The sequence below is a fragment of the Myxocyprinus asiaticus genome, chromosome 39 (genome assembly GCF_019703515.2).
Source record: "Myxocyprinus asiaticus isolate MX2 ecotype Aquarium Trade chromosome 39, UBuf_Myxa_2, whole genome shotgun sequence".
Taxonomy (NCBI): Eukaryota; Metazoa; Chordata; class Actinopteri; order Cypriniformes; family Catostomidae; genus Myxocyprinus; species Myxocyprinus asiaticus.
In genome coordinates this window covers 21,869,730-22,013,908 of record NC_059382.1, presented here as the reverse complement: position 1 = coordinate 22,013,908, position 144,179 = coordinate 21,869,730, and the positions used below count along the sequence as shown (strand labels likewise).

At 39.1% G+C, this 144,179-nt stretch overlaps 2 protein-coding genes across 3 annotated transcripts; both read right to left on the bottom strand.

Annotated features, from left to right (window-relative positions):
• Positions 1-46,785: 46,785 nt before the first annotated feature.
• med13b (mediator complex subunit 13b) lies at positions 46,786-93,432 on the bottom strand. The gene is made up of 30 exons (XM_051679372.1): positions 92,747-93,432; positions 91,223-91,457; positions 88,417-88,585; positions 78,323-78,468; positions 71,225-71,422; positions 70,685-70,876; positions 70,061-70,214; positions 69,830-69,937; positions 68,537-69,238; positions 66,818-67,034; positions 66,674-66,704; positions 66,146-66,267; positions 65,599-65,683; positions 63,786-63,994; positions 63,480-63,679; positions 59,950-60,854; positions 59,080-59,247; positions 58,777-59,000; positions 58,487-58,673; positions 56,940-57,291; positions 56,394-56,604; positions 56,104-56,295; positions 55,029-55,252; positions 54,796-54,938; positions 54,555-54,713; positions 54,229-54,375; positions 53,931-54,091; positions 53,468-53,632; positions 53,188-53,288; positions 46,786-47,722 (listed from the first exon to the last, which is right to left on the bottom strand). Exons 1-30 carry the CDS (start codon positions 92,813-92,815, stop codon positions 47,590-47,592), a joined length of 6,309 nt encoding a protein of 2,102 aa, XP_051535332.1. The 5' UTR covers positions 92,816-93,432; the 3' UTR covers positions 46,786-47,589.
• A 5,636-nt stretch (positions 93,433-99,068) lies between these two features.
• On the bottom strand, positions 99,069-142,844 carry exoc3l2b (exocyst complex component 3-like 2b). Of its 2 annotated transcripts, none has more exons than XM_051679422.1 (13): positions 142,670-142,844; positions 128,381-128,863; positions 127,652-127,872; positions 116,368-117,022; positions 115,330-115,444; positions 113,800-113,910; positions 112,420-112,520; positions 110,050-110,163; positions 109,312-109,447; positions 108,719-108,841; positions 106,330-106,485; positions 104,657-104,778; positions 99,069-99,974 (listed from the first exon to the last, which is right to left on the bottom strand). In XM_051679422.1, exons 2-13 carry the CDS (start codon positions 128,839-128,841, stop codon positions 99,695-99,697), a joined length of 2,595 nt encoding a protein of 864 aa, XP_051535382.1. In that variant the 5' UTR covers positions 128,842-128,863; positions 142,670-142,844; the 3' UTR covers positions 99,069-99,694. The 2 variants fall into 2 exon arrangements, with proteins under 2 accessions (XP_051535382.1, XP_051535381.1); XM_051679421.1 differs by lacking the exon at positions 142,670-142,844 and adding an exon at positions 135,148-135,346.
• Between the last annotated feature and the right edge of the window lie 1,335 nt (positions 142,845-144,179).

Below are 144,179 nucleotides of genomic sequence, written 5' to 3'. Positions count from 1 at the left end.
GCATCTGCCCGGCAAGGGATAAATTAAGCATGTGAAAGTTTTAGTGAAATCCCCATTTTCCAGTTAATCAAATCTCCCCTAATCAAATTAGGCTCTGTAATTCCCCAGGATGCGTGTGACAAAAGTGTATTATTCCTGCCTTTGGAGCTGCGAGAGAGAAATCAGCGTGAGGCCATTCCCCTCTGCTTCAGTGGCCCTGAATTGAATTGCTCTTCCGACTGAACCGAGTGCAAGAGGCAGGGTCGAGGTAAACTTTGGCAGTGTTTGAGTTCCCAGCTCATTAAAAAGCTGCCTCTGAGGCCACCTCCAGAGTCTGTTGAGCCATTCATTAATGAGGCATTTGTGTAATTTTTCCTGGACATCTGTGGCGAACAGGCTCTCTTCCCAATGCCATACAAAAAAAAACACCTTAACCAGGCTTAGAGAAACACACAGCATCCACAATTACACACTATGAAGGAGAAAACACTAAACTAAGTCTCATTAACCCCAATATAAAATCACCAATACTAAACAAGAAAATCTCATGTGATAGCTTACATATGTTTAATATAATTATAGTTCAAATATTTGGACATATTCACAGTACAAATTCAATTCGCACTATAATATGGGAAAATATTTGTTTCATTTATTTAAGTATGTGACTTTTAACAAATTATATAAGCATATGTTTTACATATATTGCCATAAATCAGATATCTGTATGGGAAAATCACAGTGATCATCATTTAGCTGTAGACAAGCACTAATGTTTCTAACAATTAGACTTAAGAATTTTCCATTGAATAAAAGGTTTTGAGATTTGATTGAAGGCCTTCAGTAGAGTTGACACATAAGCTTTTGAACCGCAAGCACATAAAGTGCCCTTTTATACTCAGTTAGCAGGTTGGCAAATAGGCCCATGGAGTATTCGCCACTTATGAAGTGCTCATAACCAGTGTGTACCTCACAGCTTTGCACAACAGCTTCCTTCCAAAGCAATTTATATGGCAGCTAATGAATATGGTACTTTAGATTTCCTGAATTGTCCCTTTCCGTTCACTGCCCCCAGTGTTAACACATCTTTATACGATTCTTAACACCTAGTGCACTCCCTCTCAAGGTCATTCTGCCTGAATGGAGTGCCGGAGAAAGCCGCACAAAAACCTGAGAGGCTCAATTCCTATTCATTTGTCACATTTGCATGCATGCCTCTGCACTCAATCACACAAAAGCCACAGTAGCTTAGCCATTGCCCCCTACCAATTACAAATGAGTCCATTAAGCTGTCTGCATCGAGCCCAGCCTCTTCATGGTAATGGCTTGTGAGATTTCCATCATAATCGCAGGGCTCCCACTGCAGTCATGAGTGCAGATGGAGGAGGAGAGTGGGTAAAGTGCTATCAAACGGGGCAAAGTGCATTCCTTCAGCTTTGTTTATGTGAAGGCAAACTCAAAAGCCAGTGCTTTTTTTAGGAGCATAGCCTGATCACAAAATTCTCGCTGTATTATACGATTTAGGAAGCTACACTTACAGAAATGGGATGCAGAACAAACTGCAAGATTATTCTGAATAACTAATTAATGATTCAGATCTAACTTACAAAGCGAACACCAAACAAAGCCTAATCAGGATTGCCCCCGTTAGGTAGGAAGCTGGGGCCGGATTCACGAAACAGTCTGAAGAGTAAAATTCTATTTTACTACTATTTTACTCTAAACTACTATTTTATAATATTTTGTTTGGCCCGAAAATAATTTTTGAGAATGATCTTATGTTTTATTGTTTAACGTCAACATATATAGCTTCTTAAGAACTTATCCTAAGAACTTATTCTAAGATTTATCCTAAGAACTTTGTTGAACTTTGTTGAACTTTGACTCTTTAGAAGATTTTTGTGAATCTGGCCCCAGGCACTAAAGTAATCAAATAATTTTTAATCAGTTTTATACCCTTATATTAGAAGATTTGTTCTTCTCTGCCTGCATCAAATTTAAGGTTTTCAAAATTAAGGTTTTAAGCTACTTTTCTTTTTGGCTCCAAAATTAAGAGGCAGGGGGTGATTTACATGCCTTCTCTATCAGCAATCTTGGAAGAATAATGTGAACAGCTTTTATTACTTGCTGGTAGTTACTCTGATGCCTAATTTACAAAGTCTGTTAATGTCTAAAGGGAAACGCTAAGTCATTTAGACCAGACAATCGATCCTACTACTGATCAAACTAGAATATATATTTACCACATTTGTGAAGCCTGACCTGGTTCTTTCATGTCATATAACAGGACAACTGCTTATGAAAAATTCTGACAGGTTTGTGCATTTTAAAGCAATTATGAGACTCACAAATATGTTAATATAGGAATTTGTGTAAAATCAATATTAGCCTAAGTTGTACTTTCCCCTAGGATTTTCTCTGGTCCATTAAATATTCTTTTATGAGATTTCTGGTATTAACAAGCAATGTCATGAACAGTGCTAGGTAATAACGGATTACATGTAATATGCATTACATAATCAGATTACAAAAGAAAATCAAGTACATGTAATTGGATTAAATTACATTTTAAAATACTCGTAATTGTACTACAGTTACTTTTTTATAGCTTACATAATTACATATTAACAAAGCAGTAAATTGTTAATAATTTATTGATCATCCTAATCATTGTTTTTTTTTCAGTCTTTTACATTTTTCATTCTAAATCAGCACACCGCTGATATACGTTTGGTAAACCTTCGAGTGTTTTCGGAAGAGAGGAGGAGGGGGGTTGCGTGTATTGCACTCAGAACTGATACTCGCTACTAGCCAGTCAGGTGAAGATAGAGCGGTCTACCTCAGCATTTAACCACCGGATCTATAGAAATAATTTAATTTTTAAGAATGAAATTACACCAATGGGGTGCAGCTCACACATTTAACTTAATTGCTTCATAGGATCTAGTGGATGACATCTCTAAGGGTCCTGCCGGCAGGGTATACACTAGTTCAAATACAAAATGTGCCAACAAAGCCCACCGCTCTACAGTGCTGCTGATGCAGTGGAGTCCACTGCATGAAACTTGACACAACTGTTCCTTGTGTGAATCGGTGGAACTCTGCTGTTTTTAAATATTCTTCTCTTTTAGAATATTCTTGCTGTTCAAAAGATAATATCTTACACCTCAGCTTTGGAATAGATGATGAACTATCAGTAAGCAGTAAGGGTTAAAAGTGTTTCAGTGTTTTTAGATGAAAGCTTTGACCTAGCAACATTATTGCTGTTGATTTTATGGCCATTGATGTTTGTAATGTTGCTATTGTTTTATGCACTTAAAATGAACTTGATGACTCATTGTTTTGAATTAACAAACTTTGGCCATGCAATGTCATTGCTGTTAGATTTAATGTTCATTTCATTCATGTAATATTTAATGCACTTTTTAAAAATGTAATAAGCAGCTCTTTTTGAGAGGCTATTTTTGTTAGTAATAAAGAATGGAATACATTTTCTTCCTCTTTGTACTTTTATGTTAAAATTATTATCCTACTCCTACTATTATCTCTCTCTCTCTCATTCGTCCACAGAACTGCTGCTCACTGGATGTTTTTTGTTTTTGGCACCATTCTGAGTAAATTCTAGAGACTGTTGTGTGTGAAACTCCCAGGAGATCAGCAGTTACAGAAATCATCAAACCAGCCTGACTGACACCAACAATCATGCCACGGTCCAAATCACTAAGATCACATTTTTTCCCCATTCTGATGGCTGATGTGAACATTAACTGAAGCTCCTGAACCGTATCTGCATGATTTTTTTGCATTGCACTGCTGCCACACGATTGGCTGATTATATAATCGGATGAATAAGTAAGTGAACAAGTGTTCCTACTAAAGTGCTCGGTGAGTGTATACTGTATATATATATATATATTTAAATAGATCTATAGAAATTAAATTATTTCTATAGATCCGGTGGTTAAATGCTGAGGTAGACCGCTCTATCTTCACCTGACTGGCTAGTAGCGAGTATCAGTTCTGAGTGCAATACACACAACCCCCCTCCTCCTCTCTTCCGAAAACACTCGAAGGTTTACCAAACGTATATCAGCGGTGTGCTGATTTAGAATGAAAAATGTAAAAGACTGAAAAAAAAAAAACAATGATTAGGATGATCAATAAATTATTAACAATTTACTGCTTTGTTAATATGTAATTAACATTTAAATAGCTTTCAGGTTTAACCCATACAAATCTGAAATCTGATTTATCACAACATGTGATATGAAAAAGTAGGCCTGAAAAAAAAATAGATAATATAAAAAGTCACATATTTTGCTTATAAATGTAACAACATAATAAAAAAACACTAAAAATGGGTGTTGTTCTATATGTAAGATATATTTTCCTTCAAACAGTTTATCATCAAATTTGTATAGGCTATATACATACTGTATATCCCCAAACAGATACATTAAATGCTTATTTTTGTAAGTTCATATTAACACTATTTATTAAATCAAGTCAAATCAAAGACTCATCAAGTGTATGCATTGTTTTATAATAATTATTTTTTTAATTGCCTCAAAAACAATACCTACATGAATACAGCAACAAGCATATTTCATGTATATTTCATCTGTTCACCTATTATTTTTATAGTCATCTTATTTTTGGATCATCCATCATCTACTCTTCTACTTGGTAAACAACACAGGGTTCGTGATGGCACATATTTGTACCTTTAAGAGCGAGCACTAACTAAAAAGCGTGTCACTCCAAAAGTGCGGTTGTCTGTGTCAGTTAGTTGTTTACTGTGCAATTTCTCCACTTACATCAGTTCATCCCATTCATAGCGATCAGCAGAGACCAGGGGCCGGTTGCATAAACATAATAACATAATAACAATTAGTTTGACTAGCTAAAGACACCATAGAAAGCCTGCTGCATAAAACAAGCTCACAGTTGTCTTTAGTAAGACAGTCGAATTCACACTGCATTGTGGGAAAATTAAGACACTGAACAGCTTTAAAAAAAAATGTCTGACAGTGGACACTCAATACAGTTTTCATTCACTGAAAATATTTGCTTATTAGAGGAATACAATGCTTCAAAATTGATTCAAATGAACAAATTTAGTGATTTTAACCCAAATAATAAAAAACACATGACATTTTGTTACCATCGTAGAAGTCAAAGTCTTCTACAAAGTCTCAACTCAAGCCCCTTTCAGCCCTCAACTGAAGCCCCCACTGATCCAGTTGACAGTTATTTTCCATGACAACATGAAATGTAAACAAAAGTTAGCCTAGGTGTGTGCTGTCTGACATTTTGGTCTTAAATTATACCGATCTAAATTTTTATGCAACTGACTGAAAAAATTAAGACCAGAAGTAATGAGTCAAGAAGTTACTAATGATCTGGTCCGTTATTCTAAAGTGAGGGTCATGGTAACACATTATTAATTAAGGAGATCTTACTGTTTCCTTCCTTGGTCGTTAAAGATTATCTGGACCATTATTCTAAAGTGAAAACACATTATAATCCATTAATTGTAACTGAGGTGTTACTTGTCAGTTAGTAATGAATACTCAAGTGTTTGTTCCTACATTTGATTCATTTAATCAAACAGATGGTTAAACATTCACAAATGGTTAACAAACATTCACAGACATTCAAATCATTTTTGTCTGCCATTGAATTATGAATCACTGAAATAATTGAACATAATTAAATAGGCTACAAGCCTTTAGCAGGATAATGCTTTTAATTGCTGGTGCTCACGGTTACCACATGTTTTAAAAGTCTTATCTCTTAAAGTAAAATAATACAATTATGTGTCTAAAGGACAAGTGTGTTGATCTCCACAAGACTTCAACAGAAAACGGAGAGAAAACCGGCGTGCAGCATGAGGCCGATTACACATGTGTACTTCAACCCTAAACAGCCCACTCTGTAAATACGTACAGTTTTTATCAAATTAATTTGACATGTTTCCTCCTTTCAGGACATGTTCGGTCTGAACAGAACAGAATGTATGTTCAAGTTTACAGCGTGCAGGCGGAGCGACGGGAGGGCAAGCAAAATCGCACTCGCACTTCTTTCAGTTTCAGCGCGAGCACTGAATATGGCGAACCCTGACTGGATTAAAAGCTTGATGGTCCAGACACTCATTCATTTTTTTTCATTGTATTCATTGTTAGTCAGGAAAAAAAAGCACTTTACATAAAATGAAACACTTCTTGTAAGATTAACCTACAATATCTAGAAAAAAAAAAAAAAATTCATTTAAAAAATGTTTTGTTAAAATAAAGAAAAAAAAAAAAGTGTATATTCAAGTGTGTATTCATTAATTAATAATGCGTTACCATGACCCTCACTTCAAAATAATTAGTAATTCCTTCATGTTTATGTGGTAACACTTGACTCATTACTTATGGGTTACCAAAATTATTCAAAAAGACCTCCAGCAATATCAAACCTGCCGAAGTTAATAATTTGTAATGAACAGAAGAGATATCCCAAGGAATACACATGTTGGGCACATACATCTGTAAGCTGAATATGATACTCTACCAGACACTGTAGACATGATTTATAGAGCTGTTATGTTCATAAATTAATTCCAGCAAAGAACACACGTGAGGCGCATGTTTCTCTGAAGGCGCATTTCATGAACATGTTCACAATAAAAACATAATCATTCACATTTTAGACACATGTTAATGTTTTGATGAGTAATTAATTAGTAGTTATTTTAAATTAGCCATAGTTAGTTGATAGTTCTCAATGAGGAAAATCAAATTGAGTAATTACTGATTACCTAACAGTGAACTACCTCAGTCATCAGTTCACTATTACTTACTGATTGGTTAATTATGTTTCCATATTAGTTAATAGTAGTAACTAAAGTGTTAATGTAGTACTACTCATTAATCCTGCATTAATTCCTGCATAATTAATGACAGACCATTATTATAAAGTGATACCTAAAATGGTTTTATGCAACTGGCCCCAGCTGTGAGGACAAGAGCATTAGAGGCAGCCTATCACATTGATTGATTGAGAGCGTATTGAACGAATTACAGCTAGTTGGAGCCATGGAGCTATAAGGTTGGAGCCAATGTCTCCCCTCACGTGACTTATCACCTATATTCGGCTGTTACCCCACCTCCCATTCACCACACGCTTTATGAACACACTTTAGTGAAGGGAGGCGTGAGAGATGCAGCTGGGTGTCGCTGTTTGACAGAGTGACTGCAGAAATATGACTGCTACGCACATTGTTTGATCTCACGTTTCGTAATATTTTATTTGTTTTATATATGTACAGTCGTTTATTTTGCTCACCCAAATTTTTGAGGAGACTTTGCCTCCCTTGCCTACTCGGAGGATTCACCATATATATATATATATATATATACACACACACACACAGTATATACATATTTAAGTCTAATTGTAAGAAACAGTAGTGCTATATACATATATACAGTCAACATAAACCACGTAGAATTAAAATGTAAAAAGTTTGCAGAACAACACGAGACCGCACGGAACCAAAACTTAACAGAACAGAGCGCCACACGGTACACTAGAAACTACAGATCAGATAAATGCATGTGAAGTTTCTATAGCTAGCTCACTAATTTTCCCAACTCTGATGAAATTATATGTCAGACTTAAATAACCAGAGATTAAAGACCCACCGCCGTCTCTAAAATCTGTTGTTTGGGAGCATTATGTTTTCGCAGTAAACTACAGTAATACTGGGCAACGAGTAGTGAACAGGTTGAAGTCTGTGTGTTGGCTCTGTTTCACCGAAGTCGGGTATGTCAGGAAGCACATCTAACATGATGATTTGTGGTGACATCATCACATGTGTCTCTTGAGCTTACAGGAGCAAAGCATAAATAGCCAGTGCAAGTTGGTCTCGCCACAGCGTTCAAGCAGCCTCTTGCTGCAAGCTCAGACAGATCTAAAGCGAACGCCATAGGAGTAATATTTCAACAGCAGGGGACATTGTCAATGCTAACAGATCCAACCTCTCCTCTGATAATGTGGATATTCTGATTTTCCTGAAAAAAAAAAAAACTTGTAAATTGAGTGATAAGTACAAGTGGTGAGCTGAGGCAAAAGACACAGAAATCTGCACTGCTAATGTCTTAATTTTGTTACAATTATTATAATTGCAATTTTTTAACTTGTATTATTATTTATGTTTTTCTACAATGTGCATACAAGAGGCTCTTAAGTTTTGTATTGTAATTTCGTGATAGTGCAGACATGTATAAATGAGCCTTCACAATAAGAATTGTTGCCCATCAGCCACTGTTTTCAAAATACATAATTTAAAGAAAGAGTCTTTGTTTTCCCTGCTGTACTGAAAAAGTACCGAACCGAACCATGAATTTTGTGTACCACTGCAGCCCTAATGCATATATGCATGTATGTACTGTATATACTGTATGGCTATGCTTAATCTACCAACTATACCAGCACCAAACCAGCATATAAACCACCATGGTCTCTGGAAATCAATGCTGGTCTAAGCAGGGTATAATAAATGGCTGATGTTGGTCAACCTGTACCTTAACCTTTAGAGCTTGTGAACCTGCAACACTATTTAAAGGCAGTACTAGCCATTCAGTAGCAATACGACCCTTCTGCCTCTATTTCACTATGGAGTTAAAAACCTATCGCTCTACTTGTACTCTCTACATTTCATAGGACTGTAGACTCTCCTCAACTGGAACATGGTGAGAGTGATTGCAGCAGATCACCTTGAGGACATCTAGCACTAATGTAGTGCCCCAGCAGTGGAAGACCATGAAGAAAGATGATAGGACTTCAGAGGTATTAATCACACGACAGTGAAAGGCTCAGCCCCCCAGCCACCAAGGGCTCAGGATAAGCTCGTAAAAATTGCACAGCCCTCCACAGTGCGCTCATGTCTTACTTGTTTATGGCAGCGAGTCCCAGAGGACACGGCAGTGATGTGCTAGCCTCAAAACCCACGCCGTTGCGAATGATGTATGACCACCATTACCAGAAAATATCACTTCAGCCGACCCATGATCTTGCTCCGCTAAGGGTCATATTATCCATAAAGAACAAATTACAGGCCCCTCTGCACATTTAAATTACTAGCAAAAAAAATGGAAGAGCAGAGATGGTGATATGTCATCTGTGACAATGCCCTCCAGTGTAACACAGATAAAAACCCACCTGAGAAATCATCATCCTACAGAATGCTAAAGTTCACTTGTGCAGGCTGTCACACAGAAGCAAATATACAGGAAAGGTTGTGCACTTAAATCTATCTCATTCAGGCAATTAGCATTTACACAACAAAGGGATCAGTCATGAAATGGCATGTTCAAATATTTGCTGCTTATCACTCAGTTTTTAATTTAATTTTTAATATTCTCTCTAATATTCAACTATTATTTCTCTCTCTCTCTCTCTCTCTCTCTCTCTCTCTCTCTGTGTCAGTGTTTTACTACATTGTCATTCTTTTCTAATATATTCCACTTTGTCATACAGTATATACACATTTTTAAGACCCCTGATATCAAAATTGTAGTTTTGTGGCTTTTAGAACAATTCTGCTAGCTGTGAAACCATATATACAAACACCATCTCATGGAACAGCTAACTAATGGCAAATGCTAATGGCTATGCAAATAACGATGTTCTTTTTGCAACTTTGTTAATCTTAACAGTTTTTGAACTGTCAAATGTATTCTATAAGCCTTCAAATTTTGGGATTTTATTTTTTTTTAGATCTTATTTACATATACATTTCTCTATTTCACCATTCATTAGAAATAGCAAATAAGCAAATTTATTATCAAATTTATGAACTTCACTACAGTAAAAACCTAGTTGAAACATGAAGAAAAATGAGAATTTCTCATCTGGTGCCATCTGGTGAAAAAAAGAAAAATAACATTACTTGAAAATCATGTTATAACAATAATAGCCAGTAGATGGCCGCAGTGTTCTATGTAATGCCTACGTAAGCCAATTTTAGTTATGCACTGGGATATATATTAAGGCATTATCAAACAATTATTTGTCAAAGTTTAGCTTTTTTTTTTTTTTTTAAATGTCAGAAAGATGATTTCAGATTTTTTGTCTGAAAGTGGAGGCTCCCGCACCTAAGCATAAACTTTCCCTGTCATGGAATAGGTAAACTTTCTTACGTTAGGGTCAGGGTCAGACTCAGACTTTCTCTCTCTCTCTCTCTCTCTCTCTCTCTCTGTCTGTGTGTGTGTGTTCTGTGTTCTGCCTTCTGGCTGTGTTAGTCTTACCCATTTATTTCTGTGTGTGTTTTATGTGTGTGTGCTGCATTGTGGGTGTGTCATGGTCTCACATCCTCATTTATGTGTGTGTATTTTGCATAGTGGCTGATTTGTATAAATTTTATTTGACAAAATTAAAAAAAAACAATTGCTGTGTGTTATAGTGTCACCAGTGTGTGTTTGTGTGTGTGTGTGTGTATGTGTGTGTGTGCATGTTGTGCAAAGAAAAAACTGATTTCGGTCAAAAATGACAAACATAGTAAGGTTAAGAGCTAAGGTCAGGTCTCCAAAGCAACCAAATTGGCCTGGTTGCTAGGTAGGGTAGAGTCATATGGGGTAACCTCCTCGTGGTCACTATAATGTGGTTCTCGCTCTCGGTGGGGCGTGTGGTGAGTTGTGCATGCATGTCACTGAGAAGATCGTGAAGCCTCCACACACGCTATGTCTCTGCAGTAACGCGTTCAACAAGCCACGTGATAAGATGCGCGGATTGACAGTCTCAGACGCGGAGGCAACTGAGATTCGTCCTCTGCCACCTGGATTGAGGCGAGTCACTATGCCAGGACTTTGAGTACATTAGGAATTGGGCATTCCAAATTGGGGAGAAAAGGGGAGAAAAGAAAAAAAGAAAAAAAAAAGAAAAGAAAAAAAGAGTTAAGCTAAAGGTGCCAATATACTTCTAGCAAATGTTTGACATAATTTCCAACAAAATCTGTCCAAAAAGAAGACAAACTATCAGGAAAACTTTTTACCAGCTGGTGAACACATTCTAATTGCCATTTCTCCACATCAACGGTGGGTGTGACCTGAGGCTCCTCTTATTCAAGATTTTTACTCAGTTCGAGACCAGTCAACATGAACACAGAGTCCAGAGTTGCCAAGCTGGTGCAAATTTTATTATATCTATACAATCGTTCTCGTAGAGACACAAGACCATCTCATGTTATTTTTTTAGGTGATGTCAAAAGACTATAAAATACATTATTAAACGACTCTCTGGAATACTCTAGTGCCATCTAGCGGTCTGATATTTCTCAATAACAACCGCACACATCCATGTATCCATGTATCAGACCGCTTATCTAGGTATTGTGAACCATTGTTCCTGCTTCTCGGATCACTGTCTGTTCAATCTCCTCAAGTAAGCAAATAAAATAATTTCAACTCAAATCAATGTTTCATGTGCATTTATTTATTTATTTAGCAAGTAGTCTTGTAATAAGATGCATAATGAGCAGTCAGCCAGTCACTAATGACAAAATAAACACCAACAAAACTCGCAAACTGGAGGTGGATTTCATCTGTTTATTTCTTATCACTTATTTACATAATTTATACGCAAATCAACATTTTATATTCATGTGATGTTTTTTATATGGTTAGTAGCTAATATTATTGATCAGATGTCAGTCTTCTTGCGTGGGGTCCTGATCACCCTGTCAGGGTTTATTTAAGCAATATCACACAAGCAATAGTGTGATATGGCCCTACATCAGCACTGCTGTGATTTGACCACAGGCACAAGGCCGCAGGCCGAGTGCCTATGTAATCACACCAGTGCTGATTTAGGGCCATATAGCACGATTGCGAGTGTGATATTGTTTATATACAACAGTTTAATCAACAAGGAAAAACTGAGTAGGGTCACAAAAAATGCATTTGTGTATGGAACTACTTTCTTATGCAATGGATCAGATTCTGCCATTGTTAGTTCAAACCAAATTATGCATTCAAGCCTCTCAAAAACATCACTTTAGAACTAGTATCACGGCTTGGGCTGTTTCTAACAAGTTACTGGAGAAACACGGATGTGTGTGTGTGTGTGTGTGTGTGTGTGAGAGAGAGAGAGAGAGAGAGAGAGAGAGAGAGAGAGAGAGGTTTGGTCTTTCCACCAAATTCAATTTTTTTTTGAGTTTCTTGCCACAGTTACCTTTGGCTTGCTCACTGAGGGGACTAAAGACAACAAATTTTAAGGCATGACTTTCAATGACGTTTTTTCAATGAAACTGCTCAGTAGCAACTTAAGACATTTAAGACATTACAGACATTACAAAATGGTTTTCTGTAAAGCTGCTGTGAAACAATGTGTTTTGTGAAAAGCACTATACAAATAAAATAGCTTGACTTGAATGATTTGATTTAAATACTTGCTATGCTGATTTAATCATTTGCCCTCACTCACATTTTAGACAATCATAAGGGTAATACAACTTGTTGATTTATCCAAACTCCATAGAATCATCTATTATGGAATTTTACTTTTGACAAAATTGTCTTGGAAAATCTACTGCATCTATTGATACAGACTGATGCAGGTTTAAGATTTTAGCACTAGTGATGGTGCTAACTTAAGTAGAAAGTACGTGTTATCAGGAATTGTTTTAAAATGCAGTGCTATACATACCTATACATACCTTCAAGTATTAAACATTAATTAATTAATTATTAATGGTAGCAATTAGCCATTTCTGCTTTATTTGTTTTTCCTATATAAAACATAAGATTGTTGGCATAAAAGACATTACATTATATTATATTATATTAGGCCAATGAATAATATCATTGAATAAACAGATTTGTGACTGCTGGCCTGGACTTTTTGTTTGAGCACAGCTCTCTTGTAATGCAACTGAATGGGCAGTTAAGGGTACAGTGCTGTGGTCATTCTCTTTGGAAAATGAATCTCCTGATAATTTATAACAGAGAAGAAACAAGCAGCTGATGAATAGTATCCATTATCATGTATCATTTACTGTAATAACAGGCTGCTATTTCCATACAAGAAACTACAAAAATCCTACATGAATTAGTTTCGAATTTCGCCTGTGGAAACTGTGAAGTGAATAAAGGAGTTTGTGAGATCTACCACCCAATATCAATTTCAAGGTCCATTTACTTCCTCATCCCTGGCCCCTGCCATGCTGAACAGACGGATACCCCTGAGTGGGTGCATATGGTGCAGGGCTGGAAGTCCACCGGAGCTGGTAATGATGGCAGTGCTGGACTGGCCCATCACCGTGCCAGCGCTGAGGCTCCATTGGCGCAGAGTAATTGACAGCCATGAGCTTCCCTACAGAGCTCAAACGCTGCAGCCTGCTCTCTGGCACACACTCCCTAATTCACACACACATACTTGGCTGCTGGCTCAGCAGGGGCAGGCCATCCAATTTACAGCTCTGTCCAACACCGCCCCGGGAGCCATCTCAGGCCTGCCCAGCCAGCCCAACAGAGACTAATGAAGGGCTTCTCCAGCAGCTCATACATTATGGAGAGAGCAGAGACAGATCAGGAAAACACTGCCAGCCCAGTCTGTGTTTCTGTCCGGAAAGAATCAATTGGACTGTTGTGGGTAACTGTTCCCCTGCTATGAAGCTGTTCTCCATTTCAGGCACAGGAAAATGTGTTGCAGTGATGGAGAGAGAAGAAACGAGATATTATTTCTGGCACACATTTAGTTACATTCCATGTGTAGTGCTTCACATTTTCTGCATCACATGTAATGCCACTAAAAGGCCCCATGGAATCACTTGATGAGTGCAGTTTTCTTTCCTCTGTTGACATTTCCTATTAAACCAGGATGCTTGGATAAGACACATCAAAGGATCCCCCCTCCCCCACTTTTTAATAGCCATTAGGCTTTAGTTACTTTAGCCATGAACCATAATTTGCTACTCGGCTGTCACCAGCAGACGAGACTCTCATGAACCAAGCTAAAACGTAACGAGTAGGTGGGCTGCCGTGTTGGCCTGGAAGCCTTGGGCATGGGCGCAGGTGGAGTCGCCATGGGTGTAGATCTTGGTGGTAGTAGCAGGTATACAAAGGACAGCTTTAAAGGCCGAAGTGGAGAAATGTTCCATGTGAACAGCAGTTGAAGATGGGTCAGTCGTTCCTAAGGGTTGGGCAAATACCGTTTGGAAGGGAATGGCTTTCGTCACCCCCGGCTGATCGAAAAGGACTCGGGTTCAGATCCCCGAACTCGGAGTGGCGGAGACGGGTGCCGCGAGGTGCCCAGTGCGGTAATGCGACCATACACGGAGAAGCTGGCGAGAGCTCCAGGAAGATCTCTTTTCTTTGTGAAGGGCAGGGCGCCCTGAGATAGGGGCCTGCACCCCAGAAAGTGCCATGGTCCGTAGTTGCATGTAGTATTAGGGGGAGGGACGTTCACATTCTAGAGAACATATGATTGGATAAAAATCTGCGTAGTGCAAGATGAGTTGTCAATATTTTTGGTATATTTTCTTGGAAGAGAAAAACTGTCAAATTAAAATGCGCAAATTTTGTCAACATTTAGGAGTACACTAGCATATAGATGGCTTTAAAGTGAACACACATGGAGCCATAAGACTCCACTTCTGATCTCATGGGGTCTTCAAAGCTTTGCTCCCAGTTACCAGCTCGGAAAGCAAGAAAACGCTTCACATTTCCAAGGTACAGTAAATCTTCACACTGAGACATGAAACAACCTCTCCTCTCCTAACCTCCACTCCTCTTCCATTAAGCTTTCAGGGACAATATTCAAAATCTACCTTGTGCTTGTTGTGTATACTTTTTTAAGCTTAATGGCTACTATGTAGGTCTCTCTACAAAACTATAAAGGGACTTTATGTATGATGAAGCCTCACTTCATTCTGATCTTGCATACATATGAGAGCATAAACCACACATGCCCACTGCTGAGCCTGCCTTGGCATACTGTTACAATGAAACAAATTGTATTCTGCGATGGCTCGGCATGAGTCTTGGCTTCACTAACGTCCTTGGGATGCTTACCATCTGGCAGTCCCATCACTGTGCACAGATACACTTCATTATAAAACAAAGACAGAATGGGACAGAAAATAGGCATTATCAGGTACTTTACTGCATTCAGAATTTTGGAATGTTTAATCGTAAAGAACAAATAGCTGCAAGCAGCGATGATGGGCCCAAGCACCATGGTTCCATTTGCACCCGGCGTCTTTCAGAAAACAATGCAAGGTGGACACATGCAATTGGCATTTGACATTATTCTAAACGATTTTGAAGCAATTTGGGTAAACATAAGAGGACTATTTTAAAATCTGTTGTACCAGCCACACTTCTTGCTGCCAGGTGTTGGCACTATGACCGTGACCCAAAATAGTCGCATCCATGTGATTAGCCCCAAGACTAAACATACATCTCAATTTTGATCGAAATTACACATTGCACACAGAAGATATAAAACACTTCCTGTTTCCCATTTTTTGCCATTAATTTAATGCCTCGCCATGGCAACACTGTTCAAAATATAAAAAATCAGTTTGCAATTTAGCATCTACAATGTCTTGGCATGATGTTGCACAAATTTGGTGCCAGTCACATGAATCCCCTAGGAGGAGGATTTAAAAGTTCAGAGCCTGCGATTTTCAGAAAATCCAAAATGGCTGACTTCCTACTAGGCAAGCTAATGACTGTAAGTATGAAAGTTGTTCGGCTTGATGAGCTCTATACAGTTGTGCTCAAAAGTTTGCATACCTTGGCAGAAATTGTGAAATTTTGGCATTGATTTTGAAAATATGACTGATCATGCAAAAAAACTTTGCATTTTATTTAAGGATAGTGATCATATGAAGCCATTTATTATCACATAGTTGTTTGGATCCTTTTTAAATCATAATGGTAACAGAAATCAGAAACTGACCATGCAGCTCATTTTTGTTCAAGTTTCATTGTATTGTGCTCCTTGAAACAACCACACCATCTTTTTCCAGAGCAGCCTGTATTTCTCCTGAGGTTACCTGTGGGTTTTTCTTTGTATCCCGAACAATTCTTCTGGAAGTTGTGTTTGTTTCAAGGAGCACAATACAACGATACTTGAACAAAAATGAGCTGCATGGTCGAGTTGCCAGAAAGAAGCCAATGCCACAAAAAAGCCTGGTTACAATATGCCCGACAACACCTTGAAATGCCTCACAGCTTCTGGCACACTGTAATTTGGAGTGACGAGACCAAAATAGAGCTTTATGGTCACAACCATAAGCGCTATGTTTGGAGAGGGGTCAACAAGTATTGTGCTCCTTGAAACAACCACACCGTCTTTTTCCAGAACAGCCTACATTTCTCCTGAGGTTACCTGTGGGTTTTTCTTTGTATCCCGAACAATTCTTCTGGCAGTTGTGGCTAAAATCTTTCTTGGTCTACCTGACCTTGGCTTGGTATCAAGAGATCCCCAAATTTTCCACTTCTTAATAAGTGATTGAACAGTACTGACTGGCATTTTCAAGGCTTTGGATATCTTTTTATATCCTTTTCCATCTTTATAAAGTTCCATTACCTTGTTACACAGGTCTTTTGACAGTTCTATACTGCTCCCCATGGCTCAGTATCTAGCCTGCACAGTGCATCCACGTGAGAGCTAACAAACTCATTGACTATTTATACACAGACACTCATTGCAATTTAAAAAGCCACAGGTGTGGGAAATTAACCTTTAATTTCCATTTAAACCTGTGTGTGTCACCTTTTGTGTCTGTAACAAGGCCAAATATTCAAGAGTATGTAAACTTTTGATCAGGGCCATTTGGGTGATTTCTGTTACCATTATGATTTAAAAAGGAGCCAAACAACTATGTGATAATAAATGGCTTCATATGATCACTATCCTTAAATAAAAGATGCATGATCAGTCATATTTTCAAAATCAATGCCAAAATTACACAATTTCTGCCAGGTTATGCAGACTTTTGAGCACAACTCTATATGTACAAAGCCCCCAAACATACCCTTATTCTAGGTGGTGCTACAGAGCCCCCTCTACATGCCCATGTATGAACTTTTGCCAAGCCCTAATGGCCGACAACTCTGACACATCTAAAAATTTTCATGAGTTTTTGAGTATGTTTTTAAGATTAACATTTTTATTGATTCAAAGAAGACAAAGAAAAACAAAACATATATACAATGAATCAACATTTAACTCCCACTACTACCACTACCCAATCAACAATCCCACCCCGACCCCAAAGGAACAACCCCGTGGTCTCACATAAGTACACACACACACACACACACACACACCACACACACAGAAAATACAAAAAATAAATACAGAAATAATAAAATAAAAAATATAATAATCATATAGATCTAAAATTACACCTCTCTCTCCACAGTCCCTCTCCGAGAGTCCCCCAAAAAACATCAAATAACTACCCATTTCCCATTAAATAAATCCCAGATCCCCAGCCTTCTACATGATACCTCCTTGAAAGCTGCCACCCTCCCCATCTCCTCACACCACTCCCGAATTGAGGGTGCTCCAACCGACTTCCATCCCCTTAAAACAATCTACCTGCCTATCATAGCACTAGTCAGGACCCAATTTTTTATGTATTTATCTCCTACATCAATGACTGCCCCATCACCCAAAACACAGAGTCTGGGGCAAAATGAAACCCGAGCTCCCAACACGTCAAACACAAAACTCTGAACCTTCAACCAAAATTCCTGGATCTCAGCACACCCCCAAAATATGGCCAGTGTCTCCATCATCCGACTGGCAATGCCAGCAGGTGGGTGTGTATAGTCCAAGCCTATACAATCTAGAGAGGGTCCAATAGAATCTATGTAAAATCTTGAATTGCATAAGGCGCACCCTTGCATCTCTAGATACAGGCTTGATGTTCTTTAGAATCCTAGCCCACACTCCCTCCTCCAATACCAAATTAAAATCGTTCTCCCATAATCTCTTAATAGAAGTTAAAGCTCCGTCCCCCAGACTCTGAACAAGCAGGGAATAATACACTGATGCCTCATGACCTTTTCGAAAAGCAGTACTCACCACTCCCAGAGTGTCTGCCGCTTTAGGGGGAGTGTATGCTACTCCCAAAATTGTACAGAGCAGGTGGCACAACTGTAAATACCTAAAAACCTGAGATCTGGGAATCCCAAAATGTTGAAGATATCAACACTCTACTCTCATATAGGTCACCGAGCATAGAAACCCCCCTCACAATCCACTCTGAGCAGCAGAAGGGCTTTTGGGCTAATTTTGGGCTCAGCCATATGCTCGATACAACATTTAAATAAATGTCCACATTAAACACCCTGGACACTTTTGTCCATACCGAGTGCAAATGCGAGATAATGGGGTGTAACTTAACTTCTCTGGTTAGTTTGATAGAGAGGCTTTACAATGGCAAAATAGGGGGAAGAACTTCCTGTTCAATACAAAACCAGGGAGGGGCTCTCTCAGGTGGGTGCGACCAATGAACCAAATGTCTGAGACCGAATGCATAATAATAAAACAAAATCTTGGGTAGGCCTAGCCCACCTTTGTCAATCGGCCTATGTAATTTGTTGAAATGCAATCTGGGATGTTTACCATTCCAAATAAAGGTCTTCGCTATGCTATCAAATTGCTTGAAATAAGAGAAGGGGACATCTACAGGGAGAGACTGAAGCAGGTAGTTAAATTTTGGAATACAAATCATTTTAATAACGTTAACCTTCCCAATCATAGATACATGTAATGAAGTCCACCTATTCACATCACTCGAAAACCTTTTTTATTAAAGGGTCAAAATGAACTCTAACTAAAACACACAAATTTGCTGGAAATAAAATGCCCAAATACTTCATGTCCTGTTTGGGCCACTAGAAGGTGCCCAGTTGAAAAGCCATTACTGGGCAGTACGCTGTCAGAGCCAAAGCTTCGGATTTAGACCAACTGACTCTGTATCCTGAGAATTTATAGAAGGAATTAATAATCCTGTGGAGGCAAGGCACAGATCTAGTGGGGTCAGAGATGAATAAAATAATATAATCTGCATAAAGCAAAAGCTTATGTGCCACACCTCCAGCCATCACCCCTGGAAAATCCTCCTCCTTTCTTATCGCGGCTGTTAATGGTTCCAGGGCAAGACAGAACAATAATGGGGAAAGAGGGCAACCCTGCCGGGTGCCCCTATCCAGAGTAAAATAATCTGAAATGAATCCATTTGTTTGTACCGCTGCTACCGGGTGTCTATAAAATAACATAATCCATTCAATAAAAGTATTTCCGAACTCGTATATTTCCAAAACCTTAAAAAGATAATCCCATTCTACCAAATAATATGCCATTTCGGCGTCAAGTGAGATGGCAGCGACCGGAGTCTGATCATTCGCCAATGACCACATGATGTTGATGAAACACCTAATGTTATCAGAAGAGCTATGACTCCGAATAAACCTCACCTGATCTATAAGTATAAGAGATGTCATAACTTAATCGGTTAGCCAGAATTTTCGACAAAATTTTAACGTCTAGCTGGATCAGGGAAATTGGATGGTAACTCTTACATTCACTTGGATCTTTGCCCTTTTTAAGATTCAGACTGATTCGGGCTTGTGTCATGGTTGTCAGAATCTTTCCATTCTTTAATGATTCCATATTAACTTATAACAAAAGTGGAGCCAGTTCTGTAGCATAAGACCTAAAAAAATCAGTGGCAAAGCCATCTGGTCCCAGAGCCTTACCTGTAGGCAAGGCCTTAATTACCTCATAAAGCTCCTCCAAGGTTATCTCAGAATCAATAAATTTGCTCAGTTTAGGGAGATCTATTGGTTCCACAAAGTTACTAATATCTTCATCAGTAGACGAAGACATGGAACTATAAAGATCAAGATAGAATTCTTTAAAAGCATTATTAATATCAATGACGAGGTAAATATTTCACCACTAGCAGTTTTCACTGAGGGAATGGTAGAAAAAACTCTCTCTGCTTTATACATCTAGCCAAAAGCTTCCCTGCTTTATCCCCCGACTCAAAGTATGACTGTCTTGCCGTGAACAGCCAAAACTCCACCTTCTGTGACAAAATAGTATTATATCTGTATTTCAATCGGGTCAATTATCTGAGGCCATCAGATGACATTTGGTGCTTCTGCTCTGCCACAGCATTTTTTATTCTCTCCTTTTTCTCCCCAATCTGGAATGCCCAATTCCCAATGCACTCTAAGTCCTCGTGGTGGCATAGTGACTCGCCTCAATCTGGGTGGCGGAGGACAAATCTCAGTTGCCTCTGCGTCTGAGACCGTCAATCCGCACATCTTATCACGTGGCTTGTTGAGCATGTTACCGCGGAGACATAGCGCATGTGGAGGCTTCACACCATCCACGCACAACTCATCATGCACCCCACCGAGAGCTAACCACATTATAGCTACCATGAGGAGGTTACCCCATGTGACTCTACCCTCCCTAGCAACTGGGCAAACTTGGTTGCTTAGGAGACCTGGCTGGAGTCACTCAGCATGCCCTGGGATTCGAACTTGCGAACTCCAGAGGTGGTTGTCAGCGTCTTTACTCACTGAGCTACCTAGGCCTCCTGCCTCAGCATTTTTATATTCCCTTCAATCTCCATGAATTGTCGTGCTTTGGATTTTTTTGATGAATGAGCCATACTGTATGATCCGGCCCCTAAGAACCACCTTAAGTGCCTCCCAAGCCACACCCACAGAGGATACTGAAGACCAGTTGATCTCCATATAAACGTTGATTTCAGCCTTTAACATTTGTTAGAATTCAGGATTTTGCAAAAGGGATACATTAAAGTGCAAACTATATGATTTCTTTTTCTCCGTATATGACAACACCTCTAAATTCACCAGGGCGTGATCTAAGACTAAGATGTTTCCAACTGAGTAATCCACAACATATGAAATGAGGGACTTAAATATATATATTTAAAAAAATCTATTCTAGAATAAGTCTTATGGACTGATGAAATAAATATACAGTCCCTGCCAGATGGATTCAAAAGTCTCCAAATATCTGTAAGACCAAGATTTTTACACATCCTGTGAAGCATCATTGTTGCTCTAGGGGGCTTACACACTTTTGCTTCACTATGATCAAAGACTAAGTCCATCAAAAGATTAAAGTCTCCTCCCAATATTATATCATGCGGGGTGCCAGCGGCTTGCAACATCCCTTCAAGATCTATAAAAAGGCCCTGATCATCAAAGTTAGGTATGTAAATGTTAGTCAAAATCAACCTTTGCCCCTGAATTTCTGCTAAAACAATAATGACTCTTCCTAATTTATCATTAATCTGTTTGAGACATTTGAATTTTAGATGTTTACTTATCAGTGTAATGACTCCCCTGCTCTGAGCCAGCACTAAAGAGAACACGTCCACCCCATATCTTCCCAAATTTTTCAGCTTCCTGCAGGGAAAGATGTGTTTCTTCAAGAAACACAATATCATATTTCTTATGTTTAAGAAAAGAAATATCCTTCCTTCTTTTTATGGGGTGCCCCAACCCATTCACATTCCACATGGAGAGAGACAATCCACTCATATTAACATTTGACATTTTGACATATTAGAAAAAATAGATTGTGTGTCAAAAACAAAATTATAAAGACCACTTTCCAACATTAGAGCAACAAACAAACCCCGAACCCCCCCCGCCCCCCCAAAAAAAACGAAAAAAAAATCAGAAAAATGTGCACATTAACCCTGTGCACGACAGCGCCAACCGGCGTCCATCCCTCTAAACTCAAACAGTTCATGTACACCTACGAGAGCCCCCGCGACAACTTTGCCGTCGGATTGCACAAGGCCAATGCTCCCGTACAAATTTTGTGAGACAGAATTACACAACAGAAAATAATCTATAAAACAAACTCCAGCCAATAGTTTGGATAAACACAAAGACGTGTAGATTCATCCATATAACTGTTCTGATGGTGTGTTCCTCCACAAAACAAACTCCAGCCGCTAGGTGGAACCAGCACAAAAAAAAAAAAAAGGCGCTCAGTTCTCTGGACAGTCAAGTGAATGTTCAGTGAGTCAGGCTCACTTGGCTGTTACATGAGTGCAAAAAAATACCCTAATCACTCCAATGTTTTGCAAGATATATTCCACAGAGCAAACTCCAACCAACAGGTGTAAGAACAAAGAACATGCAGATTCTTCCACAACTGTCCCGAAGGAGTGTTACTCTACAAAACAATCTCCAGCCACTAGGCGAACCAGCACAAAAAGAAACAAAGAAGGCGCTCAGTTCCTCAGACGAACACGTAAATGTTCAGTGAGTCAGGTCCACTCGGTTTAGCATAACACTTACTCAGTCCATTGACTTTATGAAGGATAATGCTTGCTGTGGGCATGTGAATGTTTTACAGCCATCCTTAGCATCTATTCTCAATTTGGCCATGAATATCAGTGCAAAAGCGACCTTCTGTTGATGTAAGAGTTTCTTGCATTCCTTGAATCAATCACGTTTCTCTCTTGTCGAATTCACAAGTTTGGGAACAAGAAAATTTTGTGGTTTTCCAAGAAAGCCTTCCTTTACTCCTCACCTCGTGTAACACGAGATCTTTATCGGATGATCTCAGAAATTTGGCCAGAATTTATCGATGCCTGTCCCCCTCAGTGGATCTCCGAGCCGGAACTCTGTGAGCTCCCTCGATTTCCAGCTTATGGCCTGTTATATCGAGCAGACTTGGGAAGAGCTCGTCTAGGAATTTCACCATACCTCTGCCTTCTTCGTTCTCAGGAATTCCAACAATTCAGACGTTGTTTTGCCGGCTACGATTTTCAAGGTCTTCCAATTTTTCCAAAATGCATTCCAAGTCTACCTTGGTCGCTAGCAGGTTAACAGCTAATTTCCTCTCCGATGACTCCAGATAATCGATCCGTTTCTCGACATCCGACAGTCTTGTAACCACCTCAGAGAATTTCGCCTCCATGGCAGTGATCGACATATTACAGCAAGATCCTCCAAGTTAGCTACAACCTTCGCCAGCATTGCTGACATGCTCAACAGTTGACGCAGAATCTCTCCCGCCGCCCCATCCAAACTGAGTCCCTGGTCTGCGGCCCTGTCTGGGGTATCAGCTTGAGCATGTAAGTGTCTTTTAATGTCTCCAGAGCCCGAGGATTTTGAATTCTTTGACATATTGTCTTCATAGAACAGTTATGGATCAGGGTATATAGAATCTCACCGGTTTATGACATAAAAAGTATTAAAAACTAGCTAAGTGCGCAGAGCTCGCCGTTCACGCGCCCAACCCTCGCATGGCATGACACGACTCCCATGTGGCCAGAGCTGAAGCTCCTCAGAGGTCAGACGACCAAGCACTACAAGATGTGGTCGCTGCTATCCTCTGTCTCTCCGTAGAGGAGAGAGATAACCTCAACGGCTACAATGTTAGTCGTTGTGATGAAGTATTGCAGGAACTAGTTGATTATATCAACAACCCAGTCGGGAAACCAGCGTGCACAATCCCGGACCTTGTGGGTCAAATTTTCCTTCTACCCAACTGCAAACCGCAGAGCACCAGGCATAGCTCACCCAGCTGCAGAACAGCTTCTGGGCGGTGCAAAGGGAAAATCTCAGGTTGTGCCAAGAAGTTAGGTGCACCCAAGCTAAGAGAGTCTGGGCACAGGAAGATAATGCCTGGATGCAGGAGGTAAATGAAACACTGCGCAGACAGAGTCAGATCAGGTAAGTGCAGCTGCTGACCTGGCCACCCAGGAAATGCACAGCACAACATCTGACATCGAAGAGGGCCCCCTCTTTAGCATAACAAGTAGAAATGCGCCCCTTGGAAACCCAGGGACACACGCTAGGAGCCAAGCTGCCCCTAGTGGTTCAGTCTTTGACTTTGTCCTCCTAGACGCCTTTCAAGCTCCTCCAGCGACCTGCTGGTTGGAGCAAGTGCCCCTCCTTCTGGTTGCCCCCTCAGTCCATTTTCAGTCACGCCACTTTGTGTTTCAACCAGACTGATTCCACACCACGAAGGGGGAAAATTACTTCCAAGCCCAGAGTGGTGTAAACGGCTCGAGGCCCCCATTAGCCAGGGAGCTGTACACAACACGGGGCCCACCCCCACGCGTTGACAGAGCTCCATCCCCACCACATAGGGGAAGAAGTCATCCTCATCGCTATAGCGATCTGAGTGACTATGGTGTTTCGGATAACTTGGACGACCTGTGGTCATACCGACACCAAGGCTTGCCCACTCGACAACTCGAATCCCTCGCAAGGGACATAGAGTGCTTTGACCCAGCACTGTGTAAACCCTACACTTTTCGCCATCACGCAGAGGCTCATTATTCTGAAACCTGAGAACCATGTCCTTCCGAGGATGTAACACACCAGGTCTGGAGGAGGAAGGGCTTTCAAGTCTCTCTTCCTTCACAACCTCCACAAGAGATATGATGTCACGATGCACTGCAGAACGGGCAACCCTACCATGCAGGAAATCAGAAGGTACTGGCATGGGAGACGTGCGTGCGCCCTGCTCGAAGGTACGAAGGCGATGCCAGAGTCCTGGGGATCCAAGCCTCAGAAAACGCAGACCTAGTGCTTGAAGGCAACGAGATGCCTCGCATTAAGGTGAACATCAGAACAGGACCCCAGATGTGCCGACCACCTCGCCAGCAGGGTGGGCAACAGAACAAGGGGGTGGTGACCAGACACACCCCCAGGATCAAGCCGGGCCAAAACGGCAAAACGCTCACTGGCCGAAAGGAAAGGTATGGTTCAAAGGAAAACCCAAACAAGAAGGTGAGTGGGAAGACAAGGTTTCAAACTCCCTCAGAACAAGGTTTGAGACAGGAAATGGAGGGTATAATCAGGAGATGCCTGACAGAGGCAGTAAGGCAGCTTGACGTGCTCTGTCGTTCACCAGGGTCGCCAAACTCCTCAAAGGAACACGGCGTTAACCCCCAACAGCATGACTAGACTATGTAACCCTCCCGTTAATGCTAAATATTTTACTTAGTAGGTTGGGAAAGGGGAACAGGGTAGGCCAAGTTGATCCTCAAAACAGTCACTCCTAACACACCACACCCTACTTTTCTAACCTTCTTGGGCAATCTGGGCCATAAGGGCAACGCCCGATGCATATACACATCAGTAGTGGTAGGGGGATGCATCAGAAATAAGTCTGATGGGATCCAACACCTTCGCAGAGGTGGCTAGAGTAATGTTCTCCCTCGGCAAACTGTTACAGATTGAGACCTGCAACGTAAGCATCACAAGCTACACGCAAGATAGGTCGGCTATCACAAAACGGGCATGGATCAACATTACCTTTCAAGGGATTATGCTAGTACACGCCATAATCATATGTCCCATTAACCACTGTTAATTGGCCAGGACCTACTGGACCGACTGGCTCCGCTCACTGACTGCTGCCGTAGACACATGTGGGCTCAGGTTGACACACCGAAGCCATTTGGTCCAGAAGAGAGTTCGCCAGCTTCAGATGGACAAGTCGCCATCATCCAGTAGTCCAGAGGTCCCTTACCAATGATCTTGCCTCCTCCAGAGCCTGACCCTGGCTCTGATCCTTCTATGCCACCTGCGAGCCCACAGCTGCCACAGGTTGATAGTCAAAACTCATTTCATGACCACGAGTGAAAAACAGGAACTTCACCCTGTACAGCCCCCACATAGGGAGGTATGCACATAAATGGCGACACCAGAAGTGCTTATTGTGCTCTGGTCAGAAAAGACCACTATGAGCCAGGACCTACAGTATACGATGACTTGTGTCGACACAGTCCTCCTCCATTCTTCACACCGCAGTCTCCGCATCCTTTCGGCAGGGTCACCACAAAGTCTCACAGTGATTGGGGTATGCACCCTCTCCGTACGAATTGGGAAAAGGCAGGTCAAGCATTTTGTGAGTGTAGTCCCTCAACTCCAACCCCCATTCTTCATGGTGGCAGACCTTCTGGTCAGACTAGGTTCTCAGTTGGACACAGTCAACCAGGTTCTGTGGCCCCAAGCCCGGGCCGAAAGTGCTCCTTGAAACAACCACACCATCTTTTTACAGAGCAGCCTGTATTTCTCCGGAGGTTACCTGTGGGTTTTTCTTTGTATCCCGAACAATTCTTCTGGCAACTGTGGCTGAAATCTTTCTTGGTCTACCTGACCTTGGTATCAAGAGATCCCTGAATTTTCCACTTCTTAATAAGTGATTGAACAGTACTGAATGGCATTGTCATGGCTTTGGATATATTTTTATATCCTTTTCCATCTTTATAAAGTTCCATTACCTTGTTACGCAGGTCTTTTGACAGTTCTTTTCTGTTCCCCATGTCTCAGTATCTAGCCTGTTCATTGCATCCATGTGAGAGCTAACAAACTCATTGACTATTTATAAACAGACACTAATTGCAATTTAAAAAGTCACAGGTGTGGGAAATTAACCTTTAATTGCCATTTAAACCTGTGTGTGTCACCTTGTGTGTCTGTAACAAGGCCAAACATTCAAGGGTACGTAAACTTTTAATCAGGACCATTTGGGTGATTTCTGTTACCATTATGATTTAAAAAGGAGCCAAACAACTATGTGATAATAAATGGCTTCATATGATCACTATCCTTAAATAAAAGATGCATTATCAGTCATATTTTCAAAATCAATGCCAAAATTTCACAATTTCTGCCAGGGTATGCAAACTTTTGAGCACAACTGTATATATATTGTCTTATTGTGTATTTTCTATATACAGTATACTTATATTTTCTATTCACTTTTTTTTATTATTCTATTTTTTATTATTATCTCTGTCTTGTTGTTGTATTGTTTGTGCACTGGAAGCTTCTGTCACCAAGATAAATTCCATGTATGTGTAAGCATACTTGGCAATAAAGCTAATTCTGATTCTGATTCTATATTTGAGCATTTATGTACTCAAATTCCACAAGTGTTTAAAAAAATGTCATATATATGAAAATTGAAATTTTTGTCATATTGTCATATTCTGTATGTTGCATATATCTATATAATTGACATTTTTATATCAGTAAAAACATTTATGAACGTTTACTTTCAGCATACAAGTGTTCAGTATATATTGCCATTTTCAGATTCATAGCCTACTGTATTAATAGCACTTCAAATTCTAATCACATTTTATTACACAGCTAATGGGGATTTTAAATGAATGTTAGGGATTCTTTGTATAAACGTGGGTTTTTGTGTCTCATTCGCAGCACACAGGGTGAAGATTAAACACTAGCTGTGATGTATGTGTACTGTCTGCGGTCCCGCGAATGTTCCGAAGGAATTTATTAGTGAATGCAAAATGTGGAGGAGACGCTTACACTGTTACTATGGAGATGATACAAATGGCAGCTATGCATTTGAATATGTTGCGACTGCTTCAGGCTTTTGTTTTGCCACTGTCAAACATGAAGGAAAGCGATGGGATTCCCTCAGATTTACGTTTTTTTGTGGAAAATTTGTGGGAATTATAAAAAATGGCAAGCTACCGCAAATAACGTGGAGATTTGTTGAATTTGCGAGATCGCAAAATCGGTTGTGTCTAGAAGAGATCCCTCTTTCGGCAACTTCTCGCACATGCGTAGTCTGTTATGTATAGTCTAAGTATGTGTAACTGTGTTCATCAGCTAACTATGTTTATCAAAAGAATGACAAATAAAGTTATAGATCAGTTTAAGATAGCTAGCAAAATAACAACGGCATGCTCATGATACACAGGGTTTGAAGTCGCACAGCAACGATGAGCGCTAGTAAAAGATTATTTTAAATGGTCTGCTTTGATAAAAAGTAATTCTTGATGATCAATTCAAGTTCTAAAATAAATATTTAACATAATAAATTTGATAACTCAATCTCTATGTGTGCTATTGTCGGTAATGTGATATTGTAAGTCAGTGGAGAAGTACATCAATCAGCACTGGTAAATGGGGTGGTCTAGTGGTAATTAATTCGCCCACTGCATATGAGGTTTGGAGTTTTATTCTGCCCATATGAAACTTGATATTTTAATTAACAAAAATTGCATCCACACCTCAGTGGATGTATATCTTGAGTGGGGACACATTTGTTTGCATTTTTCTATGGGATTCGAGTGGAAAAGAGTGCAAACTGCGGAACTCGCAACAACAAGGGGCGCTCACCGCCCATTCTCGATTCCTGTGTACATCGAGTACATCACTGTGGCACATGTTGCTATCTTCTTAATACTGTATAATTAACGCTTATGTTATTTAAAATTAAAAGCAGTTCATGAGCATGCTCTTGTTATTTTGCTAACCATCTTAAACAGATCTTTAACTTTATATGTCGTTCTTTTTATAAACATAGTTAACTGATGAACGTAGTTACACATACTTAAACTATCCATAACGTACAAAAGAGGGATCCCTTCGAGACATGACCCACAATATCCTGGAGGGACAGAGAAGTGGTATTTTGGGAATCATACAACAATGGAGCTTGGCTGTCCTCTATTGGACAATTTAATTGCCACTCAGAACTGGGTTAGACATATGGCTTTGATTTTCTAGTATTTTTACATTTCAGTTAATATTTTTATTATATTTTATTTATATATATATATATATATATATATATATATATATATATATATATATATATATATATATATATATATATAAAGTTTGTGCAGTAAATTTTCATAACAATTCTATAGCTTTTTTATTTCACCTGAAAAACTGCTTTCACTTGCACTGTAAATTTCCATGGTAACAGTATTTTAAGATTTAAGATTTTACATCAGCAGTGTCTTGACATTATTCTAAAGAATTTTGAAGCAATTCATGTAAACACAAGAGGTCTATTTCAAAGTCTGTTAAAATTGCCTTACTTCCTGCTGCCAGTTGGTGGCGCTATGCCTGTGACTCACAATAGCCACATAAATGTGATTAGCCCCCATTACAAAACATTCAGCTGAATTTACATCATAATCATACAATGCACACAGAAGATATAAGGAACTTCCTGTTTCACATTTGTGCCCTTAATTTATTGCATCGCCATGGCAACACCGTTCAATATATCAAACATCTGTTCACAATTTAGCATCTTCAGTGTCTTGCCATAATATTGCCTAAGATTGGTGCCAGTCACTTGAATCCCCTAGGAGGAGTATTCAAAAGTTCAGGGACTGTAATTTTCAAAAAATGCACATTCAATCCAAAATGGCCAACTTCCTGTTCAGTGGAGCTAATGACTGTAATTCTGAAAGTTGTCCAGCTTGATGAGAACAATATATGTAGCAAGTTTGGTGACCGTAAAATAAACTGACCCCACCATTTTTGTCAAAAGGTGGCACTTCAGAGCTCCCCAGCCACGCCCATGTGTAAACTTTTGCCAAGCCCTAATGGCTGACGACTCTGATGTGTGTGCAAACTTTCAAGAGATGTCACGCATGTTAAGTACCCCAAAAGTACCGAAAACCTTGAAAAGAAGAAGAATCCTTAGAAGAACAATAGGGCCTCTGCACTTTCAGTGCTTGGGCCCTAATAATACTCCTTAGAAGAACAATAGGGCCTCCGCACTTTTAGTGCTTGGGCCCTAATTAATGATTCAGTAGTAGTTCTTTGAAATGTTGTGTTGGATAACAGTCACATTACCATATTTGTTACCAGACATTTGTTCATGCTTCTGGCTATGTATGCTTAAAAATGTATGCATTGGCCACGTACCATTAAGATTTAATGACCAGAAAGTGTCCAAATACTATTTATCCTAATTTTGAACACTATATCTATTGTTTTAAATATTACAAATATCTTAAAAACATCTTTTTGTGAAATATTTTGCATGAAAAGTCAGCATGTTCTATCTTTGTTTAAAATAAATTGCACTTGTTATTTTGTTATCTAATGAATGACATGAAATAATTAGTGTCCAAATACTTTTTTGGGGCCACTATATACAGTATATAAAGACAAAAAAAAAAAAAGACTTTCCCTAAACTGTCAGTACATTTTAATGTCAGTTCATTTTAAAAGTCACATGAAAGACCAACAGCTTTCAATGCATTTATTTTCTTAGAGAGCCATGGGAATTGGTTGTTGACTGCCATGGTCAAATTGGTCCGAATGGGATTTACTCGGAGGTGAGGTAGACTCTCATTAAACAATTGACCCTAATCTCTGTCCATTTTTGTGAGGCACTGCTGCAGAGGTTGGATCAGGAATCAGCGATTTACATCCATCAACTTTATGGCTGGTGCCAGGGGCTCCTCATGTTCAATGTAGTGGAAAGCAAGGCTTTATTACCTCAAAACCTCTCACTGAGAGAGGAAGACAGAGAAACAACAGTGACAGAGAATGCTGGTCATGGTTGATGCATTAATATCACTCCATGTACTTTTTAAATCTGCTTTTCTGCCCAACAGTTTTAGCTGCAGAGCTGAAGATGGTGTCCTTCACAAAGGAACCCCAGCATTATTCTGTCTGTCTGCTCGATTTTATCAGTGCCACAAAATGGAGTCTGCAAATGATTCCTGACAGGTGAGAACTGTCACCGTGTTTAACACCCTGAATATGAGCCGATGTCTTTTGACTTCCGTGGAAGCAATGAAATCCACTGATGACAGCTTACTTGACATTTACACACTCCAATTCCCATCCTTTAATAGCTACATTCCATCTCCCTGGGGTTTTGCCAGCCAGGCCGACTGATAACAAACCTGTCAGGAGGTGTTCACAGGGGATATGAATCCAGCTCTGGCAGAGAAAATTATGTGTTCAGTGGAGGAATATGGAGACTGACATGAGTCACAAACGGGCTTAGTGACAGATGATTTGTTACACCGTGCGCTAAATGGAAGTCACCACAACGGCTGATTAGGTCTTATCAGGGCCGTTTCAAGCGGGTAACTTTTTCATTTCACCTCTCTCCAAGGAGCCAGCATCAAAAGAGATCACAGAGGTTTCCTTGGCTAGCCTGTCAGCTCAAGGTGAAGCCAAATGGGGTAGGATAACAGGGATGAGGAAATAAACTGCTGTCTCAGATAACATTAATGCTTGAGCTGCACGGCTGGCAGTTACCTGATAAAACATTATTTCAATCAATGAGAGACAGTACAGGACAAACATCGGATGAATCGTCCGTTTCCGTCTGTGTGTGCGGTCTTCATGTCACCACATGGACTTTGTTTATGTTGTTGTGTTTGATATTATCATGTGCCAGCACACATGTTTTGCCTGTCTGAATAATCAGTGCGCCGGCTCGTGTGTGTGATTGTTTTCACCAGAGTGCCATTCAGCGGAGTGTATATCTTTCCTCTCTGTGTAGTTTTTGTCACTGGTTTATCTCAAGAGTGTATAGTCTGTTCCATTCTCCTGTTTGTAATAAGAAGAAATAGTTTGATAATTTTCTCGAGCGATTGTCCGCTCTCTGTCTTTTCTGTTTGTTTTCTTAGCGATCGTCTGCTTCCTACCTTAGTTTTAACCCGGTTTGTGCTGCCAGCTGCCAGCCCAGTGTCTGCCTCCTCTATTCCTAGACCCCATGGACCTGGTGGTGTCTATCTCTCTCTGGGCCAGCAGGTCATTGGAGGGGCTTGCCTACCTGGTTCGGCTCATCGTTTATCTCCATGAGCCATCGGCGGATTCGGGTTTAAGCCTCTGTGGGTGGTTCCAGTTAATCATCTCCTTTCCAGCTGGATTCTGTCATTTTCAAAAATAAATTCATTTACCTGCACTTCGGACTTGTGAGTGTTTCATGACAGATAAACCAGCCATCATGGACCCAGCAGGCGCTAATCCCATTCAGTCTAAAGTTGTCCAGCAGGCTGAATTACTGGGACATCATTCGGAGCTACTGGCTGGATCACACGAAGCCTGGAAGACTGTAGTTGCCCCGCTCTCCAAACTATCTGCCAGGTAAAGGATCTTCGTCTCTCCTCCGCCACAGAAACATCCACTTCAGCTCTGCTGTTACCCATCCCAGAACCATCTCTGGTGCCCATCAGGGAACACCATCTCAATCCTCCTGCACCCTATTCCGGGGAGCCTGACAGATGCCACAAATTTTTGTCACAATGCTTGCTGGCTTTCTCTCTTTATCTATCTTCCTTCCCCGACGGAAGCATTCAGGGTGGCATACGTAATCATGTACCTGGCGGGGTGGGCATGTGACTGGGTAACGAGGCTAGCATCGCCTGGGTATGTGTGTGCACTGCGGAGGAGAGGGACACATCACCTCCATCTGCCCAGTAAAAGCCAGGCACTCACCAGAGACCAGGGGACGGCTGGTAAGTGCCACAAATTTTAATCATCCTTCATGCTTCACACCTTTCTGCCAGCAATCACTGACTGGGGCCAAGCATGTCGCCAGGTACCGGCCCTTTTTGATTCTGGAGCGGAAGGTAACCTTCTGGATGCTGATCTGGCTGACACTTGGGGTGTTTCCGTGGTCCCTGTGGACCCGCCCATCAGCATCTGTCCCATCAGCGGTACTTCACTGGGGCACATTACTAGAGACATGGTCCCGGCGAGTTTGAGGGTTTCTGGAAATCATGAGAAAGAGATTGTGTTTTATCTGCTATGGACCCCTTCTAGCCTAGTTGTACTGGGCCATCCATGGCTGATAACACACAATCCGCGCATTGACTAGGCTGGTAATACTGTTACGTCTTTTGTCGTTCCCACTGTCTGCAGTTTGCACTGTCTCCTGTCTCTCCCTCTATTTGTGTGTTTCAGGAGGAGAGGGTTGATCTGTTGGGGGTTCTGGCAGTATATTATGATCTGAGTGCAGTCTTCAGTAAGTCTCGGGCTGCATCTCTACCTCCTCACTGCCCATTCGACTGTGCGATGAAGAAATACATCAGTGAGTTGCTGACGGCAGGCCTCATCCACCCTTCCTCTTCTCCGGCTGGTGCGGGGTTCTTCTTTGTGGGTAAGAAGGATGGTTCGTTGTGCCCCTGTATCGATTATCAGGGGCTGAATGACATCACTATTAAGAACAGGTGCCCATTACCTCTGATGTCTTTGGCCATCAAATTGCTGCAGGGGGCGACCATTTTCACAAAGTTGGACCTTCGCAACACATACCATTTTGTGAGGATCAGGAAGGGGGATGAGTGGAAGATGGTGTTAAACATAGCCACAAGGGTCACATTGCGCCATGTGAGGGTTGGACGTGTGAACGGCGAGCTCTGCGCACTTTGCTAGTTTTTGATACTTTTTATTTCATAAACCGGTGAGATTTGATACACCCTGATTCTTAATTGTTTTATGAAGACAATATGTCAATGAATTCAAAATCCTTGGGCTCTGGAGATATTAAAAGACACTTACATGCTCAAGCTGATACCCCAGACAGGGCCGCAGACTAGGGACTCAATTTGGATGGTGCGGCGGGAGAAATTCAGCGGCAACTGGCGAGCATGTCTGCAATGCTTGCGAAGGTTGTTGCAGACTTGGAGGATCTGGCTGTAATACTTCGATCGATCACTTCCATGGAGGCGAAATTCACTGAGTTGGTTACAAGATTGTCGGACGCTGAGAAACGGATCGATTATCTGGAGTCATCGGAGAGGGAATTATTTGCTAATCTGCTAGCGATCAAGACAGACTTGCAGCACATTTGGGAAAAACTGGAGGATTTGGAGAATCGTAATCAACGAAACAATGTCCGGATTGTTGCAATTCCTGAACATGAGGAAGGCAGAGATATGGTGAAATTCCTAGACGAGCTCTTCCCGAGTCTGCTCGACATAACAGGCCATAAGCTGAAAATCGAGCGAGCTCACAGTGTCCCGGCTCGCAGATCCACTGAGGGAGACAGGCTGCGATCAATTCTGGCCAAATTTCTGAGATCATCCAATAAAGATCTCGTGTTAAGCGATGCGAGGAGTAAAGGAAAGATTTCTTGGAAGAACCACAGCATTTTCTTGTTCCCAGATTTTGCGAATTCGACAAGAGAGGAACGTGATCGATTCAAGGAATTCAAGAATCCCTTACATCAAAGGAAGATCGCGTTTGCTCTGATGTTTCCGGCCAAACTGAAAATAGATGCTAAGGATGGCCGTAGAGAATTTACATGCCCACAGCAAGCACTGTCCTTCACAAAAACATTGGAATGAGTAAGCCATTTGGTGTTTTTCATGTTGCTGTTTAGTGGGCCTTTCTCACTGAACATATACTCGACTGCCCGAGGAAGCTGGGCGCCTTCTTTGTTTCTTTTTGTACTGGTTCCACCTAGCGGCTGGAGTTTGCTTGTGTAATATCATTTCTTCGGGACAGCTTGTGGATAAATCTGCACATTTTTGGTGCTTATGCCTACTGTGGCATGGAGTTTGTTTTGTGGAACATCTCTTGCAGGACATTGGAGTGATTGGGTCTTTTGTTGCACTCATTTATCGGCCGAATGGGCCGGCTTACTGAATATTAATGCACATGTTTTTCTTTTTTCTGTTTGTTTGGTTCGGGGGGAAGTCTGGGGTTTGATTGTTACACTAATGTTGGAATGTGGTCTTTATAATATTGTTTTGACACACAATCTATTTTTTCTAATATGTCAAATGTTAATATGAGTGGATTATTTCTCTCCACATGGAATGTTAATGGGTTGGGGCACCCCATAAAAGAAGGAAGGTTATTTATTTTCTTAAACATAAGAAATATGATATAGTGTTTCTTCAAGAAAAGCATCTTTCCCAGCAGGAAGCTGGAAAATTTGGGAAGATATGGGTTGGACATGTTTTCTTTAGTGCTGGCTCAAGTAAGAACAGGGGAGTCATTACACTGATAAGTAAACATATACAATTCAAATGTCTCAAACAGATTAAAGATAAATTAGGAAGAGTCATTATTGTTTCAGCAGAAATTCAGGGACAAAGGTTGATTTTGACAAATATCTACACACCAAACACTGATGATCAGGCCTTTTTTATAGATCTTGAAGGGATGTTGCAAGCCGCTGGCACCACTCATGATATAATATTGGGAGAAGACTTTAATCTTTTGATGGACTCAGTCCCTGATCATAGTGAAGCAAATGTGTGCAAGCCCCCTAGAGCAACATTGATGCTTCACAGGATGTGTAAATATCTTGGTCTTACAGATATTTGGAGACATTTGAACCCATCTGGTAGGGACTATACATTTTTTTCATCAGTCCATAAGATTTATTCTAGAATAGGTTTTTTTAAGTTCCTCATTTCATCTGTTGTTGATTGCTCAATTAGAAACATCTTAGTCTCAGATCACGCCCTGGTGAGTCATATAGTTGGCACTTTAATGTATCCCTTTTGCAAAATCCTGAATTTCAACAAATGTTAAAGGCTGAAATGAATGTTTATATGGAGACCAACTGGTCCTCAGTATCCCCTATGGGCGTGGCTTGGGAGGCACTTAAGGCAGTTCTTAGGGGTCGGATGTGCATCATTCACCAAAAAATCCAAAGCACGAGAACTCGTGGAGTTGGAAGGGAATATTAAAAGTGCCGAGGCAGAGCTGAAGTGTCAAATGTCGTCTGATGGCCTCAGAGAATTGACCCAATTGAAATGGAGATATAATACTATTTTGTCACGGAGGGTGGAGTTTTGGCTATTCAGGGCAAGACAGTCATACTTTGAGTCATGAGACAAAGCAGGGAAGCTTTTGGCTAGATACATTTTACCATTCCCTCAGTGAAATCTGCTGGTGGGGAAATATTTACCTCAGCCATTGATATTAATAATGCTTTTAAAGAATTTTATCTTAATCTTTATAGTTCCACATCTTCGTCTACTGATGAAGATATTAGGAAGTTCCCTAGATAACCTTGGAAGAGCTTGACGAGGTAATTAAGACCTTGCCTACAGGTAAGGCTCTGGGACCAGATGGTTTTCCGCTGAATTTTTTAGATCTTATGCTACAGAATTGGCTCCACTTTTGTTAGAAGTTTATATGGAATCATTAAAGGATGGAAAGCTTCCGCCAACCATAACACAAGCGTGGATCAGTCTGATCCTTAAAAAGGACAAAGATCAAAGCGAGTGTAAGAGTCACCATCCAATTTCCCTGATCCAGCTAGACGTAAAAAATACTGTCAAAAATTCTGGCTAACCGATTAAGTAAAGTTATGACATCCCTTATACATAAAGTTCAGGTGGGGTTTATTCGGGGCCGCAGCTCTTCTGATCGCATTAGGCGTTTCATCAATATTATGTGGTCAGTGGCGAATGATCAGACTCTGATCGTGGCCATCTCACTTGACGCCGAAAAGGCGTTTGATATGGTAGAATGGGATTATCTTTTTAAGATTTTGGAAATATACGGGTTCGGGAATACTTTTATTGGATGGATTAAGCTACTTTATAGACACCCGATAGCGGCGGTACAAACAAATGGATTAATTTCAGATTATTTTACTCTGGATAGGGGCACCCGGCAGGGTTTCCCTCTTTCCCCATTATTGTTCTGTCTTGCCCTGGAACCATTAGCAGCCGCGATAAGAAGGGAAGATGATTTTCCAGGGGTGGCGGCGGGAGATATGGCGCATAAGCTTTTGCTTTATGCAGATTATAATTTATTATTCATTTCTGACCCCATTAGATCTATACCTTGCCTCCATAGAATTATTAATTCCTTTTCTAAGTTCTCGGGATACAGAGTCAATTGGTCTAAATCCAAAGCTTTGGCTCTGACAGCATACTGCCCAGTAACAACTTCCAGGCAGGTGCCTTCCAGTGACCTAAACAGGGCATTAAGTATTTGGGCATTTTATTCCCAGCACTTTTGTCTGATTTAGTTAGAGTTAATTTTGACCCCTTAATAAAAAGGTTTTCGAGCGATGTGGGCAGGTGGGTTTCATTACATTTATCTATCATTGGGAAGGTTAATGTTATTAAAATGAATTGTATTCCAAAATTCAACTACCTGTTACAATCTCTCCCTGTAGATGTCTCCCTCTCTTATTTCAAGCAATCTGATAGCATAGCGAAGTCTTTCATTTGGAATGGTAAGCGTCCCAGATTACATTTCAATAACTTACATAGGCTGATTGACAAAGGTGGGCTAGGCCTACCCAAGATTTTGTTTTATTATTATGCATTCGGTCTCAGACATTTGGCCCATTGGTCGCTTCCACCTGAAAGAGCCCCTCCCTGGTTTTATATTGAACAGGAAGTTCTTGCCCCTATTTTTCCATTGCAAAGCATCTCTATCAAACTAATCAGAGAAGTTAAGTTACACCCTGTTATCTCACATTTACACTCGGTATGGACAAAAGTGTCCACAGTGTTTAATTCTGACATTTAAATGTTGCCTCAAGCATATGGCTAAACCTTAAATTATGTATTAATAAGTCCCCTTTCTGCTGGTCAGAGTGGATTGTGAGGGGGTTACTACACTCAGCGCCCTGTATGAGAGTGGAGTGTTGAGATCTTTTGGAGCTGTGCCACCTGCTTTGTATTGTTTTTGGGAGTAGCACACACACCCTTAAAGCGGCAGATACTCTGGGAAAGGTGATCACTGCTTTTGGAAAAGGTCATGAGGCAGACTAATTCAGAGTCTGGGGGACGGAGCTTCAACTTCTCTCAAGAGATTATAGGAGAAAGATTTAAATTTGGTATTGGAGGAGGGAGAGTGGGCTAGGATTCTAAAAAATGTCAAGTCTGCATCTAGAGATGCAAGGGTTCACCTTATGCACGTCAAGATTTTACATAGATTTTATTGGGCCTCCTCTAGATTGTATAGGCTTGGTCTTAAAGAAACACCCACCTGCTGGCGATGCCAGTCGGATGATGGAGACACGGCCCATGTTTTTTGGTGGTGTGCTGAGATCCAGGAATTTTGGTTGAAGGTTCAGAGTTTTGTGTGTGACGTGTTGGGCACTCAAATTTTACTTTGAGTACTTTTACTTTATTTTTACCCCAGACTTTGTATTTTGGGCGATGGGGCAGTCATAAATTTGGGGAACAAACATATAAAAAATTGGGTTCTGATCAGTATTATGATTGGCAGACAAATTATTTTAAGAGGTTGGAAGTCGGACGTAGCGTCATCATTTCTGGAGTGGTGTGCGGAGATGGGGAGGGTGGCAGCTTTTGAGGAGGTGGCAAGTAGAAGGCTGGGGTTTGGGGACTTGTTTTTCAGAAAATGGGGTAATTATTTAGTTTTTAGGGGACTCTCGGGGAAGGGATGGGGAGAGAGAGGTCTAGTTTAATTATGTATGTTTATTTTATACTTTTTAAATTTTTTTATTTCTTTATTTTTTGTTTATGTGTGTATTATTTTATGTGACCACAGGGGTGTTCGCTGGGGGTTAGGGTGGGGTTGGTGATTGGGGAGGGATATTAGTGGGGGTTAAATTTGAAATGTTGATTCAGTGTGTATGTGTTGTGTTTTTCTCCATTGTGTTTTTTTTTTTTTTTAAATCAATAAAATTTTTTAAAAAACATGGCCACAGGGCATTTTGAAGACTTGGTTGTGCCCTTCGGGCTTACCAACGCCCCCGCCGTTTTCCAGACACTCATCAATGACGTGCTCTGTGACATGATTAATAAATTTGTCTTCGTGTATCTAGATGGCATCTTGATTTTTTCCCGTCTATCCAGGTACAGATAGTGCACATCAGGTGGGTGCTGCAGAGGCTGCTAGAGAACAAGCTCTTCATGAAGGTGGAGAAGTGTGCATTCCATGCACAGTTGGTTCCATTCTTGGGGTACGTCTTGTCATCCAAGGGCGTGCGCATGGACTCTTCTAAGATAAGAACCGTCACCAATTGGCCAACCCCGGTGTCCCACAGAGCCTTGCAGAGGTTTATGGGGTTCGTCAATTTCTACTGGCATTTCATATGCAATTTTAGCCCCTCTCACGAGTCTGACCTCCACCAGCACCAGGTTTTTATGGTCTGATCAGGCACAGAAGGCTTTTGAGGCCCTCAAAATCAAGTTTACCTCGGCCCCCATTTTAATTGTGCCTGATCCGGCTCATCAATTTGTGGTGGAGGTCGACGCATCAGATGTGGGCATGGGTGCGGTTTTCTCTCAGTGCTCATCTGAGGATGGCAAGATTCACCCTTGTGCCTTCTTTTCGCACTGCCTCACACCGGCAGAATGGAACTATGAATTTGATGACCAGAATCTGCTGGCAGTCAAGCTTGCTTTGGAGGAGTGCCGTCACTGGTTGGAGGGGACCTGAAACACCTGTCTTGGTGTGGACTGACCATAAAAATGTAGAGTACATCAGGTCAGCCAAGAGATTAAATTCTCGGCAAGCTCGCTGGGCTCCTCTTTTCCGGTAGATTCAACTTTACCATTTCCTACCAGCCGGGATCTAGAAATGTCAAACCTGATGTGCTCTTTCACCTTTTTGAGACTTTAGGCACTCTGATCCTCCCAACACAGTCATTCCTCAGCACCGTGTGGTGGCTGCTGTGTCCTGGGAGTTCAAGTCAGAGGTTTGGAGAGCACTTCGGGACTGATGGTCCCGGAGGGAGTACAAGAGGGTCATATGTTTGTATTGTAGTCAGTCTGCCCCTCTGTCCTGCAGTGGGGTTATTCTTTCAGAGTGGCATGTCATCCAGGTATGAGACACACAGAGGCCATTATTCAGCAGCGGTTCTGGTGGCCAGCAATGGGACAGGATGTACGACTTTTTGTGTTGGGCTGCTCTGTTTGTGCTCGGGGTAAACACTTTAACCATCCCCGTTGGGAATTTTAAAACCCCTGTCCGTGCCTTCGAGACCCTGGTGACACATCACACTCGATTTTGTCACAGGGCTTCCTGTGTCCCGTGGCAATACTGTTGTGCTAACAGTGGTGTACAGGTTCTTGAAGGCAGCCCATTTAATTCCACTTCCGGGGCTGCCTTCAGCTCGTGGGACAGCAATCGCTGTCATGGATAACGTCTTCCGGATTCACGGTATTCCGGTGGATGTGGTCTCCGACAGGGGTTGTCAGTTCGTGTCCCAGTTCTGGAGGGAGTTCAGTCGGCAGTTGGGGGCATCGGTTAGTTTGTTCTCTGGGTTCCACCCCCAGACCAATGGCCAGACAGCCAACCAAAGTTTAGAGGGATTGCTTCGTTGTGTGGCCACTAAGAACCCCTCATCCTGGAGCAAGCAGCTCAAGTGGATAGACTATGCTTATATCTCCCAGATGGCATAATCTACGGGCCTCTCCCCATTTCAGTGCTGTGTTGGGTATCAGCCACCATTATTTGTCGAGCCACCATTATTTCTAGAGCTCGAACCTGATGTAGCAGTGCCCTCGGTCTGTCCTTTTCTATCGCATTGCAGGCATACGTGGAGATTGACCAGACGGGTGCTTCTCAGAGCAGAGAGATGTATAAAGGCTCAGGCGGATTGCCACCGGATGGCAATTCCCAGGTATACTGTCAGCCAAAAATGTCTGGCTGTCTGCTAAAAAATATTTTGCTCAAAGTCCCCTCATGTAAACTTGCTCCCAAATTTATTGGTCCCTTCCCTGTGGTTAAGATTTTCCAAAATCAAGCCTGTCTTCCGGTCGCCTTTCCAGACTACTGACGATCCTGAACCACCTCCCCCAAGACTTATGGAGGCTCAGCTTATACTGTTAGTCCATTGTTGGACGTCAGGAGGCGGGGCTGGGGGCATCAGTATTTGGTTGATTGGAAGGGTTATGGGCTTGGGAAGAGGTGTTGGGTTCCGACCCGGGACATCTTGGACCGCTCTCTCATCAATGAGTTCCGCCGATGCCACGGGACAGGGGTCTGTGGAGCACAGGTGATGCTCCCTGGGGGGGTACTGTCGGGGCTCTGGTCAGATCATCTGCTTCCGCATGGGTGTGTCTGTGTGTGCAGTCTGTGTGTCGCCATGTGGACTTTGTTTATGTTGTTGTGTTTGACTGTTGTCACATGCCGGCGTGGATGTGTTGCCCAGCTCGTGTGTGTGATTGCTCTCACCTGTGTGTCATTCGGCGGCGTGTATATCTTTCCTCTCTGTGCGGCTTACTGTCTCAAAACTGCATAGTCTGTTCCAGTCTCTTGTTTGTAATAAGAAGAAATAGTTTATTTTCTCGAGCAATTGTCCACTCACAGTCTTTTCTGTTTGTGTTTTCTTAGCAATCGTCCGCTTCCTACCTTAGTTTTAACCCTGTTCTTCTTCTCTACTGCCCGCCCAGTGTCTGCCTCCTCTATCTCCTCCCAAACCCTGTGGACCTGGCAGTGTCTATCTCTCTCTGGGCCAGCTGGTCATTGGAGGGGCTTGCCTATCTGGTTCGGCTCATCATTTATCTCCGTGAGCCATCAGCGGATTTGGGTCTAAGCCTCTGTGGGTGGTTCCAGTTAATCATCTCCTTCTCAGCTGGATTCTGTCATTTTCAATAATGAATTCATGTACCTGCACTTGGGTCTTGCGAGTGTTTCATGATTATTTTAACAAGCTAACATTTTATTCTCCAAATATGGCTGGATTGGAGCAATATTTATTTAGACCGATTTTCAGTTCAATACACTCATACAATAATATATGTATATAAATGTATAGAGGAGGCATGGGCTAGTTGCCACACTGGAAATTTGAGACAAGGGTTTTATCTCAGGAACTGCAAGGTTTTGATTCCAAAGAGCCTATTACACAAATAGTTGCTTTCTCTAGCAGTGGTTTTGCATACTGGTTTCAAACTCCTAATTCAAGGGGGGAGTGATGTGGGATCACAGCAACATTTCAAGCATTGTCTCCAACAAAGTATCATCCTGAGCAACCATGAAATCTTCTCTGTGGAGCCCTGCAATGAGCAGATGGCCTTTCCTACATACGCAACATCAGTATATTGACTGACAATGAAATCCAGATGAGACCACATTAGAGTCCAAATTGACATCTATCAAAATGACCGAATCCTCCTCTTAGTGGTGCAATGATCTATATTATTGGGCCCTCACAAATCAATAGTTATTACAATAGCCTTATTCTACAAACTTACAGTATTGCCAGATCTAAAATCCAATGCAAATACAATGCTTCTGTATCTTCTGGATAACAAAAATCTGTATTTCTCCTGCATTCATATGGACCAAAAAAGCTAAACCATGCTTAAGCGGCTGTTGAAACGTGACCAAAATCCACACGTTTGTCATCCTGGTCTCTGTTTTGACTCATTAGGACACCTTGGCTCAGTCTACACCCTCAAAGTGTATCTGTTTACCCATGGATCTCATTTGATGAGACATAAGGCAGTAATTGGATGAGGCTTGTGATCAGATGTTCTCTTGGGGAAGCTAATTCCACTCTTTCTGACCTGCCTAATCTGTTAAAACCAAGCTGGGGTTAATGGATCTTCCCCCACCAACTGCTCTGAAAGGATAGGATAGCCAAACTCCTACAACCTGAAGAAAAATGTAACGTGCGCTATTCTGACATACAAAGGCAAAATGCAGTAACTACGACAACACTGAAATTGAGATTTTTTTTTTTTTTTTTTGGTTTTAGTGTGGATTTTGTAGTTACTGCAATTTTAACACTCTGTTTTCTCTGAATCTGAGCATAGTTGAGCCAAACCATCTGTCACAGGCAACCCGGTCTCATAACAAGTTGTAATTATGGTACAAAATGGCAGAGTTTGCTCATACAAAAATGTACAACTTTTACTCCCATAGAAGAAAATAAGCAAACCAAAAAGTGAAGGTATTACAATTTTTCCTAAGTTTAACCCCTAACCCAAACATAACCATGATTTTATTAGGAAAATAACTTTTGTGTACCACAGAAATAAAAAACATCGCATTTGGAACCACACTGATGTCACAGTGAAATCCAAAACAGTAGGTTGACTTTTCTTTAGCTAAAATTTGTCTGTGCTTACCAAAATTTTATTTACTGTCCCCAGTGGCCAAAGCGGTAAGTGTTGTTGGGCATATGGGCACATGTGAGCTCCTTTTTCTGGGTGTAATGTGATGTCCACGGAGGGGTGCCAAAAGCAAGTTATAAGTACGTTTTTTGTTTTCAGTTGTACAGGCTGTTTTGTGAAGCGGAATGCTTGTTTTATAAACTGAACCCCCCCCAACCCAAACCCCAAACCTTAACCTGTGGAATCAGCTGAGTAAAATAATGTTCAAAATATAACAAATCAACATCATGCTCGTCACTGATTATGTAAATGCAATTATGCATAATCAAAACCCGAGACTCCCACGCTGCTGATGCAACACACTTCCAGTCGCGCCACAATGTCTGATAGGAGATGCCGCTTATCAGAATGTCGGTATAATGTGGCCAATCCTAGGATACCGGAACTGTTGGAAACAACATGCAGACTTCCTGTGTGATCACGAGTAAAAGGTAATCATATTACAGGTTACTGACATACATCAGATATTTGTAATGCATAAATATATATATGCAATGAGCAACCTAATCTGTTCACAGATGTTCAGGACAGATCATAGTCTAAGAGACCCGATTTCGGTCATGACTCAATTTTGACAAAATGTGCAGTTACTGCATTTTGTCTTTGCACTGCAGAACAGTGGATCACTACTCCTGATAAACAAAACACAATTCCTGATAAAGTTATTTATGCATGAGAACTTGAGCGCAAGTGAATAGAAGATACATTTTCATGATTAGCACAGCAGAAGTCATACTTAAATGGATATCATATAGCACCCCTTCTGACAAAAATCGTTAATCTGACTGTAATATTTCCCATTTACTGGAAAGAGTGGGGGAGGTTTTTTCATCCACTGGGAGGTAGCTAACAAAACAAAATTTTAGCATATCCAGCAACCACATTTGCTGCAGCTTGAGTTGTGTATTCTTTATTTTCTTTAAATTCTCTTGTTTGGGGGAGGGGTGTTGTAGATGAAATCACGCATAAATACATGTTAGCACTCTCTAGCAAATGGATGTCTTTAAAATCCGACGCACAATGGCCACTGTCAAGCATGTTGGCAATCCAAATAGTCCACCTGCCTCCTCTCAGAGTCCCAACCCTGTAATTGTACATTTGATTTGACAGACAGCTACATTATGATCAAATGAAACAGAGCTAATCATGCTTTCCTGTCTATTTCATCTGCACCAATTAATTCCTTCCATACAAATTCAATGACATTTTGCTTCTGTGACACATGGTGAGGAAATGTCTTCTGCATTTCCCTCATTTTTCAGAGAGGAGCAAAAAGATTTTGGGTCTGCTCAGATGCAAAGCAGATTCTACAAGATTTTTTTGCATTCACTTAAAAGATCTTTTCAGTAATGTTAAATCTAGTATTCCTCCTTTTCAGCAAGTAACTGCAATCACAGGCCTTGAGAAATAAAAGCAATTATAAATGTCACTCCTCCAGCACAGCAAGTTCATGATATTAAGCCTGTCTCCTCTTATATCTCTTCTCCTAAAAAATTTGTAAGCAATTAATTAAATTCCCATGTCCGTGCCTGGCAGTCATTAGTCTAATATCAGCTTTCAAGGGAGCTCTCAGATGTGGCAGTCGCCATGCCAGGTCACATCACCAGAGACGTGAACCTCAATAAAGCCCCCCCGCTTCCCGTTCGCCCTCTTCTCCTCTTTTTATTGCCATTCATTTTCCATCAGCAATATGATGCCAGCATTATGCTTGACTGATGTGGGGAGACAGAGCAATTTCCTGAGACACTTAACACCAGGTCACATGGGGTTGAAATACGATAGACAGATACAGCTATTCAGAGGTCGCTACTTGAGATGATGCCAACACAGATGTTATGTCAATGGCTCGGGGTGAGGAAAACACTTTCTTTCCTTGACGGGTAAGGGCTCAGAAAGCCATGCTTCGATTTTGAAGGACGGCAAAATGACACCTCAAGTGCGCTTTCAATTTGCGCAATGGAATTAGGTAAAAGAGAGACATCACTTGAGTAGATATTGAAATACATTCATAACCGCCTCATAAAGGAGACTTAATATGGAAATGAACTTGGACTGCCAGATGTTTCCTCTATGTAATAGAAGTCATTACCATCACATTTAGAAGGCTACTTCATTTCCAAAGTGCCTCACATTACGCAGTGAATCATATTCCTTTGCGAACATGGTAACAGTGCATTACACACAGATAATGATGACTTTGTTATCCTGTGGTCGGTGAGGCCCATTTCCCAGCTCCCCTAACTACAAATGTCAACCCCGACAGGCAATTATAGGAGTCCGATTACTCCTTCTCTGCTATCAGTCCAATCTTAGAGACCCTGGCATGGTGAAGAGCTAAAGGTAATTTTCCCCTGGGCCTGAAACAAGGCCATGATATCGGCTATTAAAGGCCTAACAGGTTTTGTCCAAGGAATCTGCTGGATGCTTGAGTGACATGTAGTCGATATCCTCCGCTCTCTCGGGTCATCTCAACTGTCAGCAGTGTTAAGTTAGAAAATGCTACACTCAACAACTGATAACATTTGAAAATTACTCGGCCATAAAACATGTTGAAAGACATTACTCATGAGTACAAAGTTGAACCCTAAAATATAGCCTATATTTAGAACAAACTGTATAATTGATAGGATTTCACAGGGTAAAGTCTGAAACACTTTAAAGAAATGTAAATAAATACGTGTTCATCGTTGTACCTTCATTGCTTTGAAGAGGGATGTGATGAGATTTTCCCGCCTGAAAAAGCGCAAGTACTTTGGATACTTCATTAAGCATCTCATGAAAGCGTAACAGCCCCACCTGCTGTCCAAATTTAGCTACAAAGGTATCACATGACAGAGATTTGAAATACTACGGAGCCCCTTAGGGGACTTGGAGGGAATTACATTTTTTAAATAGTTTGGCATTCCCTACCACTGGTATTTGTAGTAAAACCATAGTAACCACAATAATTACCACGGTTTTGCAACAGTAGTATAGTAATAATACAGGAAAACTTTTTTGTTTACTACAGTTTTATCATAGTTATACATGGTTAATTTGTTGCGGTACATGCAACAAGACATTGTTTAAATGTTTTTTTTTTTTTTTTTTTTTTAACTCAGCCATGGTTGCTGCAGATTTATTACAGTTAAAGTATGGTTAATTCTCGTAAGGGTTAACCTACTTTATAGCTACTTTTGACTGTAAAGGTGAAATTCACAAATATTAAAAAAACTTTTTATATATTAGTATATATTTAAATAAGATTTTTGGCGGAACTATGGTTACCATGTTGTATATATTTTTGTAAGGAGTTACTCATTTCAACAATTCTTGTCAAGCTGCTTGCAAATTAATTCTGCAACACAAGCCAATGATTGTGCTTATGTTATATAGCCCTACATATGTGAATAAATCTGTCACAATTTTCATTTTGGTTCTGTTCTGTTTGTTTTCACTTTGAGATCTTACACCATGACTCATTACAAATACATTCTGCATGTAATTTTCCTTTCACTAAATAGGTATCAGTGCCTCTAACCTTTAATCTTTCTTAGTAGTAATTTCCAGATGACAAAAATCAAAGTCAAATCAAAATGTATTTTCACACGAGGAGTAGGGATTTTATCTGCAGACAGAGACAGGAGAAAAGTGACAATAATTCTCCAGGGCCCATAATCATGACACGAATGGTGATGGTGATATAGAGACGCAGTGCTCTTGGGGATCTCAATAAACAACAATAACATTGCTATAAGCACAATACAACAGCTAATGTTATGCACCCAACCTCAGCCTCCACTTCAGTTGCATCAGGAAATGAGCGTTCATGCCAAGCAGCCAGTCACTTACATGAACAGGCCTGATGAGAATTGTACCATGTCGTTTCAAAGGGATTTGAGCAGAATAAATACACAGCAATTCCTCCCTTGAGGATTTATCATACCTGGAGGGCATGATGAAACCTCCTGCAATATGGTGTCTTTATTTCGAGATATTTGCTCGAAATCAAGGAAGATGCAGAATGACGAGGGCCACAGGTTTCAGGCTTTACAACTTTATTCCTAAAACATTGGCTGCACCATCCATAGCGGCACACGATTGTATGTACACATTTATATACACACAATTCTCTAAATCTGTAATATAAAATATATAATCCGACAATGTACCTCTTGTCCTCTTATTTGAACACATTAAATTGCTGTACAGAACTTTCTGTTGCTACATCCTATCTTAAAGTCCACACCACACAAAGGTAAGAACATGAGCTCCTGTATACTTTATCTGTACACTGTGACAGTAAAAATCGTGGAGAAAATATTTCTCTAAATATTCCTCTAAAAGCAACCTACAGCAAATTCACTTGTCGGTTTTGTAATAAAGACAATTAATTACATACATGACAAACCATTTTTATTTAATTGGGAAGGCAATATGCAGCTTCCTGTGTTTATATAATATAAAAGATTAAGAAATTACACATTTAAAAACGTACAATAAATAAGATGTATGCAGGCATTTCAACTGAATAAAACCTGACCCAAACTGCACTTTCAGGCCAAATTAATTGAGATCGACTGGTTCCGTTTGTAATGAGATGGACACTTGGCATAAACTGGGCAGCCTGGCATTGTCTTAAGTGCACTGTCTGACTGAAGTTGGTTTGTCCAGCCATGTCCACAGCATGGAGGCCTGCGACGGCAGTGCAGTGATGTGGTGTTTTAGTGGGGTCTGTTCTGTGAAACCATGGCGACAGAACCCCTTGTTAGTTAGAGCATGTTCATGATGAAGTTATACATTTGGTTGAGCACAACAAAGTGCACAGGCAGACAAGAGCGCCGGTCCTGAGTTGCTGGGTCACACGTCAGCCACGAGAGGGCGTTATACTGTTCCAGCACAAATCTGCAACAACAACAAATGTAAAAAAAATCAGTTTTTTGCTTAACAGAAAGGAAGATCTTTTCAGACAGACTGTGATGGACACTGTTTGCTGTTATGTTGAAAAAGAGTTAAGAATGAAATACATGATAACTATAAAATACGGTTGCTGAAATAGTTACAATTTGAGAATAAATATGAATTAAATATATTTAATGCTGTTAAATGTAACTCATTTACCTAATTTGATATAACAACTGTTTTATTCTGTTCGAGTATCATTAAATGATGGAGAAAGACCTTCTAAACAGCTAAGTTATATATGAATATATATAAAATGTAATGGATTGCTTTATATATATATATATATATATATATATATACACACTGTGTATATATATATATATATATATATATATATATATATATATATATATATATATATATATATATATATATATACACACACACACACACACACACACACACACACACACACACACTGTATATGCTTGTGTATCACTCCTTGGCTAAAAAAAAATGTGCCAAGCCCAAAATGGCAAAACATTAAACTTTTAATGGTCTTAACCACAAATCATTGGTCAGGAAATTAGCAAGAATTGAACAAGTAGTTAAAGTAACTTGGTATGGGAAGAGTCAATGTTGTTCCACTCAATGCTGATGGCTTCAAACTGTTGATAAGACCAAATATTCTCTATAGGGTTCAAACCTGAACTCTGACCAGGCCAAAACATGAGCCTGATGGACTTGTTCTCAAGCCACTTCTTGGTGGTCTTCGCAGTGTGGGCAGGAGCATTGTCTTGCTGAAAAATACAATCTGATTGTTCCTCTTGAGAAAACAACTTTTCAGTTGTGGGAAGTAAGCCTTTCTGCAATATTCTCCTGTACTCCAAAGCATTAATTGACTTTTCACAATGAAGTAGCTCACAATTACCAGCAGCTGAAAAGGCTTCCTACACCATGACACCTTTTCCTCCATGCTTCACTGTGGTACAGATGCATTCACTATTGTATTTCTCACTAGATCTTGGAAGACGCCTCTCTGGAGCATTACCATGTAACTAAAATCGTGATTCATCACTCCACGCAACTCTGCTGAACCACTCTGAATCAAACGCTCCATATTCTGCCAAAACTTAATTCTGTCTTTGATGTTTTTCTGAGACAGCAATGGCTTTTTCACATATCTTCTAGACACAAAACCTGCATTTGATAACCTTTTGGTTATTGTTCTTCTTGAAAGAGTCTTAAATTCTGCTGACAGTTTTTGTAGGCTTTTTTTCCTGTCTTTGAGAACTGTGAATTTCAGCAGGTGGTCATCCCTGCATGAAGAGGCTTTGGGCCTCCAAGATTCATCCTTTCTGGCAACATCACCTGTGTTTCAAAGCAATGACCTATTCTCTTAATAGCTGATAGAGAAACAGGGATTTTCTGTGCCTTTAAGATCTTGTAATCTTAATAGCAGCTACAGTTGGCCTGACGTGGACCAGCTATGCGGTTTCTAACAGCAACCCCTGCATGATATTTTCATTTTCCTGAGATTTACTCACTCCTTTATCTTGGGACTCACAACGCTGCATACTGTAGATCTCTCCCTGCTCTATCACTCCTGGTTCAATTTATGAGCTTGTTATCAGGCCTTTGGTGGGCTGCATCAGGTATGGCAAATCATCAATTAATGACTAATCTTTTAAGAAAAAAAATATTATTTTTTGGAAAATTTTGTACACCCAGACATGTCAGTTTTAATTTTATCAAACATTTTAATCATTATCATGAATCTACCTTTTCATACAAGAAGACTATACAAGTGAATTTCCCTGTTTCAAGCTTTTTCCCAAACAGCAAATGTTAATGAACAAATGGTGGCACAGAAGTGCACCAGGAGGGCATTTGTTTAATTCTTGCTAATTTCCTGACCAAAACTTTGTTGTGGAGATTAAAATCTTAATGTTTTGTCATTTTTTGCCCAGGTGTGGGTGTGTGTGTGTGTGTATATATATATATATATATATATATATATATATATATATATATATATATATATATATATTAGGGGTGTGACGAGATCTCGTGATATTAAAACGTGACTATATTTCTCGTTGAGGTGAAAAGCTGTCTCACGATATCAGCATGACGGAGTGTGAGGGTGAAATTAGCATAGAAGATTCCCCCGCCACTTTTAAATCGTTTGTGTGGCAGCATTTTAGGTATCTGGTGGAAACAATAAACGGTGACAGAGTGACAGACAAGACACGAACAAAGGCTGTGTCTTGTTTGGAAGGCTGCGTCCTCCGGAGGTTGCATTTGTCGGCCGCATACGTCATCGAGGATGTCTCGTTTCATTTATTATTATTATTTTTTTCTTATATTCTATCTATTGTCAATGCCTTTTATGTATATGCACTTACATTTATACAATTGTTAACCTTTTTTGCATTCCCAATAAAAAAAAAATTTAAAAATGAAACAGGACAGCCTCGATGACATATGCGGCCGACAAATGCGACCCCCGGAGGACGCAGCCTTCCAAACGAGACACAGCCAATATGTAAGCACTGTAAGAAAATAGCGCCATACACCGTGGCTAACACAAGCAGTATGCAAAGACACCTACAGAACCACCGCAGCTCTCAACTAAAATCAACCAGGTCTGAAGAGACTCAAGTGAAATCATACAGGAGAGAAGCCAGTCAGTTGAGTTTGTGGCAAAACCTTTTACAGTGCTTGCATATTGTTCTGTCTTTTACTGCATATGATAATTCATACTCAGAAAGTAGAACTGAAGTGACATTCATTACAAGATGATTAGTTAAAACATTTCAAAATGCACCTGCATTGTTTTGTATTTTGTGACTTTCAGTCGAATAAAAGACTATTTTTCCAGTCATATACACTACTGGTTAAAACTTTTGAAACACTTGACTGAAATGTTTCTCATGATCTTAAAAATCTTTTGATCTGAAGGCATATGCTTAAATGTTTGAAATTAGTTTTGTAGACAAAAATATAATTGTGCCACCATATACATATATTTCATTACAAAACTAAAATTTATTTTTTTAAAAAGTTTTTGAAATTGATGACTTGGACCAAATAATAAAGAAAAGCAGCCAATAAGTGCCCAACATAGATGGGAACTCCTTCAGTACGGTTTAAAAAGCATCCCAGGGTGATTCCTCAAGAAGTTAGTTGAGAAAATGTCAAGAGTACATGTCTGCAAATTCTAGGCAAAGGGTGACTACTCTGAAGATGCTAAAATATAACACAGTTTTGAATTACTTTGGATTTTGTTTAGTAACAACATAATTCCCATAGTTCCATTAATGTTATTCCATAGTTTTGATGACTTTACTATTATTCTAAAATGTGAAGAAAAACAATTATACTAAAGAATGAGTAAGTGTTTCAAAACTTTTGACCGGTAGTGTATATAGTGTTAAAAGTTCATCTGGTCTCATTCTCGTGAACCCAGTATCGTGTATCGTCTCGTGAGCTAAGTGTATCGTCACACCCCTAATATATATATATATACACACACACATATATACATATATATACACACACATACATACATACACACACACACAGTAGTGGCCAAAAATATTGGCACCCTTGGTAAATATGCGCAAAGAAGTCTGTGAAAAAAAAATCTGCATTGTTTAGCCTTTTGATCTTTCATTCAAAAAATTCACAAAAATCTAACCTTTAATTGAAGTAAAACAATTGAAACAGGAAATCTCTCATTATTAAATAAATATTTTTCTCAAAAACACATTGGCCATAATTATTGGCACCCTTTTATTCAATACTTTTTGCAACCTCCCTTTGCCAAGATAACAGTTCTGAGTCTTCTCCTATAATGCCTGAGGTTGGAGAACACCTGGCAAGGGATCTGAGACCATTCCTCCATACAGAATCTCTCCAGATCCTTCAAATTCAGAGGTCTATGTTGGTGGACTCTCCTCTTCAGTTCACCCCACAAATTTTCTATGGGGTTCAGGTCAGGGAACTGGGATGGCCATGGCAGAACCTTGATTTTGTGGTCAGTGAACCATTTTTGTGTTGATTTTGATGTTTGTTTTGGATCATTGTCCTGCTGGAAGATCCAACCAGGGCCCATTGTAAGCTTTCTGGCAGAAGCAGTCAGGTTTTGATTTTTTATCTGTTGGTATTTGATAGAGTCCATAATGCCATGTATCCGAACAGGATGTCTAGGACATCTTGAATGCCCCACAACATTCAAGATGCAGCACCACATTTAACCGTGGGCATTGGGTACTTCATCTCTGTGTATGCCAAACCCATCTCTGGTGTTTGCTGACAAAAAGCTCTTTTTTGTTTTTGTTTCATCTGACCACAGAACCCGGTCCCGTTTGAAGTTCCAGTAGTGTATGGCAAACTGAAGACACTTGAGTTTCTTATTGGATGAGAGCAGAGGCTTTTTTTCTTGAAACCCTCCCAAACAACTTGTGGTGATGTAGGTGATGTCTTTTTTTTTTTTTTTTTTTTAAGACTTTCTGACCCCAAGACCCAACTAATTTCTGCAATTCTCCAGCTGTGATCCTTGGAGATTCTTTGGCCACTTAAACCATCCTCCTCACCGTGTTTGGAGACAATATAGACACATGTCCTTTTCCAGGCCAATTCGTAATATCTCCAGTTGATTGGAACTTCTTAATTATTGCCCTGATGGTGGAAATGGGTATTTTCAATGCTTTGGCTGTTTTCTTATAGCCACTTCCCATTTTGTGAAGCTCAACAACCTTTTGCAGAACTATATTCTTTAGTCTATCCCATTGTGATTGATTATTAAGGGAATTTGGCCCGTGTGTTACCTCATATTTATACCCCTGTGAAACAGGAAGACATGGCTGAACAATTTCATGTTCCTAGTCACCCAGGTGCACTAAAAAATTTAAAATATCAATGGGAATATACTTCAGATATATTTTACTCATAAGAATTTCTAGGGGTTCCAATAATTGTGGCCAATGTGTTTTGGAGAAATTTTTTTTTTAATAATGAGATATTTCCCTTCTTTCAATTGTTTTACTTCAATTAAAGGATAGATTTTTTTTAAATGAAAGATCAAAAGGATAAACAATGCAGTTTTTTTTCACAGCCTTCTTTGCTCATATTAACCAAGGGTGCCAATATTTTTGGCCACTACTGTATATATATATTTATATATGTGAATGTACAGCCAGCAGGTCATTATCAAGAATTACACTCTACAGGGTTATCAGGACCCTAATGTTAAACCTGAGTATACATATTCCTTAAATAATTTCAGAACATTTAAAATATTCACTGAGGAAAAAACAAAAACAAACGATTAATTGATTTATAATTTTAATCTATTGATAGCTGCTACAAAAAACAAAAAAACAAACAAACAAAAAAACACTTTATTCTAGAAAATAATCTAAAAAAGACTTAAATGGACAGGTGTCAATGGATGATACCTGAGCACATCTGAGGTATGGCTGGAGTCCAGAGGGTGAGAGTGTTTACTGTGATACAACTCATCTGACTGCAATGAGGAAACATTAAGGTGCAAAGAAGCCTGACAGGGAGACAGAGTGAGTAACATTCATTACATATGACCTTTACAGCTCTGTTTAATAGATTAGATTAGCTGTATTGTCCAACACAGATTGTATAATGTAACCTGTAATGTAATCTCTCTGAAGGGGAACTGATTATTACTACAGAGAGGATGTTTTCTGAAAACCTGACACTCACCTTCAGGAAGAGAGGACACTGGTTCTTTGCCTGCGGGCAGGAGGACCAGAACCAGTCAGGCAGTGGACCCGATTTAGCCGTGGACACAAAGTAGCCCAGAGCCATTGGCTGCTGCAGGATGTTGGGGGACTCATCGTGAGACTCCATCCTCTCTGTGCTCTGGCCCTGTAGATGGGAAAAAAGATGATGAGAGGGTTAATTTGTGGACCCTGATCCAGATTTCCCATGCGTCATAAAGGTGACACAATTTTAATGTAATGTTAATATACTTTCTAATGTTAGCCATTTGTAGCCTGATTCTCCCCAAAAGTGTTAACACCGTGACTCTATGGTGCTATCAAAACACTGCTCTGTTTGAGCATCCTAACTAGCTCGACGCAGCAACATTAGCTCAAGCAATGGTGAGTTTTGAGGTTATTTTTGCTAGATCATCTTTGCACGAGGGCAGAGTGAATCAGTTTACCTTGCTGCCGTCTCCTCCGTGGTGGTAATGTGAGCCTGGCGAATGCACTGGGGAGGTGGTGGGAGAGTTGGGTAGTATGTTAATGAGATCAGGATCAACCAGGTCATTCTCTGACAGCAGGTCCAAAATCCCATCCATGCCCCCCATTCCATCTGTGACATCTGTGATCAAAATGAGAACAAAAGACCATTTGATAAATCCACTATTAACACACCATTTAAGATATTTGAGATTAAATGATCTTATAAACAGAACACAGCAAGATGTGCTTGATGGTGTGGTTTTTAAAGTGTCTGACCGTTGATTGGATTAAAGGCCTGGAGGCCGGCAGAGGTGGGGAACACTAGGATGTGAGTGCAAGAGGTGTCCTGAGGAGTGTTCAACTGGGATGTTTGCATGTTCAGGGTCGTGCTGCGGCCAAACACGGAGCCTGTGGATACAGAGTCTAAAAAGAGACCGAGAGAGGAGGGTTATTGAGATCAGGTTTTCTGTTATTTAACTGAACGTGCATCAAATATTTACAGTGACTTTGCTTTTGGACAAACGTTTAAAAAGATCTAAAATGAGGTGCACATCACTGATCAGGAACAGTCCAGGTCCAATGCAGAAAAACTTTTGAATTACCTGGCATGATGACAAAGGAAGCCTGGGGCTCCAGAGCAACTAGACAGGTACTGAGGATGCTGGGACTGTCAGCGGCAGAGATGCCACACATTCGGCACATCTCCTTCAGTCGTCTGCTGAGAGACTGCAGGTTCCGTCTACTCAACAAAATACTCCAATCTGATTGGAGCAAAAACAGCATTTAGATCAAGGCCTCAAAATGCTATGAATGATTACCAAATTCAAGGCAAACGAAACTTACCTTGTAACTCCCCATGACCTATCCTTCCAAGCCGGCCAATCACGATTCGCCAAGGCAGTGAGGTCATCTGCACAAGACCCAGGCACCATTCCCACAGTTTTTGAAGGCCCAGTCGCCGTGCAGAGCCCTTTTTACGCCGAGCTCTGTGTGAATAGGCACAAACGTCACAGTCACACAGAGAGGCCTGGGCTTGAGCAAACTAAGCCATTCAAAAATCAACTCTGAGCACTCACCGGTTGGGTACATCAATGCTGATGGTGCAGGTTTCAAGTAGCTCTCCGTACTGGTCAGTGCATGAGGCCAGGAGCCATCTCTGGTCATGTGACAGGCAATAGGCCACAAACAGTACATTGTATTTCTGAGCAGCTTCTCCGAAAGTCTCTCCCAACTCTGTTTGTTTGTCTTTCACTGGAGCAAGGACGAATGGCGGAGCATAGAGATGTAAACACTCTGGTCTCTGTGGGGAACAAGGATCAAGAGTTAAATATTAAGGTATAATATCCAACTTTGTGAATCTCTAGTAAGTCATATGCCACCTTCTAATCAAAAGAAAAAAATATGAGAGTTTTTCATTGAGAAAATTAAGCCTAGTTTTAGGGCTGTAAAATATTTAAAAAATTTGCATTGTGATATTTTCAGAACAATTAGACACATTTTCCCCCTTAGTTCTTAAAAGTGGCTGTTTTACTTGTAATGTGGAGGATGCTGGACTTTTGAGTTATGCATGAAGAATGTGAGAGTGAAAGTTCAAGTGGAGAATGACTAAGCAACGAGGAGAATTTATAGTAAAAAAAAGGATTTAAATATTGATCTGTTTCTCACCCACACCTATCATATCACTTCTAAAGACATGGTTTAACCACTGGTGTCTTATGGATTACTTCTATGCTGACTTATGTGATTTTTGGAGCTTAACATTTTTGGCACCCATTCAATTGTATTGTATGGACCAAAAGAGCTGAGAAATCCTTCTAGAAGTCATACATCTCTGGGATGGCATAAGGGTGAGTAAATGATGAGAGAATTTTAATTTAGGTGTGAACTATTCCTTTAATTTAATTTAGTATTATTTAAATCTAGATAATTATTACTGTCATGAAAATAATGCCACAATGCAAGATTTCTTTATGGTACTAAAATAGGCTTCATTGTCATCATGCAAAAAATACGTTTTTTTTTTCTTTGCTTTTGGAGTAAAATATGACCAACATATGATCTTTTGTTTCACTCAATTAACTCCCAATTATTTCGCAAGTCTGTCTGACCTCAAGTGGCCTAATCACTGGTAGTTAAAATAACTTTTTGTACCTCTGGGCTTTTTAGTGCAGTGTCAATGGCCAGGCCAGGGCCAAAGCCTGTTAGCGTTTTGACGTTAGTAGAGGTTGGCAGACGCCGCCTGCACTGAGTGTAAACTGAGAAAGCCAGAGACTTCAGATGCTGTGCGTAAATGTGGCGCTCCTCACTCCAGACTGGCTGCAGCAAGTACTGGCTGGGTATTATCTGGTAAAAGATAATGCAACATGTTTAGATCCAAGCAACTCTTGAGTTTCTAAATTATACACTTAGAACGCTCAACAGTCGGACTGATTCTGTCTTACTTGCACATATACGGCGTTCCTGATGTGAGGAGGGAGAAACTGAAGCATCTCCAGATAACAGCGCAGGAGACCAAGTGTCCACATACTGGAACTGGTCCCTGTCTCCTCATAGCTGAAGGGGTTTACAATGTAGATCACAATAGCAGGAGGATAGGTGACAGCATGGGAGTCTCCATCAGTTGGCACACCCACCTTCTCTCTTTCCATTGTGCTGTGAAGCAGACAATTCACAGATGAGTGGTTGACAAGCTGGATAGCTGATATGATGCAATACAATGTAATGATAGCAACTAAGATGAACACAAAATGTAAGAATATAAATGAACACTTATTTGGCCAATTATTTTCTTACAATTAACTCAAATATATTTAAGAACTACAGACCAGGCTGTTTGTAGATTTTGGAACGGACATTAGCCAGAAGGACCACTTCTGTTAATCTGCCAATTGGGCAAAGTTATCAGCAGATGCCGATAATCTTAAAATGGCCAAATATATCACGGTGGCCGAAATATCACTATTTATGGGGTAAAATGAATACTGTACCTCTCTGCAGGCTCAGACTGGACCTGAGGTTGACTGGTGGATGACGTGCCATCCCCCAGAGTCCCTGTGCTCTGACCGGTGCTCTGCTGGTTGGACTGCAAGCCCTGAGCCCCAAAGGGAGGAATGGAATTGGGTTTGACAGAAGGTAATGTGCCTATGCCCTGAGAGCTGGAAGAGGAGGTGGATGTTGTGGTGGTGGTAGCTGAGTTAGTGTTGGTGGTGCTGTTGGTGGTGGGGGTGGTGTTCTGAGTAGCTGTGACAGGGTTGCTGGAGCTGGCAGATTGCGAAGAGCTGGTAGGGTTTCGCTGGGAAAGTAGTGAGCTGTCCAAGGACTGGGATGCCAGACACGAAGCTAAAGAGACAGAAGGAGGTATTACTGAATCCTCATCCATTTTGTTCCTTTGGTCATCACCATTGTGTCATTGTATAACACAATTAATCCCAGGTTGGACCAGTATATCCTGGTAATAGGTTTATTACGGCATTCTATGGCAACAATTGGGCTGGGCGATATGGCCAAAAATATAATCACAATGTTTTTTTTTTTCATATCATCTGATTTCGATATTTACCATGATGTAAATTTCATACCATTATTGAGGAAGGAAATGCATGCTAAATGTTTGTTAGACCTCAAGAATGAATGAAAAGATAACTTGTTTGATTAAAAGTAAACTTTTAAGCTTTTCCCTGTGTGGAGTTCAAGTAGTATTCAGTTTAGGATTTAATCCTTGATAAGATGTGACCTCTTTTCACCACAATTTCATCATCTTCAGGCGACGTTTGACTCTCCTCATGGTCATTCATTTTTAAGTCTCAAACAATGTTCTTCCTCCTGGTTTTGGCCCGACGTATGTCAGCTATGTAGTGACCTGTACATAACATTATTGCTGCAGCCTAAAATTCAATATGTCCACTGAAAGACTTTCTTGCCTGTGTAAAAAAAACTAGCGGACATGACAGTGCTATGGATCACGAAAACACGTTTAACTAAATAGTACATAAATAAACAGCAATGGTGTTGATGCTGGAGTTGCTGTTGTGTTCAGTCAATAGTTTGCAATTTTGCCGGATAGCCAACTAGCTAGCAAATACTTCCTAAATGGTTGATTTCATGACTGTGATTCAGTTAGCTAGTTGTGTGTATAACTTTGCTGAACTGCTTGCGTTTTTAGCAACACCTGACTGTCATGGAGAACGTTACTAAAATGTTTATCATCGATAGAGGATTTTTTTATTCATTAAATAGAGACCATTTTATCCCCTAGACAAATCTACCAGCCCTGGTTGTGTAGTTATAAAAAAAATTATATTCTACAAAGATTCTAAATTTCTAGATTATTTTCTAAATTTACAGGTGGCACTAATGGCACCAAATGGAATTGCAATCTGTTATAACAAAATTGGCTTAATAGCAGAAGGGGTCATTATTTTTTGCAATTCTGTTTGATACCAGTGGTGGCACAGAAAAAAATGTACTTCACCTTTAGCTTCTGCATGACACTGGATAACGAACACTTTAAATTAGCTTTGTCCTGTAAACATACCCAAGTCATTTTGGCACACTTGAGCGTAGAGTCTGAGCTTGCTGAAAGCCTCACTGCTGTTGTTGGTTTTCGGGAGCCAGTCACTGAGAGGCTGATCTGCGAGAGGCTTGAATCCACTATCACTCACAGTCATAATGCCATCAGCATAAGACTTGGCAATGGGCCTGTGCTGACCGAGTCGACAGGACTACAGAAAAATGACAAAACGCAATCTCTCAATATTTACCATGAGCAATTTTCGTTCACGTCTGTGAATTCAGAGAAACCAGTGCACATCAAAGTGTTCCAACCTCATATACAGCAGTCAAGTCTCTGAAAAAAGTCCTGGCTCCATTAAGCAGGGCTTCATTGTCGGGACACAACACCATGTATCCAATGTCCCGCTGGGAGCTGTACGGGTCCAGCAAAAGCTTCTCCCAGTAAGGCAGAGCAAAAGGAGACAGCACCACGAAGTCATACTCATAGCCCACCAGTAAGGTGGGGATAGGTAGTGGCTCTGGAGATTCATCAGTGCCTAAGAAAATAATTGCGTTATTTATATAATTGAACATGAATGTATAATGCAGAGGTTAAAAATTACCCTTTAAGCATACCGTACGATCCCCTGCCAGCCATCTTGTGGAACTGCTGCCAGGTGAGGGGGCCCTGGACACCCCATGAGCGAACAGACCTCTTCTTCTGAATGGCGTCCTGTAATACAGGTTGCAGAGACAGCAGCATCCTCAGCACGTCTTGGGAGAACAGCATGCTTATGTCAAAAGCTGAAAGGACAACGAGAGTAATGTTTTAGGAGCATATCAGAGAATTGTCATCAAACAGATCACTGCAAAACACTGTTAAATAAAAACCAATGAATAGCTGGTTTGTCTGAAAGACTAGAAACATACTCTACGCAAGTAAATAAATGCAGACACAAATTTCGTGGCAACTGCTATCACACTGTTCCGTTGAAAATATTTAATGTGGACTCTTGTGTAATTGCGAGCGCCACCGAGTTGAGATTATATGACCAGCCAAAAATTTTAATTGTGGAATATGGAATTTCTGGGCCGTTATTGATAACTGATAATTTATAGCACATTGTGGCCGATACCAATAACCGATATAAAAAAATAAAAATAAAATAATAATAGTAACATATACTAGAAATGTGCCTATTTTACAGATGTATGCTGATTTGAATGACAAATAAATGACAATACACTCGCATAAATTGTATGGTGCCCATTTATATGAGTGTTTACAGTAATCCTGATTACTCGCTCACAAAGAGAGAATAATGAATTTCTAACAGATGTAATAATGCATTAAACTAAATAAACAGCATGGAACAAACATTAAACAACAAAACACACAATCCTAACCCTAATGTCTGTTTGCATGGTGTAATATTTATTCTAAAATACTGTGTCGAGCGATCAGCAACGCGGAAAACTGAAGTATACTTTGGCCTTTAACCTCACCATTTCGCTTGGCCCAGTGATGTAATGAGGAGCTCTTGACAAGTGTCTCATCAACCTTTCCTCCAGACATGTTATCCATGAACTGTCTGCCATGCTCCAGAGCCAAGTAGCAGTCACTGAAATAGTCCCTCTCCTCCAGGCGCATGGGGAGCTTATGGCTGATGCCCAGATGCTCTGGCCAGATGATGGGGGAGAAAGGGTTAGTGCACAGTTCCTGCAACAGAAGGACAAGATCATCCGGGACCTGCTCTTTAAGGACCACCCCTCTCTGCAGCGAGGTTGCGCGCACAGCCTCAAAGTGCTTCTCCGCTTCCCGTCCGGCATCCGAGCCCTGGCCCACGATTTCTAACTCATCCTCCAGGAAGAGGCCGGCGCCGTTTCCATAGCGGCGGTTCATGACTGCGCTAAAACCGCAAGAGCAAGGGTCCATGCTGAAGTACTGCGAGTCCATGTTGGGGTCGCTGATGTAGACGCCCACATCGGCCCCTTTGATGTTCATATTGCAGACGCAGATACAACAGCTGTCAAAGTTACAGTCCTTGAAGAGATTCATAACTGACTCGGAGAGGATGAGCGTGACGTACAGGCTGTGTGCCTCGGGGATGGAGGGCACAGTGGCCGGTTCCACTGAATTTAGGGGTCGACAGGTGGAGGGCGTGGAGGCAGGAGAATAGAGGTCGGAGTTCTCGTATTTTAGCGAGCCTTGGACGCTGGCAGGGCCTCTGGGAGTTCGTGGGGTCCGGGGAGTTCGTGGAGTCGGGGCTGAGAATCGAGGGGTGGCGGGGGAGGGTAGTATACCAGCACCGCTGTTACTGGGTGGGGCACTGTTGGACATAAAGGTGTTGTGTGTCTGAGGGGTGCAGCTCTGGTCCTGTTCAACTGCACTTCCTACACTAGGGATGTTACTGTGAAAGAAGAGAAGAAATGGTCACATATAGTGGCTAAAATACAAAACCAAGTTGCATTTATTTAAAAAAAATTAGCTCAAGTACACCTTTCAAGCAAAGCTTTTCAAAAATGAAGTCTGCTAGTTTTTAAATGATTAAACAATAGATATACTGTTCAAAATTACAGACAAAAAAATATTTGGATGCTTTCTGGTTTTCAAACTTGGTGGAACATGTGTTCATGTAATGAATTATATGTGTAGTTACTCTGCAGCAACGCCTGTATGAACTTGAGGAGAACTGACTTCATACATCTATACATTCTTGGGACCAGTTGGTTAAAAGTAATTGAAAGAAATGGCTGAGAAAAGTGAAGTTAGTTCTGAGAAAAGGTCTAGATTGATTTTTTTGTTTCAAACATAATTATAATCTTTAATTTATAAGTGTAGCTTAAAGGGTTAGTTCACCCAAAAATGAAAATTCTCCCATGATTTACTCATCTTTAAGCCATCCCAGATGTGTATAACTTTCCTACTTCAGCAGAACCGAAGTGAAGATTTTTATAAGCAGATTTCAGCTCAGTTTGTCCATACAATGCATGTAAATGGATGCCATCAGGCTGCTGGCTGTTTGACAGTTCAAAAGGCATATTTAGATACTGAGGTGTCAAAATACTACAAGCCAAACTCTTAAATAGTTGACAAAAACCATCCCTGCATTAAAACAGGTAAAACTCCTGATAGTTGAGTATGCATGGCATCAATGCTGTGGACACATTCCTCAATTAGTGCTGCACTATCATTAATACTGAATGGCTATTTTAGGCTGACAGCTGCTTGGACCACAAACAGCAGAGAAGAGTGTGTTCTGTGCTTGTTAAAAACCTGACCCACTTACTTCAACCACCACCTGCTACATATGTAAGACTCCCCTCCTAAAAGTGGTTAATAAATCTTTTAAAAAGCCTTTTAAGCCTCCATATATATGCCAGCCAGCCAATGAAAGCTTAAATTAATCAATGCCTGTGTCAACCTAAGACTAGTGGTTGATTTTTCAATGGCCGATACGGATCTGATAACTAGAGAGCAGGGGGTCAGAGGTCAATATAATGCTGATATTTCACAGTTTCATGAAATAAAATAAAAAGCACCCAAAGTGTAAACGACCATTTCATTTATACCCGATTTACTCAAAACTCACTAAATAAACATAAAAGAAAATGTGCTCTATTCGCTAACAAGGCTGTCTGTGTACCAGTTTTTCCTCTACCGATCCGATTCCGATCTCAGTAATTTCAGTATTGGCCAATACCAATCCAACACCAGTGTTGTTCTTTCTTTATCAGTATAAAATATCTTTACCTCATTGTGTGGAACTGATTGGGGGTACTGTTTTTATATGAAAAGAAACACAAACCTCTAACTACACGTCAACAGAAAAACTTTTTAGGGGGGCCTAGGTAGCTAAGTGGTAAAAGACGCTGGCTACCACCCCTGGAGTTCGCTAGTTCGAATCCCAGGGTGTGCTGAGTGACTCCAGCCAGGTCTCCTAAGCAACCAAATTGGCCCAGTTGCTAGGGTGGGTAGAGTCACATGGAGTAACCTCCTCGTGGTCGCTATAATGTGGTTCGTTCTCGGTGGGGCGCGTGATGAGTTGAGTGCGGATGCCGCGGTGGCGCTATGTCTCCGTGGCAACGTGCTCAACAAGCCACGTGATAAGATGCGCGGGTTGATGGTCTCAGACGCAGAGGCAACTGGGATTCATCCTCCGCCACCCGGATTGAGGTGAATCACTACGCGATCACGAGGACTTAAAAGCGCACTGGGAATTGGGCATTCCAAATTGGGTGAAAAAGGGGAAAAATCAACAAAAAGAAAAAGAAAAAAAGTTACCAACAATTAATTAATTAATTGTTAACTAGTCTACTGGATATACAGGAGCAAAATTAACAGTAATTTATATGGCAGTCTCCAGCAGAAAAGATGCCAGTTCTCTTTGCACATTTTTTTTTTATCAACTTGTCTCTGGACTTAAAAGGATTTAGATCTCTTTTTTGTTCTTTTTAGTTGTAATAAGAAAGTCCACTTTTCATTCACAGAACTATTTTTTAGAACCCAGTCAACTTAAGTATGGTTGTAATTTGTAAACAATTAATAATAATAATAACTTTTAGAAATGTATTATACAATAGTAATACACATTGTCATACCTTCTTAACTTTTAAACCCTCTGGCTTTTATTTTGACAGTCGGAACACTCCAGAAAGTCCTTTGAGTGTGTGTAGCCTAACTCGGTATTTTAATATGCTTTTAATACTATCGAGCATCTACATCTGAGATGCTCGCCGCTCCGAGAGCTGAAAACAGCAGTGCATGCTGAGTGTGTCAACAGAGCAGCATGCATTTCACTGAAACGCGCTGCTCATTCAGACTAAATATTTACTTATCAAATGCAGCCTTTTGCGATTCACAGAGCTTCTGTTTGTCTTCAAGAGACTTTGAATAAAATGCAAGAGTCATATGGACTACTTTAATGATGCTTTTATGGTTCTTTTATGTCTTTTTTGGAGCTACACAGTAATGACTATAACTAACTAGGAAGACAAATCCCCTGCTCCAAAGCATTCATTCTGGGCTGGAGTACCTGTCCTTGTTGAGAAAGGTCATGCCTGCTATTGGCTGCATCATCTCCAGTTTGCCGACTGCCCAGCTGGGCCGGTACACACATTCCTCTGGCAGCTTGACGGGAAGCAGACACTGGCTGGGCAGCATCTTCAGAGGGGCGTACAGGGAGCAGCCGATCAGCGCTTGGCAAGACTCAGACTTAAACACGTAGGAAAAGTCCTGCAAATATGATAAAGATGATTGATAAATGAGAAAAGTAACAAAATATAAATTTACACTGCAAAATGCTGCGAGCAACTACTGGGAATTCATAGCATAGTTCTACCTTAATCTCTGAGGGTTTGGGGCTGCAGAAACCCTCCTCTACCTCCATCTTGAAGTTACCACTGATGGCAGTACCATCCAGAAGAGACAGTCCAGCCACTGACTCCATGTTCCCGTATTCTTTACTGCCCATGTTCATAGGGGAGTAGCCCATGATGTGCGGCTCCAGAGATGGAGGGGTTGGGAACATCTGGTGCAGGTCTGCAGAGCCTAGATCAACAAACAAGCACAATGAAGGAACAGGCTTCTGGCACTATATAGAGAAAAATAGGTAAAAGATGCTCCCTTATGCCATTGACAGTCTCAGTCCATGATAACTTGTGCAACACTAACTGCTCGTGTTAAAAGCCAAGTAACTCTTGGATTCATAACAATATAATAGTTATGCCATAAGCACAAGCCTGTGCACTGAATGCATTTAAAATATAAAAAGCAAAATTAATTTACATTTACATATTCTAAAGCAACATGCTTACAGTTAATATCTTTACTTAAGCCGACACCACAATAGCTGATTTTGCCAGTGATTTTCAGGAGCGAGCTTTATTAACATAATCAGCAGCCAGGCAGAGGGAGACAAAGCATGCACTAGCGTCTACAAGCAGGAGGTTGTTAATCGCTTGACCGTCGGGACTCACTGCTGAGATAGTGGCTTCAAAAACTGAAAAAACATCCAGATCTCTTAAAAAAAGGAGGGGTCTTGTGTTCTTTTCAAGTGACAAATGAGCTTCTTCTTTTATTGAAGAACTGACGTCAAGCTAATCTGAACATTTTAATCGCACTCAGCTGCATATCATCACAAACCTTGATCGTAAACCATAGTGATTCTGTCACCAACTGTTTTTCCACACTAAAATGACTAATGAAATCAGAAAGCAGAGCCACAACAGTCTGTTTTTATTGAACATAATTTCTTTACTCACTAAAAGCTGCATATGGACATATGCATTCTACTGCAAGCCTCGATGGGACAATCACGCACTTTCACAAGGTAAAGTTACTCCATCAAATCACGTCCTAAGGCGTTTTCACACCTGGCTCTTTGCAGCATTTGTTTCGGAATCTGGTGCATTTTCTCCATTAGTTTGGTTTGTGTAGGCATATCTGAACACGGCAATTGCACTTGGATCTGCACCGAAACAATCGGTCCGAGACCACCTGGACAAAGAAGAAATCTATAGGTCAGCTCGTCACTGTAATTCATCATCAAAACACGGACGCGAGATGGAGAGAGAGATCCGTGACTGTGAGAACAGGTACTTTTCAATGCAGAAATATTGTAAAAGCAACTAACGACGGATTAAAATTACCACAATGGAAATTTTGCAGTTTTGGTCCGTTTTAAAATATAACCTTGTGAAAGCAAACCGAACCATGATGAAAATGCAACATACTAACCATTTTAGCTTGTTTCAGAACAAATCAAGCAAGCATTAATTCTGAAAATGCCCTAAATCACTCTATTACAATTGTTTATACTAACGCAGTACTCCTGTACTCATGCTCCACGTGACCGGGAATCAGAGAGAGAGCTGCGGAGAGTTGGTATGTTTGTCACACCTCCACCATTTTGTATTGGCAAGTGTGTCATACCTCCGACTGAAGAGAGCGAGATCTCAGCAAAACAGTCCACATGTGACACACTCTGCCAAAATCGAGTTGTTTGGAGTCTGCTAGTGTGGCGCTGGCTTTAGCAAAAATAACTTAGTAATAATGGGTATAAGCAGAGTTCATGCAACAAAACTAGGCACAAAAAAAAAAAAAAAAAGATGTTGAGCAACTATTTAACAGGACTCAGGATGCAGGGCACATACAAGGCAGGGGGTCTGGTGCTGCAGGTTTCGGTTCTTTCCCACCAAATTTCTTCTCTGTTCCTCCAGCAGCTCTCCTGGACCCAGGCTGTTTGGAGTACAAAAAAAAAAAAAAAAAAAAGAAAAAGACAAACAATGCTGCTCACTTTAATTGCTCTACTATTTCCCAAGTTCAGCAAATAAGGAACTTTATGACCACCTAAGAGTTTTTCTAATGAGGCAGAAGATCCAGGGAGTTCCTTATTAAGGCACAGATATGTATATTATCATATACAGCAGATTTATATAGCGCAAGTCATGCCACAAAGAGTTAGCAATATAACATCAACACCAGTTCTTTCATACCCAAATGAGATAGTTGCATTAAAGAATGTTTATATGCCTAGTGCAGGATACTAAATGTATTTAGCAAAAAAAAAAAAAAAAAAAAAAGACACCTATGATTCAGAAGATGATATTGAAGTTTCGTAAGGACCGGAGATGCAGTGCAATGAGAGTCCTATCTATCGGCCATATCTGGCCACTAGATCTGCCTATCACTAGTACTAACCGTGAGCTCATCCTCATCAGAGTTGAAGAGGTTATCCAGGTCATTAATGGACACAACAAGGTCTGTTTCATGGATCAAGCTGGTGGTGGGAAGTGGTTTACTGCCAGCCGAACCCTGACCGTCTGCGAGCAAACAGGCAAAGGTGATTTATAAGGTCTCCAAAAACATTTACAGTACATAAATAGTAAAATACATAAATATCACATATTGGTAACACTTTAAATTTCTATTTAATAATAATAATAATTAAATAAACAATATTTTTTCCCCCCCCAGCATTTATTAATCTTGGTTAATATTTATTTATAAATATACTACTGTTAGTTCATAAAGCATTAACGAAGTATGGAACTTTTAATGTAACAAAATGCATTAGCAGTATAAGAAATTAGCATGCATGATTTCATTATGTTCATCCTAACGTGTGTTTACTAATATTAACAAATATAACCATAATGTAACATGATAAACATTGATTATATACTGTATTTTATCATAATAGCATGCAACCGAGGAAATGATACTTACCATCAGAAGACGACGAACTGCCATCATCCCTCTAAAAGTAAAAAAATAAATAAAAATAATTCAGAGAGAGAACAATTCTCTTTGGAAAACACACACACCGCAGGATCTGTTTTTTTTCTAAGAGCATCACTGGCACTGCCTGACCTTATTTCTCTTCCCCGTCTCCCTCTCGACTCCAGGCCTTTTCTCTTTATCACTGAAGGTGAACTCCTCGTCTCCTTCCACAAAAGCATAAGGATCAGATTCTTGCTCCTGGTCTCCATCACACACAGCTGCAGAGAGATACTGATTCTTCTTCTGCTCATACATCTTCACCCGTTCCTCTGATACCTTCAGAGGTCTCTTGGAAGAGGACATTCTCCTGAAAACCAAATCACCCACACCATGTTACACCTCCCGTTATGGAATGAGATAGAGTCTTCCAGGTGAACAACACACCTGTAATTCAATGAAAATTTAAAGGAATGTTGGTTCCTTTATCAGTTTCGTATCTGCATTATAACTGTATTTCCAAAGGAAGATGGAGAAATAACTCAAAGGTGAAGTGTGTAATTTCTGTGCCATTAGCATTACCTTTTTCAAATTGGTCATATTTGGAAACTGGCAAAAGATTTGCAATTTTGTTAAATCTATAAGTTATAACCCTAAGATGACTCCGCCAGCCACAGGCACTAAATCAAAGCATCAGGTGTGAAGTCTTTAATGAAAAACCTGAAGAGCAGTCAACACTCACTAAAGTCATAAACACAGACTCTTCCACTGAATATTTTTATCAGTCCATGCAAAACATCACAAGCTCAGAGCGTACTACAATACTGGGAAAGCAACAGGGTCCAATTTAGCCCCTCTGCCAGCCGCCTTCCACTAGTTGGAAACATGTTTTCACCAATTACCAGTGTGGAAAGCAAGCAGCTTTTCAACAAAGTGCCTGATGTGATCGATAACCGGAGAAGCAAAATGAATTGCAAAGGGGCCAAATAAACGTTCTTTGTAATAGCATAACCTTCCTTATACATTTACAGCTTGTAGTCAAGATGTTAAAAGACTGACCTATTTCTCAGGCAAGTTTAAAAGCCTCCTTTTTCAAAAAGGCAAGGCCATGTTTTGAGAAGTGATTCAACTGCTTTTCTTAAGAGGCCATTCTGTCTGCCAAATGAATACTGTTAGAATTCAGTTCCACTACCAGGCCAACAAAAACAACATTTACTTTTAATTTCATTTCACAAAGTAAAAAATACTCTTAGTATTTTGTGTAAGTACAATGTAATTAACTACACTGTCACAATGGGTCTGTTCCAAAACCTAGTGATATGTCTCCTGCCTACATAGGCAGCTGCCTTCTAAGGCAGCATCCTAACTGAAATGGAGCTTGAATGGAAGTGAGTGATTTGGAATGCTCAACATAGGCAGCAATTCCGCACACCATTTAAATTGTGCTCTTCGTTTTCAGCGCACAGAAAATTCTACTCACAATTGATTTCAATACAGGTGACGTGAGAAGAATGATGCGATACTCAAATGAGGTTAAGTATACATAGCACACACATTTTGGGTAAAACAGTCAGTTTTCTATTATTTAAAAAAAAAATTATCAATACCTTAAAAGTTTTGAATGGATTAGAAGTATATTTTTGAAAATAAATTCTCTGGCTCCGTCCACCATCTTGGATTTATTTTCCCACTGAGCTCTTTCTGGGACTGCCTTCTCTGTGAAGGATACCTTAATATTTGTCCAAAATTAGATGTCTAAGGAGGCAGAATAATTGAAACGACCTTCACTTCGGAAGCGCACCTATGAGGCCTTAAAATGCTCCCTACAAGGTTTTTGGGACCAACCTAAGTGCACAATGCTGGAATACTCACTCTGTAATTGACACAATACAGTCCTGGCCTCCACTCCTGTTACCATCTTCAAACTGTGTGACCACAGGAAGTTGAGGCGTGTGGAAATCTGTGTTCCTCCCAACAGGCACCCTAAAGTACTTCCACGGATTGTGTGTTGTGTCCTCATTGGGGTTGATGGCAGAGCCCATGTATACAGTGGGCTCCAGGGACTCTGGGAATGGAGGCGGATAGAGTAAGGGCAGTGGATCTAATTGAGAATCATCACTGGGTTTCTGGGGTACCAGGCAAGGCTCTGAGGAAGGAGGATAGAAGTGTTGGTGAAGGGGAGAAGAGGAATTTTTCAGCCCGTCGGCCACCTCATCTCCACGCTCGCAAGGGTGCGGGCTGAGCGGCGGGGGCTGAGGGGAACCGGACATCTCATCGTCTGTGCCGTGCAGAATCGGAGTCTTGCTGGCGGTGATGTCGGCATGGTGGAGACTGGGGTAACAGCTGTCCTCGTGACTTTGAAGGCAAAGCCTGTGAACACCATCTCCCTGCTCCAGGGTCGGCTCCTCACACAGAGAGCTGCGGTGATGAAATGGCGTCTGAGGCCTCTTCTGCTGCTTGTCCCCCTTCTCCAGCTTCTCCGCCATCTTGTGTTTGGTGGAGGGCTGAGAAGGTTGGCCAGCAGATGGAGGGTGCCCTGGGGTGCTACATGCCCGCTGTTTTTGGTTTTTAAGCCTGGAGCAAAAAGCAAAGCTTCAGATTTAATCAGTAGGCTTTAATTTAATATACCCAAATATACTGTCATTATATTTTCACTTTACTATAGAATTACTTTTTCTTCCATAGAAAATAAATTGAAAAAGTTAAACAAATTTAAGTTGTTATTCACTCTGAAAACAAATCATTAGTCAACTCCCGTTGGCAGTGCTCAAATCAAATATGGCAACTATGTCACAGGTCGGACATCATGATGATTGGTCATGAGACAATCAGAGGTTTGATGTTACTGACGTCCAAGCTGCACCGTAGTCGCCATATTTGAACTGGTGTATTCTATGATTTGATTTAAGAGTGAATAAGGACTTAAATTTCGGTCTATCACACAAAGCGATCATGCAAATGTTCTATCAACTACTTTTCCAGTGGGTTTTATGGTGTCCTTTTTGAAGCATGACAGCCTAGAGCCACCATTTACTTTAATTATATATTTAATTATGATCCATTCAATTTCTCCTGTTGTGTTCCATGGAAGAGAGTAATACAAATCATTACATAGGCGAGTGTCATTTGTTAAAACTGCATGGCTTTTGAGAGCTTGTGGCACACCTTGAGCAACTGCACTGTGTCCTTTGAGATGGCTCAACAAACTCCCAAGTAGAAGCTTTGTCTGTTTCCTCTTCACTTACTCCATTGGACATGGTTGAGAACTTTCTCCTGCAAAAATAAACCACACTAAATACCTGAAGTTGCTTTGTTCTTACTCAATAAATTTCCCACTGATGGGTAATCTGCTTTGGCTGATCAGTCAAGCTGACAAGCAGCAGTTTTTATACATACTTGTTCTGGGCTCGGTTAATATTGCACTCCTGCCAGACTCGCTCCACTGTCTGGCTGGCCAGCCGGCGGGGAATCTTGCAATGACTGCTGCTGTCCATGCTAAAGCCACCTGACATCGCTGAAAGTTTCAACCACTTCTGGGCAGGCTGAGAGACTGCAGCGGTGAAAAAATACCAACATAATTTTACACGACTGACTGCCAGTGCCTTTAGACTGGCACACAATAGCAATTCTAAAATGGTTTTGACTATACAACAGCATGAGAAATCAAAAGAAAAGGAATTTTAATAGCCACTTAAAGACAACATTAAACATGAAAGGCCTTGTGGGTGGTAAAAAAAATAATTTTAGGCAATAATATCACAGCCTAACATGTTTCTATCCAATCAAATCCCATTGGACAACATCAAGTCACGCCCACTTAACTTTCCTATTGAATATTCTGTTTTATGTCACACTGCCAAAGTTAAATGTTTTGCAAATGCTGGTGTCTTTACTGAGCTCTGATCTCTACAATACAAAAATTGGCAGGTACTTAGTTTATCCATTAAAATTACCAGTGACTTAAAAAAGATTTTAGAATATTTCCTGGAGTACTCATAATGGAAAAGGTTGTGCTGGTACCTGCTTGGGCTTCCTCAGGTGATGTGGGAGGAGTCAGGGTGACTGAAGAGATGGCAGTATCTCCATGAGCCATGTGACTGTGCTGACCTCCTGAGTAAGAACCCGAGGTGGAGGAGCTCACTGTAGCCACAACTGGGATGTCTGACTGGGCCACCAGCACCAGGCTGGCTGGGTACACCATCCTAACTCCAGCTGCAAAACCACAGGCAACACACACCATTTACTATTGATACAAACTGTGAAAAAAATACAGACTGCTTAAAGTGATACTTTTCCCAATAATACAAATTCTGTTATCATTTACTCACCCTCAAGTTGTTCCATGGAACACAAAAGGAGATGTTAGACAGAATGACAGCCTCAGTCACCATTCACTTTTAGAAAAGGGTGTGATTCTGCCTAACATCTCCTTTTGTGTTCCACCAAAGAATGTAAATGATGACAGATTTTAAATTTTTGTGTTAACTATCCATTTAAGAAAAAAACAAGAGACAATCATAAAACAATCCAAAATATGTGCAAGTTGAGATTCAGTCTTACCAACAACAACCTCAACAGCAGCCAAGGAGTCATCCTCCCATTCAAGGTCATCCATCTTGTCGTCTGTGACATCCTTGGTGTTGGGGCCTATGGGATAGAACTGCTTCCATTCTTCAATCAACTTCTGGGTTGGTGGGTCTGAGAGCTTGAAGGACTGGCCTGTTAGAGTACCACTCAAACCATACGGAGAGAGGATCACTGGGTAAAAAAAGGAAGTGTATGAAATATTAGAGAGTGTCAGTGTAATGAGAAGAGTGATACTTCCTGGTAAAGTCTCCCTGTTCACCTTGTGGTAACATGAGAACAATGCTTTGGGCTACAAAGTAAGCCATAAAATGAAAGTCTAGAGCTGTGTTAATTATTTCAGACTGGTACGTTCACAGACAGTAGATCTAAAACATGAAGAAAAAAAAAAAAATGGAAAGAGAGGCGTTCTCTTTTAAAGACAAATCAATCACTGGAGCTAAGTGAATATTTGGCATGTGTCAAAACGTAAGAGTAAGCGGTTTATAATCAGCTGATGAAGTATATTGTGAGTCTGAGATGCTTGTTGCAGAACTGTGGTCACAGAGGGAAAAAAGTACTGGCAATATTATCAGTAAATTGCCATTAAAGGGATAGTTCACCTAAAAATGAAAATTCTCTCATTATTTACTCACCCTCATGATATCCCAGGTGTGTATGACTCACCAGAACACATTTGAAGAAAATGTGAAAATGATCTTAGCTCAGTAGGTCCTTAAAATTAAAGTGGATGGTGATCCGATTTTTGAAGCTCCAAAAATCAAAGACAGTCAGCATAAACGTCATCGATACGACTCCAGCGGTTAAATGAATGCCTTCTAAAGCGATACGATCGCTTTTGGTGCGAAAAAAGATCAATATTTAAGTACTTTTTAACTTATTGTTATGAGAGAATTTTCATTTTTGGGTGAACTATCCTTTTAAGATAGCCTAACTCAAAGTGACTTTTGGCCGCAGTAGGCCTAAACATAACATAATATGAAGTTTATTTTAATTGGAATAAGACTCAGTTGCACTTGCCATTCAACATCTTTGCATGTGCAGATGCATATAACAAAAGTTTAACATAAGCATTAGATCACCCTCAGGGAGAGTGTTCATGAACTAACACATGCCAGACAATGAATAAGAGAACATGCCCTTTGAATAAGCAATGCCAAAGTCAATCTTCAGCCACTACAGTGAGGGGAATTGGAATAAAAAATAAAACAATCCATCAGTTCCACATAGCCAGTTATAATGCAGCACAAAATTTTTCAGATGAAGAGGCTTGTCGTCACTGATCCTGAAAGAACAATGTTTGTGCAGAAGGGAGGAATATGGAATAAGAATAGTTCTGTTTAAATACATGTTAAGCCCTACTGACAGCATTTGTGGCATTGTAACAACAAATAATTTTAACTCATACCTCATTTTGTTAAAAAAAAAAATAAAATAAAATAAAAAGTGTTGCCCAGAATGCACTTACAATGGAAGTCTATGGGGCAACCGTTCTGATCGCCCCATTGACTTTCATTGTAAGTGCATAACTGTCAATTAGGACTGGGCATTGATACAGTTTTCCCAATTTGATTCCGATTCACATGCTCTCGATTCGATAAGATTCGATTTAGATTCACATGGGTATATTTTAGTTATAATGTCCACTTTGCTTAAAAATGAAAGAAATCCTCTCCCAGATAATGCTGTTAATTATTGGGGACTATAACTGCACATTATGAAAAATATTAGTTTTACTTACTAATATTATATTTTATAATTTATATTTTTACATCATTTTGGTCACATTTTAGCATATTAAAAATGAACAAATCCATGTATTCCATCAATAAATATAAAATCAATTTCAAATATTTTGTTACATGTTTATTGTTTACATGCATAATTTGTACTATTTATAAGTACTTTTTTAAATTGATTTGTTGAACAAGTGCTTAAAAACCGGTACTGTCTTTTTAAGAAAACCGGCTGTTCTGTAAAGAGCATTTCTAAATGAGCGTATATTAATGACAGAGGACTCGAACGGCTTTACCTCATCTGTGCTATCCATGATTAGAATGAAATGTTGTTTTTTGTTTTTGATCAACAACTGACTGTTAAGAACAGGAAGGGTATTAAAAGAGACATTACAAATGACAAATGGATTGCATGTATCTCGACTTTGGACACATACGGAACGAGAAAACGCTGCTAAACTTTTTCCTCATTGTACTACACAATCACCGGTGAGTGAAATATGAATATTTACCAGCCAGTGGCTAATCATAGACATTTTAGTCACTAATTTTGTTGCAAATGCGAGTGATTTACTCACTGTAGTAGAGGGTTGTGCATAGAGTAAAAGATCGATCTTGGGATTTAAGAATCAATATCGAGATTGTTCCAATGAAGATTGCAATGCATAAGAAAATCTATATTTTTATCCAGTCCTACCGTCAATATTTCTTTAAGAAAGAACACACAAAAGTGTGTTAGGGACTGACGTGGATCAGACAGATGAGAGAACAGGCTGAAGAGCAATACAGATACATCATGTTTAGGATAAAACCTACTATTCCAAGCATGAACGCAAGCCTCAAGCTTGTGAACTCAGCACCCTGGAGAGACCAGTGGTGATGTAACAAAGCTGAAAGCAGAAGTAGTACTGAATCTGGAAAACACCTCATCAGGGCCACAGTGGGACTACACTGAGATAATGACTACCACAAGAGAAGCAGTGTCTCAGAGGTGCTAACATGATGCACGCCTTCCATTACTGCGCCCTTGAGCAGAGGAAGAAAACATGTGTTTTCCACCAGTCTCACTGCTTGGAGGCAACTACAAATCACAAAAAAAGTTAACAGAACAAAGGGGAGGGCTTGTAACCTTTTCACTTTGAACACTAAACTGTAAAATTTCCTCATGTCTACGGTCATCATGTGCTTCATGGCCAAAAAAAACTTTCCAGTCTTTGTAAGTCAATAAAACAATGTGAATTCTAGAATTTTCCCATTCAAAACATGTAAATGAAAAGTTTAGCAATGCGAGTATAGGCAGGCCTACATTACAACAGCATTATTCTCACATAGCCAGACTTAGGCTATCAGTATAAAGACTGGTCCACATTGAAGCATATTCGTGGCCAAAGATCCACCAAGCATCTTTTACAGGAAAGGGATGCCTGACTAATGTGTAAACCAACCAACTACAGCTTTTTTTTTTTTATTAATGACATTTAGGGGCAGGTAAATGTGAAATCTAATACAATACTGAAAAAAAAAGAAAGAAAAAAAACAATATTGGTAACAAAAGAGCAATATACTGGCAGGGCTCTACAGAGCGAGCAAATGTGAGTGAAAATTTCTGTGCACGAGTGTGGAAAATTACTTGTATGCACTGGTGCGATTGACATCTGACACCTGTTTAAAACACATGAACTAATAAAATACCATCCGAATAGAAACTCCCTAATGCATCTAGCCTTATATGCAAATTGCATTTCAACCAGCTAAAATCACTTATGACAAGCGCAAGTTGGATGAAAGGAGTTGAGGAACATTATTTTAATAGTGCATAAGTTAATTCTGCATAAATAAAAACAAATTCTCACTGTCACTTGGCTGACAGCGCTCGCACTCTCTCTCTCATACAAACTGAGCCGCACACACAGAGAGTGATGCCGCTTAGTAGGGCTGTCATCAGGATTGAGAAACTAATTAAAAAATTTTCACTGAAATATTACCAAAATTCGAACTACATTATATTTGAATTTTAAAGACATTATTTCAGGTAGTACAAAAAAAAAATCTACAAGATATCTGATTTTTAAATCGACGTTGTCTCCATTCACATGAGGGTGAATGCTTCAAAACGGGCCAAAACTGTATTAATAAAAGTGACATGTAAGCAAACTGGCCCCTTATTGGTCAGAATGTTTGTGCATAGTTGCGGGATTTAGCTCAAACATCAATATACCGGTTAAAATGATACACCTGTACAAGTGTTAACTTCCAGTCAGACGTTGCTCAGCAAATAAACATTATACATCACATGGATGGATATGAGTTTGAAAATTTTCTTTACCTTCATTAGTTGCTGTGCATTATTTCTGTACTGAAAAGTACCTGTTCTCACAGTCCCGGAGCTCTCTCTCTCTGTCATGCCCACACACAAACACACATACAAGCAGAAAGAGTCAGGCCACATTTTTATCAGTCAAAAAGTTGCTAACGCCGTCCTACCTGTCTGTTTTGCCACGATCCAAAAAAAGAAATAAGAGATCATGCTAAAATTACCTCAGGAATTAACAACTCCAATTTTAAAAGTGCAGTATGTAACAATTTTCATGTAATATTCGCCTTTTTTTGCCAATGTGTGAATGGCTTGTAACGCATGAGCCCTTCCCGGACTTCCTAGTTTGCCTATTAAAGCCTATAGACTGATTTTCATGCCAAGGGAGCGGGTCAGTTTTGTCGGGAAAATCCAAAGGATGTGACGTTTATGCGCGCTCCCGAGACCCTTGCCTCAGTAATAGCTTCTCTTCCACTAATCAACAGCGACAACAGACAGTCTGCAACACTAGGTAACGTTATCTTAGAGATGGAATCCAGCAAATGGCCGGCTCCCAGCACAACACCGACTCCTACACAAACTCTGAGTAACCAAAAAAAACAAACATTTATCTACTGAATCCAGTCTGGCTAAGTGGGAACGTGATCGTGGTCGAGAGAAAACTAGAGTGAACATCGGCATGGCATTTGATTGCTGGAGGGACCTTCGTTCAGTTTTGGGGATCAAAACTGACCCTGAATTGGCATTCTTCTTATTGGACAGGTAAGCTTATATAACTGCAAAGTATGTGAAATATAGTGCCATAAGGATTGATCTGTGTAATTTTAGCTAACTTGATCTTGCCTGCTAATGCTGACGAATTGCGAGCTACCTTGCTTCGTAACTTTCAAATAATTTCAACAATCTTCTCTTTATACTAAAAGTCAGGTATACAGGATAAATTTAAGCAAATACACTGGTTTTTTTTATCGTAGTACAACATATGACATACAAAACATACAATAGTGCAACATAACATAAAAGTAAACTGTCTGGTATAGTTCAGTAGTATGTAGCTGTATGTGTGTATCAGTATGCTATGTTAGCTGATAAGTAGTTTTAGTTTAGTCTCAAAGTTTGTAGTAAAACAATCATAACTGTAATTTTAGTTATGCTACCTCATCTGTCAACATGATGCCGGTGGATCACGTTCAGTCTCTTTGTATGTCACATCATTGTTTTGGCTGATGTTCGCTCACTCGCGTCCCTATGGAGTGTGTGCACGAGCACAAGCAAAAGGTAGCTGGCTGCAGTTCACTTAACGGCCACAAGTGTCATTAATAACAAGGGTTTCCGAATCTTACATACTGCACCTTTAAACACACAACTATGTCTAATATATTCGCATTTTGATGATGAATTACAGTGATGAGCTGGTCTAAAGATTTCTTCTCTGCAGACCCTTCAGGTATGCTCACGGTTTTTATAGGAATATGGTTTGGTTCATTGGTCCGGACTGCATTCTCACCACAAGCGAACTGCTCTAGAGTTAGTTTGCAATTGGTCTTGGATCGATTGTATAGTGTGGATCCAAGTGTGATTGCAGTGTTCATATAAGCCTAAATGAACCGAACCAAGGGAGAAAATGTACCAGTGTTCTTCATTAAATCCAGATGTATGTGCGTACCTCTAATGCTAATGCAGCGAGACGCTGATAAGAGAACAAGGCATAGTCAAGAGACAACTGCCAAAGACCTCCACTTCTGGGTGATGTTCACTCAGAAAGCGTCCGTCTTTTTCTATGTAAGCATGCCCAAGACGAACGTCTTTGACCGTTGCATCATGTCTTTCTGTTTTTATAGCTTATAACGATGCATTTTTGTTAGATGCTGTGTCAATTTAAAAGTACATTCAACCTTTAAAATACGTCTCGAGACACCCACGTTCTGTATTATTCATTGGACTGCGCCTGTTTAAGCCCAAGAATATTAGTCATTATCGATGTGTGCCAAAATTCAAATGCTCTATTTAGCATTTAAATGTGCATTTTTATCATAAATTCAATGAATATTCAAATTTTTATTTGACAGCCTTACCACACAGGCATAACACATATTGGCCTAGATGGTTAAAATGAAATTGAAGAGCTTGATTAACATTAGGTTTATTGCTTGTTTTTCTCTCTATTTAAAATTTAAAATACAGCATTTAAAATTATCTGTAAATGTGTTTAAAATTCAGTAAATGACGGAAGATGTCTGCAACCTCTGCCCGCATTCCTCTTTTGTACTGCAAGAACGCGGCCTGTGTGTAAGCCACAATATCCAATGATGGTATAGTGTATTGTATAGTATTACTTGAGTCGTGTACATGTTGCTTGGTAACCTTCCATGAGTATCCAGTCAAGTAACTTAATCAATATTATTGTGCCAGCCAATCAAATTATATCCATTTTATTAAAAAAGCTCTTGCCGGGCCTGGGTAGCTCAGTGGTAAAATTCGCTAGCTCGCTAGTTCGAATCCCAGGGCGTGCTGAGTGACTCCAGCCAGGTCTCCTAAGCAACCAAATTGGCCCGGTTGCTAGGGAGGGTAGAGTCACATGGGGTTACCTCCTCGTGGTCGCTATAATGTGGTTTGTTCTCGATGGGGCGCGTGGTGAATTGAGCGTGGTTGCCGCGGTGGATGGCGTGAAGCCTCCACACGCGCTATGTCTCCGTGGCAACGCGCTCAACAAGCCACGTGATAAGATGCGCGGGTTGACTGTCTCAGATGCGGAGGCAACTGGGATTCGTCCTCCGCCACCCAGACTGAAGTGAATCACTATGCGACCACGAGGACTTAGAGCGCATTGGGAATTGGGCATTCCAAATTGGGAGAAAAAGGGGAAAAATCCTCCAAAAAAAAAAAAAAAAAAAAAAAAAAGCTCTTGCCAATTTTGTATGCAACATCCATCCAATGGTCTACGGACGGTCTGAGGCTGAGACTACAACAGCATGTTAAGCAAGCTCAAGACAGACTTCACATTCTTATCTGCAATGCTCCTACCTTGCACTGAGCTGCTGCTTTGCTGGGCCAAAGTCAGGTGTTCCTCACTCAACAGGTAGACAGACTGGTGCTGGTTGATCTCCACACTGGTACACACATTACTGTCTCCATGTACAAAGAACATGAAGGAGCAGGACAGGTGTTCACTGCGGAGAAAGGGGGACAAATGGAGGATGACTCGAAGGCTCTGGAATTACAGCCTGGGAGAAAGTGGCACACTTCCTGGAGGTCTCTGGGAATAATGTGTTGACAGCTGAAGTTGTACAGTGTGATTACAGGCTTACTGCGACATAGAAGCTGAACCTTGACCAGGAAGGAAGACAGTTAAGGAATAATAGACATTACTAAAAGATGAAATGTGGAATTTCTATAGCACTAGCCAAATGCAACTGTACAAATAATGACTGTTTCAAACATGTTTCCTGAACACTCCCATCTGCCATTCATCCCACCACAAACCCAAGGCATTGGTTCAGTCAATGTTGCTCAAACAGAAGCACTTTTATGGGAAAATAGCCAACAAATGGCTTACTTTTAGTTGCATATTAAGCTGAGATAGGAGAAAGAAAATATTTAATTAGAAAGTATTTAAAAAGTTACACAACAACAACACATTTAAGTGAAAATGCACAGGTCTGTGAAAAGCGATAAGTTAAGATATCTGTCTTGTAACTTCAACTTTAGGGCTTTTTGAAGTGTTTAAGTCCTTGAATGCATAGTGATATTCTAACACACTCCGGCTTGTTTTGTAGTACATATTCTTTAAGTTAACAACCTAACACCTGTGAGTGTGTGACCCGCAGGCTAGAGTAAACAGCTGTTACAGTGTAACCACACATGCAGCTATCAACTTCATGCATTGAGCAAACATCATGGACAGTTTGTCCTACAGAAAAAACTCATCTCTTACATGGCATTTAACATGCAAAAAAGAACATGACTTTCAAAAACTCTCTCTTTGCATGCCTGAACACTGAACACTGTAGCCCATTCATATTAAGTGACACCTGCACAAAAAAAAACAGAACTTCTTGCCTTTAAGCCAACAGAAGTGTGCATCATGTGCTTGTTGGAGGGATCAAGTGATGGTAAGACCAGTGTAACCCGGTAACACCAGGGTATCCAGTGCCAGCATCACCTCATGCACAGTGCAGAGCACAAATGAGAGAGAGAGAGAGAGAGAGAGGGGAGTCTGCATTCCTCATATGTCTGCTGAGCTCTCTTAGGAGTGTCATTAAGGCATGCCACCAGAAAACCACAACAAATCCCTCAGACAGATGGCACTTCAAAGCATGTGCACAGCCCTAAATATTCAGTGCTCAACGTGACCTAACAGCATTCAATTGCACCTACCTACATTGTTAAAGAACAAAAAGCACCTGAATTCCTCAGCTTTTGAGTATTATGGCAGACTGTTATCAATGCAAGACAAAATCTGCACCCACCGAGTTGAAATGCTTGTCATTCTACACGTCGCCCACCCCCTTGTGTGTTCATTTCAGGGTTCCCACCCTTTTTGACAAAACATTTCCAGTCTGACTTTATACATTTGTAATAAATTCCTATAAATACTAAATCCATTGACTTTTCCAGTTGTTTGTGATTTATGGAAATTATGTTTTTTTTTTATATTATTTGATTCAGACTGATCTGCTAGTGAATCATTCAGACCAATTTAAGAAACATTTTGACTAATTAACTGAAAAGTACCTACACAAAAAAAAGGATTTGCTCACAAATTGGGCATCGATTTGGTTTGTGAGTAAGTGTGCTATACACTCTACAGTAAGGGCTCTACAGTGCAAGCACTTCACTTGCATTTACGAGTAAAAATTACTGTGTGCGAATGTGGAAAATTATTTGGCCTAACTAGGCTAACACCAGAACTTATGAACTTATATTGAAGCCTATCATCAGGAAATAAAAACTCTCTAATCCTGGATCTCACCACACATGCAGTACTTAAGTAAAGACCTTGACACCCTGGTAACTAGGGCTGCCCCCTAATAGTAGACCAAACGTTAGCTGATGAGAAGAGTTTTGGTCGACCAAGTTTTGATTGGTCGCAGAAAAAAAGTCTCCACAGGAAGTGGCAAAGTCACGCAGTCAGTAACAGGCAGACATGATCGTTTACACAGCTGGTCCATGCGGTAATTAATTATTCACGTTCAAACCAAAGAACACCGGTATTACCGCTGGTTGGACGCTAGGTGGTACTATGGGGTAATTTTCGTTAAGCAGGGTTAGAGTTAAGCCTACAGCCCTACATAATAAAGCAAGACACCTTGATTTCAAACTTTGAACTTTATTTTTTATTTATTTTAACAAAAAATTCAAATGAAACTGGAAAAAAATTAAGTGCAATTAAAATGTGTGTTGTTCAACTTTTTGAAAAATGGCAGTCAGAAGACAGAAACAAAGAAAGAGTGAGATCCTTTTACATGCATGTGTTCCAGGAGACTGCACGCCTCCGTACAAACAGCGTGTCATACATGCGCATAGACAGCTTTTCTGTCAACTGTTCTTTTCTTTTTTTTTATCCCCTTTTCTCCCAATTTGGAATGCCCAGTTCCCACTACTTAGTAGGTCCTCGTGGTGGCGCAGTTACTCACCTCAATCTGGGTGGCGGAGGACAAGTCTCAGTTGCCTCCGTTTCTGAGACAGTCAGTCCACGCATCTTATCACGTAGCTCGCTGTGCATGACTCTACGGAGACTCACAGCATGGGAGGCTCATGCTACTCTCCGCGATCCATGCACAAATTGCCACGCGCCCCATTGAGAGCGAGAACCCCTAATCACGACCAGAGGAGGTTAACCCATGTGACTACCCTCCCTAGCAACCGGGCCAATTTGGTTGCTTAGGAGACCTGGCTGGAGTCACTCAGCACGCCCTGGATTCGAACTCACGACTCCAGGGGTGGTAGTTAGCGTCAAAACTCGCTGAGCTACCCAGGCCCCCATCTGTCATCTGTTCTTAATAATATAATAAAATGTGTTTCATCAAGCGCATGTCTGTGTGCCGCGGGGCACATTTGTAATATTAATTTGATAATAATAGCCTAATAGTAATAATAATAATAAAAATAATAATAATGTAATACATTAATGGGAAACGATCCAAATATCATCTTGACATCGTCAAAGGCATCAGCTATTGGCGATCACTCTGACCATTATCGATCCCCGATATTATCCTCTGTCGGCACAACCCTAATGTGCATTACTCTCTATAAATCAACAAAATGTTCAGACAGTCTCCTTGCTGGTTTTTCCCGACACATTCAGAATCATTACCGCTTTTGCCGTTGTTGCTGTGGCTCGCTACGTGCGTGTGCTTGTAAAATTTATATTTTAAAAGCTCATTGTTACAGTTTAGTATTTCTCTGTAATGTAGAACAGTGTTAGCAATGTTACTTATAACATTCTTTCTCATTCCTGGAACTCAAACCATTTTCTGATGCCCTCAAAAAATATATATTTAAGTAATTCAATTTATATCATAAATGTGAGACAACTAGTCAACTAATGGCTTAAACTAACGACTACTAGTCGACTAGGAAAATCTTTGGTTGGGGGTAGCCCTACTGGTAATTGTAGAAAAACTTAATGAAAAGTTGTTCTACCAGAGCCTTCTTGCACAGCCACGTGGGGATGAAGCACACCAAAAATATTCTGCTTTGAATGGAGGTGCATTGGCTGTCGCTTGGCCAAGTGCATGTGACTTTCTTTTCCTTACAATTTTTGCGACATCATAACCACGCACTGCAAGAGAGCAAAAACCTCTTAAAACAGGATACCTTGTTGACATAATCACACTGGGTGATGGACAATATACCAGTAGAAATGGGTGAACCGCCAGAAACGTTCAAGTATCATGTGTATTGCGGTTATGCAAAATCCTGCCACGTGTCAGGGAAAGAGCATTCCAAAAAAAATCATTGTTTTATAATAATTTATTTAATAATAATAATATACTTTTTATCCATCGTTATACAAAGAAAACATTTTGACATTTTTTAACTTTCATGAATGACATTAACATTAAGCATAATTGCATTATACAACACTTAACAGTAAAAAAAAATACATTCATATAGTTATAAATATCATGAAAATTTGATTTAATATATATGAATATTGATGAACTACTAATCTGTTAAGAATTACCAATATAATGTTTGTTACTGGGAAAAAAAAAAATGGAAAAAAGTAATCTAGAGCTGGGCGGTATGACGATATATATCGTGGCGATGATATAAATCGATAGAGATTTTGCTATATTGTGTATATCGCGATATGTGAGCAGCATGGGCTTATTTATCAGGAACGAAAGAACTGAATAAATATGTACATGGTTTTTATGGTATTCAACATTTTTAGCAGCCGCCAAAGCAAATTCAACAACATTCATCTTGTGTTCAGTGCTTCCCTTAGGAAAAAAATCTCCACACAACAGGATGACTCCCAAACAAGTAAAATAAAAAATTAAGAGGAGCTTGTTATTAAAACATGTGTGAGATCTGTGGTGTGGGTTCATAAAAGCCAAAACAAAGCAGAAAAATGTAATCTGCAAACTGTATCGCACAACGATATTCACTCGTAATAAGGCCTGAAATTATTAGTCACGTTATAACTTTGACAATAAAAAATGTCAAAAATTTTCGTTGCTGAATAGTCGTTTGATCTCATTTAACGTAACAAGAGATCACATTCAACTCTAATGATGCACTGCAGCACTGCAGTTCGCGCCTGACTGAGAAGAGGAAGAATTACAAAGCTCACAGTCCAGACGCACTCTAAACTTTCCAAACAGCTTCAGGTGATGTAGATCACAAAGTATGAGGGAATTATAATGCAAAAATATAAAATAATTAGTGAAAACTGATATTAGCCTTTCTAAGACACATCGGTATCGGCGTATATGTTTCTGACATGCGCAGATATGAAAACATTTTTCAGAACATATAATGCAGAAAACAATGCTTGGGGTGATTTAGAATTGGTGTCATAATGTAGTTTGTTCAGCAGAGCACGCCCCGACTCCATTGTTTACAGAGCTGAGCTGACGGTGGTTCTGGTGACAGTTGTTCTGCTGACAGTGCGGAGTTAAGCGGTGTCTTCACTGTAAGTTACTAACTAGTTTGTGAAATGCATACTGGAAAGTTAATAAACAATGACACCATCATTTTCCCTTTTCAATATAACTAATATAATGTTAACCCTGTCCCTGACAACCATGCCACTCATGTTTATCACATCTGTTTGCTGTTAGCCAGCTATAGTTTGTCAGTGCAGTCAGTAATGTAGCAGATTGAAAGATAAACATCAGAGCATCTTTTTGCAGCTCAGCAAACAATGGTGCGTTGGTGGATTGTGTCTGTTGAGTGTTGATTTCACACAACGTTGTAACTTAGTTGGTGAGACGTAATGCTGGAAAGCAAATAAACAACGTCCGTCTTTTACTCTCCGTGACAACGAGCTTATAGCTAACTAGCTAACCATGTAGTTACTTTCATTGTTGTCAGCTGAGTGGAAGCTAATGTGTAAACATATGTAAAAATTTATTCACCAAACTGTTTTGTTCGGGATTCACAGTTTGGTACCCCCTTCAACCGAACAGTTCCAGTCGTTGCATTTACAAAATGTAATATTCAAAAGTCTGGTTTTCCACCATTGAAAGTTTCCTCTGAACTTGTATAGCAGAATACGGTGCAAAACCGCTGCCGCCGTTTATCTCTTGACTCGGCAGATGTAAATGCTTCTTGTTTTACAACCTGACCCTAACTGACTGGCAGTATTAAAATAGTTATCATTTGACTGATACTAAACAGTACTAATGTTTATTTAGCTATTTCTTACATTTTTTTTTTTAATTCTTTTTCTTTCTTCATCAAAACAGAATTTAAGATTTTTAGGATTTCATTTCATAAGAAAGAAACTCAGATATATCTTGGATGGCCTGAGGGTGAGTAAATAATCAGCACATTTTCATTTTTGGGTGAACTATTCCTTTAAAATCATACATTTTTTTCCAAGAAGTGTTTATTGATTTAATATTTATTTTCTGCAAGAAGTGTTTAAATAACTTAGGATGTTATCTGCTAGAAGTTTTTTTGTTGGATTATTAATTTTTTACTTCTGCATAATTTTCTCTGTTGCATTGCTTTGGGAAGATCTTGAGTTTCTTGAGGAACGTTTATAATAACAATAATGATTGTTAACAACATGTCAGACTGAAATGTGGCATAATGTAAAATTTAACATTAAGGTAATAATGTTGGCCCTGTGATGGACTGGCCACCTGTCCAGGGTGTTTCCCTGCCACCTGCATGGGACAGCTGGGATAGGCTCCAGCACAACCCACAACCCTACATAGGACAAGTGGCTATAGTAGATGGATGGACGGATGAGATAGGATTGGTCAGAAACGCTTTTAAGGCTGGGCTTAGCGGAGGGTCAATTACTGAATAAAGCTAAGTCTCACAAGCCTTACGTACACATAAAGTAACAGTTCTGACTTGTGGTTCAGGGTTTTTTTCATTCACTAAACAGAACCGCTGATAAGAGTCATTCGTCCAGAAGGTAGTAATGTATATTTTGTGGTGTAGACTCAAAGAATTGACTTGAGAGTAATTTGTTTGGGAATGATTTGGACTTGGGGGGGGGGGGCTGCAACATAATCATCTGCTTTGTAAAAAAAAAAACATTTAAAAAAAAAAAAATATTTGTGAAAGGGTCAGTTCACTTTTCAACATTATTTTGTTGACAAATAATGTTAAGAAATTATTACAGAAATATATTATTGTATAACAATAATCATTAATACTGTAATCATTTTTTATTATTATTATTATCCAACAGTAATTTGTTTCTTTAATAATTTCTTAACTTAATATGCAGTGTGGTTAAACCCTTTTTTCAGCGGAAGCTTTAGTTTTGAAAACTGATGGGACGGAAGTTTCTGTTATTTGTAGTGGAGTTGAAAAAAGCTTTTTAATGCAGTGAAATGTTCTGTCTTGCACACAAAAACCCACTGTCATGAGGTTAATTTTAAATGTAGGGCTGCACCTAACGATTATTTTTTTTTATCGATTAATCTAATGATTATTTTTCCGATTAGTCGATTAATCTAACGACTAATTTGCAGATTATTCTAAAGATTTTTTATAATTATTACTTGATTAATATAACAATTAATTAACCCAAAATAAATAAATTGTCATTAATATTTCAATATTTTATTAAATCATCTTCTCTTAAACACACACAAATGTACAAGAAACAAAGTGTGCACTGCAGGGCATTATTCTGCAACAAAACATAGCCCTGTTTTAACTGGTAATCTCCATTTTACAGTCCAACATATAATCTCTCCAAAATAAAAGTAAGAACTTTTAAGAATTGGGGGGGGGGGGTAATAGGGTTCAAAACAGCGACTATGAATGCAAACTTTAATACAGTGAAAGAGACACTCTATTAGCATAACAGAAATATATGGAAATTTTTATAACATTCTTTTGAATGTCCATGTACTAAAATAAAATATTTGATGCCATGAGTGTACCTTCATTTACTATTACTATTATTTTGAATGGCCATGGAAAATGAAGCAAAGTGATAACAACTTTACCTGGTCGCAAAAAGTAGTCCGTTAATCTACCTGATGAACTTTCACTTTTTGCTGACCCTTTATGCTTCGCAGAGCTAATGTGTGCTTCTAAATCACTTGCACCTTTATTAGCAACTGACACATAAATGCCAGCTTTACATGTCATTCATTCTGCTTCCCACGGATCTCGACCTGGATGAAAGCAAGGGAATTTTGCGCAAATCTTCTGTAAATTAGCACTTTCATTAGGTCATCGTTTCCACTCAGCTGTCATTTGCTGCTACTGTCAAGCAACTGTTTGATGCTGAACATAACAGTGCTTCGCGCATTCGCGGAGAGATTGACAGGCAGGAATTTGGCCAATAGTTGCTGCAAGCCTCTTATAATCTACCAATTGGTGTGCGAGAAGGCGAGACTTACAAAGAGGGGTTAAAGCAATGCAAATATGTGCGCACACAATTAAGTATTAGACCAGATGCACATCATAATGCAACTAAAGCCGAATCCCGGACATTTTCGCAAATCTAGAAATCCCGCTTTTTTAAGGTCCGAAAAAGAGGACATGTCCGGGAAAAAGAGGACGTATGGTCACCGTTCGTTAGCAGCGGTGCAGAAATTACTTTTAACATGGGGAGCGATGAGGAAACATTTAGAAAATCAATTTTAAGTGACTACTACTAACAGAAAGACGTGTTGTAATACTAATATGTCATGCTTGGGTGGGGACAAAAAGTAAACAGGACTTACGGCGCTGCCTTGCTGCCATCTTGACAAAGTGCTCCGGGATGCTTTCGCTTCAAGTGTTCGTTCATGGCAGTTGTACTGCTGTGATAAGCCATTTCCAATCTGCATAGCTTACACAGCACCACATTGTTGGGTCTCTGGCTAAAATACTCCCACGCTTTAGATGACCGTGGGCGAGTTTTTTTTAGCTGCAACTTGTTCTTCGGGGGAATCCATGCTTAAACCGGGCGCTGCCATTTTAATTACTCCATTGTGACGCATGTTATGCAAATTGACGTATTTCTGTAATCGATGACGTCGATTACGTCGATGAATCGTCCCAGCCCTATTTAAATGTGCATAATAAATTGTAGTGGCCAAATATAGAGGTATGTGAAATTACGCAAATGTGCAATTCAAGTAAATTTGGGGCACTTTAAATAATGTGCTCAGTGCACATTAGCACACCGAACCAAACGCAGAGCACATCTGTCACTCTTTGCACCAGATAGATAAAATTTGTGTGTATAGAGCACAGAACCGCTCTGAAACTACATGGGTAATACCCTGATTCTGTTTTGATGCATTTAAGAAAGCACTACCCACTACAGACAAAACAGCCGTGCACAGAGGCGCAGTACAGCGGGCAGCGCTTTGAGACCATTTATTTATTTAAATCTCAGCCCTCACGGTTTGAAAATTGCACCGGGTCATATTGCAATTTTGATTTTATTTCAGTTAATTGTTCAGCCCTATTACAAAGTAATAAAAAACTTTTGGTTCCAGAATTGTTTTTAAACGGAACCAGTTCTGAATAAGAACCAGTTCACGGTTCTCAACCCTAGTCATTTATTTAATATTTTGCCAAATGTGATTGTGCTTTCAGCTTTTAATTTGAGTACAGAAGTCAACATTTAACACAAATAATTTTCACAACTGAAAACCATTCCGCAGAATTGCAAAGAATTTTTCCCAAAATCAGTGCATAAAATGAAGAGAGAGAGAGAGAGAGAAAAAAAAAGTGTCTACATATTCCATCTGGGCTTATTTATTAGTAAGAACTTTGGAAGTCTGACATCTTTGCAAGTTAAGGCAGAGCTAAACAAGCGAAAGCGAAATGGTGGTTCCTGTTGACCTACCTAATGTGAAACCGCAATGTCAGTCTGTTTTGTGAGAGTGTAAGCTCTTCATTAAACCTTAGTCAGAGGAAGCAGCCACGCTTTCCAGCTCTTGCATCCTTAACTGACACTGCAGCCCGAGTGAGCAAAAGCACACCCGCAGCAGGAAGCCATATCCTCCCACCCACAGACACACCGCAACCCCTCTGCCCTGAGGGAAGCAGTGACATCTATTCAAATGAGACAGACAATTAGATGGAGCTCATCTATTGCCCCTCCCAACATTATTAGAATATTTAATTCAAGACAGGCTCTTAGAAATAGCTACACTGGGACGATAACACGCTCTGGAGCAACTCTCACATAAACAAACAGAATACCCTGGGAGGTTACAGGTTAGAAGCGCTGGCTTCCAGAAACAGGGGCTCTTCTCTGCGAAAGGATGCCAACAGTCTGATGTCACTCATCGGCTTGACAAACAATGAGGATCATGCTATTAAATGCAGCAGTTTATGGCATGTATTCTTATCGCTGGGCATGAAAAAACACACCAAGTAATCACCGTGATATAAACATGGTACAAAACCCCCAACAGCAATGATATCAGAAGCATATTTGCACATCCGATTTATGAGTCTTTTACCTTTTGTTGATAGGCTTTTCATCTTTCTCATAGGGCTTGACGAACCACTTGCCAATGCGAACGAAGGAACGGTTCATGAGGCAGCGCTCCAGCAGATTATGGATGGCTTTGAAGAGCAGCGTTCGGCACTCGTAGGTCAGGCCGCTCTCCCATGTACCGTCTTCATTACCTGTTTCACAGAGAGAGATCAGTACTCTGTCCACATACACTCAGATGCACACCTTCTGCTGCCCCAAGTATTACTATAATGCATACAATCAATACAGAAATAAACTTTGGGATACCACAGCCATGGCAATGGGCATTAGGGTTAGAACAGTGAGGACTCTCTGACTTAAGTCATCGTACATCTGTATTTTACCAGCACAAATACAATTAAAACATGCTTTGAAAACCGGCCATAACTTTAGCTTGGACCTCTCAAGACTGTTTGTTGTTGGACAAGAAAAAATGATTTTATAAGGGAGGAAAACATTTATTTGAAGAACTTGCAAATTAACCTCATCGTCTTTCATTGACCAAGCTGTTATGGTAATAAAAGTCGAATGAGAAACAGATGTTTTATTCTCCTCAGAACTGAGCCAAGTCACATTTTACGAAAAGGCATCCAGTAGGACAAGCTAGGATTTTAAATCTGCATCACTAATTTTCATCCACGTATCTTTCTTTCTCTGAACTAAATGGCTTACAAGAGCAGCTGCTAAGATATTGAGGAAGGCTTTATTTGTCCTGAAAATATCAATGGTTTGCAGCCCTGCCTGAAACTATGCTGAGCATATCAAAGTCAGTGACTTGGATCTCTAACAGAACCAAAGTTGAGAGTCTGCCTGATCTTTCCCCTGTAAGAGACTTCAGACATACAATGAAATCCTTCAATAGTTTTGCTGTGATGTAATTGTAATGAATGCAGTTAGCAAACCTCAGCAACTGCAATCTCAATAACCAGTCTGTGACTAATGTCTAGAAACACCTCTAGTCTAGCCACGAGAAATTTAGTATCAAGCTTTGCCACACCTTAATCTCAGATAACAAAACGTGACCATTACAGCAAGGCTCAACAGTAAGGATTTTTTTCTGCCCTTTTCTCCCAATTTGGAATGCCCAATTCCCACTACTTAGTATGTCCTCATGGTGGCGCAGTTACTCACCTCAATCCGGGTGGCGGCAGACAAGTCTCAGTTGCCTCCGCTTCTGAGACCGTCAATCCGCGCATCTTATCACGTGGCTCGCTGTGCATGACACCGCGGAGACTCACAGCACGTGGAGGCTCATGCTACTCTCCACGATCCATGCACAACTTACCACGAGTCCCATTGAGAGCGAGAACCCCTAATCGCGACCACGAGGAGGTTACCCCATGTGACTCTACCCTCCCTAGCAACCAGGCTAATTTGGTTGCTTAGAAGACCTGGCTGGAGTCACTCAGCACACCCTGGATTCGAACTTGTGACTCCAGGGGTGGTAGTCAGAGTCAACTCACTCAGCTCACTTATCTACCCAGACCCCTACTTACTTTTATCTTTATACATCGATCAGCCACAACATTAAAACTACCTGCCTATTATTGTGTAGGTCCCCCTCATGCCACCAAAACAGTGCCAACCCACAATGCTATTCTGAGATGTTATTCTTCTCACCACAATTGTACAGAGCGGTTATTTGAGTTACCGTAGACTTTGTCAGTTCTAACCAGTCTGGCCATTCTCTGTTGATCTCTCTCATCAACAAGGCATTTCCATCCACAGAACTGCCGCTCACTGGATGTTTTTTGTTTTTGGCACCATTCTGAGTAAATTCTAGAGACTGTTGTGCGTGAAAATCCCTGGAGATCAGCAGTTACAGAAATACTCAAACCAGCCCATCTGGCACCAACAATCATCCATGCCATTATCTAACCAGCCAATCATGTGGCAGCAGTGCAGTGCATAAAATCATGCAGATACGGGTCAGGAGCTTGAGTTAATGTTCAGATCAACCATCAGAATGGGGGAAAAATGTGATCTCAGTGATTTGGACCGTGGCATGATTGTTGGTGCCAGACGATATACAAGATTTAGTAACAGCACTGGCCCGATGGGGCAAGTGAGAGTTCCTTCAACTGGCCCAAAACTCTCTCACACTGGCCCCAGGCTAGAAGGCCCTCCTTATTGTTGAGCCCTGCATTACAGCAAGTTAACATGTAATTTAAAAGCTCAATTTCAGTCAGACTAAAACAATAACTCACCTTTTAAAATGTAATGTAAGCGCTTTAGTTTTTGTGAACACGGACAAAAAGACCAAGATAATGCGATTGTAGCTCGGCTTTGTCCAGCATGTATACATGTTAATTGGACAACAATTGGCCTCAGCGTTGTGCACATGCTCCAAAAGACAGAGGTGATGTGCAACGCGCATTTAACCCGGAAGTTGAACGCAACTCAAACAAGGTAGTGGTATTATGGTGAACACAAGGAAAGTACTTTTTTTTCTATTTACAAATGAGATGACATTCATAATGTTGCAGCTAAAGGACAACATACATCTGATTTGCACAAGAACTTAAGTTTAAATTAGTAAGAAATGTATATGGCTGTAAAATTTTCCCACATTGTGCCGGTAGTGTAGGTTTTACTGTTGAGAAGCTAGATTTTGGTTCTACGTCACTTCCCAAGCTGAAGTCTGTCCTCCTCTGGCTTGTCTACGCCAAAACCGGCTGTAGCTCGATTATAACTGTGCATGTAAACATATTGACAATGTTTCTTTTTCTGTATGCATACCTGTTATGGCTTGGAAATCATATGTCAGCTTAAAAAGAAAGTACACGTACATGATAGCTCATGGTGGACGAGCTCTGCAAAGTTGGGGTCGTCGCCCCACCAAAAGATCCAGAGCTCCCGGCGACCTGGGGTCTGGTGCCTCCGCCACACACTCAGCACGTCCGACTTCAGGCAGCGACTGAAGCTGCACAGTATGGGGTCCTCTTCTGTGACTGGAAAGAGGATGGGGGACGAGGTGGGGCCCTGCCACACAAAGCACTTCCATTTGATCCCTGTGAGGTCAGCCTGAAGGCAAAGAGAGAGAATGTGTCAGAAAAATCCATCATGTGGCATGGCTCAGCAACCAGTGATAAAGTGACGACTCCACTAAACAGCAATGAGATGCACTAGAAAACAAGACTGACTGTTGTGGTATGAAGGTTAATGGACATGGGTATGCCAAAACACAGCCAGTAACTTGGGCAAATTTAAGCTTGAGAGTTGTGAGGGTAGAATGTTTTGCTGTGACTAATGCAAGATGATGCCATCTAGCCATGCCCATAAATAATACATCATGAATCCACATGTATTTTTAAAATCACTGTCAGCATTTAGCACTGAACAACAACTTAGACGTGTGGAACAAACATGCTTTTTGAGCAGCATCTGGAAACTTTTCTTATATGCTTCATCTATTACTGACTGTTTCTAAAAGCATGAACAAATCAAAGCCGGGATGACATTACAAATCCACACATAATCTGTCATGGAAGCATTTAAACATTTCAAGAGGACAGACATCCAATTCAAACAAGTTTGCAGTTTCTCTAATCACTTATTTTCTGGATTAGTGTAATGTGAGCAGTTTATCCACTATGTCCAAATAAACAAGCTTTTGGAGAGCTGAGCTAGGAAGTGAAATATGGACAGACACACAGCAAGCTTGTCATGAATACTAGGTTCAATGTTTACAGATCACTCCAGAGCCAAGAACTCCAGAAACGAAACTTGTTCTGTAACGCCAGTGAGATTTACTAGTCTAATACTTAGCCAAACAGCTAGTTACACTAGTTCACGAGAGATTAACATATAATATTAAAGCACAAATATTGAGCTAAAACGGCTAACAGGTCCATTCTTAAAACAGTTCTCATACTGTTCAAATATGATACAGTCAAGAAGAGAAGTCCGTAATGAAAACGAAAGGATACGACACTTTGTGTTTAAAGTACCTGACAAATGCATCAAAACGTGCTAGTTTTTCTTCATTTCTGTCCCTAGTGCCGTTTTTAGTTGTTTAAATACTTAAAGATACGATATGCCACCCATTCGCAGCTTGTTGGTGGCAATTTAGTTCAGAAAGTGTTCACCAACGTAAGCTAACACTTCAACACGACCTAAATAACAACACAATGAAACCATACCTCAAGCACCAATCTCGATATACACAGGACAATACACAAACAAAAACATATCATTACTGTACATTAAACATGACAGTAGATGTTAGTGGTGGTATTAAGATCAACAGGCCTCTGGTTGACCGGCTAAAAATGGCTTCTGGCCCTCACACACACACTCAGTTAATTTCTTACCAGACAGAATAGATTGGAGTGGCAGTCCTCCAGGCTCGCCCCGTTGGGTACAAAACAAGAACTCATCATCAGAGCGCAGTCCGGCGAGCCATCATCTCTATCAGATCCCGGGAACAGATAATGTGAGGAGGTGTTGGACCGGGTCTCTCTCGCTCCCGTTCAGACACAATCAGCAGGACTGGTTTGCGTCCTGTGGGCTAATTAGCTTAGCTCTGCTAGAGGTTACTCACTTACCAGGAATGCGTTAAAGAATCCGCTAAAAACTTCCTACACGAAAAACGCCACGTCTTTATCATGATCCGCGGTGCGCTATATTTCTCCCTCAGATTCGAAACATCTCAAAAATAGGCAATTTTTAAGCGTATATTAGGGGGTAGGTAGGCAAATTTAGCCCTCCCCCTTTAGCCTAGCCTAGCTAGCCTAGCGTCAGGCTAACTGACGGGCTAAGCGAGGCAGCAACAAACAGTTCAAGCCAGAAGAGTTCAGGTGTAAAATTCAGTCAAATCAACCCTCTCTAATTCCAGTCTTCACCCGAATGCGGTCAGACGTAAAGTATTGCGATACCGACGATTAAACGTAAAAGCTTCGGATTTAAAAAGTACGATTAAAAGGGGAAAGGCTGTGCGGCACTCAGCTGTGTCTCACTGGTTTGTTTGAATACATTGGTCGCATCCTTTAATGGCGGCCACAGGGACACAACTCTACTACACTCGACACTACTCGGCTCCGACTCGATCGAGAAAAGAGTCGATGCTGGAGTTCATACCGCGGAATCGACTCTTTAACCTTTTTGGGAGAGAAAGGATTTTGAAAGAGTCTTTACAGTATTATGTCATGTGACGTTCCTCATTAAAACAGAAAAAGAAAAAGAAAAATAATAATTTTTTTTTTTTTAGCCAGTGCCCCATCCACACATCTTAATTTAAAATAATGACAACAATATATTGATATACAGGGTTGGGAGGGTTACTTTTTAAATGTATTGCACTACAGATTACAGAATACATGCTGTAAAATTTAATTTGTAATGTATTCCGTTTGATTACTCAAGGTCAGTAACATATTCTAAATACTTTGGATTACTTCTTCAGCACTGGTAGATTTTTTCACTTGTTTTGACTATAAAAACTCTGCCAGTACAGTAAGACAAAATACACATGTTAAAAATACATTCTCTGAAAAACCTAAATATCTTATGCAGTGATGTTTCTAAAACAAGATCAATCAAACTGATCATGTTTTCAGGATTCTCATCAAGAATAAGATTTTTGTCCTAATGTGAAAGGTCTTGCTAGAGAGAAAAAAATATAATCTAACGTTTATTTTCTTGATAAAAAAATGCGATTGTGCTTAGTAACAAGTGCATGTAAAATGGGTAGAAAGAGTATTTTAGCTTAGCATAAAGATACATGTTCACATGACAGTTTACACAAGGTTTATTTCTATTGCCTCTGCTCCAAACTTATGCTCGTATGAATGTAACACATCATAAGAAAGTGTTTCACCGCTGTTCAAATGCACTTTGGATCGCATCATTTATATGTATAAATGTTTTCCATCTAAATATTAAATGAAACAAATGACAAAAAATGCAAAGTAATCCCTTACTTCAGAAATCAAAATACTTTTTGAATGTAACTGTATTCTAAATACCAATGATTTAAATTGTAACTGTAGTGGAATACAGTTACTTATATTTTGTATTTTAAATACGTAATCCCATTACTTGTATTTCGTTACTCCCCAACACTGTATATATATATATATATATTATAGTATGATATTATATCATAATATAATCTTATATATCATGATACAATATAGGCCTAGTCAAAAACATCATAATATAGGCTATATAATTATCTGCTGTAATCATAAATTACGATTATATCTCTATAAGACAGCAATAAAAGGAACACTTTAAAATAAGGTTACAGTTGTTAACATTAGTTAATAGCATAATTAGTTAACATCAACTAACAATGAACAATACTTTTGCATCTTTTATTAATCTTAGTTAATGTTAATTTCAACATATGCTAACACTTTAAAAAAAATCAGGTTGTATTATGTTAACATACTTAATGCACTATGAACTAACAATGAACAATTGTTTTGTTTATTAACTAACATTTACAAAGAATAATACATACTGTTAAAAATATATTTTTCACTGTTAGTCCATTATACATAATGCATTTACTAATGTTAACAAATGTAACCTTATTATAAAGTGCTACCACAATAAATATCACAGCGATACAGTTTTATCCAATGATTAAGGATTGAAGAACAAAAAGTTTTTAAAATAGGCTTAATGATATTTCATAATCTAATGCATGTGTCTGAACCACTAAAATAATACCTAATGGTAAAACTAATCAGTTATTTGCATAATAAATAAATGCTTGTTTCTTTGGGTTGGTTTGACTGATTAAAACACTGGAAATTAAATGAAAATGTTGAGTATAAATGTGATTAGGCTCCATTGATTTTATTTTCTCCCAAAACACTAAATAGCAACAAAAACTACCACCGCAATTCCCTTAACACCTGTTTGTCACTGTGAACTGCAAAATTTTCCTGATCCATGAGATCTTTGCATGTGGTGTCTAAAGGTTGATTTTGAGGCAATTTTATATATATATATATATATGTATTTAAAATGCTGCAGATTGATGTAGTTAATGAAAATACCTGAAATTAACGCATTTCTTTTGAGACAAAATAATAATTGATCATATTCAGTTTTGTTCAAGGTCATTAATAACTGTCCAATAAGTGAAAGGATAGTATTTGGGGTAAAAAGCCCCCTTGTTGCAGGGACTAAAGGCCCCTATTAAACACATCATTTTTTTTAAAGTGGGGCGAATAGATTTGTTATGAGAAATGTTCAAAATGGGCTCACATTGACTCATCTAATCATAACAGAGATTAGTTTGTTTATAGAATACTTGAGATGTAATAAAATGCCAAATGTGTTTGAAATTAACAGGAAATGGTGACTTTTTCTGAATAAAATATTTTATTGAGCATCATCTTAATTTCTTACTCAAAAAAAGCATCTTGCTGTCTCAAAATTATTTGCATTAGTTGACAAATTGTGCCCTATAACTATTACCCCGGTATCTACACAATATCAGTTTGAACCTCCTAGGGCCTTTTACCCCAAGTGAGGGAGACTTTTACCCCAAGTGAGGGAGCCTTTTACCCCAAGTGTGAGAATTTTTGCCCCAAGTGAGGGAGCCTTTTACACGTAAGTGAGGGAGCCTTTTACTCCAAGTGTGAGAGTTTTTTACCCCAAGTGTGAGAGCCTTTTACCCCAAGTGAGGGAGCCTTTTACCCCAAGTGTGAGAGCCTTTTGCCTCAAGTGAGGGAGCCTTTTGCCTTAAATGAGGGAGCCTTTTACCCCAAGTGAGGGAGCCTTTTACCCCAAGTGTGAGAGATTTTTGCCCCAAGTGAGGAAGCCTTTTACCCCAAGTGTGAGAGCCTTTTGCCCCAAGTGAGGGAGCCTTTTACCCCAAGTGAGGGAGGCTTTTACCCCAAGTGTGAGAGTTTTTTTTTACCCCAAGTGTGAGAGCCTTTTACCCCAAGTGAGGGAGCATTTTACCCCAAGTGTGAGAGCCTTTTGCCCCAAGTGAGGGAGCCTTTTACCCCGAGTGTGAGAGGTTTTTGCCCCAAGTGAGGGAGCCTTTTACCCCAGGTGTGAGAGCTTTTTGTCCCAAGTGAGGGAGCCTTTTACCCCAAGTGAGGGAGCCTTTTACCCCAAGTGAGGTAGACTTTTACCCCAAGTGTGAGAGCTTTTTCCCCAATTGAGGGAGCCTTTTACCCCTAAGTGAGGGAGCATTTTACCCCAAGTGTGAGAGTTTTTTTATCCCAAGTGTGAGAGCCTTTTACCCCAAGTGAGGGATCCTTTCACCCCCAAGTGTGTGAGCCTTTTGCCCCAAGTGAGGGAGCCTTTTACCCCAAGTGTGAGAGTCTTTTACCCCAAGTGAGGGAGCCTTTTACCCCAAGTGTTAGAACCTTTTGCCCCAAGTGAGGGAGCCTTTTACCCCAAGTGTTAGAACCTTTTGCCCCAAGTGAGGGAGCCTTTTACACCAAGTGTTAGAGCCTTTTGCCCCAAGTGAGGGAGCCTTTTACCCCAAGTGTTAGAGCCTTTTGCCCCAAGTGAGGGAGCCTTTTACCCCAAGTGTTAGAGCTTTTTGCCCCAAGTGAGGGAGCCTTTTACCCCAAGTGCGGGAGCCTTTTACCCCAAGTGTTAGAGCCTTTTGCCCCAAGTGAGGGAGCCTTTTACCCCAAGTGTTAGAGCTTTTTGCCCCAAGTGAGGGAGCCTTTTACCCCAAGTGTTAGAGCTTTTTGCCCCAAGTGAGGGAGGGAGCCTTTTACCCCAAGTGTGACTTTTACCTGAATGACTGATATTTTTTAGCCCTACACCCTCCAACCCGCCGAAGCTCTCACTCTGGAGGGCAAACCCTCTGAAGGGATTAGGGCATAAACGACTGCTATGTTGCTCGGAACTGCACCCAAGAATTTCACACACTATTGCACTTGTGTATATGGTTGTGTGACAATAAAAGTGATTTGATTTGATTTGGATTTGATTTGGATGAGCCCTTCTGAATGGAATGCACCCAAGATGTTTGAGAAGCGCGCCATCTGGTGTATAGATGTGTTACACGTCAAAAACAAATAGAAGCTTGAAACTCCTCCAGAGGGCGGTGTAACAGACTTTTCATCAGATCATCAGTTGCTCAACATGTGAATGCTTATGGACTTTTCTTAATGAAAGTTGGGGGTTCACATCTTGTTAAATAAGAACTATTGCAAAATTCTTATTGAAAGCCTCATGGGTATAATGCTGTTAAACTCCCCCTCTCTAATTCTCACAATAAATAACACAAACTTGTGTTTTTGGGTGTTTCATAATTTGCTACTTTCACTCCTACTCGTTGGCAAAGACATTCAACATATTCATGCAGAACGACTTTAACACAAGTCACAATTAAATTAGTGATAACCAGCATTCTAGAGATGTTATATGCCTACTTAAAATTATTAATGTAGCCTAGGATCAGGCCCGGCTCCACAGGGAACATCCATTACAAAAATGTCCCATGTTAACCACATGGCTACTATAGTTAGGCCTATTATTACTATTTTACATAAAAATAAATTAATATCAGATCTCTTTTGAAATGCAAAAGAAGATTTTACTATCTGTGTGTCATTTTTTTTATTTTTATGAAAGTGTTCACAATTATCACAGATTTAGTAGTGTAAATAACTGTAACGAAGGTGTTTTGGCAGAAACAATGGTTACTTTGGCAAATGTTTGTAAGGGACGACCCATTCCCACTGTTCCCCGAACTATGCACTTATTTCATGAAATAATTGTATTCTTGTGCCCAACTAAACTTTCTCTATGACACTTTACCTGCACCTCTTCAATGAACACAGTTCAATCAAGTTTACTGATACACGACAACCATTTTATGCAATGTTTCTCTAAGTAATTTAAATTTCTTTCATAACTTTGAAAGAAAGAGACCTTACTGTGTTATATTAACAACAATGATCTGAAAAAAGTAGATCATATTTTTATTCCACCTTTATATTTTTATTTTTCAAAGTCGCTTTTCAGTTCATTATATTGGACCTCAAACAGACTAAAAGTTGCTTGGTATAGGTTGATCAACTTTAAGTTGTTGAGGTTGTAAAGGGCCCTTGTGATTTAATAATAATAATAATAATAATAATAATAAACAGAACTGCAAACAACTGATTTTCTGTCATTTATTCATATGTGATTCAATACATGTACACTGTAAAATATTTTTTCCTATAACCAAAATATCAGTTAATGTCAAAGTTCATACTTAAGTATTTGTGTATATACAGTATACATGCAGAGTACCCTTAAGTTTACTGAAATGTTGTATCTTTGAATTCTTTGCCATGGTGCTCACACATCAACATATACAGACTAATCAAACGCATACTGAAAGGACAAGTTGGATGAAAGACAATATTTTTTAGAAGATTAACTCTGTGGCATGGTAAATACAAAAACTTTAGCTTGGTCCATACATATTTAAGGTAAAACAACCCAAAACTAGTACTAAGATTGTGTATAGACCAGTTACTTTAAGGCAACAAGGCTAAGGCAAATTTATTTTTGGTTTTAGTTATTGGGTTGGTTATTGTTGTTGTTCTTTACTGTTGTATGAAATTATTTGTGCAATAAATAAGCCTTGTGGTATTTAAATAGCCCGATAGAATTTCTTTCAGGTATATTTGAATAATCTGACAATTACAAATGACAAAAAATACATTTATCTTTTATGACAAGATAACAGATGACTGGATCATGAAATTATTCATTTAAATATGATCAATTCTTTTTTGAAAGATCAAAGACAACTGCAATTGCATAGTACCTTAAAATCAGTCTTCAGTCATGTGCAACTAAAAATAAAAACATAATTACCCAATCAATTACTGTCAAAAGGTTAAGACAGACAAGACATGATTCAGAGGAAAAAACTTCCTACTTCCTAATTTATATATTTCTTAGTTCTCAAAACTGAACAGTGTTTTGATCAGTAGTTGATTTTTACAACAAACACTCATGTGACTCCTGCACTTTACGATCTTAAAAGACATTTCTTAGAGACAGTTGCTTAATGTCACTTCTGCCTTCTGTGCAGTGATAGAGTTCAATGAGACTTGAACGATACAGTATTTTCAGAAAATAACATTTTCCAATTCCACTGAAACGGTACACACTGTATATCTCAAACAAGCCTTTCCACAGTTTGCTGTGCAAAAACGACTGTAGTGATGCCAACTAATGCTGTCATGTTCTCTGTTCTGAGCTCCAGTGCACAATATGTGCTGGAAGACTTCATAAGAAACCCTTCTGAGAAGCTCAAGAGCTTTTGCCCTGGGTTACAGCATGTCATCCTGGTTTTCCCTGGTTGGAGTCCTCCTGCGCTGGGTCCGCATGCTGGAGAAGAGTGATGAAGCGGTGAGGGCGATGCGGCTCAAACCTACATTTAGACAATGCACTTCTGATGTCACCGGCACTTCAGCGAAAAGAGCCCTGTCACGAGACACCCGCATGAGGCTGTCGCTGTTCTCGATGTCTTTTACTATGTTCAAGATCTCCTGCCTCTCTGTTTGTCGGGTCATCCCACGGATATTTAGTATGGCAGAGACATGTTTCCTCCTACAAGCACAAACACAAAAATATTTACTCTTGATTGATGTGACATCATATTCAATTAATGTACAGAGTCATGATAACAGTGAAATGTACAGAATGGCTAAATCTAGCTATGATGACTTTCCATTAAAGCCAGAGGTGAGCAAGAAATTAAATAGTTTTCAGAGAGTCCAAGTCCTTTGTAGCTTTAAAATAATGTCTTTCTTTAGTAAATCCAAAAACAATTAAACACATACAATCACAGTTCAATTTCATGTTTTCCATATTCCAATACACGTTTTCCTTGCAAATTTCCCAAGGTTCTTATGATATTCATATTCCCCTGTATCACAGTCAAAAACAATGTGCTTCCCTGATTGCCCAGACTCCTGACTTACCTAACCTTGCTAACCTTCCTAATTACTTAAACATAATATCACCCAGTGGACAACAAAAATACTAGCAAACTAATACATTCATCTATCTAAAGGTGTTATAAGAGATTTCAGGCACTTTATTAACATTCGCCAGACTCAGCCAATCAGTAATGCTCTCTGCCACTCCATAATTTTCAGCGGTCAGGAAGAATTAGTAGTAGACTGTCATTGCCCCCTGTGGCCGGAGCTGGAAGTGTTGTGGAGGTGAAATGTCCACAGGGTGGCGCCAAAAGCGAGTTGTATTTTTTAGTTGTAAATTATGTTACAATGTCAACAGGAATGCATATTTTATTAACCCTACTGCCTAACCCCAACATTAAACCTAACAGTTGAGTAACAATTTTATTTTAAAATAAAAATGCAATTTCTGAATCGCACTTGTGAGGAACGGGTTCTGCAATGACTCAGCCGCAGTAGTAAAAACTGAGGACTATATACAAAAATGTACAGTATATACAAAAACAAAACAAACAAACAGGTAAGTAAATAATAACTGAGAATTTAAAAAAAAAATTCTATTTTGGATTTGCATGAGTCTCACACTGACTTACTTCCACATCAAGGTTCAAACAGAGACAACTTTCTCAGTGAACGGAGGGCTCGTTAAATACCGGAAGCCCCGCCCACTTCGGAGCACACCATCAGCACCGGTAAATTCCTGTCTAGCGCATGCGCCATTTGGCCAATGCAGCCACGAACCCAGAAGACAGACTCTCCGCAACAAAGAACACAAAGATAAGTGCAATAAAAGACATATAAATTTAGCAAAAACCTGTGTCTGTGTGTGTTTGTTCTGTAGGGGTATAATGACTGTCGGGGAATGTAAATTATGTGTTAGATGTAGCGTGTTTGAATGCTGGAGTGTCAACAAATTGTGTGTCCACCCACGGCTCCAGCAGGTAAGCAGAGGGAAATGTGTTAGTGATTAATATGTGTGTAAACCAGTGCTAATGCAACTGGCAGTGACAGCTTGCCCTTTTGAGAACACAATTACTTCCTGGTTTCCATGGGACCAGAACCTGTGTCTCAGAGGTTTTTGGTGCAACGCTCTTTTAGTAGCGCCATAGGGAAAGGTAAATATATTTGAATTGATGCAAAAATGTTTGATGGGAGATCAGGTTGCTTGACATTTATTTGGCAGAATGTTGTTGATTTCAGTGCATATGAACATTAGGAAGCAGCATGTTGATTTCCAGTTTGATAACGCTGGTTAGGTAATAGGGAACTCTTATATATATATACTCTTATATATATACAGACACACTATATGGCCAAAAGTTTGTGGACACCCCCTTCTAATTAACGAATTTGGTTACTCCATTAAATCCAGTAAAGATACATCTTAATGTTTCTTTATGTAATGGCTTGGGCTTTGTGTGCTTCCAAATTTGTGGCAACTGTTTGGGGATAGCTCTTTTCTGTTCCAGCATGACAATACCCCTGTGAACAAAGTAAGGTCAGTAAAGAAATGGTTTACTGTGTCTGGCGTGGAAGAAATTGACTGGCCTGCACAAAGCCCAGGCCTGAACCCCACTGATCACTATTGGGGCGAACTGGAACAGCAACTGTAAGTCAGGCCCCATCGACCAACATCAGTTCCTGACCTCACTGATAGCCTTGTGTCTGAATGAGAGCAAATCCCTGCAGCCATGTTACTACATACAGTATAGTGGAAATCCTTCCCAAAAGAGTGGAATCTGTTATTACAGCAAAAGGGGGAAATTAATGCGTAAGGTTTTGAAATCAAATGTTCATCAAGCACATATGGTGTCCACAAACTTTTGGCCATATAGTGTATATATATATATATATATATATATATATATATACTGGCGGTCAAACGTTTGGAATAATGTACAGATTTTGCTCTTATGGAAAGAAATTGTTACTTTTATTCACCAAAGTGGCATTCAACTGATCACAATGTATAGTCAGGACATTAATAACATGAAAAATTGCTATTACACCAAATAGCTTTCAACTGTGTTTGATATAATGGCAAGTGATTTTCTAGTACCAAATTAGCAATTTAGCATGATTGCTCAAGGATAAGGTGTTGGAGTGATGGCTGCTGGAAATGCGGCCTGTCTAGATTTGATCACAAATGGCTTTTTTTCAAATAGTGATGGTGCTGTTTTTTACATCAGTAATGTCCTGATTATACTTTGTGATCAGTTGAATGCCACTTTGGTAATTAAAGTACCAATTTCGTTCCAAAAACAGCAAAATCTGAACATTATTCCAAACATTTGGCCGACAGTGTGTGTGTGTGTATATATATATATATATATATATATATATATATATATATATATATATATATATATATATATATATATATATATATATATATTAACACGTTTAAAATGGTAATAGGGTCTTGGTTGCATGGTGAGTGTGTGGTCAGCAGGGCTTGACATTATTATTATGGCTAGTGGTGTTCAAAAATCATTAGTCACACATCATTTTCACTAGCTAAAATCCCCCACCTCACAAAAACTGATAAAGGTAACTGGAGATTTTAACTGCATGCACTGGTTTGGACATTTTATTTGAATGAGAATGATATGAGTTTAGCAGGACTCAGGCCTAATGATTTAAGTAGTCTCTTAGAATATCTGAAAACAAACACGACCAGTTAGAACAGCAGTAGGATAGAACAGGAAAACTTTGTTAATAATTTGACCATAATTCATGGAAGTCCAGACCTTAAACCTCTTTATTAAAAATCATACAGGACTTGCCCTTATGAAAGTTCACCATTGTTCTTCCATTGTAATAATAAGGCCATTACCACAGGTAAGACCTTTGATAGACCACTGAATGTAAATATTCTTTCTAAAAAAATAATCAACTATACTATTTGTTCTAAAAAAACTAATAGCCTAAACACATTTAAAAAACTATAATTTTCACAGTTGGAATAAAAAAGAAGGGTAGCACTTTATTTTACAGTACTGTTCTACATTTACGTACTATATAATTACAACAATTACAGTAATTACTAGGCACTAACCCTAAACCTAACCCCAACCCTAACCATAACCCATATTAAATACATGTAGTTACCTAATATTACTCAGTATGTTCTTGGGTAAATACACTGTAAGTATTACTGAAAGTACAGGTACTGTAAAATAAAGTGCAACCAAATTAAGTCTAATAGATTTGCCCTAATAGATTTAATATGAATCTGTAAAATTTCTGAATAATATTTAGTGCTATAAAGCACTGAATACAAGATGGATTTAATTTAATTTGCTTCAGCAGCCTGACAATCACAGAATTTTCAATGCTGGGAAAACCTTGAAAATGTCACCAGCCAAAATGGCTAGTAAGAGTGACGAAGTTACTCGCCACTGCTGTTTTTTACCCACATTTGGCGGGTGTTAATATCAAGCCCTAATGGTCAGTCCTTAAAATGTAACATTAATATCCACAAGATTTCTTAAAGAGGTTGTCGTCAATAGAGAGCTAGAGCATCTAGTAAAATCAAATTTGTAGCTCAGTAGACTGAATGACTAAATTTATTAAATAATATGCAAGACACGCAAAAAAGTCTTAACATCTAATAACACTTTTTTTAGTCAACTGTAAATTCTTCATGGCATGCTAAAATGTTCAGCAACATTGCTGCAAGCATATTTAAATTGTGCATTGAAAGGCAAAGAATGCTCACTCAACAAATTACCAGAGTTGGCTCCTGTTTATACAAAGACAGACTTTATAATGTAGATAATAAACATTTCGGAAGATATGAACTGTAGATAGAAAGAATTTTAAGTGTTCTTCAGTTTAAAACCCAAAGGTGTTGCTAATGCAAAACAATGGTGCCCACACCACATCTAGGTCACACATTTGAAGTTTCAAGCTCAATTTAGCACACATTCCACAAATGAGAGCTTTCAGGAGTCTGCAGTCTTATAGGACTCTTGATTAGGCAACTGCCCTCTCTAGGTTAAGCTATGGAGCTTAAGGTCAAGCCCTGGCAGGACGCCTGTGTTTTTGCTTTGTCTTTGTCAGAATCGAGATTTGGACAAATGTACACCTTTGATGAGAATCTGGGATAACTAAACAATCTCCCATAAAAATCAGGAAACCACAAAGGTCTTGTTTGCTTTTACAAGCCCCACTTTTGCTGTCAAACAGAATAGATGGCAATGACCGTGTTTTGCCAAATGACCCGAGCTCTCTGCTTTTTGACCTCTATCATATCAGGGGCTACAAGGTATCCCGGCTGTGCAACATTCAGCCCCTCAAGACACTCACCGTATGTCAGGGAATTCCCGTACCAGCATGCCAACTTCCATTTGGATGGAGGGAGTGTCCTCCAGGAGAATTATCTCTGATATGTGAGGAATAGCACTGTCAAGCCATGAGGCAGAGGATTCCTGGGTGGGTGCAAACAGACATGATAACATCAGATCCCTGTCATGCGTCAAAATCAGATAGCTAAATCCTTCCAATGCCGAGACTAATCCCCAAAAACATTAGTTTTTGGACCGTGTAGATGAAAACTTAGATTAAAACTGCCTGGTACTAAAGATTCGAATAAATGTGCTGCATTTTCAAAAACTTCAATGTCGAGATGTCAAAAGTACTGATACTTCAGTACATTGATGATAGTAAAGTAAAAAAAATAATCAAAGTACCTGTGCGCGGTAGTTTTGAATGCTCACAAGCATACTCGCGGTAATATGACCACGCACATTATTGTAAACAAAGTGTAAATGTAAAAACCGTATTAATGATAACACAGTTGGTTTGTCTTAGTTGAATATAAACAGACAGAACAAAAAAGGGGTTTACTTTGCGAAAATGATCTAATAGACTTGCCGCTGCTATGATGTTGCTTATATTGATCAAGTGATAATATAAATTTGAAAAAAGCAATGCTTATTTAATTGAAAAATAGCTAAAGCTAAATGCCAATGTTTAAATTTACTGGTACTTTCTTAATTTTCATACTATTATATAACATTTCAAATAAAGGAATGTGTTCATTAGCATGTTAGTTTTTGTTGTGGTATCGAAATTGGTACCGAGAATCAAGAAATTTCACTGGTATTGGTATTGACAACTGTAACTGACAACCCTACTGCAATGTACAGAAAGAAAGATGGGCTTAACCCACCATGAAAATCACAAGGCCCAATCCATAACAGCTATAGAAAAGGCTATTTTTACCCTCATGTCTGGAAAAACATGCCTAGAGGATTAAGTATAGGAGCACATGTTATTCCGATTGAGTTTAAATATCTATGCCCATTGCACCAAGGCAGGCCTTCCTGACTCCCAGTTTGACCTTAAAGGCAAGTCATGACTTCAAAGGCCCAGGCCAGAATGTTCTTCCATAAACAAAGGCATCCTGTTGTCCACAGAGGTGACAAACGGATGTTTTAACTGGAGCAACGGGCGGATGCTACATAGGGGAAAGGAGAGTTTGGGCGGGTCATCAAAATGCCCTTTGGAGCCAAGGGCCTATTTGGCCAACTGACTCTATGGCCATTCCAGAGGTGCCCATTCTTTCAACTTTCCTTTTGTTTGAAAGTTGTCGTGAACATTCAAAAAACTGTTGTTGTGTATTTTTTCCAGTGGCTGTCGATGATTCTCAAAAGGACATTTTGTTAAGCATGATGAAAGCGGGAATAATTTAATGGAAAATGGAATTTTGCCTTATTGACTAATAATAATAATAATAACAATAATAGTATTATCATTTTTTTCTTACAAAAAGCCTAAATGTCCAATAATGTCTGCATTTTCCATATAACTGTAACGTGATGTAAATAACTTTATGCTTATGAGGTCAAATGATTTCAAATATACCTCTTCTGATTACTAAAATCTAGTATATTTTATATTTTTATATCTTGTGTTTGGTTTAAACATGTACCCTTTTACAAAATATTTAAAAATGAATGTCCTGATCAATGACTCACCAACTCTTTAAAGAGAGTTTTTAGATGCTTTCCCTCGTCACGGAGACGGCCAGCCATTCTCTTTCTCATTTTGAGTGATGTGCAAATTATTCTGCCCCTCATGATGGCCCGGATATATTCAGTCATCACACGCCGGTGCACCTCCACCACCAGTACCTAAGAGAACACAGTAAGTAGGAGATACAGTGCATTCAGAAAGTATTCAGACCTCTTCATTTTTTCACTTTTTGTTATGTTGCAGCCTTACGCTATAATGCTTTGTTTCACATCAGTCTACACTCCTACCCTATAATGACAATGCAAAAATCAGATTTTTGATAACTGCAAATTTATTAAAAATAAAAAACTAAAATATCACATTGACATAAGTATTCAGATCACTCAGTACTTAGTTGAAGCACCCTAGGCAGCGATTACAGCCTCAAGTCTTTTTGGGTATGATGCGAAAAGCTATGCACACCTGGATTGGGAGATTTTCTGCCATTCTTCTCTGCAGATCCTCTCAAGCTCTGTCAGGCTGGATGGGGACTGTTGGTGGATAGCCATTTTCAGGTCTCTCCAGAGATGTTTGACTGGGTTCAAGCCCGGGCTCTGGCTGGGCCATTCATTCACAGAGTTGTCCCTAAGCCACTCTTGCGTTGTCTTGGCTGTGTGTTTGGGGTCATTGTCCTGTTGGAAGGTGAACCTTCGGCCCAGTCTGTGGTCCTGAGTGCTCTGGACCAGTTTTTCATTAAGGAAATCTCTGTACTTTGCTGCATTCAGCTTTCCTTCAACCCTGACCAGTCCCCCAGTCCCTGCCGCTGTTAAACCACCATGCTTCACCGTTGGGATGGTATTGCGCAGGTGATGAGCGGTGCCTGGTTTCCTCCAGGCATGACGCTTGGAACTGAGGCCAAACAGTTCAATCTTCATTTCATCAGACCAGAGAATCTTGTTTCTCACAGTCTGAGAGTCCTTTAAAACTTTATAGCAAATTCCAAGTGAGCTTTCATGTGTCTTGCACTGAGGAGAGGCTTCCGTCTGGCCACTTTGCTATAAAGCCCAGATTGGTCGAGTGTTGCAGTAATGGTTATCCTTCTGCAAGTTTCTCCCATCTCCACACATGATCTCTGGAGCTCAACAAGAATGACCATCAGGTTCTTGGTCACCTCTCTTACCAAGGCCCTTCTCCCCTGATTGCTAAGTTTGGGCCAGCTCTAGGAAGAGTTCTGGATGTTCTAAACTTCTTCCATTTAAGAATTATGGAGGCCATTGTGCTCTTGGGAACCTTCAATGCAGCCACATTTTTTTTTTTGTAGTCTTCTCTAGATCAGTGCCTCGACACAGTCCTGTCTCTGAGCTCTGCAGGCAGTTCCTTTTGACTGGCTTGGTTTTTGCTCTGATATACATTTTCAGCTGTGAAGCCTTATATAGACAGGAGTGCCCTTCCAAATCATGTCTAATCAATTGAATTTACCACAGGTGGACTCCAAAGTGTAGAAACATCTCAAAGCACCTGAGCTATACAATACAATGTGATATTTCAGAATCTGGTTTGTACTTTGTCATTATGGGGTATGGAGTGTAGACTGATGTGAAAAAAAAAAAAAAAAAAAAAATATATATATATATATATATATATATATATATATATATATATATATATATATATATTTAAAGCATTTTAGCATAAGGCTGAAATATAACAAAATGTGAAAAAATTAAGGGGTCTGAATACTTTCTGAATGCACTGTATGTACATTCTCAGTCATTTTCTCAGGAGGTTTATTGTGCTATAATGACAAGCTTACTGTACATTATTCCAATTATTAAAAGACAACTTACCAAATAAATAGAATGGACATGAAAAATTGATTTCAATGTAAATTATTTTATTATCTGAGAAGAAAAAATCTGCAGAGTGATATGAGAGACAAAGTTACAAAGTTAACAAAGTTACACTCTAAAAAGTGGTAAACTGTTGACCTTTAAGAGCTATTTCTGCCTGATCTAACCCTATAAATTAGTTTTGTTGATGTAACCTGTTGTATTCCTGTTGATTCAATGATGCTAAATAATATTTTTGATTGAATAAAACCATTTAATTTAGATGTTTTCACATGAAGCTAATTTATACAGTAGGATACAATTTTTTCAGTGTAGGAAATTGGTTGTGTGGGACAATGGTCAATTATAAAGTTTACTGGTAGATAGAGTTTACTAGATATTTGACCACAAAATAACACAATTGATCAATAATAAAAAAGTATTACAGAAAGCTGTATAATAACAAGGGATAAAGCATCAAAACGCATTTCACTAAGCAGTATTCCCTAAAAGTACAAGGTGCTTTTAAGCACATGATAATCTGGTAGTTTGGAGGGAAGAAATGGAACTGATCTTTGTGTACCTCGTAGGGTGGATTGTCCATCCTGCGAAACCTCTTGAAGTGCTCTTTTATGTGTCCTTCGATTTGCTCAAAAGGCTCTGTGCTGCTCAGCCATTTCTTTTTAATCAGTTTATCAAAGAAGGGCTGTATGAGATGAGATAGATACCACTGGATTAGAAATTACACAAAGAGTACACACTGGAATGTACTATATTTGCCTACTTCAGGATGTGAGAGAATTTAGATTTCAAGAGAGCTAACTTCCTGTCAAAGTCTCATCTTGGTAAAAAGGATGCAGCAAAACTATGTGGCCCATGAGGGCTGGTAATGCCAGTCAGTACAGCAAACATTGAAAACTGTTCGGCATCGAGCCAAAGACATCTAATTCACTAGTGTTTTTCACTTACTCCTGCTATTTTAGTGTCTCAGACCAGGAGAAACCATGTGCAAAACAACATCCTTGAGAACAACCCATAGGGGAAATACTGATAAGATATTCTTTATATTCTTGGACAGAGCTACATGACAAGCATAAGTTATTTCAAGTGTATCTGCATGCATACACCAAAACATGTCTATTTGAGGAAGTCTGGGGTGATTCGTGGCAGCCTCACCCTGATATGTTCGAAAATTCTGTCGTTCAGCACTCTCGCACTCAAGTTGACTATCCTGTCCAGAGCAGTGTTGGCTCTCCGAATGGAGTCCTCACTGGTTGACGGGTCACATTGCCCGCAACGCTCCACAAAGCTCCTAAACACACCATTATATTGTACATAATTAATATTCTAAAACAGAAAACTGACTAGATTAGCATTTTCTGAAAGAAATACCAGGGCTTGCAAGGCAGCAAAAAATAGTGTTGGGACCGTTTGAACATTTTAGACGAGCTTAGGTTTTAGGTAAATGAAATGCCATATCAGAGTTGCATTATGTCAGCTGTGTATTATAATCAACTCATAACAACTTCTGTTCCACCTTTGCAGTGTAAAGGTGGCTAAAGGTGGTCTAATAGATGTAAGAAAGACCAATTACAATTTAGCATGCAAACAGATGTAAGAAACAAGACCAGTTGAAATTCAGTCTACAAACATTACAATTTTTTTTTTTTTTTTTACAATATAACAGTAGGAGATTTAAAGTTTATAAAAATGAAAAACAGATCACATCTCTATGGCTGAAATTATTTATAAAGCCTAGTTTGAGTCAAACATTTAGCAGTTCAGGCTGAATTAATTGCAGAAGTTTAATATTTAGGGTTAGGGGTTTAGGACAAACCAGAACCTGAACCTCTAAGGAATATCAATACAGTGTTGTCTTGCAAGCATTGTCATTAGAACATTTATGAAACCCACCTGAATGGTGGACAGCAGTTGACAAGGGCAATGGTTTTGGCTATGTAACCATCTTCATTTTCTCCAAACCCACTCACTAGCCCCTCGTGGAACATCTCCACCTTTCTCTGAAAGCTTTGCAAACCAAAACAGTGATGTGAGTATGATTTACTCACATAGTTAAAATGGAATGATACATTAACATAAAGGATAAGATAATATTAGATCACATATTTTATCCTCAACTTATGACCTATCTGACCCTCCCATTTGCACTGCTGTATTAAGTCAGTTTGAACCTACATATTTCTTTCTCTTCTCTACAAGAAATAGTTGGTCAGCTAAAGCCTACGACTTCTCCCCATGACTTCATTCCCACTCGCTTTTCACTTTTTCAGGTTTTTGACATTATTGTATAACGATTCAATAATAATTAATCAGTACCTCATTACAGGGACTGTCCCAAATTATTTAAAGCATGCTATTGCTCAACCTCTGCTTAAAAGATCCAACAGTCTTGTCTCATTTTAGACCAATTTCAAATGAGAAAGTAGTTCTCCATCTATTATAGACTTTCTTGGAGAAAAATAACATTTTCGAAGTATTTCAGTCTGGTTGTAGAACACATCATGGCACTGAATCTGCATTCTTAAAAGTTATTAATGATATTTTATTAACTGTGGACTCCAGGGATTTGTCAGTCCTTGTGCTTTTAGACTTAAGCGCAGCATTTCATACTAGACCACAGTGTCCACATCTCTTGTCTTGAGCAATGCTTGGGTGTAACGGGGGCCAGCTGGTAAGTGATAGCTGTGCGGTATGTGTAAACCTCACTCCCCTGGCCTCAAGAGGCACACTAGCGACTGACGCTAGAGGCTGTAGCCTTTAGCCTCCTCGTTAGCGTGCCCACCTCCCATGCCAGTGACACCGGTTCGAATCCCACCCGGGAAGGTTGAGCAGGACCGGTTACATGGGCATCCAAGGAAATGCCCTCAACTGGTTGAAATCTTATTTGAGTAATAGAAATTTCTCAGTCTGCATTGGTGGATTTTCTTCTTCTGTAGCTCCTCTTACTTGCGGGGTCTCTCAAGGCTCCATTCTTGCTCCAATATTGTTTTCACTGTATATGCTTCCCCTAGGATCTATTTTTAGAAGTATGGTGTGTATTGTAATTGTTATGCAACAACACTCAAATCTACCTGCCTTTGAAACAAAATTACAAGAATGGTTTAGAATCTTTATTGGCATTTTTATCTGATATAAAATCTTGTTTACATTTGTTAAACCTTAATGAGAGTAAAACTGAGGTCAGTGTGTTTGGGCCTTCTGATGCTTCTGGTAGTCTTAATCTCAGATATCTGGCTGTCTACACTAAACCATCTGTGAAAAACTTGTTTTATTTAATTGTGCCCTGAAATCTGAAAAACAAAAAAATTCAGTGGTCAAGTCTAGTTTTTTCCATTTAAGACTTTTGGCTAAAGTTAAGCCTTTACTTTCATTTGAGGAGTTTGAAAAGGTGATTCAAGCCTTTATTTAACCTCGACTTGACTACTGTAACTCTCTTTATATAGGGATAAACCAATCATCCATTGCTTGCTTGCAAATGATTCAAAATGCTGCTGTTAGACTTTTGACTGATGTATGTAAATGTGAACATATTACTCCCATTTTAGTTTCTCTTCATTGGCTGACAATCCACAGAATTGATTTTAAAATATTATTTTTTGTTTCCAAGTCTTTAAACGTATTGGCACCTTCCTATCTCTCTGAACACTTGAGAGTATACACAAGATCTCTAAGGTCAACTGATCAGTGACTGCTGATTTTTCCCAGGTCTAGATTTAAGCTGAGGGGTGACCATGCTTTTGCAGTAGCTGCCCCAAAGATATGGAACAACCTACCTGTGTTCATCAGATCTTCTTTGACAGTACATTAATTTAATTCAGAGTTAAAAGACTTATCTGTTTCCCTTGGCTTATAATCAACCTTTGAGTTGTATTGTGTGTTTTTGTTTTTAATTTCTTATTGTTCTTATTGTCAAATCCTCTTTGTATTCTCTTTGTATATGTGGTTTTACAGCATACTGGTCAACTATCATTGTTTTTAATTGTGCTTAAAATAAATTATAATATAAACTTTTATAAATAATAATAAATTATAGAGTATTATAGAGTCTAAAGAAATCAAGACAATGGCTTTCAAGAAAATAAAGGAAATGTAATTATCTAAGCGTAAAGATTTCAGAAACATGAAAAAGTCAACTGTCCATTATAGGTTTGCCACTTATGGGTTATGACTGGGGTTTCCAAGTTGGACTCTCAACAAAAAGGCCCATATACTTTAGAATTGTATTATCCATTACTCTCCATGTACTGTGTAATATTTTCCTACCTGTATAAAAAATCTGCAAGTCCATTGAGACTGCACTGAGCTACTCGTGAGCCCAAATGTCGGTTTATGGCGGCAGATCTCTCAAGGTCCTCCTGTAGCCTCTGTAGTAAAAAACACAGGAAAATGTTATATTACATAAAGTATATTTACATAAGTAAACACTAAGTCCATGTCCACACTAACTAATTTGCCTCTCATCTACCAAAAACAGAGACACACTGTATAGTTCTGCATACTTTTGAAACCAATGACTTAGAAAATTTAGTTTTCAATCAAAAAACATGTTAGTGGACATGCCCAAAGTGAATTACAATGTGTAAAAATCTATGTTTGGTCATCTATTTTGTCTTAATATCTCTGGTTATTTTTGAAGACTTGAGCAACACTGGGTGCGTTCCATTCAAAAGTGATCATCCCTATGCCCTTTTCCCTTCAAAGGCTTTAGCCACTGTGAGACCTTTGGAGAGCTAAAAGGTGTGTGTTATTTGAGTTGTAAAGTTGCTTAAATCATAGTTTTTATGGTCGTTTTAAGGTTTTAGAATTTAAGGCGTTATGTCCTTATGGCAACAGAGTTGTAAAATTAGATATAACTTTACACAGAAAAAGTTATAGTGACCGATTTTATCACACTAAAATTATATTAACACACATATTGTTTACGACTTGTGGCAATATTTTTTAAACAGTGTGAATTTTAACATTTAAACATTGGCCCTATTAACTTCCATTATACAGTAAATGCCTTGCTGTAACCCAGATTTTTTATTTTTTAGTCAAATTAAATTTTTGTGGTAATCAACATTATGCCACAAATGCTGACCTTAACTTGTATTGATCCCCGGAATAAGTCATTTTTATTGAAAATTCAGTTTGAAGAGATCTTACAGCATGACTATCATGATTGTTCTCCCTTCGAAGTGCCCTTCAGAGGCTGATTTATCCCATTTGGAATTCAGGGTATTTTCTAAGCATTTTTGCTGGTACCCATCAGGGCCACTAGGGGCCAATGCAGATCCTGCAAAAACAATATGCTGTGATGGAAACAGGCTCACAATGGGATGTGTTTATTTATTTTGGTTCCAGCTAGGAGCCTATTTTCTCACTGCATTACACAGAGGTGCATGGATGTCTTTCGACATATCATAGTTTCGTTCTGACAATGGACCTAGTGTCTATAACCTGCTGGAAATGCTGCTGATGGTAAGTAACAGTGGGCCATTTATGCACAAAATCAACACAGAGAAAATTGTGAAGGCAACATGTGGTATTTGTGCTTGACATATGATGTCAAAGCATGTGATAGCTTTAATAATGTCTAGTCTAGCGCATGAACCCGCACCAACTTGAATGTGTATAAATGATCTGTTGCACAATGCTAACCTTAATAACAGTACGGGCCAGAGGTATTTGAAACTCTTCGATGTCCAGGGTGTCCAGCCATCTCTTCTCCTCCTCCTCCAGAAACTGACACAGCTCAGTGGTCACTTTCCCCTGGAAAACAACAACTCAACTTACCATTGCAACTTAATACACTCCACACACACTTATTAACAGGGCTGGGTCACGATGGTCGACTAATCAACTAGTTTTTCAACAACTAGCTAGTTGATTAGTAACGTCACTAGTTTATCTAGATTTTTTCACTTTAAAACCTTCTTGAAATATCATATTTAAATTCATTCCCTTTAAAGCACTGTCGTTACATCCATTCACATTCAGAAAGACATCTTTGGCCTTTACATCAGGTGTCTTGCACTATTTTTTGAGCGTCCCACCACAAGCATTGTGTTTTTAGGATGGTGCATTAAAAATAGTCCAACTTTCAATCAAGCTTCTCAAAGCTCCTGCATTCTATTCCATTCTGTTACATTCTTTGTAAGCAAGAAGGTGTCTTATGTAGTAAATGCTCACTAAGAAACATGTCCAATCAGGGTCAGGTGAACCCGAAACCAGCTTAATAATACAGGGCCTCCTTAAGACCGATTAGTCGACTAGTCATTCAGGCAACCCACCGAGTAGTCAATTTATAAAATATGTAGAGAGAGGGGGCATTCATCTCTGGCCTTTTACTACATCCACATTAGGTATTTAGGAACAAAAAGAAAACAGTCACACTCTTTGCCCATTCTTTGACAAATCTGGCAACGGTCATAAAATGTCCCACTAATTATTTTCAAGACTACTTTCAGGTATGGGCTCAAGGTTTATTATGTCTAGAGTCTGGGTCGGCTAACATACCAGTGAGCACATACCTTAGAGAACATACATTCAAGCTGCATAATTAGCGAAGGGAAAAAGTTGCTGTCAGAGCGACTCCTATTGTGTGGTGCTCATTGTAGACAGGAAAACCGTACATTGACCCTGAAATGCCGCACACTAATTGACCGTGCAGGTTGCAACGACCAGCCATCTCTGTTAGTGAACAGGATGTGCCGTTGTTGCACCCCTTCATGGTACATGGAAAAGGCTAGCAGAACAAGGGAAAGACTAGAAGATAGTAATTGACAAGGCAGCAATACAGCTCTGGTAATTTCAAGTAATTTCAACAGAGCAGCTTTGGCTTCAACAGCACACGTCAATAGATTTTTAATGCCACTTTCTGCTTCAGGCAGTCTGTTTTGCTACTTATTAAATTTTTTGGGGTGAACTCAAGTCTGTCTTTTCTCAAGTAATAAATTTGCCTGCTTATAAATCCAGATGTTTATCTATTAATATTGCTTCCCCCTCAGTGCCATCGGATTATTTTTCATTCCCTTTAATTTAACTATTAAAACTTCTACAACTTCTTGTTTTCGTACCCCCACACATTTTTACCCGGATCTTGAGTTAGACATTTTAATTCAGAGGATTTATATTACCGACAATTGGGAGCTAAAACCTTTCTCTATGCCAGGGAATTTCAGTTCTTACCCTGACAGAGTTGAGGCAGTCAAGCTCCAGTTTTTCAATTTTCTCCGCTGGCAGCAGTGGACCGAGCTGTGAGAGGTTAATGGGTGTTGTTATGGTGATTGTTCCAAGGACATCCCTGCAGCAACAACAGGAAGAACAAATCACAAACTGAGTCTGGACTTCACTCATAAGGAAACATTTAATTATGAAGGAACAGGAATGGGGATGTATGAGAGTGGGTTTCACCTCTCATATCAACCAGAAGCTATTTATCATAGTCTGCTTTAGCTTTGCTGTTTGTATATGTGGCTTGATAAGAGAATACAGTAAGTGCAACTCAACAACAAAAATTAGCTATGATTATAATGAAAACAGAAAAATACACTGAAAACTGTAGACATACCAAACAAGAATGTGAAATGCCGCAGTTTTATTTTTTTAAGTCAACATAAAATCAAAGCTAATCCTATTTACTCTCTCAATGCATGTTACTGGTCTTATTGTGAATGATGCACGCTATTCCAAATATTCAAAAATTATTCGCCCATGTTGGAAAAACCCCCCAGCTTAAACCAGCCCAGGCCTAAGCCTAATAGCTTAGGCCTGGGCTGGTCCAGCCAACTAACCAGCCTGATCAAGCTGGGAGACCATCTAAGACCAGCAAACTAGCTGTTTTTTTTTTTTTCAGCAGGATGTGTGATATTAAATTAAAATGTAATAACCTACTACACCTCTGAAATGACTTCCCTTTTCTTCTGATGTCGCATAGGCTGCACTTAGGCTATTGGATGATTTTATGGCATTAATTTAGCAAACTCATTGAGATCTGGCGCCTTTCTGGTATGGAACACCCACTTTCATGATCCAATCGATTCCTGACTAAATTAAGTCCCGCCCTATACTGAATTTTCTGTTTCCCTCAAAAATTTGTCATATTACCAAAGTACAATGGGTTTCTAAATAGGGTTTCATGTTGACCTTATTCCCAGGTGTTTACACTAATGGTACTTAAGTGTTTATTAATCATCTCAGATAAATCTAGTGACTGTAGGTTTTTACCTGTTATAGATGTTGTAAAGCCAGTCTAGCAAAGAATATATATCTGTGATTTGCAGATCTTCATTAGTGATAGCTTGGAGACGACGCGTAACAGCCTGGTGATAGCTCTGTGTGTACACTTGGAAGGAGTCATATTCTGCAGGATACACAGACACCACATTACGGCGAGCCGCTCCTAGATCCTCCACCATCCGAACCCGGAGTTTATCCAGGTAGGCCGCCAGCTCACCCTCTTGGGCTTCTTCATGCTGGGGTAAGTTTCCGTCAGCCAACTCGACTACTGCCTCCCTCCAGCGTTTTTTGAACTCCCTCGGCCGTGGGCCTTCTGGAGCGGCTCCCTTGCTCTGAGCCCAGTCCCGATCGGCCTGTTCCTCCTGCTGAAGCACCTGTACCACCAGGCCCAAATTGGGCCCAGCAGTGGAGGAACGCAAAGACTCCCTCACCACGTCCCACAGCTCTTTCTGCAGGGCCTCATACAGCAGCTCCACATCTTTGGCTTTTCGCCGACTGCTGTCTTTGCTGCTGGGGCTGCTGAACTCCTCAGTGCCTCCTGCTGGTGGAGATTCGGCCTCCCGACACTCCTGCTCCAGCTCCAGGATGTGAGTGTCGGCCAAAAACAAGTCTCTTTTCGTCACCAGCTGCAGGATCTCCAATACTGAGAAAACACAGAAAAGAGAAGCTTTCCATTAGTTACAAGGAGGAGACTCTTTCACCAATTCATTTTTTCATTTTTCACCAAGACAGTTTCAACTTGGATCTCATAATGTATATGCTTGTCCTTTATCAAAAGGATTTAATTCATCCAAGTCACCATGTCTGGTAAAACTGGACACGATTTTCCCAGTCTTTAAGATTTTTACTCTGAGTGGCTTTATCATTATGCACTGATCACAGATGGCTGTGATACTAGCATTTTCTTTGATTATTGCTTAAAGCAGAGTCTGAATGACTACCTTGCTGAAAAGACCAGCATAGAGGGTCACCTGCACAAGTTGAGTTTTGAATGCTATTCCCTTCATCATGTGTCCCCACCAGGCTGCTTAACAAGCTTAGCCAACAACTTTCAAAACATCCTAATAATTTAAGAAAGAAAATTTTTTTTTCTTCAGTAAAACCAGTACAAAAAAGCCTGAACCAGGATGGAAATTCCCCAAATCAAACAATCATTAATCCACCTAAACAGTCAAATGATTTCAATAGCTGAATATAACACCCCATACTCTCAGTAAAACAAATAGATACACAAAGCAAATTCCACTTAAAAGATTATGTGCTTCTAATGTGTTAGAGCAAAAAACATTGATTTCCTTTTAAGGATTTGATATCCAAAGACCTCTTTGATGATATTTTTCAGTTTTGAAGAGATTCTCATTGTTCTCATCATCTAGTTTCACTTGATATGCAGCACATGGAGCTATCACTTTCTTCATGTTGTATAGGGACAATGGTTCACAGCATCTCTGAGGAAGTGCTGGTTTCCACCCAATTTGATTATGTGCATATCAAAGGGATCATCAGGGACTGCTTTAAGCCAAGCACATTTTGCATTTAGAAAATGATTTTATTCAAAGCGACATACAGTGCATTCAAGCTACACTGCATTCAAGCAGTACATGCATTCTCTGGGAATCAAACCCATGACTTAGCAATTGCTAGCAACATGCTCTAACAATTTATCTATGGGAGGCACAAATCAGCACTGATATTTTCACTGCACAGAAACTAAACTAACAAAAATTGTTACTTGTTCAACCCTCTTATATATCTTATCTGAACACAGCCAAAAAGATTCATTATATACAGTATGTTCAGTGGTGAAATTATTTCATCAACATTCACTAGAGAATATCACCTTTTTTAACTGTTCCCATGAATATGGGATCATTGTCTTGGCTATCCCATCCTATATTTGGCCATTCCATTCAATTCCTCATTAGTAGATTTCAAACTCTTAAAGCTAAAACACAAAATGCATTATATCTTCCAGATGGTCAAATGGACTGCCAATGCAGTCTGTTAGCAATGGTTTATGATGATCTCACAAGTGTTTCTGATGTGTAGGGGCACTTCGTTAAATTCCAAAGAAATCTTTGATAAAGCAGACCTCCTCTCATTGAGCTCAGTGCTCACACCCATTCGTCATAATTTCCAGTCCTCTCCTTTGAGCTGAACACATATACTTCACCTAATAATCTCGTCTGATTACTGAAGACAGGATTTGACATGAGTTTAATGTGTGTTTTAAACTCAATCTTGAGGAAAGAGAGATGTCACCAAGTTCTTCCATATACTGTATGTGAAGAATCTTCAGGTATACCAGACTAAATCTCTACAGCAAATTAAAATCCATGGTGTTGTGGGACAAAGTAAAGTAGGTACACATTTTCTCAAAACTGAGTTTTGACTGAAATTGTGTCTCTTAGAACAGTGTTTCGCAACATTTTTTGTCTTATGTACCCCCTCTGCCCATAGTTCAATATCTTCGTTTAAACTGATATTGCACTGGATTTCGTTAATATTATTAAAATGATCATTATTAAAAGGATTCAGTGTTGCCAAAGTTTTTGCATTTTTCCTTTGTAGGGCAGTCTACAAATCTTAATCTTCTATTTCCCTGTAAGTATCTGTTCACACCATGGTTACATGAGGAAATGGAAGCTCTCATGGCTCATTGAACTCTGAGTTAACATTTAAATCTTTATAAGAAAAATGCATTAATCTATGATGTGAGTCAAATGGTCACAGCAGAAGGAATCATTAAGAACATTACTCTGGGGTCTGACTAACTCACAGTATGCTTAGCATCATGTATGAAATCAAGTAAAGCTTCTATTACATTGCTCATGAAAGCTCTATTGCTTGTGAAAGAGTCTAGAAGTTCTAGGCAGGGTTTCCACACTTTTGACCAATGAAAACCCATGTCATTTCCATTAAATTTCTAGTCATTTGTGATTAATGAATAAGGATTAAAAAAATTAATTTAGATTCAATCCGACCAGCTAATGAATCATTGAGACTAATTTCAGACTCAAGAAAATGATTCGCTCACAAATTGTACATAACTACATAGTAATAGCTAATAGCTTGAGAGAAAGCTTTAGTGGCCGTTCAGACCACAATTGTTCTTCCAATAAAAAATGCACCGCAGCAAATAGAACAAAACGCAAGAGCCTCGTTTTTAAAAGCTGAAGTTCTTTTTAACATGGCACGGACCTAAAAAACCCCCCAACAGTTTTGGCGTTGTGCTTTCTTTCTGACCATTTTACCATCTCTCACACATAACAAAGATACGTCACAGATCAGCTGTGAAAATAACTGGCCTGCTGTTGAATTCCTCTCGTGAACACTGAACAGACAGTCAGGGGCACCATCCAGTGCTGAGTTGCCTATTTATTTCCTGCAACTTCCTGACCTCTTCTTAGAGGGAAGGATGTAGGGGTGCTCGGCTGGCGCCTGACTCATCTGTCTCTATCCCTATTAAGGATGGACTGTCCAGTTATGCCATGAAAGACCCCCACCCTTCTCAGCCCCGTCACATAATACCAGCCCAAGTGTGCCAGTCCATCGGAAGGAGATCTAAATTTAAAATACAATACCGTCAAGCTTATCGCAATTACAGACGTGGATGAGGTGGAAAAATTTATGCCTATTCTTGATAAAAAAAATAATAATAATAAATTAGAGTCACTTCCTCTGGTGCTAATCCACGTGAAAAGTCCTCCACCCAAGGACAGCTGGGTGGTCACTGTTTTATTTGTGTGGCTTTGAGACTGGACAACTGTTGACCCTCAACTTTGAGGGACGAAAAGGTTTACCCCCATAAGCTTCTGTCTGAAAAGAGAAAGAACTGAAAGAACTGTCAAATCTTCCCTTAAAACAACATTGAGATTCAAGCCCCAGATGTTGGAAGCCATGTAGAGTTTAAATGGTTTATCCCACAGTCATTAAAATGTGGAATGTTGCCAGTAAGTTACTGAGGGCTGAGCTGAGCTGTACAGAAGACAACACTAGTTCTTTGTTTCCAGTGAGGCTCACTCTCTAAATTCATGTGGAGCATACTTTACTAAAGCATGGACATGTCACCACCCTTCCTTAATGAAAACCACAGGGATTGAGGTGTTGCCTTTTTAGGGTACGTATGGCACACAAATATTCTGCACATACACCCCCACCACCACTTCCAAGTGGACGTGTGGTAGTACTATTTGCTTTTGGCAAAGATTTTAAGGGGTGGGGACTGACAACCATCTAAACAGAAAAGATCTGACTAAGCAAGATATCCGCTAACACAGACTTCAACACACCTGCACAACCAACACCTCTCAGCAGTACCAATCATCCGTTACAGAGAAAAGATTAGCCAGGATTCTAAGAATGTAATGCAATATGATCTGTTCTTTGTCGTGCCACAGGTCAGGGGCTATTCTCCATAAACCCCCTGTGTTTCAGAGTCAAATCCCTCAGGTACAGTAAAACACCACATTTTCTGACAAACTGGAACACAAAGAAACCAAAGAACTTGAGAAAATGCAACTTACAGATACTTCCCCTTTTCCTCTGCACCTCATTCTTCCATTTCCCTTATTTAATGCTTAGCATGTGCAGAGTAGACATATTTTCCCCATAAATGAAATATGTAATAAGAAGGGGATGATTTTATTTCCTGTCCCTGCAACAAAAACCATACCAGCACAGATGGGTCGAGCCATACTTGGCGGTCCACACCGTCCACAGCTAAAATTTAGTTTTTACAAGTGTTATTATCGTTAACGAATACTAAAACGAAAACTAAATGAAAAATTTCGTTAACTAAAATAAAAACAAACAAAACTGGAAACCTGAAACCAGTGTTATTATTGTTAACAGAAACTAAAATGAGAATGAAACTAACTAAAATAAAAATGAACCTAATTGTAAACCTGAAACCAGTTTTATTATTGTTAAAGAAAACTGTAACGAAAACTAAATTATTATTATTTATTTTTTTTTACTGAAAAAAAAAAAAAAAACTAAAACAAAAACATTTTTATTATATGAAATGTAAATAAAACTAAAATAATTGGAAATGTGAAGTCAGTGTTATTTTCTTTAACAAAAATGAAAACTTTATTAACTTTTATAAAAATAAAAGTGAACAATTGGAAAAATTAAATATAATATATATATATATATATATATATATATATATATATATATATATATATATATATATATATATATATTTTTTTTTTTTTTTAATTTATTTTTTTACAAATTTAAATTAATAAAACTTAAAACATTTAGGTTTTTATTTTTATTTTATTTTGTTAAAGATTACTCAATTCAATTTGATGGAATTTTGTTGTGAAATTGAAATGCGTAAATCTTGAAATTATTTTTACATCACATCAGTTAACATATTACCTTTGCAGCCCTAAAATACTAATAGTAAAATCAAAACTAAATATACAAATGAAATATTAAACTAAACTGAAACTAGAATTTTTTTTTTACATGAAACTAAAACTAACAATCACAGAGTGAGAGCTAACAATATATAAACTAAATTGAAAAGACACATTTAAAATAAATTAGAAATAAAACATTCAGCCTCATGAGTAACTCCAGGCTCAATGAGATGAAAAGACCTTAGCTCATGACATGAGCCCTTCTCAGGACAGAATGGTCCCACTCCCTTCTTGATTTATTTGGACATGGCCAATTTCAAGAGAACAAATCTAAACTGGACAATTTGGAAAACATGCACTGGACCTTATACTGAGTGCTACCCTGCCCTCACTTAACACTTGGTTTATTTGACATGCATGAATATATCCTCTTGCCAAGTGCTGGACTATAGCTGGATAAAGTGGAAATGCAGGCTATTCCCTTTTATGAGTGACTTTGCCAGTGCATGGCTGAATATTTGCTATCATAACGTAAATGTATTAATTGCAATTGTTCTGCTCAGACACCATTTACATGGTGGCCACCATTAAATGAGTCTCAGCTGTAGTTTATGGCTTATGGTTGGAGATTGTGGGATGTAATTTGGTGAGGCCTGGAAATCATTAGGATGAGAAGTAAATGCCCTTCTATATGGATTCTTTATCAGTGCAATCAAATGTCATCTTAATGGTCAGATGCTCTACCGATCCAGAAGACAATTGAAGGCATTGTGTCCTGATAGATACCAGCCATCGGAACATAACCCGGACTTTACCCTCGGAACTCACAGCAAAGCAACAGTGAGGCTTGGTTGCAGCATTCTTTGTGTTCCAAGAACCATTTCTTCATATTGTTGTGACATAATGGAAAAGACAATATTTTTGTAAAGGGCTAGTTCATTCAAAAAAATGACAATTCTATCCTCTTTATTCACCCTCATGTTGTTCCGAACAAGTATGACTTTCTTTCTTCCATGGAACACAAAAGTCAGAATGTTCAGTCTCAGCCGCCATTCACTTTAATTGTCTGGAAAAAAGATGAAATGAAAGCGAAGGGTGGCTGAGACGGCTCTGCCTAACATCTCCTTATGTGTTCCATAGAGGAGAGAAAGTCATACTGGTTTGGAACAACATAAAGGTGAGTAAATGATGACAGAATTAGATTTTTGGGTGAACTATCCCTTTAAGAAACTATCACTTAACATATCACACTGGATGGAATTTATATATTTCTATTAGTCTTCAATCATTCAAAATCAATTAAACATTTTCATAAAAGGTTGTTTGATAAAGAGAGGTCTTCCACCCGCTTCATATTAAATAATAACTCTGTGTTGATCTATGGAATCTAAAATTAGAAAAGCAAGGTGCTCAAGAAAGCTATTCATAACACAGGAAGTAAAGGCATTCAACATGTTTTGCCTGCTTACTCCTCCTCAAGTGTTGGCTAATCTGATGTGATTTTCCAGTAGTTGACAGTTGACAATTGAAACACCCTCCATGAAACTGTGTTTACATCCTGTTCTTGGCTTCATTTTCTGGATTTTCTTGCATGTGCACAGACCTAGGCATGCACGCATGACTTTACATGTTTTCTGAAGTGTTAATTGCTCATTTAATGTTTCTAATGTCTTATAAATGTCTTCAATGCTTCACTGCTAAGATGTTAGACAATACTCTTTAAATACACTCTAGACTCCTTGTGAATTAAATAATGAAAGTTTTATGATTATAATTCACTCTGCATTACTTAGGAATGTGCTGAGAACAGATGGAGCAATGTTTTCTTATGACACAACACTTACAGTTTGTCAGCAAAATAACTGGGAAGTATCATAAGAGCTCCAATGGGAGACATTTTTTAGGTCGAAGAAACACAAAGGAAAAGGGTTCGCCAGTGGAATTTTAAATGTGCAGAGACAACTACAAGTAAGTTATTCATAACCAAATTAATAATCACTGGCTAAACCAATCCCTTGAGTTTGGGAACTGTTTATCCAACCAATGGAAGGTGTGGGTGTGACACAATACTCAACTTTACATTCAACTATAATGTGGCATCCACTTTCACTGACCCTCATCCACTAAACAGTGGATTGTGTTTGGTGAACTAATCCAATGTTGCAATATGTGAACAAAAATGGTTTTCACCGAAATTATAGATGGAACATAAAGTGACCTGTGGTATCTTCTAAATTTATACAGAGCAGAGAACTGCTGAATGCACAACTTGGACACCCGCTTGACAGTTGCAGGAGATCACCAGAAGTTTTCCCATCAACATAATGTGGCTAAATACACAAAAAGTGCTTTTTTGCTGTGTCAGCTGGGACATGCAAAGCAGTGAGAATCACTAAACTTGTCCCCCGCTGCTGAAACAAAGCAAAGACATGACCAAACATGAAACTGTGGGGCACATTCAGTTCCCCTTTGCTCAGATTGCACTTTTATCATGTTCCATGCTGCATTTACACAAGGGGAACAAGATTGATGGTTTCAGATGTGATAGCCCTCTAGCCCATATGGTGAAAACGTCAGATTTCTTCAGGGACCAGGGGGCCCACATTTAGTGGTAAGATACAGAAATCTGATATATGACCATATATTAACACATATATAAAATTATAGTTAATCTAACTGGCATATATATATATATATATTAAAATTTCACCTTTATTTGGGAAAATACACGTTACACATACAGTATATAAAATTGCAATTTTTGTAGTATTTTTAAATAAATGTTACATATACAGTATGTACAAGGATGTGACCATTTTTTATAATTAAAACCATATAAGAAGAGGCCAACCTGGTTTCATAGAACCATGTTACTATATCTAAATTTTTTCAAAAGGACTTTTATGTGACTTGTTGTACTTGTCGCAGCAGTTTCCAGGTGAAATGAACACTAGACATGCTACAACACCAATAGATTCCCTTTCACACAAATTACAAATAAAACGTCAGATTATCAGTTCTCACTTTCGCCCTGTTCCTCACATAATGCTATCTCATGACATCTAATCATGGGCGTCAATTTGTTTTAAAAAGTGGAGGGGACATTTAAAAATGACAAACTCCAGTGCTGGATCGCCACACTAATTATTACATACGAACTTAGTAGAAACTCCTGCTCAAGAACTGGAGATGTTTTTAAAACTGGCACAGACAAAAGTGGCAAAGGCCAAAAGTGGTAGGGACATTTCCCACCCGTTCCACCCGTAATGACGTCTATGTATCTAAACACTTTAATTAAAGTGCATATATTTCATAGATATATTTTAATGTTTGCATTACACAACCAACAACATTTACAACCTTTTTCGAGCGTGATTAAATTTTGCTGTATTTAAACTGATAGAGTGTTGCACTCGCGTTGACACGTGAGCCAAAAGTGTCATAGAAGCACCCCAAAATGATTGGTTGCTTCAGCAATTGTGTTCTTCATGTCACATTTGCATTTTATGCTACTATCAGTTAGGATTAGGTTTAGGGTGGGGAGGTAAGTTTTGTTTGTTTACAACTTGATACAGTATTAACCTTCAAAACCTCATCTGTTTGAGAGAACATTTAATTTACTTTTAGAGCCACAAAGTGGGCATTTCACCTCAAAACTGCAGAGATATGAACCACATATTATCATTTTGGAAAAATATCTCCAAAGTCACATAATTTTAATGAGATCAGGCTGCAACATGCATGTTATATACGTGTTTGACATATATTGACATATATCGGATGACTGCAAAGAAGCTTTGAAAGTCTGTTAAAAATCCATGCCACTCTGGATTTTAGTCCTGATCTTGGATAGTATATATCTCTCTGCAACTCTAATCAAACACATCTGAACCCAACTACACAGTTAATCTTGGTGTTGCTTGAAAATGACAGGCAATTGTGTAAGAGCAGGGTTGAAACTGAACACTTCTTGAGCTCCAGGAGTAGGACAGAACATTCCTGCACTATGGTATGAAGTCTGTTGACAATTCAACAAATGCACCAGCAACAGCTAATACTTGTAGACATGTTTGCAAAACAATCAATTCCTGTGACATTAGTGACTGACTTTGCTATGTTGACTTTGCTAAGAAACTAGCGATCATGTGAGCAAATCTCACCCCCATTACCATCCGTGTATTCTTTATTTATTGAACAAGGCCTACAAGTTGCTGCCAATTTTGAACCTTATCTCGCTTAGTCTCTCAGTGAAAAAACATAAAAGCCTGAAACTTGAGCATGCAATCATGTCCAAATTTCTGCCTTGCATGTACCATGCTCATGCAGGTCAAGCGTACAGTAGAGTTGTACACGTGGAGCCAAAAGTTTGGGAACAAGTAATTTAAGCGTTATAAATATTTAGATGTTAGTTTTTAATGTTTAGCATTACCACATTTTATGGTAATTTTCTGTATATTTCTGCAATGGTATTACAATTATGAGTCATGCAAATTCAGAAATATTGTTGAATAACATTTTTCTTGGCTTCATTTTCTGGATTTTCTTGCATGTGCAGAGATCTATGCATGCATGCATGACTTTACATGTTTTCTGAAGTGTTAATTGCTCATTTAATGTTTCTAATGTCTTATAAACGTCTTCAATGCTTCACTGCTAAGATGTTAGACAATACTCTTTAAATACACTCTAGACTCCTTGTGAATTAAATAATGAAAGTTTTATGATTATAATTCACTCTGCATTACTTAGGAATGTGCTGAGAACAGATGGAGCAATGTTTTCTTATGACACAACACTTACAGTTTGATAGCAAAATAATTGGGAAGTATCATAAGAGCTCCATTGGGAGACATTTTTTAGATTGAAGAAACACAAAGCAGAGACAACTACAAGTAAATTATTCATAACCAAATTCATAATCATTGGCTAAACCAATCCCTTGAGTTTGGGAACTGTTTATCCAACCAATGGAAGGTGTGGGTGTGACACTATACTCAACTCCTGTGACATTAGTGACTGAATTTGCTATGTTGAAGGTCCCAAGAAACTAGCGATCATGTGAGCCAATCTCATCCCTCAGTACCATCCATGTATTCTTTATTTATTGAACAAGGCCTACAAGTTTCTGCCAGTTTTGAACCTTATCTTTCTTAGTCTCTCAGTGAAAAAATGTAAAAGCCTGAAACTTGAGCATGCAATCATGTCCAAATTCCTGCCTTGCATGTACCATGCTCATGCAGGTCAAGCGTACAGTAGAGTTGTACAGTTGGAGCCAAAAGTTTGGGAACAAGTAATTTAAGCATTATAAATATTAAGATGTTAGTTTTTAATGTTTAGCATTACCACATTTTATGGTAATTGTCTGTATATTTCTGCAATGGTAATACAATTATGAGTCATGCAAATTCAGAAATATTGTTGAATACAATTGTATAACTGGTGCAAACAACACTCAAATATTGTTTTTACTCTAAATTTCATGGTACACAAGAACTGAATAGATAAATCATAGAACAAAAAGTCTATTTTAAATCTAAATTGCCCTTGCATTTTTTTTTTATACAGAAAGCACATAGAAAAATACTACTATGACAGAATAAGTTATGACGGTTTTATAATGTACTGATATATCTGATGGATTAATAAAAGCTGGAACTACCAATATATTAAAAAAAAAGAAAACAAAAGTACTGTATTAATAGTATTGCTTGTTTCTAATGCTATAAAATCAGTCACTGATGGTAAAGCGGATGTCTTGTGTTTATGAGAGGGGATTCAAGGCATGATTCCTGATGAATGCCACTGTCAAAATTTATTGCTGGGAGAAAATTACTTTGCTCTAAATTAGAAAATAAAACATATAATCAATTCAGCTTTAGAGGAAACTTTGTATGTACCTGAGAGTGGCTCCCTGGGTGTGACTTCTGGCACTTCCTCCACTGGCTCTTCCTCAGGCCCCTGTGATGATGAGTGGTCCTGCAAGGACTCCCTCTTTATCTTGCCCTTGCCCACCATCTTCAGGAAGGAGAGTCGACGACTGGTCGAGTCAGCATCAGTTTCTGAGCACAGGTCACCATTGGTCAAACTCTCCTTGCGATCTTTACACTTTCCTGCCATTCTATAGGAAGAAGAGACAAGGACAATCGATAAGAGGTTTACTGCAATATGTAGAAATCATAAAAATCATGATCTATAATCTTAGTATAGTTAGAAATCCATGATTTTCAAAGGTGAAGTGTGCAATTTCTACACTACTAGTGTCATTAATCAAACTTGCAAAAATAATTGATGTTTTCATGCAGGTTTTCCCCATGTTCCAATGGTCAGCCAAACACAAAATCCTGCTCCAAACTCACACCAACTGGTTGAGCCAATGATGCTGTCACTGATATTCAAACAGCACAATGTCTTGATAGTCCACAGAGCCACAGTGTTACATTTTATGGGGGAGTCCACATAAGAATTGCTTTTAGTTGTCTCTGCATATTAAGCTGGGATAGGAAAAAATATTTTGACATACGACCAATTACACACTTCTTACCATCAACTGTGCCTGCAAAAAATCATCACAGAAATCAGACATTAGTTTTCAGAGGGCACCACCCTTTCTTTCTCTCCCATCATACCGTAGCAGGCTCCCCTCTGAACTCCGTCTGCCTTTCTTCTTCCTCGACATGGGTGAAGCTGAACCTATAGAGCTCTGTGGTGAGGGGGTGTCCCTGCCCTTGCTCCTGGCTGACATGCGTAGGTTCTTGCCCAGCTTGCCCAGGGTCTTGAGTGGAGATACGCCCTTCATGCGTTCCAGTGTGCCTTTGATGGAGCTTCCTTTCCCTGATCCTCCACGCCGCACCTCATTAGCCTCATTTTCATCTTCCTCATCCTCAAATGGGTTCCTGTCTCGGGGCACACCCCCATCCAGAAGTGAGCCTCCATTGCTTCTGGGCCAGTCCTCATCGGAGCCAGGCTCCTCAAATAGACTGTGGTTCAGGCTCATTTTTCTGAGAATTAGCTCACTGCGTGTAGTCTCCAAGTCCACACTAAACCTGCCCACCTTCAGCCGAGCTGGGAGGTTTTTAAGGACTGGCATGTTTGCACTGGGAGGATATATGCTGGAAGAAAGATAAAGCAGTTAGTAAACGCATATCTAACAACATTCACACTATCAGTTGTATTGTGTAAACCGTCTAAACCAATACAGATGCACACCGCCTATACAAACAGGAAATTACTGCCACACAGGTCTCCGTTGTCTCCAAGCCTGACCAAGCTGAAAAACGCAGAAACAAAACAAAAAAAAACATCAAAATAGATCAGCCATATCAGCTTGGTCAGGTTGGGAGACCAGCTAACCATATTTCACTGTTTAAAGTTATTTATTTCAGCAGGGTAGTGTCTTGTTTTGGCTAAACCGAAAACTGATTAATTTTACTGACACTTTGCATTGAACATGTTATATAATCAATATTATACTTCAACCCAAGAGGTATCTCCAAGGCAAACAGCATTAAACAATAGAGATAAGATGGTTCTGACCGTTTTATTTGATAGATTACTCATTTTATGGTGGGTAGAATCAGGATCACACCCTCTGCTTGATCTTGAAGAACATTTTTAAAATGTTGGCATTTAATGTTGGACCTGCCTACATTTCAATTGTAATTAAATATTTTCTATACTCCAGGGTTCCCACATATTTTGATCAATGAAATTCCATGATTTGTTCTGGTTGTTCATGTTTACTCTTATGATTTTTTTTTTTATTTTTTTTTTTAGATCACTTCATAGTGGGGCGGTTTTCCATTTCCACAGTGATAAAATTTGTAAACTAATAAGACACTAAATAATATATAGCCGATGAATATCTAGCAATATAGCTGATTTAATAACTTAAAGCAGAACATGACTTGAAAAATTTATATATTATTCACTAAAAACATTTCCATTACTTTTTTATGATTTTTTTTATTTTATTATTTTCCATGTCTTTTCCAGGAATGGAAAGCACAATTTAAAAATTCCCTGATATTTCCAGGATTTCCATGACCGTGGGAACCCTAATACTAATAGGGATGCAATAATGACACATACATGGCCCAATGTTATATTCAAATATAAGAAATTTTGTGTAAATAAACAAAAGGAGGCTTCACCTTGAGGAACTCTCTGTTCTATTTCAAGAAAACATGTTTGCCACTTTCAAAGGTATCTTGGCTAGAATAGCCCTCTTGGATATTTATGGACAGTGACAAAAGGAAATAGGAACAGCGCTGAATCACTTCTGGCTTGCTAATTTGTGGGCTTGTGTATGTGGGTGCGTAACAGGGGGAAACTATGCTCATACCAACAATGAATCATTAACTTCAGGTTAATTTTACAACAGTAACCAGTTTTCCTCTCAATAAAAACTGCATTTTGGCATTTCAACAATAGAATTTGTATTTAAAAAAATGACATTAACGTTTCTGAGATCAAAGTCATATTCCATACAGTAGCTTGGAGCTGAAGACCAATTTCAGTGTGTAACAGCTAACAAGCTTTAAATTCCTAGAGAGCCTCTATTGTTTGTGGCTTCCTACCTCTTTTAAATAATTATGTCTGCATGATTTTTCCATATGGGTAAGCCACATTTGAGGTTTAGTCTTTCATGATTAGTCACATGTGGTAGGGAACATATTAATAGTGGCCAATACCTTGCATCAACCTGATTGTTTCTTGGTCATTGAATCATCTGGGATAGGATGTAATTATTAGACAACAAGGAAACTTACATAGCTGATAAAGAGAGATTGCGGAGGGGAAAGTAAGTTGTGCAACAGCGTAACCATAAATGTGATAAATAGTGGTTTAATAAGTTTGGGTTATAAGTTAATATAAAGCAAAACAATTGAGAAGTCTAGTGTGAATTAATTCTGACAGCTTATAATATTGAACATCCACTCTCAAAGACACAGACCTAATTTTTTCTCCACATTTACTATCCATCCGCATTATGTTCCCACTGAAATTCCAGCTCTAATTATAAACCTTACAGTGGAGCCAATATGGAACATCAGGTTAGATCATTGGGTGAGATATAACAGCCATGTTACCGCTTTCCCAGACCAACTCCTCTTCCTGTCTCATACAGGTAGGGGACAAAAGGGACAGGTCCCCTGCACTACTGCCAATGGCAGTGGCATATAAGTTTACTGTATAAATGAACAGAGAGGTTAAGATCAGGAAGAGGAATATATAAACATGTAGGTGGTACCACAGCACAGTAAAGTACTATGGCAATACCAAGGTACAGTGCTGGTATATATACTTTGTCATAGTACTTTGATATATAACATGAGACTGAATGATTAGCATATTGAATGATTACCATGTACCATAGTATTTACATGGTACAACAAGGTACTTTAAAGTTAACCATGATACACGGTATAACCATTGTACATGTCCTAAAAAAACATGATACAGTATTACCATAGTGCATGTCCAAAAACTATGGTATTACCATGGTACATATCCAAAAACTTTGGTATTACTATGGTACATCTCTAAAAACCATGATATTACCATGGTACATATCCAAAAACCACAGTATTACCATGGTACATTTCATAAACCATGGTATCATTGTTGTACATGCCCCAAAGAATTGTATTATCGTAGTACATATCCAAAATCAAAAACCTGTGTCAAGTCAAATATGCGGATCACGGATGGTCTGCTGTGGCAACCCCTAACGGGAGCAGCCGAAAGAACAAAAAGAAGAGTACATGTCTAAAAACCATCATATTAACATGGTACATATCCATAAACCATGATATTATCACTGTGCATGTTCAAAAACCATGGCATTAATACCATTTTACATGCCAAAAAACATGATATTGCCACAGTACATACATGTCCAAAAACCATGGTGTTACCATGGTACATGTCCAAAAACCACAGTCTTACCATGGTACATATCCAAAGCCACGATGTTACCATTGTCCATGTCCAAAAAATTTGGTTTCCCTTTCATGAAGGTAACTTTAACGCTGTGTCAGAAGCTGAAGCTATGGAAGCATCCTTTAGGGGGTGTGACTTTGAAGTCCTATACCATCACAGCAATTTGACTGGCTGGTGAAGCATGGAGCTCTGCCCATTCTGACATCATTGTGAGCATATAAGTCAGAGCCCAGCATCACACCATTAGAATTTTCTTTCAGGGCAGCGGAGACATCTCTTGTGCTCTGGAACCCTAAACCAAATCGTTGCTGTTGATGGGCACCCGGTCAGCGAGAACGAGTACTACTCTTCTCCCTGCTGTTCTCCAACAAAAGAAGCACCTCTTCAAAAAATCTTCCGGGTTTGTAGTGTGTTTACATTGCACTCCAAAAAGAGTTTATTGAAGAAAGCAAAAAGAGTCACTGCAAAAAAGTATGTCTTTTTAAAGATGGAAATGTTTCACAGGTGCTTTCCACCTGCGAACGATACTTCCCGCTGGCTGACGTACTTGAGCGCTGTTCTCTAACAGTGCTCATTGAGGCTGATTGCGTTTAATGTGAGCGTATGGAACTCATGATGCTTGGTGGCTCTAGCAGCTTGCTTTTGTTCTGAAAGCAGAAGCCGCTCTCCTTGCTTCCCACTAACACTGTGTCCTAACCAGACGTGATGCCGCAATTTGTATCTTTTCCATGTAAAGGTATCTTTTCCATGTTAATCAGAGTTTTTGTCCAAACCAGCCGCAACAGCGACGTGCAACAGACCATTCTATTTTTTAAATGGTTTCTATTTCTGTAATGTCACGCCAAGCAGCCCAGTCAATAAACTGGTCTAAAATCCAATTCAGAATGGCAGAGACATACCGTCTGGCTCCCTCTGACTTTCTCTCTGTTTCCCTGTCACTTGGAGATTGACAAAATATTTTGTTTTTAGACGCATATGTGCAAATACCCCTTGCCGCAGGCCATTCTTAAGATTTTCTGTCAAAGGGACTGAATTCCATTTCAAGATCCTACACTTCGGGTTGTCCTTGGCTCTTTGCAAACATGTGCAAAATGTGTCAATGCGGTGCTCGTTTCGCTAAGGTCAAGAGGTGTCCATGTTACCACAACGACTGGTTGCTGATAGCTAAATTGAAGGTACAAACGTGAGAGCACAGTGACCTGCTGCTAGCACCTCAAGGTCTCAAAGACAACTAGACATAGAGTGTGTAAGTGGCCAGTCAGCAAGTTTCAGTCTTTGGAAACAAACTCAACACTGTAACCTGTTACCAACTAACATGCTCAGTCCATTCTCCTACACTTGATGAGAGTCAAGCTGCAGAGAACCCTGCCATTGCATTAGTTTCAGTGAGCACTGGGCTTGATGGCCGCTGCAGCCACTCTCCTTCCTGCAAGAGGGTTTAGATGCAGGACTCCACACTCAAGTATACGTCGCTAACATAGCAACCACTCATGACCTCTGAGGGTTTGTCTATAGGCATACATCCTCTGGTCAGCAGATTTCCAAGTGGTGTGAGAGGGCTAAGATCCCTTTTCGCCCCACTACCATCCATAGCGCTGTCTACAAACAATATTACCATAGTACATGTCCATAAACCATGATATTTATATGGTACATATCCAAAAACCATGGTAGTATCACAGTAAATGTCCAAAAACCATAGTATTACCATGGTACATGTCCAAAAACCAAGATATAACCATGGCACAAGTCCATGGGACATGTCCATAAACCAAGGTATTACCACGACGCATGTGCAAAAACCATGACATTACAATGGTACATGTCCAAAAATAATGGTATTACCATGGTACATGTAAAAAAAAAACATGGTGTCATTGTGCCTTGTAAAAAAACAAGGTATTGCATCATACTTTTGGCACTTTTTGTTAGTGTCAGAAAAAGACAACTTCTTAAAATGAACTAGAGGGTGCAAATTCACAGTTTGAGGAATTTAGAACACATCAGATTAGTCTCACTCTAGCCAGTATTCATAATCCTTCTCACCTGTACCTACTGTATATTTCAAAACAATACAGAACTGCACACTTCAGTGCCAGTTAGGTTCAAAGTCTATAGTCATTTTGTCTCTTAGAAGGGATGGTCAATGAGATGCACTGAAAAATTGGGAGCACTATTCTTAATATGTGACAGATAGAGGTACTGCTCCTGTGTTGGCTTTGGGTTTCAGGTTCTGGTTAAAGAAAATGTTCAGGAATGTTGGAGAGGTCCCGAGGCAACCTCTGTATTACATTCCCCAAGGCAAGGTTTAAGTACTTCCAAAGTTATGGGGTTATACAGAACCAAGTGATCTAGAACAGGTCCAGTACAATGCAGATAATCACTAAATATAAACTTTTCATGGAGCTATGTGGGGGACTGGAATTATAAATAACTTTTGAAGTAAATTCTGGTAGAAGGTGGAATACTTAAAAAAATAAAAATAAAAAAAATAAAAAAAAATTATGACTTGAGACATAACAGTACAATGCAATGTTACAGTGTAGCTAGCTACCTAGCTACTGTAGATATATAGACAGACAGACAGACAGATGATAGGCAGGAAATGGTAAAAAAAGGTCCCTCAAGCCATCATTCACCACCACCATATTAAAGATGACCTGAGTCAATCAAACCATTACATGGGTGCTGCAAGGTCAGAATACTTGTTTCAGCATTAGCTAATCTTAGTCAACCATCTTGACATTGGAATATGCCCTTCTGTACAGGACACATATATATTATCTTACTCTTGCGTATGGTGCGAGTAAATCTTTAACTGTGCACAGGAGACCAATTTTTATCCTATTAGATTTTATGTGAACTGAAATAGTTCTTCCAGACAGGAAGGAACAAGATTTTACTTAACAAGCAGAAACGAAAATAAGTCCGCTAGTTTAGAATTCGCTAGAATTTAGAACTAGATTTTCTTTCTTTCTTCTTTTTCTCTTTTTTGCATCATCATGTGACGAGGTTATTTGAAGTATGATTACACTGAAGGACAGAAAGGACAGTGCTGGTCGGGTCCGACTTTTGTATTCAGTTTAATTGATCCCATATGAGATCTAGAATAAGTTTCTTTTCACAGATTCAGTTAAAGAACAGCAAAGTCCCTGTCCTCTGCAACACAAACGATATAGCCTGCTGTATTAATAAGCGTTCGATCCTTGTTTTCCTTTTCTTTTATTCTTTAGAAATATTCTCCACAATAATAATAGGTATCCCAGTACTTCATTCATCCAAACAAAGACTGAACAAATGCAGTGATCTAAACCAAACGCACACTGACAGAACATTAAAAACGGCTACACTGCACTGTTACGTTTTTACCATGGTTATCATAGGCACAGATTTCACGAGACAACAGAAAGCTTCAGCACTGGGTAATAACAAAGAGGCAATATAAACTTACGAAGCCCATGGCGATCTGGCATCATGTCATGAACGAAAAAAATAAAAAAAAAATAAAATAAAAAATCATAAAATAAAATGTTTTCAAATTATATTTTGCGCAAAGTCCCAGTCATCTATTCCACGACTTTGACTGTGCGTAGAGCAGCACATGATATCGCAGATCCGTCAGCTCTTTTACTTTTGTTTAGTGGGCTGGTCCAAGAGAGACGCACGCTCAGCTGCACTCACAAGTGTTAGTGAACTGAATCATAAAATCCATCCAGATGATTGAGCAACTTTAAAATAAAACAAATAATATTAGGAAAAAGATTATTCTAAAAACTAATTCTAATAATTAATAAATGACTTTAAATATTAATTATTTATATTAGTAAACATTGATATAAATATATAGTTTAGTATGTAATAATGTGAGAGACTGTGCTATACAAGTATTCTGCTAGGATGTATGTTTATTATTTAAAATTATTAAAATTAATTTATTAAACTATCAACATAGTTTTGGACGTAATAATGCAAAAGACTTTTCCATACAAGTGTTCTGTTAGGATGTAAGATTACTTAAGCGATAGTTCACCCAAAAAATAAAATTCTCTCATCATTTACTCACCCTCATGCTATCCCAGATGTTTATTACTTTCTTTCTTCTGCTGAATACAAATGAAGATTTTTAGAAGAATATCTCAGCTCTGTAGGTCTATTCAATGCAAGTGAATGGTGGACAGAACTTTGAAGGTCCAAAAAGGACATAAAGGCAGCATAAAAGTAATTCACAAGACACAAAGAATGCAAATCGCCAAAAACAAAAGAAAAATAATGTAGAAGTAAAAGTGGAGATTTATAGTAAAAAAGGATGTATATATTGATCTGTTTCTCACCCACACCTATCATATCGCTTCTGAAGCCATGGATTTAACCACTGGAGTCTTGTGAAGTCTACTGGGCAGGGAGGATAATTTATAGTAAAAAAGGACTTAAATATTGACCCACACATATCTTATGCTGCCTTTTTGTTCTTTTAGGAGCTTCAAAGTTCTGGCCACCATTCACTTGATTTGACTGGACCTACAGAGCTGAAATATTCTTCTAAAATTAATTTATAGTTTTTATTCTTTGTGCAATATATGATTATTCCACATGCAATAAACATGAATTTAATATATAGTTTTGTATGCAATAATGTAATATTCTACATACAATACAAGTGTTCTGTTTAGGATGCAAGTTTATTGATTAAAATGTATCAATTCAATTAATTATACATTTTATTAGTTAAAATGTATCAATAATTTTTTTTGTGCAATATATAATTATTGTATATACAATAAATATTGATATATTGTATATTCTTTGGTATGCAATAACCCGGGCAATGTGTTCTTACCCTGCGACACAAATGGGGGGTTAAAAAAAAAACTCTGTCCATTTAAGAAACCTCCATTATTATTTTGTTATTGTTAAAAAATACTGTTTTCATAATTTGCCTATGACCACACAACTCTTATTATTTCCCTCCCCCTTGTTAACCTTTTATTTTTCACAAAACAATCAAGTCGCACACATGCCAAGGGGGAGTCAGGCAAATGCCTATAATTTCTGCTGAAAAACAATAGAAATAGCTCTGGAGTGCATCAAGGAGGGCACATTGCAATCAAATAGGGCCTAAATAAAAAATAAAGAAAGCACTTTGGAGGAGCGTGTGTCTCTCCAAACACTTTTCTTCTTATGAATCAGGCAGCTATATGTATTATGAAATCTGTTTCCTTCCATAACATCATAAACAGTTGAAAAAAAGCTTATTCGATGATGGATGAACATGGATTGACTTGAGAGTCACCCCTCCCATCAGCATGACTCACAGCCTCAGGAACATTCGTAGAGGTCAAAAACTTTGCACAGTTATTTAACTGTATCATTTATTTTTCTTAGATGAATAATCTTTGCAAAGAGTATATAAATCCAAGCCTTGACCACTTAAAAAGTAATCAATGCATTAATTAACATGTCTGACAAGCGCTCTTATTCTTACAATGCTTGCAGAATGAGATGTTAAGGCAAAATGTTAAACTCAGTCACCATTCATTGAAAGTTAACATTCCACCTAACATTTCCTCTTGTGTTCCACGGAGGAAAGTAAGTCATACAGGTTTGGAACAACATGAGGGTGAATACATGAATTTTACAAGATTACAAGATGTCACGCCTTTGCCTTTTCATAGTAAAGAGTCAGAATTTGAGTACAGCATTTTTTGCTTTTGCAGCTCACTTATCTTCCGGACACAATTTCCCATGTACACTTTGACCTCCATGATAATCAATTATAAGCTGCATGCTATCAGAGTTGAAACAGAACAAGGACATCACACTCTTGTTCCTGTTGGTTGTCATGGGGCGAAAAGAGCATCAGGAAACCACAACTGGCGCCACATCTAAGACCAGTGCTAAAAGAGTGACTGTATTGAGAGAGAAGCTCCAAACTGGGGTGAATTCTTGGCTTGGGCAGCAGGAAATAGTATCGCATAACATTAACTTTTTCTTTGTTGTGTATGTTTGCTGGTGCATCCTTTGCTCTTGCTCTGCCCAAGAAGTTCACCTTGGCATTGTTTCAAATATTTCCCAACACCTCAAGCTGGTCAAAAGGACAATCTGACACATGTTTTATTTGATGTTAACATTTTGTTTGTTTCTCAGATTGATTCTTGTAAATTGTTTATGTGACCTGCTTTTAATCTAAGTCCTCACTTGAAATCTTAAAGGAACAGTTCACCCAAAAATGAAAATTCTCTCATCATTTACTCACTCTTATGCCATCCCAGATGTGTATGGCTTTCTTCTTCTGCTGAACACAATTTAAGGTTTTTACAATAATTTCTCAGCTCTTTTGGTCCATACAATGTAAGTAAATGGGTGCAAAAAATTTTGAAGCTCAAAAAAATCACAAAGGTCAGCATAAATGTAATCCATAAGACTCCAGTGGTTAAATCAATGTCTTCAGAAGCGATATGATCGGTGTGGGTGAGAAACAGATCAATTTCACATTCTTCTTTTTGTATTGTTGGTGATTCACATTCTTCGTGCATATCCTCCCTACTGGGCAGGGAGAAGAATTTCTAACAAAAAAGGACTTAAATACTGATTAAATATTCTTTCACACCCACACCTATCATATCACTTCTGAAGATATGGATTTAACTACTGGAGCCGTATGGATTACTTTTGTGATGCCTTTATGTGATTTTTTGGAGCGTAACATTTTGGCACCCATTCACTTGCATTGTATGGATCTACAGAGCTGAAATATTCCTCTGAAAATCATAATTTGCTCATCTGAGATGGCATGAGGGTGAGTAAATGATGATATAATTTTCACTTTTGGGTGAACTATCCCTTGCATTTTTTTATGTAAATCACACTGTACAAAGGTAATAGTTGGAAAACATGATTAATCTATTGTTAACATCCTGGTGACTGAATAAAAGTTGGTTTTAAAGGGACAGATCATGCAAAATGAAAATCATACTCACCCTCATGCTGTTCCAAACCCATATGGCTTTCTTTCTTCCATGGAACACAAAAGGAGATGTCAGGCAGAATGACAGCCCTAGTCAGCATTCACTTTAATTGCATCTTTTTCCATGCAATGAAAGTGAATGCGGACATATGGCTGTCAAATGATCTCATATACATCTCACACAAATATCTGACAGGTACTGGCCATATAATTAGATATATCATCATATAGTATGATATATATCACTATATATCCATATCATAAAGTGAAACTATATATATTATATTCATATCATATACACACACACACACACACACACACACACACACACACACACACAGATTTTGCTGCTTCGGAAGGAAATTGGTACTTTAATTCACTAAAGTGGCATCCAACTGATCACAAAGTATAGTCAGGACATTACTGATGTAAAAAACAGCACCATCACTATTTGATAAAAGTCATTTTTGATCAAATCTAGACAGGCTCCATTTCCAGCAGCCATCACTCCAACACCTTATCCTGGAGTAATCATGCTAAATTGCTAATTTGGAACTAGACAATCACTTGCCATTATATCAAACACAGTTGAAAGCTATTTGGTTCGTTAAATGAAGCTTTACATTGTCTGTGTGTTTGTTTTTGAGTTGCCACAGTATGCAATAGACTGGCATGTCTTAATGTCAATATTAGGTCAAAAATGGTAAAAAAAGAAACAGCTTTCTCTAGAAACTCATCAGTCAATCATTGCTTTGAGGAATGAAGTCTATACAATGCTTGAAACTGCCAAAAAACTGAAGATTTCATACAAAGATGTACACTACAGTCTTCAAACACAAAGGACAACTGGCTCTAACAAGGACAGAAAGAGATGTAGAAGGCCAGATGTACAACTAAACAAGAGGATAAGTACATCAGAGTCTCTAGTTTGAGAAATAGACGCCTCACATGTCCTCAACTGACAGCTTCATTGAATTCTACCCGCTCAACACCAGTTTCATGTACAACAGTAAAGAGAAGACTCAGGGGTGCAGGCCTTATGGGAAGAATTACAAAGAAAAAGACACTTTTGAAACAGAAAAACTAAAAGAAATGGTTAGAGTGGGCAAAGAATCAGACATTGGACAACAGATAATTGGAAAAGAGTGTTATGGATTTCAACCCCATTGAGCTTTTGTGGGATCAGCTAAACTGTAAGGTGCGTGAGAAGTGGCCAAGACAGCCACATCTATGGCAAGTGCTCGTGGGGTGAAATGTCACCTGAGTATCTGGACAAACTGACAGCTAGAATGCCAAGGATCTGCAAAACTGGCATTGCTGCACGTGGAGGATTCTGTTCATTTTTTGAAGAAGTTCTGAACATTTTTTTCAAATTGTAATAGTCATTTTTCTCATTATTGTTAATGTCTTGACTACACATTGTGATCAGTTGACTTTTATATATATATATATATATATATATATATATATATATATGAAAACAGCAATATTTGTAGTACTTTAATACAGTGTATGTTGCATTTATGTACAAATATGTGACCTTTTTATATCAGTAAAAATGAACATGCATATAATGTGTTTTTTATATTTTGCCATATCAGATTTCTATGGGACCTCATACAGTTTCAGAGCAAGATGAGGGTGAGTAAATGACAACATAATTTACATTTTTGGGTGAATTACCCCTTTAAGTAATGAATATACAACAGATCACAGCAAAAACAATGTGATGTGTTTTGTTTATCTACTACCATTCATCAACTTCTCATTAACTTAAACGGAGTGTTTTTAGGGTGGTAGTTTACAGGTATGTATGTTGTTTAAATAAGGACGTAATGTGATTACAACCATGTTTTCAAGGAGCTCAGATTTCTGTTAAATGCTACTCGTACAATCCCACAGTCAATATAGTACAAAAACACCATTCTCAGTCTCTCTCCCAAAGTGTTGTATTCACATCCCTGTTCGTCACCACTATTATGCAACCTCTTACCGGCACCTGAGCAAGGGGTCAGCAGTGGATGCTCCAATCATAGCCTGCCTGCATTATGCAATGGTGCTCAACTACGGACCACAGGAAAAGCCCTCTGGATCTGTACTGAGAGAAGGGCTCTATTTCATGCCACTAAAACAGCAGCCCTGGCCAAACTGAGCAATCTGACGCAGCCTTACTGACACTGTCCTGTCTGGTGAATGCCAGCGGAGGAACAAGGGGTTATCCTTTATTTGCACCCATTTTAGTTGGTAGCATCCTGATACCGTTTCACTGTAGTAAGGACAGCTGCTAGGGGGAATGAACTGGATGGACGTCACATAGCTAACCCTTTACATTGAGTGGATCAGGTTAAAGCTAATTTAAGAGGGTTGTGGAGGAGATTGTCAGTCAGCATGAAGCTCAATATGTGGCATGAGGAAGGATTGATAATGACATGGCTTTGTCTTTCCTATGGTTTATGGTTGTTGTGATATTGCAGTAGTTGAGCTTTCTGTCATCTGAATTATCTGTAATGAATTAGATATTTAGTTGTGTATTATATGAATGTATGTCCTGCTGGAAAAATAAAACAGCTTCAACCAGCCTAAGGTGGTTTAATTGTCTTAGCTGGTTTAAGCTGGTCTTCCAGCCTGACCAGCTGAAAAGTGCCCAAAGAGCTATAAAACCAGCAAAACAGGCCAGCCTAACCAGCTTTACCAGGGTATTAGGGTATTAAAGGAACGTTCTGGGTTCAATACAAGTTAACCTTAATTAAGAGCATTTGTGGCATGATGTTGATTACCATAAAAAATACTTTCAATTCACCCCTTGTTCAGGAAGAAAAAGCAAAAATTGCAGTGACAGTAAGACACTTACAATGGAAGAAAATGGGCATAAACAATGAAATACACAATTTCAAAAGTATAGCCACAAAATGTAAATATTATATGTGTTATGATTTTAGTGGGATCAATTTATGATCAATTTACTAACATTGTCTGCGTATTATTATATTTAATTATAGGAATTACAGGGTTTCGTTGTCATGACAACAAAGTTTTAAAATCAGATATAACTTAACACAAATATGGCTAGTAAGTGATTTTATCAAACTAATATCATGCTAACATGTATACTATAATGTTGCATCTTTTAGCTATACTTTTGAAACAGTGTGTATTTTAATGTGCATGAACTAGCCCCATTTACTTCCATTGTAAGTGCCATACTGTAACCACATTTTTTCTTTTTTTTTTTTTTTCAGTAAAGGAAGGACGAGTCCAGATTATATTTTGTGGAAATCAACATTATGCCAAAAATACTGTTAATTGTGCTTAACTTGTATTTAACCCAGAACATTCATTTAATTCGTTTTTCCTACTGTATAAGATAATACATATAGGAATGTTTTTAAAAGACAAACCAAAATTCTGTCTGTTAATAGAAGCTTTAAGACACAAAATATTCAGTGGAACTATTATCATATACAGCAAAAACATTAGATCCCATCCCATTGCTTGACCGTCATACTACAGTAGGTCCAAATAAACAACATGGATGATCTTGTGAGGGATTCCACGAAAAGTGATTAGATAAGAATGAATACATATTCATGTGAAGACATATGAAGTAAATGTATCATGTCATCATAAATGTCACAGACCAAACATATCTGGCAGATGTACTTACTCATATTTCACAACCATCAATTATGGGTAAAACAGTTTTACAGTTTTCTTCGAGAGGCGTGATAAGGAGTTAATAATTTCTGCAAAGCTTTAAACATTTAAGAATATACTTAGCATAATGTATATCATTGTTGTGCTCGCAACCTACACAACATCATCCACTCAGGTCACTAAGACAGTAGTAACCTGCTTTTCCCAAGAGAAGTAACACATGGAGAAAACATTTTGCCATGACATTTGAAACTTCTAGAGTACTTTTATCGAAACCCTACAGTTCAGATCAGAACATTCTAAGCAGATCAAAAAACTGAAAGTCTTGACAAACCAGAAAAACACTTCCTCTTACCTTATTTGGTTGTGAACCAATAGTAAATCCCTAAAAGTCTCAGAGTAGGGACATCCCAGTGTCCCAGAGGTTTTGAAACTGTACGTCTATTAGTGAGTTTGCTTGTCAGTGAGTGCTGTAAGTGTCTGAATCAAGGAGTAACTGACCATACATATGCTCTCTTCCAAATGAACGTACGTCTGATCCCTGGGGCTAGCTATGGTCACTTCCTGAGCTGTTTTGGAGTGCAAAAGACGATGCTTTTTCCTCAGGAAGCCGGCCATCCCCTTTCCTTTCCACCAGCTCCCACCACCTCTTCAGTCTTTGGAATCATGGGCACTATGACTCCACTAATTAAGGAGGCATGGATAGAATACAGTAAAGTGTTCCCCTTGCAGTGTACTTATTGAATGCAATAACATTTTTGGTTTATTTCTTTATTGACTGGTTAAAAGATGGCACCTTATCTCATATGTATATATGCTTGTGATTAACATGATTGGTCAGCACTGTGTCAGTGATGTGTGGCGTGAGGGAAGTGGATCTGAATGGGCACAGAGTTAATGTATAGGAGTCTTCTGTCTGCTTTTGTGCGGGTGTTTGTTGATGCTAATCCTCATCACAGGCCTTGCATATCTAAAGGTGTTTTCCCACTACAACAGAAACACATGGTTGAAATAAGCAGGGCAGACTAGCCGGTTTGGTGTGCCCAGGTCAATGAGTGCACCTGCACTGCCTCTGCAAGGGGTAGTTTGTTTGTCTTCTTACAGCGAGACACAGCATTGTATTAGACCTATAGATCAAAAGACGCAGGGCTTTGATCACCAAAGTAATAATAAGTGCTGTTTATATTGTTTACATCATAGAAATAAGTATGACTCTGCTGCTTCAAAGAATTTGCACAGCTCAGACCAAAAAACAATGATTTGCCTAGTCTAAATAATCATTTCATTTTGATTTCATTTTTCATTTTAGTTTTTTGTTTTCTTTCTTTTGTTCCCTTGTCTCTGATACAGCTGATGTTTTTCATACATTTACAAACATTTGAGTTCAAATCCATCATTCATGTTTTCCCGTCTTTCAAAAAGCAATATTGATGATTGGCTGGTTGAATAGTTGTTGATAAAAGTTGAGTACTACAGCTGAATTACAGTCAATCTGAGAATCTTTCAAGAATTTGAACTTTATTAGAAGGTCAAATGCAATCAATCATGATTATAAATGGTTTGTAAGCCAAGTGAAACACATACAATAATCTTACACATAACAAGCTTATTTAACAAACTAAAAGAGCTAAAAAAATGGACTCTTGAAATGGACAGATGCTTTACTGCCCACTACTGTCTTTTTCAGAAGAATACACTAAAGATACTCTCAAGATCCAACAGGAATGTGCATTTAGAGGGAAAACAAATAGCTGGATCAAGCACTGAAGCATATTTTTCCAGTTATGCTGTGTTTTGTTGACATCAAAGTTGTTACAGATTTTTAACAATAAAATAGTTGAACATCTAAAGCATTTTAAGAAGTT

Bases quoted from the DNA above. Each gene is read 5' to 3' on its own strand.
- med13b (XM_051679372.1), bottom strand. From the start codon at position 92,815: ATGATGAGTTCTTGTTTTGTACCCAACGGGGCGAGCCTGGAGGACTGC. The intron at 63,680-63,785 runs GTAGAACTATGC...TCATATTTGCAG, and splicing joins CCAAACCCTCAGAGATTAAG to GACTTTTCCTACGTGTTTAA. The intron at 56,296-56,393 runs GTAAGACAGAAT...ATCTTTTACCAG, and splicing joins GGAACGCCGTATATGTGCAA to ATAATACCCAGCCAGTACTT.
- exoc3l2b (XM_051679422.1), bottom strand. From the start codon at position 128,841: ATGCCAGTCCTTAAAAACCTCCCAGCTCGGCTGAAGGTGGGCAGGTTT. The intron at 117,023-127,651 runs GTACATACAAAG...GTGTTTTCTCAG, and splicing joins ACCCAGGGAGCCACTCTCAG to TATTGGAGATCCTGCAGCTG. The intron at 113,911-115,329 runs GTAAGAACTGAA...GTTGTTTTCCAG, and splicing joins ACTGCCTCAACTCTGTCAGG to GGGAAAGTGACCACTGAGCT.